Source organism: Triturus cristatus, chromosome 10 (genome assembly GCF_964204655.1).
Source record: "Triturus cristatus chromosome 10, aTriCri1.1, whole genome shotgun sequence".
Taxonomy (NCBI): Eukaryota; Metazoa; Chordata; class Amphibia; order Caudata; family Salamandridae; genus Triturus; species Triturus cristatus.
The window spans coordinates 1181258025-1181402203 of NC_140593.1; the positions used below are offsets into that span (position 1 = coordinate 1181258025).

Consider the following 144179-nt stretch of genomic DNA (forward strand, 5'->3'; position numbering starts at 1 on the left):
GTGCCAGGTGTATTGATGTAGTGTCACTTGTTCATCCTCACAGGTAGGCGCCTCTGCCAAGAAGCAGATCTGGATGAACGCCGTCAGTGCCGTGAGGAGGACGGAGGGTCGCAAGCGGCGCCTGGCCCAGGTGAGAAAACGCTGGCAGGATATCCGGTGCTGGACACGGAGGATCGCACGGGTCCTGCTGGGGGACTCACCTGAGACCCATAAGAACCGCGGGCGCCGCTGTCTGACCCACATCCACAAGCGTGTGCTGGCGGTGGTCTTTCCAGACTTGGACAGGCGCTTACAGGGGAAGCAGCAACAGGAAGGGGGTAGGTACATGTGTGTTTGTTGTGTGTCACCAGCATTTGTAAGTGCACAGTTGCATGGATACACTGCCAGGGTTTAAAGGTGCTGTGCAGATCCTGTTACCCACAGTATAGCGGTGCTCTCCTGCCTCCCTTCCCCTCCTTACAATATGTTCCCTGGTCTGTGTGTAGTCACTCCTTCACAAGGTTATCTAGGCTGGCAGTTTATCCACGTGAAAAATGCCTGTAGCATCATGTGTGGGGGTGGTGTGTAACAGGTTTTGGGACCTTGCCTGTGCCCTGTCCAGTTCAGTACTTGTGGGTTCCATGTCAGTTGGCACTGATGCAGAGTCCAGACATGGGAGTTAGTCTCTCAAGTGTCATGCCTTACAGCACGCATGTCCTATGTTGTGGCCTGTGACATGATGTGCATGAGTGTGCAATACGCATGGTGCAGGGATGGTGGCGTGTGTTGCAGTCATTCCCATTCAGGACCATGGAGTTGTGTGGCCACTACTGTCCCCTGGGGCATATTTTCCTAGGTGTCATGTGTGTTATCACAAAATGTGGACACTCTCAGTGTCCACAGCATAGATTGTGCTCTGTGCCATTGTCCCCTGGCACCATGTATATTGACGTAAAATGTAGTACAAGTGTCCACTGTACAGCCTGACCTGATTTTCCTTGTTCATACTCACGGTGGCCAGTGCCTGTGTGTCTTGTTACAATCATCTGATGATGACCATTTGTACATGATTATTTGGACAGGCGCACCTTGGGTATTTGTTGTCCAATCTTGCATTTATGCAGCCCATGTGTATTTCACCCAGACTAAGAGATGTAAGGGCTTCCTGTGTCTCAACTAATTGTCTCATGTAGGGGGTGGTTGGTGCGGGCAAAGCCTACATGTCAAAACCTGAAATCTCCTTGCTCGGTCTGGCCAGTGTGTGCTGTTTGTCTGGACATACACTCAAGGTGCAGTGAGCCAGTCATGGTGGGCATGTTTTCAGTATTACCTATGCAGCATGTGCCTCAAGTTCATGGATATGGTCCCTGCTCATCCCTGTTTTCGGCGACGCTGTGTGGTGCAGATGCAGTGCTGGATTGTCCCCAGGGCCTGGCTCCTCTGTCAAAATCCATTTCATGTCATTTGCTATTGTGTCATGCTCTCCACAGTTTTTCTGTGGCATGGTGGGTCAACCAACTGTGTGTTGTATGCCCTACATATGTACCTTGTTTTGTAGATGTTACTCATCTTTCTTTTCAGGCTATGCACTGTAACCTATGTAGATTGGACTCATGTGACACATGTATACAGGTGTATGATTAATTGCTGTCTCTTCACCTTGCCCACAGCATCGTCGGGGGACACAGAGGGAGACATCAGCACAGATGGAGCGGAGGGACCGAGCACCAGTGCCAGCGGTGACATCGTGCCTGGCACATCGAGTGGAACTGAGGCGGAGGAGAGTGAGGCCGAGGACCTGTCCACTGCCACCACAGAATATGAAGATGACGGGTCTGAGGATGATCTCTCCGAGTGGGCGGAGGCTGCACCAGCAGCTGACAGCGGCACAACATCTCTCCCCGCCCCCTCCATTGCCATCAGCTGCCTCCCACTTGCTCGTGTCCCTTCCCAGCGTGCCCAGTAACCGCATGTCTCCTTCCTGCCAGGCACCGCACCCCCTGCCCCTGTCTCCACTGCTGCTGCCAATGCCGAGTCTGTGGACATCCAGCGGCAGCTGCAGGTTGGTCAGGCTGCGATGCTTAATGTCCTCCATGGCCACAGCCAAGTGCTGAACAACATGGAGGCATACTTGGAGGGCATTTTCTCATCGCAGGCTGACCAACGCAACTTGCTGAGGTCCATTGACTCGACACTGACTGCAGCAGTGGGTCTCCTGCAGCGCTTCGTCCAACCCCCTACCCCTGACCCATCCACACTTCCCACTCCCATGCCTGTCCCACATACACCTAGACATCAGCATGCACCCACCACAACAGACACAGGCACCACACCAGCAGGGAAGGTCAAACGCACACCTCCTGGCACGCACACACAGGGTGAAGTAGGCACACCCACTGGGTCAGGGGGCAAACGTAAGCCACACAGCCAGAGTGGGAGTCCGCATTCCACCAAATCCACTCCCTCCAAATCCCCTCCCCTCAGCTCTCCTGGCCACATATCCGGCAAAGACTCCTTCATGGCCGCTCTGTCCCTGAGCCCCACAGTGACACCACCCCGCAAGCGGTCAAGGGAGTCCCCGGTCAGGGTGGTTGAGTCCCCCCCCCTGTCCACACCCTCCCCCAGTGGCGCTGCGACCAATCCCTCTGACCCCCCCCTCCTTGGGGCCTGTGGTTCCTTCGGGTGCAGGGGAGTCGCTGGAGGACCTTGCTAAGGTGTGCAGCGCCATCCTGGCCTCCGCCTTTGGCCCTGCCCCACCCCCTGTGGTGGAGTCCTCCATCCCTGCACCCACGACACCTACCCTTCGCCCTCATGTCCCTGCGGTGCCTGGTCCATCCCCCCCACATGATGCCCTCCCTCCTCTTGAAGACGACGGAGTCTGACTGTGCAGGCAAGCTAGGGGACACGCGTCCCACTGTGTCCCCCACCTGGATTTGAACTTTGGATTGCCCTATGGGCATTGTACATTTTGAACTTTCAAGGGACAAACACATTTTTGGATGCTGATTAAAGCAATTTATTTTTCCTTAGTACACTACTGTCTGTCTGGTATTGCTGTTGGTGGACCGGCCCCATTATTTTGGGTGGTGATAATGTGTTGGGTGTGTGGGAATTGTAGTCTTGTGCTGGTCATAGGGTGGATCCTGGTATCTGTGTGCCATCACAAGCTGTTGGCTACATAACTTTGTTCATGTAAGCAGTTACTGCATGGTGACATCGTCCCAAGGTGTGTTCCTTCCTCTGTGTAACCTGACATCTTCCCTGCAGGGTCTTTCCAATATGTGGTGCTGAGCTGTGTCTACATTGGCTGGGTGTGTGACGGACTCGTTTGACTTGGGCCATGCATGCTGAGCGATGTCTCCACCTGCATCATTCGTGGCGTCCTTGGTGGTCACTGTACTTGTGTATGTAGACTGTTGTCATGACTTCATGTGGACATGTTTTCTTTTCGGCGCTATGCATGTGTATACTCCCAGCCTCGCACACATGTGGTACATGTACTGCAGGATCATTGTGCACCTGACTGACATTTGTGGGCATTGGATCTGTGGGTACTCCACCCTTTTCTTTGCAGGGGCACTGCTGTGAGTGTTAGGCACCCACCCCTCCTGTGTCTGGGCACTGCTGGGAGGACTCTGCACCCATCCATCTTGTGTCTGGGCACTGCTGGGAGGACTCTGCACCCACCCCTCCTGGGTCTTGGCACTGCTGGGAGGACTCTGCACCCACCCCTCCTGTGTCTGGGCACTGCTGGGAGGACTCTGCACCCACCCCTCCTGCGTCTGGGCACTGCTGGGAGGACTCTGCACACACCCCTCCTGTGTCTGGGCACTGCTGGGAGGACTCTGCACCCACCCCTCCTGTGTCTGGGCATTGCTGGGAGGACTCTGCACACACCCCTCCTGTGTCTGGGCACTGCTGGGAGGACTATGCACCCACCCCTCCTGTGTCTGGGCACTGCTGGGAGTGTTAGGCACCCACCCCTCCTGTGTCTGGGCACTGCTGGGAGGACTCTGCACCCACCCCTCCTGTGTCTGGGCACTGTTGGGAGGACTCTGCACACACCCCTTCTGTGTCTGGGCACTGCTGGGAGTGTTAGGCACCCACCCCTCCTGTGTCTGGGCACTGCTGGGAGGACTCTGCACCCACCCCTCCTGTGTCTGGGCACTGCTGGGAGGACTCTGCACCCACCCCTCCTGTGTCTGGGCACTGCTGGGAGGACTCTGCACACACCCCTCCTGTGTCTGGGCACTGCTGGGAGGACTCTGCACACACCCCTCCTGTGTCTGGGCACTGCTGGGAGGACTCTGCACACCCCCCTCCTGTGTCTGGGCACTGCTGGGAGGACTCTGCACCCACCCCTCCTGTGTCTGGGCACTGCTGGGAGGACTCTGCACCCACCCCTCCTGTGTCTGGGCACTACTGGGAGGACTCTGCACCCACCCCTCCTGTGTCTGGGCACTGCTGGGAGGACTCTGCACCCACCCCTCCTGTGTCTGGGCACTGCTGGGAGGACTCTGCACCCACCCCTCCTGTGTCTGGGCACTGCTGTTAGGACTCTGCACCCACCCCTCCTGTGTCTTGGCACTGCTGGGAGGACTCTGCACCCACCCTCCTGTGTCTGGGCACTGCTGGGAGGACTCTGCACCCACCCCTCCTGTGTCTGGGCACTGCTGGGAGGACTCTGCACACACCCCTCCTGTGTCTGGGCACTGCTGGGAGGACTCTGCACCCACCCCTCCTGTGTCTGGGCACTGCTGGGAGGACTCTGCACCCACCCCTCCTGTGTCTGGGCACTGCTGGGAGGACTCTGCACCCACCCCTCCTGTGTCTGGGCACTGCTGGGAGGACTCTGCACACACCCCTCCTGTGTCTGGGCACTGCTGGGAGGACTCTGCACCCACCCCTCCTGTGTCTGGGCACTGCTGGGAGGACTCTGCACACACCCCTCCTGTGTCTGGGCACTACTGGGAGGACTCTGCACCCACCCCTCCTGTGTCTGGGCACTGCTGGGAGGACTCTGCACCCACCCCTCCTGTGTCTGGGCACTGCTGGGAGGACTCTGCACCCACCCCTCTTGTGTCTGGGCACTGCTGTTAGGACTCTGCACCCACCCCTCCTGTGTCTTGGCACTGCTGGGAGGACTCTGCACCCACCCTCCTGTGTCTGGGCACTGCTGGGAGGACTCTGCACACACCCCTCCTGTGTCTGGGCACTGCTGGGAGGACTCTGCACCCAGCCCTCCTATTTCAGGATATGTACGCTTAGGACATACACGGGTGTGGGTTCGCTCCATGCATACGCGGGTGAGGGTACGGGTCGTACATACACTGTTGGGGTGGGGGGTACGCTCCATGCATACGGGTGGGGGTACGGTCCGTACGTACACTGTTGTCATGGGGGGTACGCTCCATACGTACGCGGGTGAGGGTACGGGTCGTACATACACGGTTGGGGTGGGGGTACGCTCCATACATACGCGGGTGATGGTACGGGTCGTACTTACACTGTTGGGGTGGGGGGTACGCTCCATGCATACGGGGTGGGGGTACGGTCCATACGTACACTGTTGGCATGGGGGGTACGCTCCATACGTACGCGGCTGAGGGTACGGGTCGTACATACACGGTTGGGGTGGGGGTACGCTCCATACATACGCGGGTGAGGGTACGGGTCGTACTTACACTGTTGGGGTGGGGGGTACGCTCCATGCATATGGGGTGGGGGTACGGTCCGTACGTACACTGTTGTCATGGGGGGTACGCTCCATACGTACGCGGGTGAGGGTACGGTTCGTACATACACGGTTGGGGTGGGGGTACGCTCCAACATACGCGGGTGAGGGTACGGGTTGTACTTACACTGTTGGGGTGGGGGGTACGCTCCATGCATACGGGGTGGGGGTACGGTCCGTACGTTCACTGTTGGCATGGGGGGTACGCTCCATACATACGCGGGTGAGGGTACGGGTCGTACATACACGGTTGGGGTGGGGGTACGCTCCATACATACGCGGGTGAGGGTACGGGTCGTACTTACACTGTTGGGGTGGGGGGTACGCTCCATGCATACGGGGTGGGGGTACGGTTCGTACGTACACTGTTGGCATGGGGGTACGCTCCATACATACGCGGGTGAGGGTACGGGTCGTACATACACGGTTGGGGTGGGGGTACGCTCCATACATACGGGGTGGGGGTACGGTCCGTATATATCCGTACCCACTCTGTGGAATGCTTGTGCGGGCTGTACCCAGGCCTTTGCCACGTGGGTACAGCTGTCCCGCCATTGTTGGGGTGACGTAGGTGTGGGCGTGGTACGACTCGTACCCACGCTCTTAAGGCGTGGGTACGGGACGTACCTGTATTGTTGTGTTGCCGGTTCGCGTCGTCAACCACTTCCGTTGTGGCGGACGCTGGCTTTGCTGGACATGCCCCCACCCCCTCGTAGTGACCAGGGCCTGGAGGTCAGGTATGTCCAGGGCATGTGGGCTGTGTGACTTGGGTGGGGGTTTTGTGGCCTGCCCCTGCTCCTGCCCCCCCACCTCTTTCCCCCCTCCCTTTGTTGTTCTGACCTTCTGCGGCGTCTGCGTCGTAACCTGTAGAGGAGGTTCGACTGCTATGAGGGCCGGGATGACACGTAGGTTCGGGTCCATGTCTGTCCGTCGCGTGCAGGTACTGCTTGTTCGCGTCGTCCTGATTTCCCTTCAGTTTTTGGCTGCCGGAAAATATTCTCCGTGCTGGATGACGTCGGTGCGAATCGTACTTCCTGGTTCGTGAATGGCAGGCTGCGTGCATCCCGACGTCACGTCGGCGCTTTCCCGGATCACATTTGTATGTTTATTTTCGTCGGTCGGGGTTTTGTACGATTCGTACGGAAATAGTATTTCCGTGCAAATCGTACTTCCATGTTTGTATATTGTTGCGACCGGGTACGCGTCGGACGGAAAATATGCTCCGTCCGACGGTTCGTACCCGGTTTTTACAGGATCGTAATCGGCACCCAAGTCTGAGATTTTTTTTTTCCAAGATTCAATGAGCATCCTAAATTATGTGTGGAAAGATGTTTACAGGAAAATGAGTGCAGAGTAAGTGAGTTTAGATGTGCCAGTGTGGATCAGTTGTTTCATTACTTTTGCAAAACCACATACAGCGGTCTCATCTGCTACTATTGCTAGATAGGTCAAGGATACAATGTGTGAGTCTAGTGTTAATTTGGATAGGTTCCAAGTGCATTTGATTCGTGGTGCTATGGCTTCAAAGATATACACATCTGGAGGAAGTTTGAGTGAAATTTTGAAGGCTGTGGATTGGTCTAATGAGAAGGTTTTTAGGGATTTTTATTTTAGACCAGGAGAGCATGTATGTGGGAAAGTTCTAAAAGACTTTAAACATGCATAATGCTAGCCTTCTGTCTTGTCATTAAATATCGATTCTCAATGATTTAATGTATAGAGAATTGTGATTTAATTAAAGACAAGGAGGCTAGCATTAACCCTCTCTCCTTACCCATTGGTGGGTGACGAAAATTGTGATTTGGTTTAAAAAAGAAAATATTTTAAGGAAAATGCTGTGCTGTTTTATATTAGTCTTTTACTTTAAGGATTTTTTTTTAAGATTTATGATTTAAGTTATTTTTCTGTTCTAGATATTCAGTTGAAGAGTCATTAAAGGAATGGGGGAAAGATGGAGGATTGAACTTATGAGAAAGAAGAAGAGAAACAAAAGAGGAAGAGGTTAGATTGTTGAAGGGTTATGTTCAGGTTGAATGTTCTATTGTTTTATGACTTCATTCTGTGATGTTAGTAGCTTTTAAAGTGCTGCTCAGAAGTTTGTGAATAAAAGGTAATGCATAATGCTAGCCTCCTTGTCTTTAATTAAATCACAATTCTCTATACATTAAGGGGCATATTCTTAAGGATCTACCGCTGAGTTATTTGCACTTTAGCGCAGCCAAAGTCGCGATACATTTACTGCCCCATTCACAAGCTGGTGCTAATAGCCCATATCACCAGTTTTCCGGCGAGAGCATCCTCAAAAAACATCGCCACGGATGACCCCGGCAACTATTGTTAATGAGATGCAGAGTAGGCGTTCCCGAGCAAAAAGCCGTGACAACACCACATCTCAACATTCTCAACGACCAGCCAGATCCGCAATAAGATCACAAAACACGTGATAAGGCGCGTTAGCAGCAGAAAATTAACACCTGGTCTGACCTGGTGCAAAGCCGGACAAAAACCTTCAACATAAAGGGAGCCCAGCCTAGAGCCACACAGATGCCATGGAGCTACTCATCATGCAGCTCGGAGGCCCAACAGGGCCACAACACCCACTGCAACCACTCCCAGGACCTCCACCACCCACCGGACCTCCACCTCTCCCCCTGGACCACCACAGAGGCAGCGCAGACAAAGACAGCGGACCTTCAGAAAACGCACCAGCCTCACAGACTAAACACCAGAGTATGTCATTGCCCACTACAGGCTCAAAAGGACAACCATTCTACACATCCTGATCATCATTGCCCACAGGCTGATGATACCAACACAGCGGACAACCAACATCCCTCCGCAGACAAAGCTGCTGGTTGTGCTGCACCTGTTGGCCTCTGGGACCTTCCAACCAACAACCACCAGAGTCAGAGGAGTCTCACAGCCAGCCCTATCCAAGTTCCTCAAACCTGTCCTGGATGCCATCTTCAGCTTGGTACCCCAGTACCTATACTTCCCTCACACTGTGCAGGAACAGCTGGAGACCAAGCAAGGCTTCTATGCCATAGCTGGATTCCCACACGTGTTGGGGGCAATTGACTGCACACATGTCCTACTTGTGCCCCCTGCCGACACTGCACACAGTTACCACAACAGAAAGCACACACATTCCCTCAATGTGCAGGCAATAGTGGACCACCGGGGACTCTTCACCAATGTTGTCGCCAACATCCCAGGCAGTGTGCATGACTCATACAACTTCCGACAGTCCATCATAAACCGGTGCTTCCAGGATGGCACCTACGGAAATGCAGTGCTCGTTGGTAAGTACCAAATGGACACACCACACACCTCCAAGCCACAATCATGCAACTCAAAACTCTGGCAATACACAGTTTACAAACCCACAAACAACATGCCAAATAACATGCCCACCCACCAGACAAGACATCACAACTTACTGTGGCAACCTGGCCTAGCCATCTACATGAGCCACCAATGGCATGGCACATCAGCCACACACACGCGGAATTTGGAGGTAGGTGGCAACCAGGCATGTGCGAAGGAGGCAAGTGACCCTCAAATGAGAATGCACACATTGCCAAGTGTGGCATAGATGTGCTAGACAGACTGCAGTATGCAGACCACAGGCATATCCATGTCGACATATAATGCTGGTGTTGGCAGTGTTGTGGACAGTGGACGCAACCATGTCACCCCAGCCAGTGGGGAAGATCATGGAATTGTAGCTTGTTACGTCCCCCCTGTAAGCGTGTGCGGAGTGGGCTTACCTGGTGTACACCAGGCCAGCATAGGGGTGTGAATGAAAAGCACGTAGCCCTGGGCGTGATTCTCTTCCGGAATGGCCAACATGTCTGAAAGGGCAGAGTCTCTCACCCCACCACAAGGCTGACACCATGTGTGGCGGTGCCTGCAATCCTGTGCGCCTGCCACTGCCTGGGCCTCTGCTCCCTTAACCAGTCTCATCCGCGCCTGCACTTCCGGGCCTCACTGCTCACCTGCCGACACCGGTGTGTCTCCAAGAGTGCCCAACAGGTGCCTGTGCTAGCTCCACGCCTGAGGCCCGCAACCTTGCCAGCCTCCTCAGACCATCGCAGTTTCCGCAAGCAAGGGTCGCAGTTCTCCTTTCCCGTTGAGGCACTCCACCGGCATACACTGCGGACAAGTAGGTTACACATTTGGAACTGAGTCTTGATTACACGATGGCAGAGTACATGTTCATGGCATCATTTAAATCCCTATACTCCCTTCGATGTGGTGCCACCAACTCTGTGCATAGAATTCCGACCACACTTGTCTGTGGGCCCTTGCGGACTTCTGCATTAGGCCTACACACCGGTCCAGCAGGCTTCAGACAAATCCAATCCAGTCTGTCCCAGGCAGGGCATGGCATCGTCGCAGGGTGCACACCTGCTCTGCTCTGGTGCCTCCAACTCCGTCAACCAGGAATCTTCTCCACATGCCCTTCCAACACCGTGTGTTGGAGATCCAGGAAGAGTTGGCTGCACAGCGGTTGCCCCATGCTGACCACTGCCTCCGGCACACACTGCGGTTGAGTGGGACACACAATTGGAACTGAGTCTTGATTTGTTCATTGCAGAGTTCATATCATTCTACAGGTCTCATCGTAGACTGTATCCCCTCCAGCTCTGGTGCCACTGACTCTGTGCCGCGGAAGTCATGGGCACTCTCCCGTTGAACATTGTTGGCATCTGAGTCTATGGCCTGGGGGTTGTCTTCATCATTTAGCTGATACTGACTTGGTAGGAAAAGGAGACTGGAGCATTCATCTCCTCTATAATGCCTGTTTCTGCTTGCTTCTGCCCTCTGCATCATGCACTGAATGGACACCTTCCACTGTCCCCTGTAACACTCCGCAACATTCTCCTTGGACATCAACGAGGACCCGCTCAGCTCTCGTGGCCCTTTCTCAGTGCACCACAAGTCACCGTCCCTTGCGGGTTTGCCTGTGCCGGACGCAGGGCATCCGGGGCCACTAACTCTGTGCAGCTCAAGTCATGGACCCTTTCTGTTTGTACTTTGAACTTCTGATTGTTTGATCACTGTTGTAGCTGTTAACAGCGCCAACCAACCCCTGAGAGGTTGCTTACACTACCCAACACCCATCCAGCACAGGCGTCCCTGGACGTGTGACCCTGGCAATAAATGGTGTCGGGCGCATGTGCCCGTAGCCAGTTCCACAAATGGTCTCATTGTGTCCATGTGGTCATTATGTACGTATGAGAGCCCCGGGCCGTTCCACACACATTGTGCTTTGTACAAGCGTGCGCAAACTTGTCACCTCAGGCAGTGGTGTAGACCTGGGACATGTGACTGTGTCGGACCCCCCTGTGAGCGTAAGTGAGTGGATTGGCATATGGCAGTATGGCATAGGTGTGTGGTCATACAACACATGTCTCTGGGCGTGTTTGAGTTTAGGTCTTGACAAAGGAGTAACACATGCATGTGTCTCTGGTGTGGTGTCTGAGCCACCCGTCACGCATTGTGCAATGTTGCTATGTAGAAAGCCCATGGAGTGTGGCCTCGGCCGAGGGGTACATGAGGGTCAGCAAGCCCGTCCTGGGTCTGGGATCATACCTGCCAACTGTTGTGCGTGTTGCTATTTCCGCAGCATAAGCCAAAGGTCTACCCTCAACTGCAGGGCGAGTGCAGCCAGGCATGTACTCTACATCTGTGTCCTCCCTGTTCTTACCGTAGGTCTACACACACGTGGCCGCCCACCTTCAGCGCAAAACATCACAGTGTCATTGTCAGGCTTGTGGACATGAGCAGACGGGCATGACAATGGTGTGCCGTAGGGGTGCGAGTGATGACACTGCGCTGAGCACACTAGTGAATAGGCTCGGGGGAGGGAGGAGCAGCAGTGAGGCTATGTAATACATATTGATGCCACTCATTTGCTACAAGCAGTACATGTCAAACAAGAATCACTAAGTCACACATATCACACACCAATGAACCAGTGAGCCTGCCAACACATCATGCAGAACCAACTGTTGACTTCGGTCTGTCTGCACTTTCTCAGGTGACCAGGGATATGCACTTTGAGCTTGGATGATGAAACCCCTCCGAGCCCGAACACACAGCCCCAGAGGCAGTACAATGCAGCCCACAAACGTTCCAGGGGCATCGTGGAATGCACATTTGGCATGTTGAAGTCACGTTTCCGGTGCCTGGACGTCACAGGTGGAAGTCTCCTCTACAGCCCAGACATCGTGTGCAAGATGATCGTTGCATGTTGTGTGTTGCACAACATATGTGTACGCAGCAAGGCACCATGGATACCATTTCCAGAGGCACCAAATGATGATGATGAAGATGAGGCAGGTGGACCACACCTCACTGCAGCCGCAGCAGGAATAGCCCGCAGGTACACCATCATTACAAATTTCTTCAGATAAGCATGTCACATTGTGACTGTCCTTGGCAATCATGGGACAGTACAGAATAACCACAAGCACAGCATGTGCAAAAAAATGCATCCCAAAATTACATTCACTAAGTGAATGTCACTCATCTGTACAGGCACATCACTCAGACAAGTGTGAGTGCGACATGTGTTGATGACGATCTTATGATGTGTTCATGGATGATGGGTGTGTCACCTCTGTGCAGAGGGGCTGTTTGGGCTGTCACATATTTGAACTGCCAGTCCTGTGTGTCACAGTTTGTAGGGTATCCCACTCTTCGGCGTTTCACATGTGTCCAAGGTCATTCCATTTTGACTGCTATTTGTGACCTACAGGTGACAACAGGGCTCCTTGTGGGGCCAGTTATGTACCACCACGATGCAGGGATGCCTCCTGGGACTCAAGTCCCACAACATGGGCAACATGTACATAAGCAGGAGTCACTGCCCCTACATTCGTCTGCACTGTCATAATTGATTGATCATGGCAATGGCACGTCTGTGTGCAGGTGGGGTTGCTTGTCCCTCTGCAATGTGAAGGGGAGTTGCAGTTTCCCTGTGTGTACCATGCATGTGTCTGCATTGGCGCGGTTTAAATGCCGACTGCATGTCAATGTACATTGTGACTGTGATGAGATGCCTATGTGATGTGGGACAATGGTCATTTGTTCTACGTCATGGATGTGGGGTTGTGCTCGTGCGTTGTCATCTCACCATTTTTGTACTCTGCTTTTATGGCGCATTTTCCCGCATGACACGTGGGAATTACAGGCCTGTCGCATGTTTTCGCTGGTTTTTGTATCACTATTGACCTCATCGCAGCTTTTTTTGCGTTCATGTTTTGCATTTTTGCAGCGTCGTGTTGACTTTATCGTGGACATTTGCCGCATTATAATTAGCCTATCACATGGTGCCGCTGGCTTGGGAATACCATTTTAACACATTCATTTTCCCGTGATAGACTGTGTTGTGAAGAGTTGTGTTAAGCTAATTTTGCAGTACTTATCACATGTTCTTGAGACTATACCCCTAAATCTTTGAGAGTTGACATTCTTTAGATACCTTTTATCAATCCCCAAAAATACTTCAGTATATGTAGCCCACACCGACCTTGGCTCCCCCTTTCTTGCAGACTTAATTAAGTTTGAACCAATTTTGCTGTAGCATTATATTTGGACCTCAGAAGACACAGATCTTAATCGAGCAATAATTGGTGACTGTCTTAAATCAACTTTTTACTCACGCATCGCATGGTTGGCATACATTCAGGGGTTTTTCTGTGACATGGCTCATCCTGAGTATTTAGAGAAACAGGAATTGCTGGGTACTTTCAGCAGAGAAACATTGAAAAGGGAAGCTATGACTCATTTGGAAACCCTCAAATTGACTTCTGAACTTCCTAAACCTAGCATATTTTTAAAAATCAACTGATTTTATCTACTCTTAATATGCAGCCTTATCTTAAAACTGTTTTAAATGCACGCCACAGGTTTGTTCTTACACGTTTAAGACTGGATATATTTCACCGATTAATTACCTTTCCCACCATGAATGACTGGTCTACAAAACTGATAAACTGCCCTTGTGATGGTAGGATGCCCCAGAATACAATGCACGTGGTCCTCTTCTGTAAATGTTATACTCAAGATAGGAAGAGGTATGTCTTTCCGATGATTGGACAATTGTCCTTCACACAGAGCCGTCCTGCATATTGGTTTTTACAATCGCTGCCAACGTTAGAGATTTGCTGTACAATGACATCATTTTTATGGGCTGTTTTCTACTCAAGCAGAATATATATATACTTTTGATATAGGTAATTTGACCTGTGGGAGCAAGAGTAACTTGAAAATGAATATAAAAATAGCATGCTACTGTATTTCCAAAAACTTTGGGAATGTTTCTTAAAGAAACATTTAGCAACAGATTGGCAATTACATGTTTTTAACAATTTGAGTCTATGTTTACACAGTACATAATTGGATTTTTTTTAAAGAAGAAACAAAATGAAATGAATGCATGTTTACTCTTTGTACCCCTGCTTTTATGGATTTTATTTATGACATCGAATAAAGCTATATATGACTATGACTATGAAGTAGGCTCTCCCATGCAATGGTGAAAATAAATCACAATCTCCAGGAAAATATGCGTCCATTTGATTTAATTTATGTTTGTAAAGCGTGGCGTATGTCCTAAGGTGTCTTGGCATTAGGCCTCTACTGTCAAGTCCTCTACAACAACTGTGATGAAAAACAAGATTGGAAGAGAAAAAAGCCAAGTTTTCAACTGTTTTCTAAAATCTGCAAGCCGGATTGGCATCTGAAATGCTCCAGAATATGATTCCAGAACTTGGAGATGTGGCAAACAAAACCTCTACCCCCTCAAGGGACATTTTTGGAGACTGCACATCGTAAATAGCTGTTTGATAAGTATCACAAGAATCTTCTTTTGAGTTATTCAGGGCCAGACAGATTAAGAGCTTTGTGAGCTGTACAAAACGCTTTGAAGGTGACCCTCTTTTTAACCAGTATCCAATGTAATTCCTTGAAGCTTTCAAGACAGTCACATTTCTTTACATTAATAAGCAGACAAGCTGCTGCATTCTGTATCCTCCGCATTTTTGACACCCCTTGCTGCAAGCACAAATAGAGGATATTGCTATATTCCAGCCTAAAAAAAAACAGGGAAGTGATAACTGTTTTCTGAGATCATAAGGAATAAAAGGCAGGATTTCCTTTAGTGTTCTTAGCAGAAACAAAAATGATGTGCATGTTGCAAAAGCATACACACCTGAAAGGTGACGCTATAGCTAGGATCTCAGTTATTGTTTTCTACAAGCTTCTTTTTCAATTCCCATATCTTTTTCTACTTTATAGACATCTTCAACACAATTATGTCTTCAATGGCTTTCTGAGTACTGTTTTTTGTAGTGTAGTCTTTCACATATGTCCTTCCATTCCGTTCTATCGACTTATGATACAAGTTCACAACATTGGTGTGCAACTTTCTAAACTAGTGCCAACGTATGAAGTTGTGCCTTATCTCTAACATGGCATCCTCTGGTTTATTTAGTTGATGATTGTCTTTTAAAAGAAAACACCAAATGAAATAAAATAGGGTCTATTGGCCACACTTTTGCAATGCACTGTTTCAACAAATGCATGTTATAAGATCATCATATCCTGGCCAGCGGCTCTGCTTTCTATGGTCAAGCAACATGAGAAACTAAGGGGCATATTTATGAGCCACTGGCGCCGCCATAGAGTCACTTTTTGCGATGCTACGATGGCGCAAATCACAGAATCATATTTATGAGGACACACAAATCCACTTTGCATGCCTTTCAATGGCCTCATAGATATAGTGTAAGGCAAGGCAGTGCAAATCGCTGCATTGCCTAACTCTGCGTTAGCGAGGCGTTCCGGTGGGTGTTCCCACACAACACCCATTCATTTTGATGCTTCCCCGGATCTACAAAACCAAGGAAACCTGCATGCAGATGCGCCAAAACCTTATGCCTCCCCAGGGGGGGCACAGTGAGGAGAAATAACTTTATTTTTCCTAGTTGTTTCCTCTTTTCATGTGTACTACATTGTGCAGCACAAATCGAAGGATGAAAAATGCTCCCAGGATTGATTTTATGCAGGAAAGTGCCCCTTCCTGCACATAAACTATCCTGCTGACAACACAGGCACACTTGCACCATTGTACTAGGGTTGCTGCATTGCCGCTGAGCTGCTGAAACAGTGCCAGCGCTGGTGGAAAGGACAAGAATGCAGCGTATTAGATAAATACGGTGTATTACTGCCCTTTCCCTTTGACTTAGGGCGTGCAGCAAGGTTACTTGCTGTGCTACCCAACAAGAAATCCCCATAAATAAGGACCCAAACCCTGAACACCATTCCTGATCAACAAAATACATCTAACCTACAGAATGATATCAAAGACAGTCTGCTACAAACAGAGAATTGAATGACTGATTTCTTGCGTTCTGACTATGCTAATCATTGTGGTGAATTCTTACACTGACCCATATGGCACCTGAGTGGCAGACAGATAAACTGACTTCAACTATTCCAACAAATGCAAGCAATCATTCACTCCAATCAATCTAGCCTTCATTTCAACCTCAATACCACAAATTGCAGCAGCAGTATAAGATGATTTCACTTTTTCTGGCAATGGTTTTAAAACGTCCTGGATCTAAAAGCAGGCATTGATTAACCTATTTTACCAAAGCAAAGAAAGCAACATAACCTCCACATGGCCGACATGTAATTGTCAGAGTCACTGTTCAAAGTTATTCAGCAGCTGATACAGAGTATACTAGACACACAACCAAACTTAGCAAACACATGGCAGAATGCACACTTTTGTGGTCTTGAAATGTTGAGATATTCTGGATAAATGTCAAGCCTGCAAGACACCACAAATACATCAACCAGCAACACAGATAATGTCAATCCTTTCAGTAGTGGACTAGTCATTGAGACAGAATAATTGCCCAAACAAATAGAAACTGAAAAAACTGAAAAGGATCTTCCTATCCCTTATCCACCAACAAAAAACTATCCAGGCTAACACACTACTTAATTTAAAGCAGCTTTTTTCAACTTCCATCATTATTTCCTAGAGATTCTATTCAACTTAAGGGATGTGCATAAAACTCATACTGAGCTCAGGGATACCATTACAAGTATCCTCCTCTGCATTTGTGTATTCGTTCAGTCATTGCTCATATGGTGTGATTGTCTGTCTCCTACTGCTGGGAGATACTACTGTATATCTATTAGACTGAGAAGCAGGGGAATGTATTGGGTAACACGAAACCTACAAAGCCATCACTGATCAAACCAATTCCTACCTCAAAACAACCTATTTTTCAAAGTTGAGACTGGGCTTCACAATGCATCGGCTGTATCAATGAAATTCAGCATTATCTGTGACCCTCCAAGAAAGAATACACTACTTGTAAAATGGTACCTTCATCACATATCCAAAGAAACCATGAATTCCATGAACCACATTTCATAAATGGCTTCTACCTCCACTGGGATAAGAGCACATTCCTTTTAAAGCTTCCAGTACTATTTTTCTGAAGTCAAACATCTCTCTTAAGACTGTTCCTACCACATGCTCAAAACTGGCAAACCATGCACTTTGTCATTGCTAAGAATCAAGAACTACAATCCAGGACTTTATATATTTTGAAAGAAGCAATCATCTGATGTATTATTACTGCTAAAAATGTGTGAGCAACTATAAAGAAGAAATTCACACACAGGTGGGCTAGTGATTCTATGTAGGATCACATTGTAAATATGAATAAAATGCAGACCCGAATAACCAGAGAAAAAACACAGATCCTCACTTCCTACCTGCCAAATGCAATAAGACTGTCACTTGGATCAATAAGGTTCTATCTTAAAATCCAAGATGAAAATAAACATAATCGACTGTCTCCCATTATTTGTCTATCACCAAAACAATCAAATAATATGCAATAGGTAAATACCTTACTACCAAGGGCCCGATTCCGATCCTGGTCAGAAAATCCTCTGTATGGCTTGGATCCAGAGGGCTTTCCGTCTGGCTCGTGCTCCGGGGCTCCGAGTGCCTGAGTACAATGCGAGTATGTGCTGATGGACTCAGGTCGCTCGGAGCCCCATTGAAGTCAATAGAAGCTTGCTGTAAGTCGCGTACATAGGCTGCCATTGACAAAAAAGGTATGTTGCGGAAAAGGGCGCCCCCTGTTGTGGGGACGCGTTGGTGACACTTGCACCGTACATGCATGTGTAGGGGGGACTCTTGGGTCCCCCCGTGACCGACTCGTAAAGGTAAGGGTGAAGGGAGGCCCTCTACGGCCCCCCGAAGTGCGCCTCCCGGAGGTTTTACGTGTCGGGGGCTTCAACTTGATCCGGCGATCCGAATCGTGCATCGTACTTGCTAAGTTGGAAATCTGCTCAATTGCACGGCACGGTTTGGTTGCGGACGAGACGTACGGAGCGGTTCGGTCCCGGATATGATTCGGTCGGCGATTACGCAATTATCGCATCGTACTTGCTCGCTCATACAGCTGTACGTGTCATTCAGAAATCACGCATACGGCTCGGACATTTTCCGTCCGGATCACGTTCGGAGCCCTTCCAAGCGAGATCGGAATCGTGCCCCAAATGTTAAATGACAATCACTTACCTAATAAAGAGAAAATTACATAGAGCCAACCTCTTTTCAGCCAGATTCACTTATATCCAAATACCAAATGATTAAGAGCCTGAGTTGGATTTAGGCAGACAGGTTACTCCATCACAAATGTTGTGGTTATGCCGTCCACCTTACTGCAAAAGCATACAATAGAATGCACTTGTAATTAAGCTGACAGGATATCAGTCATGTTTATAATAGAGTAACCCATATGTTCATTTACACTCACACTTCGAACCACCCTATATATATAGTATTATTGCCCAATTAATCTCCCCCCCCAAAGACTGCACTTCAAACTTCATCTTAAACCATCTCCCGTTAAAGCTCTTCCAGATCCAGAGACATGCATCTCTGATCTAAAAAGACTTACACCATAACACTTCATAGGCATTACTAGAAACAAAGCTAAACGCTCCAACAGGTCAACAGGAACTTCCAAGATCATTCAGAAAACAAAACAGAAACATGAAACACCCCAAAAATAGTTGTAACATGATTGCTAAATATTACCATTAGAATTACAATTTCATTGTAAGAGAGTTTATTTCAATCTACAACAGAAGTTTCCACAAACTCCATACAAAAGTTGGTCCTCGTAGCTGTAGTTAAATTTACATCAGTGCAGCAAACAGAGATCGTTCTTATCTTGCAAGCACTAAAACTGGTTACTGACTCTTACTTCAATACTCACTACCTGTTTAAAGAGTTTGCCTACACAACGAACACCCACATCAAGACACATATGATTGTTTCTCATGAGCAATGTGCAGAACATTGTCATCCACAATACTGAAGTGTCCCAACATTGCTAAGAATTCACCATTGTTACCCTATAGTATGCTGGTACAGGACCTTTTTGAAAGTACCTACTCCTGTTTGATTTTTTCTGCTCATTTCTTTCCCTGTATGACTATGCCCTCAAACCTTGGAGGATGCACATATTTTTCATCCAGGTCTTCAGCAAAAGCCAACACACTAAGGACAGTTATTCAAATGTATTTGATGGTGACCAGCCATTAGATGAAAACAAGAAATGGCTTGATCTCTTAGTGATTGACCAGGCTCACCTTCCAGCTGAAAGAGTGGGATCTCTGAAATGCATAATCCTATCCTGTCGGGTCGATACTTGTCAGCTTTGTTTTAGCCTCTTACCTGGTGTTTACAACATGTTCAACAGATGCATGTACCTAGGCTGGCGTCTATATAGTAGTAGAGACTCTGCAACAATCCCCCTACTCCCACCCAAGGATATTAAATTGTAGCAACAGCCACATCTTTTCCCAAGAAAGTAATTTCTATTAGGAGGCAACCATTTTCTCAGGAGATGGAAGAATGAGTTGCTTCAGAAAATTGCTCCTCAGTGCTTAGTCCCTGAGGTTCTTCACACACTTCTCCCTGAAGTGAGGCTATTGGCTTCATGTGAATTTTCATTTACAATAGGAAGGCATATTGTGGTTGTTTTTATGCATCATTTCTGACATGTTTTCTGTTTTAGATTTTACACTGTTTTGACTGTTCTTGTATCATATTGCTACATGACAGAGATGCATTGGCTAAATTGTCTGTCCTATGCCTCATATGCACCACTTGTTTAAATTTAATTGAAGTATTTCCATCCATCATGTTTACTAAGTGAGTTCTCAAATGTGACATTTAGGCACCTGAACCCCTTTTTGTTGAAACAGCATCTTTTAAAACTCTAAAATTACTTAAGCAATCCTTCTCAGGAAGTGCCCTAAGATGTGGAATTCCATTCTTCTGAACATTACAAGAACTTCATTCAATGGGTTGTTCTAAAGGGGTTTTCCAGCATTACTTCCTCCCATGATGTGCCCAATGCTAGATCAAAGACTGTCTTCAACTGTTAGACCTGACAGTCTTGGGGTGGTCTTCCCCCAACCTTTTGCCTGCCTCCCTCTATTTTTCTGTTCTGGATTTAGGACTCTGCACACTTTATCACTGCTAATCGGTGCTAAAGTGCTTGCGCTCTCTCCCCTAAATATGGTAATATTGGTTCATCCATAATTGGGATGTATAATATATTTAACTACCTAGTAAAGTGAACTACATGTAACCAAGGCCTGTAAATTAAATGCTAATAGTGGGCCTGCAACATTGATTGTGACACCCACTTATGCAGCCCCTTAACCATGACTCAGACCTGCTATTGCAGGGCATGAGTGTACAGTTTACTTCCACTTTGACTTGCCATTTTTAAAACTACATGCCAAGCCTTCAAATTCCCTTTTATTCAGCAGAAGTCACCCCTAAGCTAGGCCCTAGGTAACCCATAGGGCAAGGTGCTGTGTAAGGTAAAGGTAGGACATATAGTTTTTTGTTTTCCATGTCCTGGTAGCGACAAAGAGCTAAAATATGATTTTCATTGCTTTGATACCTACTTCGCTCATAGGCCAACATTGGAAATTCCTTAAAATGCCCTCAAGATGTAATGTCTGACTAGAAAGAAGTAGCTCCATTATGTTTCATATCTTTGGAATGGTAATGATAAATACTCTTTACTGGAAAAGTCAGATTTAACATTGCTATTTTAGAAATGCTACTTTTAGAAAGTATATTATATTGTTTGGGCAACCTGATATAGCCGTGAGGGCTTGGTTAATAAAATATTCATCTTCAGGACAAAAAAATTATTCTGTGGACTGAAGACCCCTTTAAGACTAATTCAATGTAGGACCTTAAAGTAATTAGTCCAAGTAGTTCAGAATGCATCGAAAAAGATTTTGCCATGAGTAATTCGCATAGTTTCAAATCAAATCAAAGTCATAGAGAAACTCTGCCTTCAGAAATTTGGCAAATCTATTATTGTGTTTTCATGTCCAAATGGCGCTGTCTGAGTGTGACGTCCCGGCAAAGAGAGACGAAGCAGAAGCTATTTCTTTATGACTTTGCTTTGAATGTACGCCAGTTACTCATGCCATATCGATGGCAAAAAAAATGTTTGCTGCATCATTATCTACTTGGACTAATAACTTTAAGGTCTTACATTGAGCTAGTCTCCAAGGGGTCTACAGTCCACATAAGAATTATTTTGTCCTGAAGATGGTCTAATAGATGAAATACATGACAAGACCGAAACGTCTACCAGTCTAACCCATTTTCTGTGAACCAATTTTTATATTAGAACTTTTTAATGAATGTTGAATAAAACATTCTACTGGTAAATAGGCTTCTAAAATGGGATATTCACATAAGTGACCAGTAGACATTTTATTTGGAAGATTGTCAATCTCTGTCACTTATGTAAATGTGAATATTGTTCAATACCCTTTGAATTAAATTATTAGATTATACATTTCTACAAAAAGGTATATACACATTGCTGATTTATTTTTTTGATTCATTCACGTTTGATTATATACATTGATTTAGAAAATTCATATATTTGAGGCCGTTAGTCTGGGCACTGATAAATAATGTTAAAATGTTTCACTAATTTGAAATAAAATCCCTTGCAGGCACTTTTAACTGATAACACTTTTAGAAAGTGGACATTTCTCTGCTTCTCTGCTCTCACTGCTCTGTGTGCCTTTTAGCCTGTCTCCAATACACGTCTGGGCTGGGTGACAGTTACACTTTGAGCATACCTCTGGACAACCACAAACACAGGAAGGCTAGGTGTGTCTGAGTGCCCATCTACATATATCTGCATTCTGATGGCCCTCCCTGGGCAGGGAGGGAGGGAGGGGCTCACACTTATACTTCAAAGAGTAGTGGCTTGACCCCACATCAAGAACTAATTATCCCCCATAGATAGCCTGGCAGGCCAAACTGCATTGAAAAGGATACTTGTAACCTTCAAAATATTTCTTTAAAGTTTCCCCCACTTCAAAGGCACATTTGGGTTTAAGCACTAGGTCTCAGACCCATCAGATCAGGCACTTCTTGACCTACACCTGAACCTCTGTCAAAAGAACTGCTGTGCTGCTCAAAGAACTCGACTGGACTGCTGATCTGGAATACCTGCTTTTCTGTTTGTTGCCCTGTTGTCTGCTGCTCTCTGACTCTGCTGACGGACTGCTGGACTCTGCCTTCTTCCAAAGTGGTCTCCAAGGGCTTGGTCGCTTGCCTCCTGTTGCTTGTGACTCAGGGAAATCAGTCTCCACCACGGCTCCTCTGTCTGACTCACTGGAAGTGGCCTTTTTACTTGCAACATGGATTTTGATGCATCTCCTATCAGCTTGTAGCAGACACGGTGCATCCCCTAAGTTGCGGGAGTAGAATCAGCGCATTGCCTCGAAACAAGTGCGTTGCCTCCAAAGATCAACACATCGGACAGCATATCACTGCTGCTGCAGCTTGGTGAGATCGATGCATCCTCTTGACTGTGTGGTAGAAACCAGAGCATCGCTCGATGCCTCTCGACTCCGGCACTCGTCTTCCGAACTGACACATCACCTTCATTGCATTGCATTCACCGGGGGCATGAGTGGGTCCTGTAGCCGGTCGGTGCTCTATCGCGGTCAGCCTGAACATTGACTTTGCTCTGGTCCAGAGCTACCTAAAGTACATTTTTTAGCTCTACTTGTTTCTAAGCGCTTTAATGTATTTATATCTTCAAAATTCAATAGCTCAACTTCCGTGCATTTGATTTGTGTCCTTTGGTCTTGTTTTATTTATAAAGCCAGACTTTCTTTTTTTTAAACCATTGTGGAGTCTTTTGTGGTGTTTTCACTGTGTTGCTAAATACATTATTGCACAAATACTTTACACATTGGCTTCAAAGTTAAGCCTGCATTCTCTGTGCCAAGCTACCAGAGGGTGAGTATAGGTTGTGTTGTGACTTACCCTGACTAGAATTGTGGTTCCTACTTGGACAGGATGCATACCACTGCCAACCAGAGACCTAATTTCTACATCAACCCTTACTGTTTCCCTGCTACTATAAGCAATATTAAAATGAATTTATTCAGAAGTTAAAACAATTCAATAAATAAAACCTTTAATGAGCTTTATTTGTATGAACATGAAAATGTTGTTTCAAAAACAGCTGTATCCACGTACATTAGCAATATATTGTTGGCAACTTATAAAACTAAATTTGAATAATTATGGTACTATGACATTTGTAGCAATGAACATTAAGCATAACAGGGTCTAGTCACAGAGGTATTTTGGAGTTCGTAAAACAGCACTCTTGTAGTTCTCTTACATGGCTTAATGACCTACACCATTCTATCTAAAATGGGAATATTAAGAGAATTTTCAGGGAATATTCATGCACAACTAGTACACATAGAAGGTACAGTACACTCTTTGCATTTTACTAATAGGGAGGTGGATATTTTGGAGCTGTTTCACAAAGCCATGTAAGAGTATCCAGAAGAGTACTCTTGGAGTACTCTTTCCATACTGATAAATAGTTTTATACATCGGCCAAATATGTCTTGCCAATATTTCATGTAGCATTCACACTAGTAAAAAACCTCAAAATAAGCACTATTATATTGTCAAACTATCATCAATTTAAAATAATTGTAAATGTCATTAGTGTGTTTTGGCATTGCAATGAATCAACACAAGCAATGTGTTTTACACAGATTCATCTCATGGCATGGCCCGGATTTTAAACACATGCCTTTAGGACATCTACTAGTAAATGTAGTACAACACCACTTACGTGTCTTAGAGAAGATTTGGGATCTTAAATTTGTTCATGGCTTGCCAATGAAACAATAGCAATTTCTTCCGTATGGTCTAGAGCTGTCTATAAGTAACTAGAAATAAGGCACACATCCATGATGCACCACCTAGATTATTATGGGCACTCCAGATACTTGAGTATAGAGTCGTGGCTCAGTGGAACCAGAAACCCTCAGATTCATTGAGTAATTTATAAGAATACAAGAATATCTGGTGGCGCAATTCATAGACCAGACTAACACCAGAGTGAAGGAACATATGCCTGTAAATAATCTACAGGTCAGAGGATTTTCGATTATAATCCAATTCGTTAAATGAAAACTTAGGTCATTTCACAGTCCAGGCAAAGAATGATTAGTATTTTCAACAGCTGCATGAGAAAGGTAAACTATATGGAGAAGCGTCAGCACAACGCTGAAGTGATGTTTTTAAGTGTTTCATCAGTTGCTGATGCTGCTGCATCTACCCAGGAGGAGCCTGTGCTAGAGTTCCTTTAATTAGAGCAACAAATATAGTTTTACTGAGGAAGAGATATTCACTTCACAATCATGCCTCTTTGAAGAATCAGTGCAAACACTAGTGTGAATCATTATTGACATCATGCCTAAAAGATCATAGTTCAAAGCTCTCCAAAAACCAAGTGTTCACATACATGCACTCATTAGCGTCCTTCTTAGAACTCACTGCATTCTTGTAGAGGTTTAGAGATAACTGAGTGGGAGGAGTCATGCCGCACTTCACAGGTGATGGACGGGGAGTGTTTCCAAATGTGGTTGGGCAGTTCAAGAAGGCTGATTAGGCTGTAGGAACCATCTCCATCCAAGACTGGTTCCACGGTGGCTTCACTTGTGGTTAGGCTGCCATTGATCTTCCAATTCACTTCTAAGACACCTGGATAGAAGTGGCTGACGAAACACAGGATGTACAACATAGGTGCAGAAGGGTCCTTGTCGCTTGTGAGTAGTATCACAGAAGGTTTCAGCACTGTCTGGCCTGCAATAAACAAAAACAGAATACAAATGATTTATTCTAACCATTCGAGGTACTATAACAAACTGAAGCCTTCAGTATTTTAATATCTGTAGATCTCCTGTGTAGATATTTCAACTACCAGTGTCTGACTTTCATACCATTTCAGTGTCTGACATTCAATATGTATGTCCCTGTCCCATTAGTAACCCAGTTCTAAACCATGCAAATCCATACTATTCTGTGGTTTCCTGCAAATCTATCACTGTTCCTTTGAAGAATCTCTACAGTTCAAGGCTGCTTTTGGTTCTATGACTCCCTATGTACAAGTGGTATAGTAAATGCATGAATATGGAAGAAAGCTTATGTTGAGGAATGAAAATAAATGGTGACCCAGAGATAACATGGATCCTGGAGGTTGACTTTATCTAAAAGGACTCTTTACAAAGCTATTTGGGAGAATGTAAAGTAGTACTCTTGTGGCACTGCTATACACATTCTGTCATGCCTTTGTGAATTGGCCTCCAAAAGATTTAAAATGGGAATATTCTGAGAATATTCATATAGAGTTAACACAAACAGTAAAGATTGTGCTCTCTTTGCACTTTTTCTAATAGGGAGTTGATAAATGTGGGTTTTAATCATAAACACATATAAGAGCAGGTACAAAGGTATATCTGTAGCACTATTTCACATACTCATAAATGATTTTATGAACCAGCCCTTATGTTTTTACAGCAAGAGAGATTCTTATTTATGAATTGGGACATTTAAAATGCCCCTCTGTAAGAGCTCTAAGTCAAAGAGCTTGAAAGGTTTTTTTTAAACTTAAGAAATATGTGACATTCTGGCAATTTTTTTGAGGGGAAGGTGGACTCCATCCAGCAAAGTCTCCCACAAAGGAGGTGTTATAACTCTTTCCGTTTTCCTTCTGTTTCGAGACGAGCTGCCCTAGCTAAAACTATGGCTTCTCTTTCCTGCATTAGCAGGATTTCAATATAGGAATCCAGGCAGACTATTCTTCATCGTCCGACTGGTCTCCATCTGATCCATGTCAACTCAGCTTTTTGGCTCCGTTGTGGATATCATCAATCCTATCTTCAAATAATGTCTTCAAAGATTCTCTGGTTTCTGGAGAGGTCCCCAAGGTCAGGAAGCAGGTCACTGTGATCCCTCTATTAAATAAATGTCAGTTCCTATAAAGCTGGAGAATGTCAGGCCTATCTTAATGTTATTCACAGCTTATGCAATGCTGGAGAAGTTGGGGTATCTTCAAATAAACAATTTGTTGGAACTCCATGAGCTGTTGCATCTGTCTCAATCTAGTTTCCATCAACGACATAGCACAGCTTTGGTTGAGGTCTCAGAATGCGTCAAGAGCTATCTGGACCAGGGCCACAACATATCCTTAATCCTTTTGTACCTGTCAGCAGGGTTTGACACTATCTCACATGAAATTCTTTTGCCAAGACTAGTGGACATTGGCGTGGGGGGCACATACTTACAATGGATTTAGTCGTTTCTGTGAGACAGGTCTCATGCTGTCAGGTTACATCAGAGGTCTTCAATCTGTGGGACGTGACCCCTGGGGGGGGGGTGTGGAGTCCTGGGAAGGGGGACGGTTAATTCCGATCAGTAAAATCTTCAGCTGAAGTTTAATTAATTGAGTCTCATGTGCTGTGAAAGGAAGAAGCGGGGCATACAGCTAAACATTTCTTCGTGACAGGGTGCCTGCTTGCCTGAATGAAATGCAACTGGGCTGACCCCTGATAAGTGCTGTCAGAGTTTCAGAGACAGCCACAAACTCCCAAACCAGTTTTGGGTGGATTTCTTGGATTATTCCAGCAGGGCACCGAACTATTGGGTTAGGGGCAGCAAAGTTAATGATTATGTTGGGCGGCAGAATTTGATTCTGTGGGATCACATGCTCAATACAAGTCCCATTGCACCGTGGGGGAAAGGGTTACCATGCTACTTTGGAGAAGAAGGAGGGAGGTTATAGGTGGCACAGGGTGCCCCATTTAATACCCCACTGCTTTAATTGTTCCCAGCTTGGACTCAAGCAGGGGGACTCGGTTTGTCCTAGGAAATGACCCACTGGTGGGGCTGCTACAGGGGTGAGCATTCCCCAGGGGCAGGAGGTAGACCATGCCCTAAACACCCATAGTTTGGAGGTGACTCAGAGAGTAGACTTGTGATCCCTGAGGGTGGGAGTCACTTCCACCAGGTCAAGGTGAATAGGGTCCCTTTCAATGCTTGGAGGGACACCGAGGCCAGCCAGACCATGATAGTGGAAAGGCTGGCTTCCCCAGAGCACTACACCAGGCAGATGTGTAGGGTAACTCAGGACCAGGGGCAGGGCTTTTTCTGGCCCCTGGCCCTGGTACCCTTTGAGTAGCATGGGGATGTGACACAGAGAAGGGTCATACTTTGTTCCAAGATGCCTATTTTATTGACTTCATTCTGGGGAATGACTTGTGACCGGTGCCAGGATAGCTGGTAGGGAATGCTGCCCAGGGCACCCTGACAGCTCAGATTACTGGGGGTACCACTCTCAAACGGAGGGTACAGAGGCCCAGGGGGAGTAAGGGATCCCCCTTGACTCCTGCTCAGCCGTAGGATGAAGACCCTGTGAGGAGAGGCCAGTCTCAACCTACTACAACTGTAATGGTAAGGTGGAGAGTGGAAGAAGGGTGCCTAACACCCAGGCCTGTTGCCACTCACTCCGAGAAACCTCAGAGGTCAGAAACCCCTGGATGGCCTGAGGCCTGGTTCTGGACACTGACAGCTGTTGCTTGATGTCCTTATGGGCAGTATGTTCCATGGGTTGTGGGCAGATTGTTGATCTAAGGGGTGGAATTGGCCACAACATTTTATTGGCCATTGTAGTACAGCCTGCCTACTGGGATGCATCTGTGAGCAAGTTACAGTTGGATGCTTCACAGATGGGGTCCACAAGTGATGAGAAGGGTTCTCCATGGGTTAGTCCAGTGGCCCCGGACAGTGTAGACAGATGGATCCAACTCAGTTCAGAGATCCAACTCAGTTCAGAGAGGCGTAGAACTGACAAGTGCCCCTGTATAACAGGGCCTTTGTCAATGTTCTATCATCTTAGCAGGGAAGTCCATCAAGGTATTGATTAGTCTTCCCTGGCTTTTGGCTGGAGGGGGTTGTGTTGGACTTGGCCCACTCTGCAGAGTCATCCCGAAAGTTTTGCCTTCAACCTCCTGTTTTCATAAACATTTTTGTTGGCTTTTAGGATTTGTGCACCTTGCCACCGCTAACCAGTGTTAAAGTGCTTGTGCGGTCTCCTTTAAACATGGTAAAATTGACATAAACCCAATTGCCAAATTTATTTTACATGTAAGTCCCTAGTAAAGTGGTAATACATGTACCCAGGGCCTGTAAATAAAATACTACTAATGGGCATGCAACACGTATTGTACCACACACTTAGGTAGACCTTTTAAACATCTCTCAGGCCTGCCACTGCAGCCTGTGAGTACAGGTTTAACCTGCCATTTTGACCTAGCAAAAGAAAACCTTTGCCAGGTCCAAACCTTCCTTTTTAACACACTTACATAAGTCAACCCTAGGGTAGGCCTTGAACAGCCCACAGGGCATGGTGCAGTGCATTTAAAAAGTTGGAGACACACTTTTAAGTGTTATGTGTCCTGGTAGAGAACAATTATTAAATTAGTTTTTCTCCACTGCAATGCATACCTCTACCATACAATAACATTGGGTTTACTTATTACACTTAATAAGTGATAACTTTCAATTGGGATCAGGACGACAATCCGAGTTTGGTGTCTAAAGGCTTGTAATTAAAAGCCCTTTTTAATGGTAAAGTTTGATTTTAAGTATTAATTCTGAAAATGCCTCATTTAGAAAGTTGCCATTTTCTCACCTTAACCATTTGGTGCCTGCAGCCTGTCCCTGGGTAACATGACTAGATGTAGCTGGCAGTTCGTCCTTGTGTATTGCTCCCAGGCAGTGATACAAAGGGAAGATAGGCCATTCTGATTTAAAGAGGGGGAGGAGCTATCACTTACCAAACTTGCACATAGCAATGGCTCTGCCTAAACACACTCACAGGTTTTGACACAAGTCTTTTGTGTCCCCAGACAAGGTGAGACCAGGGAAGGGAGGAAGAGGATGACTGACAAGTCATGGGGGTGAAAACCTCCAGAACCTTCCTCTATTTCAAAGTGGACAGCAGGTGTAAATAATGGACCCTCAGACCCAACTCTTTAGTATACATCTGTTCCTGTGGAAGACTCAAAAGGAGGACTGCTGTGCTGCTTTGCTGCAAGACGTACTGCCACTCCGCTGTCCTGCTGTGCTGCCCTGCTACCATAGTGAAAAGGACTGGGCCTGCACCTTGAACCAGGACCACCAGAGAGATTCAAAGAGATAGTTGGCTGGCTTCCTGATTAGAAGCCTCAGGGACACAACAGGCTTCCTCCATATTGAAACCAGGCACCTGGACTATGTCAGCTGTTATCCCCACCCTCCCAAGACCCTGGTCGTTGGCCCTTGGCAGTGAGCCTAAAGTTGCTCTGCCATTCCCACTACGGTTCCATCAGAACTGACTCAGCATGATGCATCGTCGCCTAGAAAATCTGTATTGAAGCCACTGCATGACGTATAACCTTCAAAAACTCACCATTGCTCACTGCTGTGCGGTGAAACTTTGATGAAGGACTTTACATCGCAGCCCACAGCTTCATCAGAACCACCACTGTGCGAGGCATCCTCAATGCAGGTCTTCGCATTGCATTGCAAGCTCTTCATGGATGGTAGTCTCGATGGCGATGCGGAACTCCACATTACAATCCCCACAGCGCCTTTGAAACCAGCCGGTGTGTGACACATCTGCAGGATTTTGCATCGCAACCCCCTTGGCTATGGCATCCTCGATGATGATGCAGAACCTCGAATCACAGCCTTGCAGCTTCTTGGAACCATCACTGAGAGATACATCTCCACACCATGACATCCCATTGCCTTGACTGCATGACACATCCTCAACGTGGGACCTTGCAATGCTCCGCAACCAGGATTTATGGGTCTTTGTACAGAGGACCTGAACTTGTGACTTTGTCCTGGTCCGGCACAATAAAATAACCACAGTTGGCGCTTAGGGCTTTCTGGCACTATATTCACTTAAATCTTTAAAGCTTTTTTTCGATCCGGGCAGAGGCAAGATGGCGGCCACGCTGATGGCCGGCTGAGCGGGCTGCTCCTCCACTCCCTTGATTTCACCATGGATGCTGTGATTATTTACAGACCTGCCTAGATGAAAACGAAGAAAAACGAAATAAACAAACAAACTGCGAGCGAAAATTCCTGATGTGTTGGCCGATGTTGTTATTATCTAATCATCGGCCGTTTCATCTGGTCTCCCGCGGTAATAGCTTGAAGGTGTATGATTGCGGAGTACAAGCTATGGCTTCTAAAGTAGCACCTCGTACAACGAGACCACGAACGGCTGCACCAGTGACCGGCACGCCGGTAAAAAGCGGTTTGCTACTGCTTTAAATAACAAAACTCCACACGGAACAGAAGAGGTCCGGAGGCATAATTACTTACCCCCAGCTGTAGTAACGGAGGTTCCAGATCAAGGCTCAATGGATCACGCTCCAGGGGGGTATAAAGCACCGAGTCAGGCTATACCGGCGATGTTTAAGCAAAGACCGAATAAAAAAAAGAAACGACAGGACGAGACTGTTGCTCGGTCGACTCAAGGTGGTTTATTTAGACATCCGGGAACGTATTGGAAGCACTGCATCAGCGGTGAGTGGGGAAAATATAACACCTGGGGCAGCAGAAGCCGTTGCTGAGACTTTGGTTCCATCATATTCGGCAGCTTTGCAGAGTGCCGAGCCTGTATGTAATTCTCTCTCTGATGGTATTCTGGGAGTTGAAGTCCTAGCCGCAGATATAAATGAACGGGCTAGTATCAATGCTTCTTTAGTCTGCACGGATGGTAGTGGTGATGTTATACATGAGAATGGAAATGGAAAGGCTGGTGCTGCTATGGCATTAATTGTGGCTGACAATCAGAATCATCTAGTGCCGGACAAAATATCCAATACTGATGATTTTCTTTCCCTATCAGACCACTCCTCAGTTGAGAGTCTCACGGAGGACTGGCTTGAGGAAGCGTGTTCTGGTGAAGAAGGAAATAAAGCGGCAAGGCCCTCTATGATGCCAGCCGATTTGGCTCAAGAGAATGCACTATTTGGCACGAATGTGGTGGAAGGAGGAGAAAGATCGAGCCCACCTGGTTCAGATGCATCACTCTCCTGGGACTATGAGGGCTCACCAAACACAATAGCTCCCTCCTTAGAATCTCATTTATCTGTATCTGCTGGTGCTGTCAGGAGTGATAACGGAGAGATAACGCGGGCAACTATCCATGACTTGATCATGGCACATAGGGCAGAAACTCAGGATGAGAGCATACGCACGCAAAATGCATCTAAGAAATTGCAGAACTCAATACGGAGGGAAGTGAAGACATGTGCGGATGTGTCTAATAGAATTAACGAGGCTGAAACACAGATTTACGCACTGGAGGATGACCTTACTCTACAGAGGGACGTTGCAAACTCTTTGAAAGCATATCGGGATGATCTACAGTGGAAACTGACTGATTTAGAGAACCGTGCAAGACGCAACAATCTCAGAATTTTGGGAGTTCCCGAAGGTAAAGAAGGTTCGGATCCACGGAAGTTCGTAGTTATACTGCTGTGTGAGGCCTTTCCTGAGCTTTCTCAGTGGGACTGGCAGAGAGAGGTACAGCGGGCACATCGTTTTCCAGCCAATCAGAGAAAGAAGGTGGGCTAGAATACATCTTTTCCTCGTGCAATTCTTATCTCACTAAATAATTTTCTGGCCCGCGAGGCCCTTTATGATCTGGCACGCCCTACCAAGAAAGGTCATGCGAAGGATTGCGATTTTTTTGTGAGACCTGATTTCTGCCAGTCCACTGTTGATCTTCGTTGGAGGATGCGGCAGCTGATCCCACAGTTTCAGGCTAAAGGAGCTCAGGCCTTCCTCCAGAATCCGGCTAAAATGAAGATTACTGCTAAAGGGCGAACTCAGATGTTTTTTGATGAATTGTCTGCTAAGCAGTTCTTGCAGTCTTTATAACTCTTAATTTTTGATATTTTATTTTTCTTTTTTGAATAGGCTGGTCATGACGGATTATGAGTATTCAATTCTGTTAGCTAGGGATATACCCATCAATTACCCTCCCATTACCTGGGCACCGAAAACACAATCTAAGAAAAAATTGGTAAAGAGGAAAAAAAGAGTAATGTTTTTGATCAAGGACACTTTTAATTATCCTTTCATGTGTGTATATATTCACATTTTCTTTTCATCATTTTATCGCTGAGCATATAAAAACATATATTTACAACACAACACCTCTGAGACAATAACAAACCTAAGCTACTGTCCAACATAAATCATTTTCAATCGTGGAACCACCTTTCAATAGTGTGGACTACCCAGAGGGCACAAACATTGCATACGGGAAATTATATCTCCACAAGTTCCAAAACAATGTAGAACTGTTAAATTTACATCAATTACAGTTATTTTAAGGTCCCTCTGTGTAACAAAACCGTCGATGCGGTCGCGTTTCAGCCAATTGATTTCTTTTGGCCTCTTCAGGACAAGAAAAACAGCAGCAATCTACTTAAGAGGAAACAAACTCTAATGACATATACATTACATAAACACCTTTATTATACTCGCCAGTATATGCACAGGTTACAATCCCCAAACAAACTTGGAAACAAATAGTCCCACCACCGAGAGAAAAACCGAGTTCAGTGCAAGGAAAAATTCAAAAAACCGTGTCAAAGGCTATCCACAACTAAATGAATAACCATCTAAGCGCACTTATTTGTATATATCAACGGGGGTTAAATAAAATGCTTCTGGTGGTTCAGCCTACCAGTTATACATTGTTTTGGAACTTGTGGAGATATAATTTCCCGTATGCAATGTTTGTGCCCTCTGGGTAGTCCACACTATTGAAAGGTGGTTCCACGATTGAAAATGATTTATGTTGGACAGTAGCTTAGGTTTGTTATTGTCTCAGAGGTGTTGTGTTGTAAATATATGTTTTTATATGCTCAGCGATAAAATGATGAAAAGAAAATGTGAATATATACACACATGAAAGGATAATTAAAAGTGTCCTTGATCAAAAACGTTACTCTATTTTTTCCTCCTTACCAATTTTTTCTTAGATTGGATTATGAGTATTGACACTTGGCTTATTTACTTGCTTGATTTTGATACGATAAGCAGGCTTATGACTGCTGTTTTGGGAAAACGAGGGGAGGGGGGGGCTGGGAGCCTGACTCTGCATCGTAAGGGACTATGTTCCCAATGCCTCATGGGGTTGGTAGGGTGGTTTTGGGAGGGGGAGGGGGGAGTTTGGGGTAGGTGTTGCTTGTGTGGGGTGGCGTGGGGGGGTAAGGGTGGAGCTATGGGTGAAAATTTCAGCAGGGGATGATTTCTTTTTGTATTGGTATGGAGAGATTTCTCTATTCTGTTCTCACAGTGCTAATTTGAAATTAGCAACAGTATTTCAAGCCATTATTTTTTATGCGGACCTAAGCTTCGGAAGATTGATAATCGCAAGAGGGGAGAGTATTGGACGAGGAGCGGTGGTATACTTGCAATGATTAATATAATATATAATGGGTAAACTTGTAGTCTGCACTCTTAATATATGTGGGCTGAACAACTCTAATAAGAGGCGGGTTCTGGCTAGGGTAACTCAAGCGCTATCCTGGGATCTTCTTTGCTTGCAAGAGACACATATTTCATGGTCAAACAGGGGTTGGCTCAAGGCTTTGGGTATGGACTTGGTTGCTTGCTCACGTCAGTCAATCAATTCTAGGGGCGTTGCTATCTTATCCAAGAAGGGGGCGGTAACGGTTAGGAAATTTAAGGAGGATAAATTGGGGCGTTGGGTAATTTCTGAAGTTATTTTTAATAGCAAAATGTTTACAATCTGCACTGTGTATGGTCCAAACTTAGATGATTCAGAATTTTTTGATAAGATTAACTTAGAACTGTCTATCTGGACTCAACCGTTTATAATCTGTGGGGACCTAAACATACACTTGGAAGGGGGGTTTGATGTTATTGGTAATCAGGCTTTTTATGGCAGGAAGCCACGAGTTTATAAAAGTCTCCGCAGACTGTTTATGGATCAAGGACTATTTGATGTCTGGAGTAGGCTTAATCCTGATCAGCCAGGCTATACGTTCTTTTCAGCTCCCCATAAAAAATTGGTTCGATTGGACTATTTTTGCGTTTCTTATTCTTTGCTGGGTAAGGCGACCATACTTACTTTGCCAAGGTTTATCTCTGACCATAACCCTGTAGTTTTAGAGATTGAGCTTGATACGTTTATCCAGGTAATTCTGAGTCGACATTTGATAGAAAACTGTTGTTAGATTTGGGGTACTGCAATCGTATTAGGGATTGGATGTCCAGTTTTTTTTAGATAAATAGGAATTCTGCTTCAGGAGGGATGGTGTGGGACGCATTTAAGGTGGGACTTAGGGGTGAGACCCTTAGCTTCGCAGCTCAAAAACGTAAAAATATGAAGGCAGCTTTGGACAAGCGTATCCGGGATTTAAGTAATGTTGAGTGTGAGTTGGATTAAAAAATCAAAGAAGGAGCGGATTTAACTGTGATACTGAGAAAGCTCACTATTAATAGATCTGTAGTATTTCAACAGTTTTCTGATGAGGTTGCTGCTAAGTTTCAGCTCCATAAAAGAGAGTGCTATGAGTATGGGGAGCAGACTGGAAGAGTCCTCACTAAAGAGAGGTGCAAAACAAAATTATTAATATTAAAGATACTCAGGGAATACTCCAGGAAACTTCTCAAGGGGTGCGGAAAGCCTTCCAAACTTTTTATGAGGCTTTATATTCTAATGAGGAAATGGATAAGGCGAATAGCTATTTAGCAGGGATCATGTCCTCTACACTAACAGAAGCACAGAAAAGCATCTTATCAGAACCATTACAATGGAAGAGGTGGAGGCTACCCTCCTCTCACTTCCGCGCGGTAAGGCGATGGGCCCTGATAAAATACCACTGGAGTTCTATATTATGTTTAGGGCGGAGTTGGGGGCAGAGTTACTGTCTATAATTCAATATGCGTTTGAAGGTTCTCCGCCGGATTCATGGGCTAAAACGACAATCATGGTTTTTAAGAAGAAGGGGAAGGATGGGTTACAGCTTGGTTCATACCGACCCATCTCTTTAATAAACTCGGATAGTAAAATGTATTCAAAATTACTTGCTATGAGAGTAGCTAAAGTCATCACTTCAATTGTTTCGATACGTCAGCACAGCTTTATTGCCGGTCGGGGTACTACGGATCATATAAGTCGGGTCATATCCCTGTTGGACTGGGCACAGGCGACGGACTCCCAGATGGGGGTGGCCCTGTTGGATGCCGAGAAGGCATTCGACAGGGTCTCTTGGGACTATCTATGGTCGGTTCTCATTTGGAAGGGATTCCCTCCCAAGTTTCTGAAGGCTGCACAGGCCTTATATAGAAAGCCAGGTGCTACAGTTAGGGTTTCAGGGGTGGAATCGGAGGAGTTTAAAGTGTTAAGGGGTACACGACAGGTATGTCCTTGTTCGCCTTTCCTCTTCGCTCTTTATATAGAACCATTAATTTTTAAACTGGAACACGATTCATTAATTATTCCCGTTAAACCTCAGCTACATGATGTTAAAGTCTTAGCCTATGCTGATGACTTGGCAGTTTTGACTAGCGATGTGGTTAGTGCATTAAACAGAATTGAGATTTTGACTAACGAATTTGCAGGGATTTCAGGCTACAAGCTGAATCTAGCTAAGACTCAGATTTTACATTCAGAAAAGGGATGCCCAGCAGACCCTAAAATAGTTGACGAGGTTGTATACCTGGGTATTAGAATCTCGGCGAAAGTACAGGATATCCCAGCCTTAAATCCTGATCCTATTGTTGTAGATGCTAATAAAACTTTGGAGAAATTAGATCATTTGTATTTGTCACTTTATGGAAGAAGTAATGTTATTAAAATGTTAATATTTCCGAAATTTTTATATATATTTCGGCAATTCCGTTATGGTTTCCCAATTCTCTATTTTTGAGGATAGAAAGGATGTGCTCTCGGTTTTTATGGAGCTACAAAAGGGCGAGAAGAGCCATGAAGTGGCTCTATTTACCTAATATTCATGGGGGGTGGTCCATCCCTAATTTTCGTTTTTATTATTACGTATCGCTGCTCCAGCATTTTGGGATCCTGATTTTTGGAGAAAGAGCTATCCAGGATCCGGCTACCTCTCCTACCATCTACGAATTAGTTTTGGGCTCAGAAGCTCGCCATCTATTAGTTAGGGTTAGAGAGCCAAGTTATTATAAAAAAACTAGATTTAAAATTCTTTTAGCTGCGTTTTTTGTTTGGAAAAAGATATGTGCATTGTCTAAGATAAAGGAATGTAACCGTTACACACCGATTGGCTTGCCGGGGGCTCCCTCAACAGTTTTTATGGATTTTGTTGCGCGGAAGTGGCGTGCGGCCGGTATTGGGACAGTCGTGGATTTATGTGAACATAGTCAAATAATGTCATATGCCTCATTGAGTGAGAAATTTGTTCTTGATAAGGGCGACTTTTTAAAATACTTACAGCTGCGAAGCTTTCTAGACAAAGCTATTACGAAGGGCATTTGTTCATTAGAGGGAATTCCTATTCTTGAGGCTATAATCCGTAGGGGGAAGTTGGCACAAATGTATCAAGAACTTACTCGGGGGCAGCATGACGATCTCCTAATACAAGAACAAAAATGGGAGAGAAGGCTTGGGATCCCGAATATAGATTTACAGGAGTCTTTGGAAATGGCTAGTTCTATTTTGCTGACTGGAGTCTAAAGAGTCAGTGTTATATGTCGATTTTTGACCTGTATTATACTCCTGCTAAGATTGCAAAATGGAAGACTGGAAGGGGGAACAAATGTTCTCGGTGTGGTGAGATAACAGATGATGCTGCACATATGTTCTTTTTGTGTCCGTCTTTAGCCCCCTTTCTGTCTGATTTGCAGTACTTTTTGAATTCCTCCTTAGAAATACCGGTAACTCTTAATTCGGGTTTGGTTCTGTTTGGCAACGAATCTGATATAACAATTAGCAAAAGGTTAGCACCACAAAGGGGCTTTTTATTTTTATGGCTGTGATGCGCCTTTGCATAACCTTGCAGTGGTTGAGTTCGGATCCACCCCTCTTCTCTGAATGGAGGGCTAGGATTCTTGCTCTGTATCATATGGAAATGGCTTTTTATAACCTGAAAGGTCATAGAAGAAAGCTATTTGGTGAGCAATTATGGGCACCAATAACAGGTTGGCTGTGATTAAAGGTGATAGTTAAAAAGGTTGTATGTAAAGAACCTGTGTTTATTTTGTATTTGTATTGTATAACGATTGTTTTTTATGTAACCATAATGAAATCCGATACTGCTGAATAAAAAATTTAAATATTAAAAAAACAAAAAACATCTTTAAAAATACAAATCTCTGGTTCTACTGATTGGATTTTAGTTGTTTGGTATTGAATTATTCACTAAATGTTATTCTATGTTTTAGGTTTTGCCTAAAAAATTTTGCACTTCTGTTCAACTTGTGAAAAAACATTGACATAGCTAATAGTTTTCACATAGGGAAAACATTTGCTTTGCCAATGCTTTTACTAAATTGGTGTGGGACTTTTCTTGTGTTGTGTTTCACTTTATGGCTGCGTGAATGGCTGCATAAAGACTTTACACATTACCTCGATGTTAAGCTTGACTGCTCTATGCCAAGGTACCAGAGGGTTGAGCACAAGTTAATTTAGAGTTTGCTTGGGACTTCACCCTTACAGAGAATTGTGTTTGCTGTTTGAGCTGGGTTTCAATGTCCCGCCCAACCAGTAACCCAGTTTCTTACACCCCATCATTGCAAAATGCTTATAGAAGACCACATTTGACTCATAAAATGCCACAAAATATGAATTTTGAGAAAAAGTTACAGGTGGATTTAGCATCAGCTCATATGAAGTCCCTTTCTCCATAAGATACTATGCATATCTATTATTGCAGTGCAATATTAGGGTATGTAGTATCACAAGACATATAAACATATTTGCAGTTATGGTGTACCTGGCCTTTTATGCAGGGTTATCCACAAACTTTTTGTCTTCTTTCTCCTCTTTTGTCTGACTTCTTTTTGATTGCTTTAGGACTCTGGGCACTTTACCATTGCTGATCACTGCTAAAGTGCATATGCTCTCTGGTGTAAATTGTGATTATGATTGGTTATCCATGACTGGCATATTTAATTTACTGGTAAGTGCACCAGGTTTGCCCAGGGCCTCTAAATGCTACTAGTGGGCCTGCAGAACTAACTACTACTAACTAATACCTTCTCTTTACTTGTGTAACAAAAATTGGCAGTGGAAATAATGGGCGCAACGTCTGTCTCCCTAACATCCTAAAGGGAGAGGCAACCAAAGAAGACAGAACACCAAGCAACTGGAAAATGATAGCTACTACTTCTTGCGGATGTATTTAGCAGAATCTGTGCTTTTTTCTTGACTATGATTGTGACGTAGTGTGCATATACTGGGATGGGAAAGGTCTTCTTCGCTCTGGAGGCACAAGCTACACCAGTGATATCACAGTGGAGGGCATGTTAGATTACAATGGCAGGAACAGGGTTTCAATTGGGGCATTTATTTCTATGGCACAGGGCAGAGTTAAATGAGTAAGGGGTAGGGAGGCGTAAACAATGTATGAGTGAATGGCAACCATTGTGGGGCCTCATGAGGGAAGTGGCAGGCCGGAGACTGAAAATGTGGCACATGTATTTGTTTTCAGTTCTGCAGCTCAGTACTATATTTGGAAGGCTATGTTGTGGAGATGAAGCTGGGCCCACTCTTTTTGAGTGCACTCAAACCTTAGGCAGAAGGAAAGGCAAATCCACAATGGAAAGAAGGAACATGCTGGGGCAAGAAGTAAGACAGGTGTATAATCACCCGGTGACCTGGCTAGTCAACCCATCCAGAATAAATTGTCCATGACCGGAACAGTAACAGTAACCCCATGCGTACTATGTTAACATTTTCAGAAGCAGCAGAGGACCCTGTGAAAAGCACTGAAGCCCAAGATTGTGAAATAAAGGTGAAATGACAATGTCAGGCTGCAAGGTGATTAACTTCTCCTTCAAGAAAATGCAAGGTAAGACAGTCACACGAGCAAGAAGATTAGCGGAATTCATAAACATCAGGCACTACATTCTATTTTAGTTGGAGGTGGGTGACATGGACACAGGTGCGACCTCTGATCTTCAGCTTGCGACTCCTGGCATGATCCTTGTGTCCCTGTTATTGATGATAACCAGAACATATCTGTTTATTGTTCTTGCAGTACTGAAACAGCCCTATGTTTAATTGTTTCCAGTGATCTACTCATGCTGATGGGTAGGATCTGCCACTTACACATGGACTGCAATCGGATGACTATTGAGTGTGAACAATGTCCAACTCCTTCTGCATTTAACTCAAAGAAATACCGAAGACGAGTTCCAGAATCCAGCTTAGGGCATCCTCATTCCTCATCCCCATTTCCCATCCCTATTTGACATCCACCTTTCATACTTCTCATCCCTACTTCTCACCCATAATCGCTACTTCTCAACCGTAATCACAAATTCTTTTCCAGGCTTCTCATCCATAATACCTACTCCTCCATCACCCCTGCTTCTCATTCCTACTTCTCATCCATCATTCCTACTTCTCATCCATAATTCCTATTTCTCATTGATTGTCCCTGCTTCTCATCTAACATCCCTATGTCTCATCCCTACTTCTTATGCATCATCCATTATGCCTACATCTCATCCATTATTCATCATCCCTAGTTATCATCCATCATCCTTAATTTTCATCCATCATCCCTACTTCTCATCCATAATCTCTACTTCTCATACATCATCATTATTTCTCATTCCTCACCCCTCAGTCATACCATAACACGTTCAATGTTGTAAAAAATACCTTCACATTGATTGGTTGACAACAACCAATCAGAGTTAAGATAGAAGGCTGCATCTATTGGCGTAGCCACTGAAAAAATGGCCTTCTCATTGCACAAGCTTCTTGAGGGCAGAGGAGGGGTGATGCAACTGTGTGTTTGCTTCCAGTGAATACAAGGATGTACAGCATATCATTTTATTAATTTTGGTGCTTTTCTGTTTACACAGGCTTCTGTGGAAAGCTCTGATGGTATGGGAAAGACAAGGGACATAAGCTTGTGTCATAAATCAACACTTGTAGAGAGGATTATACAGTTCATTCAAACATTTTCTGGGTTTAGTTTTATATGTACCAACTCTGTCCACGCCTTGCTCCTCAGGTTTACTACACAACTGAAGCCCAGGCTTGAAATCAGTAAACTGTAAGAAGAAATAAAGAAAGCTATCTGAACTAAATGCAGACTCAGACTAAACAATTTTCTGTACTACAAATAAAAGTGAAATCAGAAAAGGTTTACAGTGAACTGTGTTGCCATGTCTCCAAGAGTTGATTTTAACATTTTCTTTGTTATATGTTAAACTGAAATCAGAAAGGTTTTCCAATGACCTGCAGAGCCCTGCCTCCAAGTGATGATTTATGGCCCAAGTAGAGGCCCATTGTCTTCCCCAAACCATCAGAGGTTTCTGGAGTTGCCTGTGTAAACAGAAAAGTACTTACTTAAATAAAATGAAATGCTGTACAGCCTTGAATTCACCAGAAGCAAACACCAATTGTATGTGCAATGAAAAGGCTGTTTTTTTCAGTGGCTTAACCAATTGAATTCAGCCATCCCTATTAACTGTGATTGGCTGTTGCCAACCAATCAGTGTGAAGGAGGGTTTCTCAACATATGTTGGCATAACTGAGGGGTGAAGAATGAGAAGCAGGGATGATGGATGAGGGATGAGTTATGAGAAGCTGGGGTGAAAAGTAGGGATGGTGGATGATGGATGAGAAACAGGAATGAATGATTGATTCATGACAAGTCTGAATGAGAAATAGGGATGATGAATGATGGATGAGAGGTAGAGATGATAGGTAAGAAGTAGGGATGATGGATGAGAAATAGGGATGAGGAATGATGGATAAGAAGTAAGGAGGATGTATGATGGATGAGAAGTAGGTATGAATGATAAGAAGTAAGGATGAGCAATAGGGTGATGTATGTTGGATGAGAAGTAGGGATTATGGTTGAGAAGTAGGGATGAGAAGCAAGATTGATGGATGAGAAGTAGGGAAGAGAAGTAGGCCCTTCTTGAAACAAGTCCCAATGGGCATCTTTCCCAGTAAATCTTCAAGCCTGAGTTGTCTTATTGTCAAACTCGAGAAATTCAGCGGATATCAATCATTTGACTGAACAACCAATATCATATTTAGTGGTATTAGGCATATACTTTCATGGTCTACATTTTAATTTTAATTTGGTCTGTAATATTTCTAACAAACTTTTTAAGCAAAGACAGTGGAGCCACTGCTCTTAATGGTTCACTGTGTCTATGCGATTTGACAAATTTAGGAATTATTTTCTTGGCCTAGGAAGAATAAAACGTTTGCACATTTATTCTTCACACAATCCCGCTCTGCATTGCTGTCAGAGGAGGCAATCAATATGTTTCTAGAAACTTGAAATGTATACAGTAACATTGATGATCATGACGCTGCATTGTTTTTTTGTTACTAAATGCTGTTAAAAAGTAAAAGAAAAAACATGATTCTTCGTTGAGGGGGACGCACAATTTAAGCTCCACCCCTATACGTCACAGAAGAGCAACACTTATGTGCATTAGCACCACATATCTCCTGTGTTTCTTAACCTTATTAATGTAAAGTGAAGTACCAAACACCTTTCTGGAGTGCATTTACTGCATAAAGGAGTCATTCATATAGTTGTGTGCTCTAATATTTCTCTTACAATGTTACAAACTCTAGTTCTAATTCACACTTACACTTGTGCATTTCGAGTTAATAAGCTTTTACTGAAATTGTATTTCTTATGTACTCATGTATTTATTTATTAACGTTTTGGATTTATTCTGTAATTGTTAGACTTGGCATCTTTTGGTGTGTTTCCCCTGAGTTTTTGCTTTTTGACTCTGTTTTTGCTGGTGTAATGATTCTGCACAGTTTTCTCACTGCTGATCAGTGGTAAAGTGCAAGTGCTCCTGTCGTAAAATGTGGTATGGATTGGTTTCCATGATTGGCCTATTTGATTTATGTGTCAGTCCCTAGTAAAGTGCACTGTGAGTGCCATGGCCCATAAATCAAATGCTGTTGGTGGGTTGCAACACTGGATTGTGCCACCCACGCAAACAGCCCGTAAAGTGTAACTCTGGCCTGCCTTTGCAGAGCCTGTGTGCAGCCTGGGGCTGCCAGGTCGACTTGGCAAGTGCACACACTTGCCACTCCCTAAACCTTCCCTTTTCTACATGTTAGTCACCCCTAAGTTGGGCCCAAGGTACCCCTGTGGGCAGGGTGCATTGTATGTGAAAGCTAGGACATGCCCTGGTGTGTGAGGCATGTCCTGATAGTGAATTACAGCCTACTTCGTTTTTCACAATTGCAAGGCTACCTGTTCCCCATAGGTCGGAATGGGTAGTTTGATTATAACATCCTATAATACTAACGGACCCAGGGAACATGGTAGGAATTCGAGTTTAGAATGCCTGAACTCAAAATGATAAAATACATATTTTAGTGAAGATGGTTTTAACATTCTGCGTTTGAAAATACCACTTTTAGAAAGTAGGTATTTTCTTAGCTAACCATCCAGCCTGCATCTGCCAGCTTGTGTATTGTCTGTCTGGGTTGTGAGTGAAAGGGGCTGGGAGAGACTCCAGGAGACAGGGTGAGTCAGCACAGGGCTGAATAGACCTATCTGCATGTACATGGGTGGGAGGAGTAGCACCTGGGTCTGAATAGGGCTATGGCTGCCTTCCACAATGCTGGCTCCACCTCCTGTGGTGCGTCTGATGACCCTGGCCTACACTGACAAAGGAAGAAGGTGCACACTGGCAGAATGCACCCAGAATTGGTTTGAACTAGGTACAGGACCCTCTGCCTTCAAAGGACAAAGGATCTGCTAGTATAAATATTGGGACCCATACCCCAAGATTTCAGAACTCTTTTGGATCAAGAAGACTGCCAAGAAGAAGAGCTGGAGAAGCTGTGAGGAGGAACTACCACTTTGCTGTGTGCTCTGCTGTGTTGGCCTGCAGTGGCTGCTTCTGTCTTGGGCAGTGAAAGGATTGGACTGAACTTTCTGCAATCTACTTTTGTGAGTTTCTCCAAGGGCTTGAGATAGAGCTTGCCCCCTGTTCAGGAAGTCTCAGGAACAGCAAAGAATTCAAGCACGACGCCATCTACGACACCGCTGCCGACTCCGTGTCCTGAAGGCACCGCAGAGGGCACCGCCGCACCACGACCCTGGTCTCACTGACGTGGCCGGCTGATGCCACCACCGAGCCGTGGCTCGCACCGCAAACTGTGGGCACCGCACTTTGCATTGCCTCGCTTCACGACAACACCTTAGTATGCCCGACAATGCCCTCCATGCCGGAATCAATGTTGCAGCTTGCACCGTGGTTCGAGGGCAGCGCTCGTAAAGTTACATGATGCACTGCCCTCATCCCGCACTGCAGCCTTGGCCTACCGACGCCGGTGCCATTGACTCCAGTTTGTCAGCCAACAACAGCGCTCCAGCCATGACGCCGCTGCTTGCACCGTGACCTGCCAGCACCGCGACGAGTACCGCCTTCATCTCACACTGCGACCCTGGTCCTACCGGCAACGCCATCTGATGGCCCCACCGAGCCGCTGCTCGCACCGCAACCGGAGGGCACTGCACACCGCACTGCTGCACTTCGCACCGCACCACCCGACGCCTGCCGATGCCAGCGCTCCTGACTTCAACAAAGCGGAGTTCGATCTGCAATGCGTGTGACTTTGAGAGCCCTGACGACTCCTGCACCGTCCTCCGGAACCGTTGCCTACCGACGCTGTGTTTGCGGAAGCTCAACGAGAGGTCATCGACGCTCTGCATTTCTGAAAGGTACTGTTTGCGGGTCTTCCTGACACGGTAGCTGGCCCGCGACACGGCGGTCAGCCAGAACTGTTTGGATGTGTTTGCTCACGACGCCGTGATAGCCCCGGACGGACCTATCGACATCAAGGAACTGTTTTACAGGGGTATTTTGATAACTGAAGATTTTTAAGTACTGTATTGTGGATTTATATCGTTTTGGTCTTGTTTTAAGTATATAAATATATTGGATATTTTTCTAAACTGGTGTGGTGTCCTTTTGTAGTGCTTACACAGTATTACTGTTGGTAATGTGCAAATGCTTTACACACTGCCTCTAAGATAAGCCTGACTGCTCGTGCCAAGCTACCAAGGGGGTGAGCAGGTTTTTTTTAGGAGTGTAACTCCCTTACCCTGACTAGGAAGAAGTGTCCCTATTTGGACAAAGGTGCAAGCCCTTGCCAACTAGAGATCCCCATTTATAACAGTAATTATATGTGCACATATAATCATGAATTCAAGGTGCACATTGACTGTCTTACTAAGTTAGCTATACCAAAGGCTGAAAACCTTTGTTCTTTAATGATTAACCTTCAATGTGAAAGTTTTGCTTGTGCTGCAATGTTCTTTTCTTGCAGGGGCGTTCACCTGATCTCATAGTTTGTGATAGGCACATTGTGTATTCGAGATAGTGAGCTTCAGGAGAAGAACATTTGGCAAGAATGAGAGGCGCTAACGAACTAAGAGAAGACTCCTTCGTATTTATGCTGTATCTGGAGCAGAGAGACATCCAAGGTCGTCCTGATGTTTTAACTGTAGGATGGGAAAATTGAGTGATGTTGCCAATTTATACCGTGAGAAGGCGGAAAAGTACTGGAGCCGATGATGTGAGATTCTCAAATCTTCTCTGGGTTTAATTGGTGTTCAGACTGTTAGGGGCAGATTTACAAGCCCCTTGCGCGTCTTTGCGCCGCCATTGCGTTGCTTTTTTTGACTCAACGGTGGCGCAAGCAATGCGCCCTATTTACAACGTGATGCATCTAGAGAGATGCGTCACGCTGTAAAGCCCTGCATCACATTATACCTGCATCAGGTATAATGTATGCAGGGGGGCGTTCCTACACAGGAAAGCCTCATAAAAGTAACGCAGTGAAATCTACAAGATTTCACTGCATCACTTTTAGGATGCCACTGCGTCAAAACCTTACGCCTGCTTGAAGCAGGCGTAAAGAGTGACGCAGTGTAGTGGGAATCAGCCACAAAATGCATTGATGGAGTTGCGTCGTGCTTGCGACACGACTCCAGCAATGCGTGACTTTTGCCCCAACAGATGCGTCAGAATTTCTGACGCATCTGTCAATCCTTCCGCCATGGTGCGCCGTATTATAAATACGGCGCATCCATGGTGGGGCAAGCATTTTTTAGTGTGGCGCAGGGAAAGTGACGCATCTCTATAGATGTGTCACTTTCTTGTAAAACTGCGCCTTAGTCTTTAGGGTACATTTTCTTGTACTTTGAGGGTTGCAGCCCTCTCTGCTTTTATTCTCTTTGTGTGGCTTTGAATAATGTAATCGATTTGGAAAACGTTTACTGATGTCTCCACTAAGCTTACACCTTCCTGCTATCTTTGATTTAACTAGGTTTCCCGTGTTTCTTAACTTTAGGTTAGGATTATTTTAGACAATTTAAATGTATTCATGCATAGACAGGAGGATCGAAACCTGTACATGGCTCATCAAATCCTATTTCTTATCTTCTATTGCCAGAACTGATTTTCTTGTATTCTTCATGCTACTAAGACTTAATTTTTTTCAACGCTTTGGCATACCCGTGATGATTTTGTATTTTTACAACATGTTTTTGAAATATATATACATCAGTTTGGCCCTTAATTTGTAATAACACATACTTAGCCTTACATATTGAGTATTGGTCCTTAAAGTGTGGCTAAATGGGCTACAATGTAAATTGAACTGTTCGATTGACATTAACTCCCCTTTGCCTCTCTTCATGCAGGATAAATGTTAAGGCCCTCCCAGCGCTCTAGCATTGACTTACCCCCAAACACACTGAGCCTGGTTCCTCCTCCAGAGGCTGCATTGCTGAAGTTGCCTGACTCCACCATGCACCAGTAGATGGCGCTGTCGTCGGTCTGAACCCCCTCGATCTGAAGCAGGTGGGAGTTGTTGCCTGGCCTGCGGGCAGCTTGGAAGCGCTCGGCGAAGCCCCGGAGTCGGTGGACGCTGCCGTCCATAGCGTGCGTTAGAACGTTTGCTGGAGGGAGGCCAGGCCTCGTCTGGAACCAAAGGATGTTGTTGTCCTGAATGTTCCCCTCCTGCACCTTGCATGTCAGAACTGCCAAGCTCCCTTCTTGGAAGGAGGCCCTCGGAGGCTGGGACACTCTGGGAGCCGTGCTGCAGTCTTTTGGAAGGCGTGAGAGAGGAGGGAACACGTGTTACAATGTGTGCAATGTACCCTAATGATGTCATCGAGGCGCTGCTGATCCCTATGACGTCACTACTTCACTTCTGAATTATTAAACGTAAGTCTGCCTCTAAACTTACCGTCATAGCGAGGGTTGGACAAGCCTACGGGGCAATCTGGCAGTGCCAGAGGGGCTTGTCTGACAGGCCAGTGTGTAGGTGAGAATTCTGACAGTAAGTGGGCCTGAATTAAGGCCTATGAGTTTGGTTTTTACCGCTGATTTAACTAATATTTACCACATGCATTACTTACAGCAAGCACTAATGAACGCAGCCTCCCACTCTTTGCAAATCACTCAAACATGCCTTTACAACTTCAAAACGAAGCAGATTCGCTAATGAAGGCCGCTTTCATTTTTGTGCCTGTGCCTTTTTTTGTGCCAGTCTGACCCTGGTCATAACCATCCTGCATGCTGGTATTTTCAACAGTAATTTTGGAGAATAATTGCATGGCATGTCCCCTAGTAAAAGGTCACGTGAGGTCACTTTCTATGATGTCACTAGAGTCAAATGGAACGTTATGTCATTTCCACTAACCCATATGATTTAGGTGCAATTGCACCACTGGTAGAAAGACACATCTGGAATGATGATTTATAAGGATCACTACTTTCTCTTTGAATGTGCGTTGGTTCCTCTGCTGCCACCAACTCATCTGATTTCAACACAGACCTCACTACCTCGACCTACTCCTCAACCTCATTATAAATCAGCCTAACCCAAGCTCATTCCAAACCTAACTATAACACCATCTCCAACCCTGACCATAACAGTATCACTCATCCTAATCCTCAACAACGTGAATGCGTCTAGTGGTATGCTTTTAGTGGTATCTTGATGAGCTGTTGAAGTACTTATGTCTAAGTACTAGTATGTCAATGTGGAGGAGTGTCGACTTAGGGGGCTATTGCGAAGTCGGTCGGAGTTTCCTCCGACCGACACCATGGTGGAAACGGGACCGACCGACCTCCGGCCGGCGGCCTGACTGCCTAATTATGATGCGACCACATTCACACATTTCCCTATGGGAGCATGTGTTACGGCTGTAAACTGGTGGTAGTACATGCTCCCATTGAGAAAGGCAAGATTGTGTTAATCCCTGCACCCCGTGGCAGGCACCTCAAGGTGCCTGCCACAAGGTGCAGGGATTAACATGGGTCTGCCACATGGGGCAGGGCTTAACAGGGGGGCATCATAGTGCCCCCTCTGCCCCCAACCGGCGGCTACAAGGGAAAGGGGGCACTGCTAGGGGGCCCCAAACACATTTTCCAAAAGGGTTTCCATGTTGGAAAGGCCTGCATGGGAACCCTTCCGGAAACCATGCATCGTAATCCGGACGGCGTAAAACGCCATCCATATGGATAACGGGCTGGTTCCGACTAGCCGATGGGCTCCTTGAGCCCGTCAGAAGACAGCCGGAATGACCAGCCAATTTCAGTTCTGACCGGCTGTATCGTAGTGAACCGGTCAGAAGTAAAACCTATGATGTCGGTCGTAAAGCCTCTGACCTAAGGTTGGAGGCTTTACGACCAACATCGTAATCAGCCTCTTAGCTGTGGACTGAAGTGTTGATGTTAGTGGTGTCTGTGTAGCGGAACTTTGATGCAGCAGAGTCAGTGTGGTAGAGGTGCACCCTTTGGCTTCATAGGTTGCTCAAGACACAGCAATATATTTAATTTACTGAGACTTCAGTGAAGTTTGAGATACTGACTCTCATAGAAGTTATGTAGAAAAGTTGAGAGGCAAGTTCGTAAACAAGTCATAAAAGTTGGCAAACAGGAGGTGACCAAGTGTGAGCACCATTCCTGGAGAGTTGCTGGGCCAAATGTCAAGGGTTCAGTTCACCAAGAAAGGTGAAAGTGATTTAACCTAAGGTGAGGTCTAACTTGGAACACATAAAGATTTAAAGAGTAGTCCTGGAAATCTGCGACTGGCACACCTTCCCATGTATTCTCTTATGCGTAAATAGTTATGTTTACAGACAAGTAGCAAGTCCGCATTTGCTAGTTTATAATTGTAAGTCATCGGTGCATTTGCACTCAATAATCTGCCCAGTGATATACTCTTTACCTAAACTTCAAAAATTTTAGGAATATTCTGAAAACAGATAGCCCTTAATCGGAGGAACTCTGCCTCTGTTCTTAGGCGTTGAATGTTTACCCCATATTTTTTTAGATGTCTCCAACCTTGATGGCCCACGCCGATCCATGTAAATAGATTCATTCACACTTAAAATTATGATATGTCATATTGGAGTAAATTTGCGATTTTTGAGTTGCCAGGGTGGATTTGCACTCATACGTTTGTGCTATTTCTGCTTTGACGCGCAAATACTTTTGAAAATCGCTCCAATAGACTTCATTCTCCATAAGAAGTAGGAAACATTTGTAAGAGTGGTCTAGGTATAGGCAACTCCAGGTCAGTGTAGGATAGTATAATGTCAGGCCACAGATAAAATATGTATTGATGAGCAGTGCAAAATGTGAAGTGAGGTCTTTAAGAACTTCAAAAAGGAAAGCAATCTTTGGATTCACATGACATTCCTGTCTTTATTTATGCCAAGATCCTGTAAGTCAAAATACCTAACCAGTGCTAAACATGGTCTGCTCTTTCTAACAAGGTGGACTGGATTTTGTTGATCTAATACAGATTATTTTATTAAAGTCTGTTGTACATGTAAGAAATGTAAATTAGAGACAGTCAGTCCACTCATCTGATTATCCACTAACAGTAGGTAAAGTTTGAGGGAAAAGTGGAAAGGGTGTTTTTAATAAAATCTTTAAAAAACAATTATTCAGCAAATGAAAACTATAAATCTATTGAGTTGCACTGGTACATCACAGAAAACTTAACCACTATATAATTATATAAAATGTTTTGTACATAGGCTCAGGTCCGGATTTTCATAATGTCCAATTTGAGATAATGTACATACAATGCATCTCAATGGAACTAGTTTAGCTAGTCAATGGTTATCTTGCAAATCTGACATAGACTTGGTCCTCTTTGGCCATCCTTGAGCAACCCTGCCTTCCTAATTCTGAAATAAAGGTAGTTAGAAATATATTTTTGGGGAAAGAACTAGGCTCAGATTTGCTAAGGGCTTGCACTGCCCTTGCATCATGCAAGGTGATGCAAAGCTACACAAGCCCTTCAGTCTGATTTACTAAACCATGCAAAGCCCCCTTGAGTGGCTTAGAGGATCTGGAGTAACAAAGAGCAGCGCAAGTCGCTGTCTTGCGTTACTCTGCGTTGGGAAGGCATTTCTTGGGTGGAGTGTGGGCGTTCCCATGCATCCATCCATGCGTTTTGACGCATTCCCAGACTTACTAAGATTAGTAAACCTGGGAATGCGTCAAAATGCTGCACCTCCCCAACAGAGGTGTAACAAGGAGAAATGTGTTTATTTTTCCTTGTTATTTCCTATTTTTTCTAAGTGCGCTGCATTCTGCACACACGTTAAAAGAAGAAAATGCATCTGGGGAATGTTTACCAATCCTGCCTGTAATGCAGGCACCCTTGCACCATGGCATTAAGAGTTCCTGCGTCGGCGCTAGGGAGCACGCAGTGTTCCAGAGTAGGGAGAGAGCAGGAAGGACAATATCTTAGTAGATATGACGCATTCCTGCTTTCTCCCGGTCATGCAGCGCAGTGCAGCAGGTTGTCTCGCTGCGTCGCGTTGCATGACATTTTATGAAATCTGTGCCCTAGCATTCTTTTTCAGCTAACATTTAGTGATTGACCAAGCCAATGAAAGCGGCTCATATTTTTGGGGGGCCATTCCATTTCAAATTTCAACTTTTGATTGTCTAGAGCATTCTTTTTGTGAGAGAATCCACTTGAGATGCTTGGGTGAACTTACCCTGGGAGGGAAATACCAGCAGGAGGTAAAGCACACTCTGCAGGGCTGATGCAGTGAGATCTGCAGCACTCATCTTCCTAAGTGAGGAAAGGGGAAAGTGAGAGATAAGTGATCCAATCTTAAGCCAGGCAGGAGGCATCTTTTTATTCCCAAGCAAACAATTATTCCTATTTACAAATCTATGTAGCGTGCAAAACACAGAAATAAAGAAAAACATTTCTATAACATGCTTTACTTGGACAAAACAGTCATATCATGCATAATTTGCATAAATACAAAAACCAGGGAAAATCAAACTGAAACAATTTTAACTTCCTGGATTTACTAAACAGATTTTACTTCTGTCTATATGAAAAACTTTGCTGTAAAGCAGAAGTTGGTACAACGGAGAATGAAATCGTATGTGGTAGATGTATCAATTTGAAATCAGTTCACTCAGATTTTAACAAAGAAAACCTAATTAATAAATATTCCTTTAAAATAAACTTATTGTTTCCTATATTTTCTAAGTTGCAATCTATATTTCAGAGTTGTAAACTGAACTAAATGTCTATTATTAACCTATTACTATGTATTCAGCAAAAAATAGACTTGAAAGGAGCAAATACTGGGTCATCACTGATTCAATTAAGTGATAGGGTATCTTGGCTTTTTTTGGAGAGAGAAAACTCTTACCGGAATTTTAATACGCGTGAAACCTTGCTTTAGCGTGGGGATTGCTAACGCCCAGCTTTGCATCTCTAATGAGATGCAAAGTGGGCGTTCCTGACCTAACATGACAGGAGAAATGTCGCTAAGCGACTTTTCTCCTATCATCAAGCCCCACGCTATGAAGCATAGCGTCAGGAAAAGTAGCGATAACCCCTGTTATCGCTACTTTCCTTACGCCTGCTTCAGGTCTGACTTAGCCATGATATCCTATAGAAGGAGGATATCATGGCTAAGTTTGTGAGGCCCTATTAACTAGCTAACGCCACATTGCTGGGAGATTATCGCTGGGCAGTTAGCGTGAGGATTTTTATCGCTGAGGAGATAAGCGTTGCTAGTAGCACGCTATCTCAGCGATAAAAATCCACGTTACCCGGCGATAATTATCCTCACGCTAAGAGCGCTGCGCGATAATTATTGCCGGGTGTTGCTGATATGCCCCAAAGAACCTGCTTCACAATAATCACCTGCAGTTCATGTGGATGGGGTGGCAAAAAGGAACTGTGAGCGCATGAGCATGCGTGCACATATGATGAGCATGCATTGACATATGATGAGCATGCGTGCACATATGATGAGCATGCATTGACATATGATGAGCATGCGTGCACATATGATGAGCATGCATTGACATATGATGAGCATGCGTGCACATATGATGAGCGTGCATTCACATATGGAACAATGTACATAAGACACGTGTGAGCATTCCCTGCCGTGCTCACTGCTGATGCGCATGTAGGTTTTATTCCCATTTCTCTGCACTTCAGTAAAACACATCTGTAGGCATGTAGCTTATTGACAAAACCGCATTTATTGTATTAGGGCTGCAGAGGAATGGCTGCAGCTGTCAATCAGCAAGCAATGGCGTGGTGCCTGAACATCAGAAGTCATTCTAAACATGCCATAGTTGTTGCATAATACTTGGAAAATATCTTTTGAAATATACCATTTGGTCACTTTTCTTAAAATGCTTGGAAATGAGTAGGGCTGCTTTTTGTGCTGCTCTACGCCAAATCCCATACAACTGAGGGCCTTGGTACGGGGGCATGACCCTCTGGCGTGGCCCCTGGTCGCACCTTACCTTTGTGTTCGCCAGTGCTCCCTTTTATCAATAGCAGAGCTATGAAGGTTAGCTTCCAAAATTGTACATTTCTTAAGTGTTTCTGAGATATTTTTACCCAAAACTTGTTGACCGTTTAGATGCACACACATGGCCACTTGGGGTGTTTTCCAAATAGCCTGCTTCCAGTGACGCTTCAGCGACAGTTTGGCACCCTTTCAGGGTCGGTTGGACTTTATGCAGCAAAAATACAAACATTTCGTATTTGGAGGGAAATCCTGGGCTGGCTCCGGCTGACCACTTCCTCAAAGTCTGTTTCCTCAGCAGGAGCGTTCGGTGTCTCTGAGGAGCACGAGCGGGGGGTGGGGGGTGAGGGGAGGCAAGTGTTGTTCACGCTCCCCGGGCCAGAGAAGGTCGTTACTGGCTGCTGTCACCTGCCCCTAGAAAGCATAAAAATAACAAAAGGGCCTGCTTGCGTAGCTCACACCACAAACTGAAGGGTATCAAGGCACTACTCTGATGGTCGGAGATATCTTCCGGGCCCAATTAAAATCCATACAGCGTCTGCAGAGCCAGGCTAAGTGGGATCTTGAAGTATTGTGGGTCAGTTTTGTGCAGCAAGTGACATCAAACGATCATCTATGAGTCCAACTCACCGAGGTGCATCCACGCGCAGAGACCTCTGTACATACAGATTTACTCTTGCGCCTGGACGCCACTCTCCCTCTAAACAAATTCAGGTGGAGGAGATTTTACGCCCAGTAGCAGAAATATTCTCACACCCCACTACTTGATGGGGCAGCAGCACAAGTCAAAATATTACCGCAAAATTACTTCTAGTAGCTTGGTGTATTTTACTAGTTCATCTCTAAAACGTAGTTCTGCGCCAACGCTACGTAGAGCTACTCATTGGAAAGAACAAGGAAACAGGCAACACCTGGGGAAAATACAAACACCTGGCAAGCATTATTACCGGAAGCACAAGAATAGAACTCACACCCTGACCTCTGGCGTCTTCCACTTGTGCTACAAAACACAGAGGAGCCAGATATCACCTACCTTTGGTGTGTGTGTGTGCATGTGTGCGTGTGCACTTCTGTGTGTGTGTTTTGTTTGACTGGGATTTGTTGTGCTTGATTCACAAAGGTAACTAACCATTTTGAGAAAGTTGACACTTCAAGCTTCGAGCAGAAGTCACTACTCAAACAATGCTGTAGTAAGTCTAGCGCTACAACTGGTCACCCACTGGTACTGCAACAGCCCATATCATTGAAAATAATGGATGCCTGCTCGCTCTGTAATACTAGTGGAGGAGACTTGGGTATAGTTTTAGCGAATTACAACAGACGTATACTTTTTGGGGGGTGTTTACATTTTTGCATGACCCTTCCTGCTTCGCTTCTTTACTCTCCCTATGGGGCATATCATCAAGGGCCATATCGCCGCTTTCCTGGCTTTTATAGCCAGAAAAGCGGCGATATTCACAGCGCACTATCAGCAAGCTCGCGCTAAACCTTGTTAGCGCTAGTTTCCATGAGTTTGCTCCCGGTTTCTTATCACCCTGCATGTCATCGCTAATGACATGCAAAGTAGGCGTTCCGGAGCTAAAAAACATGGAAATAGTCGCTAACAAGGCTTCGCTTGATTAACAAGCCTGCAGCAGACCCGCTTAGCGATCAGATTAATCGCGCTAAGCTCCCTTATCGCAGGATCTTAACACCTGCTTAAAAGTCGACTACGCTATCTACTTAGTGGGAGGTGGATTGTATGGTTAAGGTCACTGGGGCGTATCAGCAAGGATCTCCTTATCTCCTGCATTTTATCTCTTCTTTTCAGGCGATACTGGTGCTTTTCGCCGCTATTGCTGGGTTTCATATCGCCTCGGAGATAAGCCTTGATAATTATGCGCTATCTCGGCGTTGAAACCCAGCGATAGCCGGCGATGTGTGAAATAGCGCTAAGCGCGCTTTGCGATGTTCATCGCAACTTGTTGTTAATATGCCCCTCTGCTCTTACCGCTTTGCAGTACCGATTCCTCCTTTCAATTCAATAAAAACTTTATTCGATCTAGTTAAATGACATAGATCATAAAAGCATACAAATTAAAAAAGACTTTTGGGCATCCTTTGTAAAATTGATACAAACTCGTTACTAAGACAAACCATGACAATTTCATTCAAGTAGACGTCAAAATCTAATGGGTACATTACTAGGACATACCCAGCCCTCCACCACTAAATTACTAAAAACATGAATGGTCGATTAAAAGAAGTATCGTATCTAGAAATATACATTTAAAGATGACAATAATTTTGTCTGTGTTATTAAGGTCTCTGATCTGAATAGGATAAATAATTTTCCAATTAACAATGGAAGCTCTAAAATTAGGATAATTTAAAAACTAGCTCACTTCTTCCTTACAAGAGACGTCTTCTACGCATACAGGCCCGCAGAAAAGATGCTAAACAGAAACAGACATAGGGGTCACAGAGCTTCTTCATAAAAAATAATGCAATTCGACATTGGTTAAAATTAAGCTGCATTAAAAGGGGAAGGATATACCGATTCCCCATTTTCCAGCCACTCCATCCTTTCATTCTAAAATGCAAGTGTACTTGTTCAGAGTACTCGGCACTTGTAGTGGAGTATTCTGCACATAAGGTATAGGACAGGCATGGGTGGATATGTCTGCCAGTGCATTAGTGAATTGCATGTATGAGTTCTTGAGTACTTCTTCACCTACTCAAAATGCTTTCACAAGTTGGTCCCAATGAACCCTCCAAAGATAGTCGTGATCAGCATTCTGCACCTTCCCATTCACACAACCCACCTGGCATTATCAATATTCTGTCGGGTCTGTGGGTTATACGTCTGCCAGCAGGTACCTCCTGGTAAGGGTACTTCGCTGTACTTATCATGCTTCCATATTGAATGGGCGGAATATTTTCCAACTCCTTTTGGTGCTATATCTGTCATGCAATGCTGCTTCCTCAGGCCGTGCCATGTGTTGGGCGTAATGTATATGCTTGTGCCACTGCATACATTTAAACAGGTGCGCCAGGGGCACATGTAAACAGTGTGCCAGATTACAATGAATGTGCTGCCCTTAGAATAGCAGTGAACTCAGGCTGCCCTCGTGGCAGGGACACACAGGGTGGCTGCTTTCATCAGCTACTCAATGTTTCACTATGGAGGTGGAACGTGACTGCACTTTAGTGAGTGGTCAGAGATCCCCTCACAGGCGGGTGCAGTGAGTGACTGCATCCACCTGCAGGGGTTTGTGATCTGTTCATGGGAACCATGCTCCCCCCCCCCATCAGAGGGCTGCCCTCAGAGAGGACACGGACAATGCACCACCCTTTTGTTGTGTACTGCCAGTCCCCCCCCCGGCAGTTTTTTTGTGCCTATGTCCACAAACGGCGCGGCTGCAGAGACAAAGAGATTCTTTCATTAGCTAGGGCATAAGCGTCGTGGCAAATGAGGGAATGCCCTCTGGAGATAGTGCTGGTGCTAGGAGTGTTCCAGCACTCTCAGTATCACAGAGGAGGCAGCACAAGCATCTACGGCCCCTTCTGTAATAGCAAAGTGTCCTTGGAGTGCACATGTGCTTCCAAGGTACTTATTGTATTACAGCCCCAGATGCTATATCTGTTATGCAATGACGCTTCCTGTTTTATGGAATAGTTGTCTTGTGATTAAAACTTTCACTGTCAGTTGTGTACATGCTCTGTGTATAAGGGCTCTTTACACAACTGTTCATTTCATTACAAGACCGGAGGCTACATTACGCATTATCTTTTAATGCAGTTACAAGCAGCCGCACTACATCACAAAGTGAAACAGTTCTAGAATGGAATAGTCAGATGGTATAAGAGGCATGAGCACCAAGCAGACTGCCTCTTTTAAATGCGGCTCACAAGCAGATAAGTTCCTTTATTTTACCTTATCGTGATTCTTTTCTCTGTTGCCTTAACTTTGCCTTGCTACCCCTACTGCGACCTGAAAGAGCTTTACCCTCCTCCCCTCCTATCCTGCCACGTTCCCAATGTCTTGATTCCAATTTATGGTTTCTTTCGGCATCCCCCGCCCTCATTCCTCTCCTCCTCATCGGAGTTTCTGGTTCCCTGGCTTTTTTGGAGCGTGCGCGCACTTTATGCACTTCGATCTCTTCTGGTCCCAGATACCAATGTCGATCCTTGGAATTCATGACGCTGATTATTTTTTCATTCTGCCTCGCTTTTTTTGTGTGTTCGCGGAGCGTTGGGACAACGAGCTTCCTTGCCTCCACTTCTTAATTTGTCAATTCATCCTGTTTCGCCCTTGTTTGAACTGTGCTGCCTTTTTGTTTTGGCTTCGCGTCCCCTCGCTCGAGCGCTACCCTCCTTTCGAGGAGTGAACCTTGGCAATGGGAGCACTGCGTCTTCCTGTTGCCAAGGGTCTTTTCTCTGCACCTCATGGCAGCAGCTGAGCTCGAGCAGCTTCTGACAGTTGCTCACCTTCAATCAGCTTCTGCCAGTCACTCGTTGCTTATATTTTTTGTGTTTTTTCTCTGCCTTTTAGCCCACCCTTTGCCCCTCCATTTTAAGGACAAAAACAAAAAAAGTTATTAAGGGTAGATCTTTAATCACTATTTCGTTTGGCATAAATGATTTTAAAAAAAAAGGGGCACCTACCTTTTCCTACTAGATTAACTACCCACTTAGCTTAAATGTCGGATCTAGATTCTGATGATGCTGTAGCAAGCTCCCATAATTTTACTGATGACTCTTTTAAAAAATATATTCAAAGAGAAATTAGGTGCTGTGTGCTGGACACCCTTAAGGAGGTTATGTCCGCTAAAAGACCCCTTCCTTCTGAACAGGATGACTCTAATGAAGGCTCTACTACCATTCACAATGACATGCCCACTAATAAGGGGAAAAGAGTTAAAAAATCTAAAAATACTGAGCCTATTCAGAGCACTGTGGGAGGTCCTAGCACCTCAATTCATTTGGGAGGTCTCAGCACCTCAAACCTTATGGGAGGTCTTCGCACCTCGAATACTTCGGGTGTCCATAGCGGCACAAACTATTCAGGTGTCCCTTGCTGCACAGCTAATATGGGTGTCCTTAGCGGCACAAACTACTGATTAACTACCTACTGAGCTTAAATTTCGGATATAGATTCTGATGATGCTGTAGCAAGCTCCCACAATTTTACTGATGACTCTATTAAAAAATTATATATTCAAAGAGAAATGAGGTGCTGTGTGCTGGACACCCTTAAGGAGGTTATGTCCGCTAAAAGACCCCTTCCTTCTGAACAGGATGACTCTAATGAAGGCTCTACTACCATTCACAATGACATGCCCACTAATAAGGGGAAAAGAGTTAAAAAATTTAAAAATACTGAGCCTAACCAGAGCACTGTGGGAGGTCCTAGCACCTCAATTCATTTGGGAGGTCTCACCACCTCAAACCTTATGGGAGGTCTTCGCACCTCGAATACTTCGGGTGTCCATAGCGGCACAAACTATTCAGGTGTCCCTTGCTGCACAACTAATATGGGTGTCTTTAGCGGCACAAACTATTGAAGTGCTCATAATAATACCAACATTGATACTGAGGACGAGGATAGATCCCCTAATTCTTGTGATGAATTTGTCCTCGACTTAGACGATGAGGACTTTGAATTTAACAGTCAACCTACTGAGGAAGAAATCCCATCCTCGTCTACGAATGTCATCCTCAAACTTTTGGGCGAAGAAATGTTCTCACCCCTAACATCTCTCACCCCAGAAGCTCTAATTGGTTTCCCCAGGACCATGTTGCGAAATTCATTAAGATATGGCTCAGAAACGCCCTGGAAAGAGATACTCGTAGTATCCTCAGGGCCGAGTGTCCTAGGCCCACAATACAGGATAAGGTCTGTCAGACCCCCAACCTTGACCCCAACTTGATCAAGATCCTGTTCAAACTTGGAAGAGACCCCAAGAAGGCTATGGAAAGGTCTCTTAAGGGCTATCACGATCGCTTTCTTGACATCCTGGGGCCCCTGTCCAGAATTTTCAGATATGGCAGAAGAATGCCACATTGATGGCACTCGTCTCAACATCGATCTCGTCAGAGGTTGGGGCCAAAGGGCCATAGTTCTCCTTTGCAATGCAAATGCAAGCCTTAACATTGAGAGAAGGAGAGTCATTCTTACTAAGATCAACCTGAAATTAGGTAATATGGCCGAAAAAGAACCCTCCCAAAATCCCAAGGGCCTCCTCTTTGGTGAGGATATGATTAAGTCTATTGGCAAGTACGTGTTAAATGGTAGCGGCACCTTCAGTCGATAACCTTCAAGTATTGCCCGGCGGTAATCGCCTCTTATACCATTCGATGATTAACCAACATAAGAGGCAGGCGCCGGAGACAGGAAGGCAGGAAACAAAGTTTTATTCCGTCGGAGCAGAACACGTCAGATCGGACAGCAAGGTATCGTTTCGAGGTGCTCTAACCACATCTCTGAGGCCTGGCCTCTTATACACAGGTTTATTGCTTTATTACATGTGATACATTCTTGTTGAGACTTTGATGTACGGAAAGACATCCTTGGAATCCCCACTTCAAGCTTGTTCCCACACATATCTACAGTAGAAGTCCCCACCCCACCCACAGTAAGAGATGGCTATCACACAGGTGGACATTCCGCCAATTCACGGGGGTGTGTGCGACTGGTCGGGTCTCAGGGGGTGGGGGCCTTGATCTACTGTAATCCCTTTGATGTGAGGTGTTTCCCTTGCAGTGGGGGCAATAAACTGCATCCGCAGGGCTAGGTGATGGCCTGGGATCGGTTCGGACAATCGTGCGCAGAGGAAGGGGGTTATCAAAAGGACGTATGACCATGTATGGGATGAAAGGAGGTGTTGGTCAGGCGCGGGATGTGGTTCCATGGCAGGGTCGCGCAGAAGGAGAGGGTTTATGGCCCATGTATGAGAGAGCGGGGGTGGCCGGCGCGAGGGGGGGGTGTTTGCAGCGCCAAGGGAACGTGCTGGTGATCGGCGAGGGGCAGAGGGGCCATGGTGCTTTCAAAATGGCTACTGCTTAAGTGAGCGTACGGGCCTGAGAGGGGACAAGGTGGCGCCGATTATGTTGACATCGCAAACCAGATTTTAACATACGTATCTACCTTTACCGCCCTCGACAAAGCACAATCTAATATGAGGCGCGTTTTTAATTCTAACCTTTTTGGATGGGCTGGAAGAAGGGGCCTTCCTTTCGGCCGTGGCAGCCAAAGGCCCTTCTCAAGATTCAGAGGTTCCGGAAAAGGCTTTTCCCCATCCAACCCTCAATTCTACCCACAAAGAGGGAGAGGCTCTCGGAACAGAGGTTTCAGATCCTGTGGTATACTCAACAACTCCAGTCTTCAAAGTAAGTACATCTCTTCTTCCCCTTGTAGGGGGCAGGCTACAATTATTTTTCCACACTTGACAAACCTTAACTCAAGATCCCTTGGTATTGGAAACTGTCCGAGGTTTCAGAATAGATTTTGTCAATACCCCCACACAAACGTCTCTCCCGAGAGTGCTAACTCTTTCAGAGGATCAACAAAAAATTCTCGAAGAGGAGATTGCCTCCATGCTTCAAAAAGGCGCAATCATAGAGTTTCCTTGGAGTTTAAAGAGGTTTGTAAGCACACTTTTTCTTGTTAAAAAAAAAGAGAAAGTTTGGAGACCCGTCATAGATATTCGGGAATTAAACAAGTATCTGGTCTACAGACATTGCAAAATGGAGGGTATTCACCTCCTGAGAGACCTTCTTCTAGAAGCAGACTGGTTGGTCAATCTAGACTTAAAAGATGCTTACTTTACCATTCCATTGGCCAAAGAACACCAACCCTTACTTCAGTTCGTTTGGAACAATTGTCTTTTTCAATTTCAGGCCCTACCTTTTGGCCTTTCTTCTGCCCCCTGGTGTTTCACCAAAATTATGAGAACTATCGCCTCGCTTCTGAGGGAAAGAGGTATTCGCCTAATTATATATTTGGACGACATTCTCATCATGTCCCAACACCATTCTCAGATCTTGAAAGACCTGAAGATTGCAATGGATTATAAACCGGGAAAAATCAATCCTTACCCCCACCAGATCCCTGGAGTTTCTCGGTTTTACTGCAGACACCTCAAAGTGTCTTCTCTTACTTCCCCCAAAGAAAATATGCAAAATTCGCAAAGAGATCAGGTTTGTTCTAAAACAGCCTCCGTGTCTTTAATGAAATCCAGATTCTCTAGTCATGTTAATAGGAGAATCGCAATTGCCCTCACTGTCCTGTATTTAAAGGAAGCTTGTGCCATGCTGCCATGCTCTGTCTGTTCTGTATGTAAGAGAAGCTTCCACTAAAGCCTCCATGCTATCTGTTCTCCAAGGAAAGAAACCTTGCACTGCAGCAGCCATGCTCTATCTGTTCTGTGAGGAAAAGAAGTTTGCAGTGCAGCCGCCCTGCTCTGTATGTAAAGGTAGTTTCCACTGCACCCATCATGCTCTATCTGTTCTCCTAGGAAAGGTAAGCTTCCACTGTAGTCACCATGCTCTCTCTGTTCTGTATGTAAAGGAAGCTTCCACTGCAGTTTCCTCGCTCTATCTGTTCTATATGTAAAGCAATTTTCCACTGCAGCAGCTGTGCGCTGTCTGCTCTATATATAGGGGAAGCTTACACTCCAGCCGCCATGCTCTATCTGCTCTATATATAAGGGATGCATACACTGCAGCGGCCATGCACTATCTACTCTATATAAAAGGGAAGCTTACACTTCAACCACCATGCTCTATCTGCTCTACATATAAGGGAAGCTTGCACTGCAGCCGCCATGCTTTATCTGTACTCTAAGCAAAGAAAACTTGCACAGCTGTAGTCATGCTGTTTCTGCTCTTTATGTAAAGTGAGCATGAACTACTGCTTGTAGGGTGCTATAACTTTCCTGTGGGCCAAGGAGCAGCTTGTACTACTCCTTGTACTACTCCTGAGTTTACCGCACCAGTTCTCTTATGGGATGATCTTGCACAAATTACGTCATGCTCTCCTGTTCTGTATATAATAGAAGCTAGTGAGCTTTCCACAGAGCTCTACCAGGTCTGAATGGAAAGGAAGTTTGAAGCCCTCCTGACATGTTCTACGTGTGTTTATGTAAGGGAAGCTTGCCCTGCAGCTGCTGCCTGTAGGGCGCTGCATCTTTCCTGTATGTAGATTGCACTACTGCGGTCAGTACTACACCTGTTCTTTCTGGGGCACATTTGCACTGCCATTTCCTCTACTGTTCTCTGTGTAAGCAAAGCTTGCACTGATGCCACCACTGGTGTAATTGATGTGTGTGTAATGGATGCTTGGACTGCTGAGGCACACGGTGTAGGTGAGATGCAGGGGTGAGGGAATATTTCAGAGCTGGTGGCTGTGCTGCAACACTTTTTATTGGAGAAGCTTTACATGGTTATCCAATCTTAACCTGTTTCATGTGCGTAAGAGGGGTTTGCACACTTCCTGCCGGTGGTGCACATTTTAAGTGTATTTTAGATTGGACTCCTGCATTGCAGTGTGCTTTTCTGCCTTCAGTGCATATGTTCTGTGTGGGATTGCAGTTTGCACTGCTGCTGCCCATGCTGAAAGTGTAAAGGAAGCTTGCACTTCCTGTGTATGTGCAGTGTGTGAGGAAGCTTGCTGTCCCACTGTGGTTATAGCGTCTATTCAGTGTGAATGAAGCTCACGATGTAGTATCGGGCTAGATACATTCTAGTGTTCCGCCTGTGATGTTAAACACACTTCTCACCCACCCACCACAGGCGCCACCAGTCAGGTGACACTGTCAATAAAAGGGGCCAGGCGCACATGCCCTGGTCCAGTTATTGCACCAAACTATGTAATGCCAGTGCCTGTCATTTCTCAGCATGTGGGCCTGAGGCCCAACACTACAACTCTGATGTTACCTGCTGTGTGCCTGATTGTGTGCGCGTGTCTCTCTCCGCACACCTCCTGGCGGCGAGGATGGGATGTTAACCCTGCGGGCCTGCAGCTAGGCACTTCCTCGTCACTCATGGGGGAAGAAAATGAAACGTGCCTGAGAGGTGGCACCCCCCACAGCGATGTCCACGGCCACCAGCGACTGCAGTGGTGATCTGGTGCGACACTGCTCTCGGCAGTCCACGGAGGCACGATCGGAGTCCAGCCGTGCCTCAATCCCCAATGATGTATGAAGTGGGGAAGTGCAATCCCGGTGAGTGTGAGAGCCCCTGCTACACCAGCAATGTGCCCACTGCCGGGCTCAGGCAGTCACATTTACAGTCGAGGAGCCCAGTGACCCTCAAGTGAAGTTCCTGCCCTACATCCTTTTCACTTTCGCAGCCTGCGGCGTCGGCCAGCTGGCCAGCTGGCGAAGCATCGCAGGCCAACAACGCGTTGTCCGCCCACGCTCCCTGGCCTATCTCCGGCAGCACCCACGCAAACAACACCCCAGAAGAGCGCAGGAGTTAGAGTCCTGCCACCGGAGGGTGCCTGCGGATGCCGACGATCCAGAGTAGGTGTAGCACCAGAGGAATGACTGAGCCCACCCCGTGAGGGACCTTCGCGCCACACGGCCCCTGCCCTCTGAGCGCCTGAGGGTGAAGCAAAGCCGACGTGGCAGCAATGCTGGGAGCAAGTCAATGCCCCTGTACCTGCGGCTGGAAAGCTGATTTGCACGCCGCCAAATGCCCCAGTGAAGAGGGGCCAGGAACGAAAGCACCGACAGCGAGGGAAGCACAGCGCCGTCTTCCTCTCATTAACCTTCAAGGCCTGCAGGTGCAGGAGAAACTGGCACGCCGGCGGAGAGAAGACCCAGATGTGGCACCAACTACTGGTCGCAGGTGTACCTCAGCACCGCACCCTGAGAGGGAAAGGCAGCACCGAGGACCGTTGTGAAGCGGACACAGCACCCCCCTATATACTTTCACACCGCACCGCCAACACCCGATACTGAGGTAATCATGGCCGGTATAGACAGAGACACAGCCAGCACTATGAGGCAGAAAGCATGACCTCCAGTTTAACAGCAGTTGGACCACATACCGGGGAATATTCTGTGAGACAGCCCTGAGCATGTGGAGCTTCTGGTGCAGATTTGGGTCGTCCTAGACTTGTGGGCGCCCCGCTCCTGCATCTCCACTCCAGAACGATTCCCAGCTCCGGCCAAGACGGCTGCCACGACCGAGACAAACAATTGTACCGCAGTGCCACCTAGTGGCCATATCTAGTTACTGTGCCTGGAAAAAAGGGAATATTTTCCAACACAAAAAGCGAACAGCCTCAGGAGAGCTGTCCTGACCGGTATAGCAGGGTGACTACAGCGCCACCCCTTCCTACTAGCAACATTCGGCATGACAGACAAGCACAGCAAGGGGTAGAAGAAACTGCTTTTCAGAAGTCAGCCCTCGAGGAAAAGCCCACACAGCATGAGAGCCTCAACTGCACTGGGCAAAGTAAGGGGATACACAGGCTGCAATGTCCCTGTTGGAACTGCCCTACTGTACGACAAAGGGAAGAGACTGACTTGCCTCCACAAAGGGAGCCCCAGGCTGCCTGGCCCCTAGAAGTCCAGCCAGAGTAATGAAGCCACAGGCAGAAGAGACTTTGCTGCATGCTGCGACCACCCTCAGCAGCTCACAAGAGGGACAGGCAGTGGAAGCATGTTCACAGCTAGTGCCTGCAGCCACGACAAGCTAAAGAGACAGAATACTGATCTCAACACCACGGCGCAGAAGGGGCCCAAGGCGCTGCCGAATGTTTAAAATGGAGAGACCCCGAACCCCCACATAGCAAAGAGCTAGAGAAGTCCAAACCCACCACAGCTACAGAAGCGGCAAAGAGTCTGTTGGAAGCCAACAACGCAGCCTGAGGAAGACTGGTGCACAGCGCGCACCATACGTGGCTGCCCAATGCCACTTCCAGATAGGACATCGCATCACTCGCTCCTCCAGATACACAGACACAATCGCAAGCTACACAACACAGGCACACCAAGTACCAGAAGAGAGTGCCAAAGGAGAAGATGGAGCACACAAAGTCGGAGGCGCATAGAGAGCGCCAATGAACCTGCCAGCACGGGCAGATGCCCAAGAGATAGAGACATCTCCACCGAGAGAAGCACTGCTGAATACAGTACAGAGAGCGACCACATCTCTACTGCACCGAGGTTAAAGAGGAGAACACAGCACCAAGCAAGTGCACAGCAGCACAGGGACAGCTGCTACCATTCCAGGAGTGACAGACCGAAGAGAATGCGCAGCCAGCGTGTCCAGTGAAGCAAATGAAAGGTGCAGTCGGACGCCCACCAAAAGAGAAGTTGACCTGCCAGACGGTCGCAACGAAGAAGCACTGCTGGAGGGAGATCCCCTACATCTCCACTGCCTCAGCTAAGCCCCGCAGGGGGCCGAAGGAAACATAGAGTGTCCCCCCTCGCACTGCCTTAGTACAGAGTCGGCAGTGACCCGCGACAGGCAAGAGAGGAGTCGCACACTCCATGTGGCAGGCTGCCATAGGGACTGGCGCTCTGACAGCATGGCGACACGCGACCAGACGTCCCAGCGCACAGCGACAGAGGACCCCGTCATGCAAAGTGACCAGTACGGACAAGTGCACCGGAAGAAGCAGCCGCCACGACGGCGGAGCCTCGAGGCGCAAGCACTACACCCTCGAGCGAAGAGAAGAGGGACACCGTGAAATCCCTGAGGAGGGGATGGTGCCACTGGAAGTCCCCAAGAGGTACATGCAAGTCCTACTGACAGAACATGCCTGCAACAAGTCCGCAAAAGAAAAGGAAAGACCGTCACAAGAGTGACACGACCAATGAGATGTCCATGTGAAGCAAACATGAGACAGGTGGCAGGACGCCACATCCACGTGAAAGCCTGGTCGGAAGCAGGAGAAGAGCGTGACACCACGCCACTCCGCAAAGGCGGAAAGAACAGTGGCATGACGCCACCTGGCAGACAACCACCACAGGCGCGCGAGATGGAACGGAGAAGAGCGACAGGACAAAGGACTCGCACCAACACTGAGGAAGGTGATCATCAGCACGAGCCAGCCACCGGGGTGCAGAGACGTCACTGGAGACAGCTCCGCGGGAGGACCTACCGTAAGCTGCTAGCAAGCGCGCTCTGCATCCTGGCACCACGCTTCGTAGTTCGACCGTCCTCTCATCTGTCACTGGCTGCTTGGCATCGATAGCACCACACCTCGCAGTGCACCTGCCTGAAGACAATGGAGTGATGCCACAAAGTCCCTCAAGTCCTCCTCACTCCCTAAGATCTCCCCGACAGAAGATCACCGCCTGTTTGCCCACTGAAGAAAACCAACATTCTGTTATCACCATCCATGTGCATCATCACCAAGGAACATCGCACCACCTGAGTGAGTCCACACACGGCCCAAACAACCAGGGTTCGATGAGGCGAATCACCCAGGAACCTTCTGTGCACCCCCGTCAACCTACAGCCTGCCAAAGTCGAGCACACCCGGCCATTGGAAGATCCGCCCTTGGGGACTACACAAGACTTGGCCGTGGCCCTGTTGGGAGTTCTGCAGCGACCCCTAAGCTTGGCCTACGAGACGGCCCGTACAGGCCACGCGGTCACGTGGCAGTCCAGGGGACAAGGGCCTCGACGGAGTTCCCGTGCGAAGGGAGTCCGAGTAGGAGAGATGTGTCAGCCGCAGCTCCATGCCAGGCGCAGGAAACATGAAGGTCACGGCGGAAGACTGGTCACCCACAGGATCGCCAGAGGAAGGCACAGAACCCGAGTCCAGATGGCGATGACGCCCAGATGACGACATTACCCTCAGAGGCTACACGAGCGACTTGGCTGTGAATCCGTTGGCAGTTCCTCAGTGACGCCTTTGCGTGGCTCACGCGAAGCCCCACATGGTCCACACGATCCCATGACAGCCAGCAAGGAAAGCCATCCAAGGGGCTCCAGTGGCAAAGGAGTCCAGGTGAGAGAGGCAAGTCGAACATCGCTTAGCAATCAGGAATAAGGAAGATCACCGACCACGTCACCCCCACAGGAAGGCCTCCCTCACAGAGATCGTCTCCGAATCCAAAGTGGATTTCACCACAGCTCCAGATGCATCGAAACTAAACTTTTATACATAGACTTTCTACACCGCGAGACGAGGCCGGTCTAAAGAACATTGCCAGAGCGTCTAAAGCCACCCCGACCATGCGGTCCGAGGCTCCAGCACTGCCTGGCTGATGGCCTGTATAGACTCATTTGGTGCTACGTGTTATTTATGTGTTTTTATTACAGGTTGGATTCTCGTTTGTTTTTTTTCATTAAAGTTTGGGAGGGATGTAGTATTGGGCTGGATACATTCTAGTGTTCCCCCTATGATGTAAGACACACTTCACACCCACCCACCACAGGCCTCACCAGTCAGGTGACACTGTCAATAAAAGGGCCCGGGCGCACATGCCCTGGGCCAGTTATTGCACCAAACTATGTAATGCCAGTGCCCGTCATTTTTCAGCATGTGGGCCTGAGGCCCAACACTACAACTCTGATGTTACCTGCTGTGTGCCTGATTGTGTGCGCGTGTCTCTCTCCGCACACCTCCTTTGATGTAACTTTAACCAAATAATAGATTGCTGCTGTCTGTGTTGGTGTTGTTTCTGCATGTGTGAGTGAGAGTTGAAATTCTGTTCGTGCAGTGTGCTTTGTGTGTGTGTGTAAAAGGTGACTGATTGTCCACGTGCTAACATTTGTGTGCCTGTGTGAGGTGAGCAGGCCCTGCTGCTTTTGGTGCTACCAAAAGTATAGCTAACCTTAAATGAATATTTTAATTATTGAGGCTTATTTTTTTATTGATGACTGTTTCAGCAAAACGGAAAAAAAAATCACACTTGTCTACGTCTCGACAGGGCCAATCAGGGCTGGTTTTAGGGCAATGCGACAGGTGTAGCCACACGTGTCGCTGCTCTTGGGGGGGTGCTATGTTTAGAAATAACTTATGGGTTAACAAGCACCTACTGAAGTGTTTTCTGTGTGCACAGCAGATTTCAGGCAACAGAAATGTCAAGATAACTCTGGTGATTAATGTTCCTGCTAGAGAAAGAGATGACTTTTAATTCTAGTGGCAGATTGACTCATTATAAAGTAACAGAGAAAGAACATGTGCTATAAAGATCACAGAACTGTATTTTATGTGTATAGCTCAGATATTACTGCTTTCGTCTGTCATCCTTTTTCTTATTGACAGTTCATAAATTTAAATCCTAATATAGCACAGTGATTATTGAACTGTCATCAAAGAACTATATGGCAAGATAAGGCAAATCATGCAGACTTATGTGGCACATTTTGTGATAGTATTACTTCATTATTTTGTCATTTTTAAAGTTGTTAACACTGCCTGGGCATTAGTCGCACCTCATTAATACCAGTTTAACACCCAAATAAAGCAATAAGCTACAGAAAGGTGAAAAGTCAACCTTTGCAAAGAGCCTTCCACTGTGCAGCAACACTTCACTGAGTTCTTTGTAAACGTCACTGCGTTCTTTGTAAGTTTTGAACCATTGAAGCTAGAAACCTATGTATTTTTTGTCAAAATTTTCAGATTATGCAGCAGATAAAGGATTATGTGGCAAAAAAATAATGCAAAAAATCACAGAGGCTGCGCAATTGCATAATTCTAGTGGCACTGAATATAGTATAGGACATTATGTTTTTTTCCCAGTCTTCATTATCTGTTACTTATGTTGCTGTAAAGGCTTCCCTTGGGTGGAATTACATTCTTATTAGTAAAGCCAACCCCAAACATCGCTCTAAAACCAATTAAATGTATGTGAAACATCATTTACATCTCATACCATTACAACACGGTCGTTACAACAACCGCATTGTTGCATCGCAAACCATTACAACGTAAGTCGTTACAACGACTTGCTGTAGGGGGCAGAAGGTGATGGATTTAAAATCCAACACCTTCCCCACTGTTGCACAGACTGGAGGTGGAATAGTAAATTATACTATTCCAACATTCAGCGGCCCCTACAGCAAGTCGTTGTAATGACTTGCGTTGTAATGGTATGTGATGTAACAACGCGGTAGTTATAACAACTGTGTTGTAATGGCATGCAATGTATCGCATGCGTTGTAACATGGCCTATTCTGGGCTATGAAGAGATGAGGGGCACTGAGGAGGGTGGTAGTGAGGGAATCCGTGAAGAAGAAGATCATGGGAGGGAGACAAAGAAATTACCACGCTAGGCCCCATCAGCGCTAAAGGTGGCCCTGGGGCCAATTTACAAAGACGTTCATGAGTATGTAAAGTAGTGATACAGGGGTACTTCACAAAGGCATTCATGCTTGGGTGCAGTGGCCCCAGATGGCTTTCTAGGTGACATAACATACTGCCTTTTCCTTAAAGATGGGGAATAATGTGAGCTCTAAAGGTATCTCTGGGTCATATGAAGTGGCTGTATGCAAATTAATAAACAGTGACTGATATCCTGCCCTTGGGGAGATAACTGGGTCTTATTTGTATATCTACACGTACCACACCTGCGTGAATAGCATTTTAACCAATCCAAAGCTTGGAAAATCTGAAAGGGCCTGACCATTTGTGATGGCCAGACATTGAGTGTCAGTGGAATTGTAAAGGTGCTCAGTGAAGATCAGCTACTCTCCAGGAAAGTACAGGGAATTACCCAGTTTCCCATTTTTCTGCAGTTTTCATGCACTGTAAGCTTCACAGCATTGGATTTTATTATTCAAAGGTCACTGATTCAGTCTCTTAGTACACAATGATTGACACCAGTTTTCACCAGGAAATAGCAAACTCTACTTCAGCAAGCACTAAACAGCAAGAGAATATATTACTTAAGAAATATGCTTCTTTTGAAAGGCCTACCTACTTGTCACAAATTAGAGGCCAAGTCAGAGGAGTAAGCAGACATGATAAGTCATTCATTTAGATTTATGGAATATTTTCAAATTCTGAAAATCTAGTTCCAGCAGTGTCAGAGCTAAGAGGTTGGTGATGGTTGGTTGAATGAAAAGACAGGCAACCTGGGCCCAGCAGAGAGGATTCTGGCGGTAACAAAGACAGACCACTTCAAATTCAAGTGTATTTAATTCAATTTTACCTTTTATTTTTTATCACCGCTTGCCAAAGCCAACAACAAACGGTATATACAATACATTTTTATTTAATATCTAAAAAAGTTTAGTAAAAAATGTACAATTTGAAACACGCTTTGAAACAGGCTGTCAAAGCGTATGGTGCATTCATATACTTTCGTTTAGACTTTAGAGCCTCATCAATCGATCATATTTGATATTAATTGTGTATTTTCCCTAAAAACATCACTAGGCTTAAGTCATATAAAAATAATAAGTGATTATATCTACAAGAAGGTCACCTCCTTCACAAACATCATTAGTAATAGGACGCCCCTTGCACATAATATTGCACACGAGATTAACGGGCAGCATAGGCAGTGCTAAATCACGTAATTTTGTGTACATTTTCCTAACAGTACATTTAAAAGAAAACATTCAAAAGTTTGTGAAGTAAAAAAAAATCTGAATAGTAAGTTTAGGAGAATGAAAACGCAGCAAATTCGGATTTCATTGGGAAAGGTAATAACAAAATTCCCCCACAAGTGCCCTTTCTTCGAGACAGCATTCTCACAAGGTGAAGTTATATGACGTGCACAATCATCCCAAGTCATGAAATGCAAACGTGATGCAGGTCAGTCTATTGCACCAGCATGACTTGAAACTTTGCTACCCTTCAATAGACTTTTCAAACTGACCTTGGAGTCGGCAGCTTTGCTATGTCCATCAGTCTTCCTCTCCAGGCTCCTTGAAGTTCTCTCTCAGCGCTTCAGTGTTTCGAGGAGCATGCGGTGAGGCCGTCAGTCCCTGGCCCTCAGTCTGCTCTTGTGCTGCTGAGTGAATGCTGAGGCACAGCTGCTGCAGACCGTTGAATGGGCTGCTGTTGTGGTCAAACCAGCTAGTGCAACCACAACGCATGCTCACAACAGGCGATGTGGGGGTGAACACCAGCCATACTGTGGTATTATTGCCCCCCACAAACACAGCGAGTGCCGTTCAGAAATTGTAATATGAAAATGTGATGTGGTCTCATCCAGGGCCTGAAGACATATCATCACAACACCCCCATCCTGTTTCCCACACCAGTACATAGCTTCTGCAAAATGCCACTAGATGTCTCAAACGTTTGATGTGCATATTACTTTTTTCAACAAATAAAACTTAATAAATAAAAAAAGAAAACTTTGTCAGAGGAGTTGGCCTAACGGCTAGGTCGGTTCACCTTGAATCTGGAGAACTGGGTTTGAGTCTCGGCAATGACGCTGAACATCCTGTGATTCTGGGCAAATCACTTAATCTCCCCGTGCCTAACAAAAATGAATGTGTCCTCATGTAACGCAACTGGTGCTTTGTAAAGCGCTCTGATACCAGATTTGGGTCAAGTTTGCGCTATATAAAACTCCGTAAATAAACAAATAAAGTTAACACATGTGAAAGTGTTCATGTTGCTTTCATATAAAAAAAATATATATATTTTGTATACTTTTATTGGTCAAAATCTTGCTTATTGCAGTAATTTGATTAAACCTATTGTGAGAGTCGGACTGGCCTATCAGGAAGCGCCCAACGGGATAGTCAAACAGGTCAGTGTGTGAGAAACTTTTTGGCTGTTTTTGGACCTGTTTTACAGTCTGATGGGTCCATTTTGATTGTTGACTCTCCTGATATTAAAACAAACATTGCCCGTCGCAAACTTTTATCCATGCACTCTTCCATACATTGCAAAACACCTATACAGAGAGGGCCATATTTATGAGGTTTTTGGCGCAGGGTAGTCACCTTGCTGCATTGCCCTGTGTCACAGGGAAAGGGCAGGAATGTCCCTTATTACAGCCTTATTGCCCGGCGGGCTATACCGGGTATTAAAGGCTCCAGCGTTAAAGGCCCAAGGCGAGGGCCTTTACCAAAGGAGCAGGACTTTATTGGCCGGTATAGCCCAGCTACGGAGGGCTATAAGGCTATTAGAATATTCTGCCACTAGAGGGAAGAATGTTCTAGCAAATAAAACAAAGGCCTCTTGGAGCCCGAGGTGGTTTAAATCCCCTCGGGCTCCGAGAGGTCTTTGTAAAGCAACATTGGAATGTTTCTGTGTGGGTTTTTACTGGCGCGTAGAGCTCGGAGCACTTTATTGTATTCAATGGAGTGCTCCACATTCCAATGTTCTAATAATCCAATGTGGCACATTGCTGTCATTTTCCTGTCCGTTTTGTCAGCCTAGCACCAATGCAGACACCCTTGCACCATGGTGCATGGGTGCCTGTGTTGAAGGCAGGATTGTTTTTGTGCAAGAAGGGACACCTGCCTGCACCAAAACAATCCTGAAAGGCTGTTTTCTTTCTATATGTGCTTTAGAATGCAGCAGGCATAGAAAGAGGAAACAATTAGGAGAAATAAAGATATTTCTCCTCGTTACGACTCCCATGGGGACACATATCTTACTGGTGCTTTCCCAGGTTTACAAGCTCTTGAAACCCCACGCAAAGCTCATGTAACACCAACTAAGGGTAGAGTAACACAAAGCAGCAGTTTGCTCTGTGTTGCATTACTCCATATTTTTGGAGCCACTCAAAGCCACTTATGTGGTGCAAGAGGGCCGCAAACTGGGTCAGCAATATGGCACTGTGTCTTTACAAGATAAAAGCTGCAAATTTGCAAACATGGGCCTCATTCTTAGCTTTCTAGTTTACTAAAGGGGGACATTTTTAGGTATCGCCCAGCAGCGCGCATGCGCTGCATAGGCAAAAATACCTTTAGCCATCGCTTTGGCTTTTCAGCCAAAAAAGTGCACGCGTTCCATTGCTTTCAATGGCAACGCGTGCACATGTGGAGATTCACTTGTGGGAGCGTGCAGCGCCATATTGTAGCAATTATCGCTCCTGGTGCTGCTCGCTCTCGCAAGTGAAACGGCCGAACTTTTATTGCAGAGTTTCACACGCGCGGCCAATGCTTGTTGTTGCTTGTTTTGGCTTACCGCACGCCCCCTTTCCACTCTTTTCCCTTTACTTCATTTCTATTCCCTCCCTTCACTCCTTCTTCTTTCCCACATCTCCTTCCCCTTCTTTCAACTCCTTTCCCATCCTTCGCCTCCTGCATCTTCTCTCGTATTTCTTTCCTTCATCTAATCCTCTTTCCCTCGCCTCTGTTCCCTTGCCTTCCTTAGGCTCTGCCCGCCGCTTCGTTCACTCAGCTCGGAGCCTCGGACGGTCCGTGGCACGGGTCTCCCTCACAGGGTCCGAGCTCCCGGTGAAGGAATTTGTGAGCAGCGACGTGCTCAGAATACCAATGCGATGCTGCGTTCTCTGTGCAGAGGTCAGCCTCACCGGGAAGGTCCCGCTGCTCCTGGTGCAGGCTCCACCCCGGGAGGCACGAGACGCCGCTCGCCACAAGGGCTTGATTTTCACGAGCATATTACTATAATCTGCTTTATTGAGCCTCGGGTGACTCCCCCTTCCAGTCGTCTGCAGTCTAAATTACAAGGGAGATCCAGGACAACTGACAGTACGGGAAAACACAGCTTCAATTTTTGCAATTTTATATAGCCAGGACATGGCCTGAAGGCACCAGAGCGCATTACAGCAGAAGAATGATACGAGGGTACAGCAGCAAATAACAGTTACAATAATTACGTTCAGGCATATTAACTTGCAATATGTATGAATGAATGGTATGCGTGTAATCGTAGGTGTCTTTTCAGTAAATAAGTCACACACATGATCAAAACACACGACCGGCGAATACACCACAGGCCTCATGCCAGCCAATGGCAAACACTGTAAAAAGCATTTTCTGTGGTGTGCAAAAGCAGTTCATTTTAGATCGCATCTCGCAATAATATCACAGCAAGCATTATTGTGTAAACCGCTTCAGTTAGTCTGAAGTTAGTCTGAAGTTAATTGCAGGTTGTACTTTTATCCATTTATCTCCAAGAAGTTCAAATCCGCTTGCAGTGAAATGGCATATTGGTATAAAATGTACGAATTATTGCAAACGTCCTGCTCTTTCGCATTCCTTCCTACTTTTTGTTACAGAATTTCACCATATACTCATATTTTCTTTGAGTCCATTTCACATCATTTTCTGTTCTCTTTTAATTGTTTACTTGCTAGTAGAAATCTGATTAAAATCAAATAGTCACCATTGTCTCCCTCACTTATGATTCCTCCCCGGCGCCATCTTTGCTGCCTGTTTGTTTGTCTTCTCAGAATTAATTGATGCGCTTCCTGACCCTGCAACACCTGCTCGGTCATCACAGCGGGGAAAGGCTAACTGACTCGGACATGCGTGTGCATACAGAATCCGCGCCTTATTCTCCCCAGCACCGAATGTCGCAGAGATAAGATCACTTTGTGGCTAATGGCGCCAACTTTACCATCTATAGAAACTTCAGGGGGCATGTTCCCACCCAACAGATTTGAGTTTTAAGTCAATATCGTGGATGCCAATTTAGACTTGGTCAGGCAGAGTTTTAGAGCAGTGACTATTTCAATGCTTTTTCTGTTATATCCATGACCCGGTGGGTCGCATAAAAGACCCAAAGCATGAGTAAGTGGGAGACAGATCATTGTATGATGATAACAACTAAGCTTTTGTTTAATTTTACCCGTAATATGTATAACTAGATCCAACCTCAACACTGTAAATCAAGAGTGTAAAGAGGGCATGTATGGATCCTTTTTCCTGTGTATCCACCCGCGCCCGTAGCGTGAATCCCTTAAATAAATAAGTTGTGTCCGATGGGACTGTGCTTAAGAATGCTTGCTCCACAGCAGTTTGGATGCATAATGCTATGATTACTTACCGGTAATCCCCATTACTCTTAGTCCTACTCGTCCTCGACCCAGTCATAACTAATGAGGTATTCCATATGACAGGAAACGCTTTTAGGCTCCACCCACCCTCCCGTCAGGGGCTATAAGCACATAGCCAACCAAAAGCACATCCTGACATACCAAGCAACAAAGGCCTGAACAGGGAGGGCGGGAGGGAAGTATGACTGGGTCGAGGACGAGTAGGACTAAAAGTAATGGGGATTACCGGTAAGTAATCATAGCATTACCTCTACGTCCCTCTTCCTCGACCCCGTCATAACTAATGAGGCATACCAAAGAAACCCCACCAGCAGGCCTTTGGCAAACCACACAGAGAACAGAGACCGAACACAAAAATGGAGTGCAGCTAGTGAAAAATTTAATAAACAAACAGAATCAGGGAGGGGGAACAACCCCCACAGCACGCAACACACCACAGCCAAAATTGGTCCGCTCAGACAAAGCACAATTCAGACGATAGTGCCGTACAAAAGTAGAATCAGACGCCCAGGTCCCAGCCCTACAGATCTCATCAAGGGAAACCCAATGAAAGGCAGCCCAGGAAGCAGAAACACCCCTAGTGGAATGGGCCTGAACCCCAGAAGGGCAAGGCAAACCAGAGCCCTGATAAGCCAGAGAAATGACAGCCTTGATCCAGCGACCCAGAGTAAGACGAGAGGCAGCCTTACCCCGACCAGCCAAACCAAAGGTCACAAAGAGGGAGTCCGAAGAGGGAAACCCCGCAGAGCGGGCAACATAAACGGACAAAGCACGCCTCACATCCAGGGAGTGGAGCTACAGCTCAGCAGGCGAGGAAGGAGAAGGACAGAAAGAAGGAAGAATCAACTCCTGAGAGCAATGAAAACGAGAACAAATCTTCGGAACAAACCCAGGAGTCAAAGAAAGGACCACCGCGTCATCCAAGAAACGCAAAAAGGGAGGAGAACAACGCAAGGCAGTGAGCTCACCCAACCGCCGAGCAGAAGTCACAGCATCCAAAAAAGCCACCTTAAAAGAGAGAAATTTAAGGTCCAGAGACTCCAAGGGCTCAAAAGGAGAGGACTGCAGAGCACCCAGGACCAAAGAAAGATCCCAAGGAGGAACCTGAGAGCGAGTAGAAGGAGAGGACAGAGAGAAACTCCGGAACAACCGGGAAACCAACAACCCATCCGAAGACGGAAGCGAAGCCGGATCCCGGAAAGCCCTAACAGCAGCCCACTGCCCCCTCAGAGTAGACAAGGCACACTTCTTCTGAAACCCATCTAAGAAAAACTGAAGGATAGAAGCAATAGGACAAGAGACAGGAGAGAGACCAAGGCCCAAATACCAGGAGGAGAAATAAGCCCAATGCTTAGAGTAGGAGGACAAAGTGGAACTCCTATGTGACCCTTGCATCACAGTGATGAGGTGATCAGGCAAACCCCGGACTCCAAGAGACATCCGTTCAACCTCCAGACCGCCAGGGTGAGAGGGACCAGGAGGGAGGAAGAGGGAGACTTCAGGGGGGATGTATAGCGGGGAAGAATCCAAGGGGGACCCACCGCCAAGCTCAACAACAACGGGAACCAGGACCTCCGTGGCCAGTTAGGCAAGACCGCCACCACCCGGGCACCCACCCGCTGGACCTTCAGCAAGAAGGCAGGAATCAGGGGAAAGGGGGGGAAGGTGTATAGCAACCAAGGGGGCCACCGAAGAGACAACGCCTCCACCCCCAAGCACCCAACTCCGGAGTCTGAGAACAAAAGAGGGGGAGTTGGGCATTGTCCCGGGAGGCAAACAAGTCCAGCAGGGGAGTCCTGAATCTCCGACAGATCAACCGGAAAATCCTGGGGGAGAGACACAGGGTCAGAGAGGATGGAAACCTGCGACTCAAGTCCGCCACCACATTGTCCACACCCCGGATATGCTGAGCAGAGATGGCCAGAAGATGACACTCCGCCCAACCCGCAATCGCACAGGCCACCAAATTCAACGAAGGACTGCGAGTACTGTCCTGGTGGTTGATGTAAGCCACAGTCACGGAGTTGTCGGACCTCACCAGGACATTGCACCCCAGCAGATGAGCCTGGAAGAAGTGAAGAGCACGGGCCACAGCAGACAGCTCCCTCCAATTGGACGATTGGCGGGACGCCACCCGGAGCCAACGAGCCTGAACAGACCACTGACCCAGAGTAGCCCCCCAACCGGACGCACTGGCATCCGTCATCAACACCAAAGGAGGCGGCAGGCGAATCCATATCCCCTTGGAGAGATTCGAGGAATCCAGCCAACACCGGAGAGCAGACATCACCTCCAGTGTCACCGGCACAGAGAGAGCAAAGTCCTGAACCGGAAACGGCACCCAACGCCGAACATGCCACAGCAGAGGCCGAAGATGAACCCTGGCCCAGGGTACAGTGAAGACAGTAGCAGCCATATGACCTCAAGCCATTGAAGGAGGGGAGCCGCAGCCCGGGACAACAACCTCTGCAACAGTCACTGAAGACGCTGAATCCGTGAATCCGACAGGAACACCTTGCAAAGGACTGAATCGAAGACGGCCCCTATGAAAGTCCGCCGAGTAGCAGGAAGGAGCTAGCATTTCGGAAAGTTCACAAGAAACCCATGCTGTTCTAGCGTAAGGATGGTCAAGGACAGGTGCTGAGACAGGACCGCCGGGGAAGGAGCCTGGAGCAGCCAATCGTCCAGGTAAGGAAACACCGACACTCCCCGGAGGTGAAGATGGGCCACCAAGGGAGCAACCACCTTGGTGAACACCCGGGGAGCGGACCGGAGACCAAACGGAAGGACACAGAACTGCCAATGATGACCCTCCAGGCAGAAGCGCAGGAACACCTGATCCTCCAGGGCCACTGGAACATGAAGATAAGCGTCCTGGAGATCCAGAGTAGCAAACACCCAGCCGGCCTGAATCAATAGAACCACCCGCTGCAAAGTCTCCATCTTGAAAGGGATCTTCCGCACAAACAAGTTCAGACTTCGGAGATTGATGACAATCTGAAACCCTCCTGTGACCTTCGGAACCAGGAAAACAATCGAATAGGTCCCCAGACCCCACTCCAACTGGGGAACGGGCACAATCGCTTTCTTCAAGAACAGAGCGCGAACACCGTCCACCAAGGACTGACGACGGGACTGGCACAAGGGAGTCGGAGTCCGCACCACGCCAGAGGGAGGAGGAAGGGACTGAAACTCGATCCGATACCCACGGTCCAGGACATCCAGCACCCACTGATGGGAGGTCGTCAGATGCCAAGCGGGAAGGAACAACCGCAACCTTCCATCAACCTCGGGTGCCACACCAGCGGGACACACGACCTGAGTGGCATAGTCAGGAACGCTGTGGCCCTGGTCCAGCATCACGGGCAGGCTTCTTTAGGAACTTCCGAGGGAAACCTCTAAAAGCACCCCTCGGGCCTTTAAAGGAGGACTGCTGAAACCTGGAAGGCTGACGAAAATACTTGCCCTGAGAAAAGGAAAAATCCTTACGAGAAGGCTGCCGACGGAAGGAAAAAGAATGCTTACGCTCCTTAAACACCTTATGCAGCCTATCCTCAAGAGCGTCCCCAAAGAGACGAGGGCCAGTAAAGGGCAAACGCAAAGCCATGGACCTCTAGGCGGCATCCGTATTCTAACCTTTCAGCAACAGATTCCGACGAGCAGCGATAGAGGAACCACAGGAGAAGGCAGAAGCGCGCACAGAGTCGAAGGCAATGTCCGAGAGGAATTCAGCTTGACGCTCCATAGATTCCAGCAAGTTCAGGCAACAGCCACCCTCCTGAATCGTGGAAAACAAAGTCTTAAAGTCAGTCAACAGAGATTGAGCGACATAAGCCCCGTAGATACTAGAACGGATGGCAAGGTGAGAGCCAGCATAAGACTTCCGCAATGCAGAGTCAATCTTCTTATCCACCCCATCACGAAGAATGTTATCATCCGCCATAGAAGGTCGACCAACCAAACTTGCGACAATGGAATCCACATGCACAGACTCGGGAAAGGACTCCTCCATGTCCTGCAAAGGATAAAACTTTGACATGAAACGTGGCATCATAATGTGATCTGGATCCTTCCATTCTTTCAAGAGGACATCCATCACAAAGGGATGAACAGGAAGAGAAGTAGCCACAGGCTTCCGAAATTGCGGCAAAACAGCATCAGAGGAAGTACTGGCCACAACATCATCAGGAAACCCCATGTTCTCACGCACATGAGAAAGCAGGTCAGGTAACAATTCTTTGGAAACATATTTGCCCTTCAGATCCACTTCCCCCAAGGAAGCGTCCTTAGAAGAATTGGAAGAAGAAATGTCCGAATAGAGGGCAGCGCCCCCACCAGAACGGCTCCCAGCAGACTTCTTGGAGGACTTCAGTTCAGACAAAGTCTCCAAAATCAGGCGCTTCAACCTGCCGTCATCCAACTTGGCGCGCTTCCCTGCATGGGGGAATCTCCGCTGTCCGCAAGGGAAAAGGAAGAGGAAACAGGAGACATATGCTTCCGCTTCCTGTGATGCTTCCCCATCATGAAACAACAGCAAACAAAGAATCGAAGAGCACGTGTAACCACCAAAGGCAGGAACCAGTAAGTAACAGAAAGCGACAACCCCCTCACCCTTTTAAAATCAAAGGAAGCAGGAAACGCCCCCAACAAACACAGCTGAAAAGAAACAAAAGTGAGGTGGGAGGGGGCGTGGCCAGGACGGCAAACACAAAACGACACCGTGCGCCGCCGTCGAAGGCACCAACCGGCACGATAGAGGAAGAAACTCTCTGTCCAGCACACGAAAGCACCACCGGAGCCCACCCGGGCGCAATAACCCCAGAAAAAAGAGAACGGAGCACTCGGAGACCAACCCGAGTGCTCCCGAGACACTGACCCACATGGAGCGGCCGGATCCCACCCCGGGCGCTCCACAACAAAGGCCCTGCCCGGAGCGGCTCTCACCGCAGAGCACTCGGGGAAACCTGAGCGCTCCCAATGAAGTAAACACACGGAGCGCCCGGACCCCAACCCGGGCGCTCCGAAAGAACAAACCGGCAGAAAAACGAAAGCGGAGCACTCGGTGCAACCCGAGTGCTCCAAAAAAGAGACACAGCACGGGGTGCCCGGACCCCATCCCGGGCGCTCCCGAAGGCCAAAACAGCCCCAGCACAGTCAGCCCACACCCGGAGCGCCCGGACCCCACCCCGGGCGCTCCAGAAAGGCCCACAACCGGGCGGGGACAGGCGGAAGCAAAGAACTTACTCATCATCCCTCCTGTGACGAAGGAACCGGGCAAAAGGAGAATTATTCCCAGAGCAAGAGCCCAAGATCACAACCAGAAAGGCAGTGTGCAGCCCAAAGAAAAAGCAGCGGGGCCACAGAACTTTTTCTGCCAGTAGCTGCACAGATCCAGCCTGTAGCTTCACAGATCCAGCCTGTTGGAAATGGGAGGAGCTGGGAATCTCCCAGACAACCTTAACCTTTAAATCATGTTGGTGTTTACCACAGCAGTGTTAGAATATCCCAAATTATACAGCGTCTTTCAGTGAACTCAACCACTATATTTAATCACCAAGGACCACAACATCTGTACATCTTCAATTATTTGTGACTAGTGGTAGACCAATCGACCAGTCATACAGCAGTGGTCCTTGTTATCTTGGTTGTAGATGGTAGCAAAATAGAGAATGCAGAATCCTTGGAACAGATTGCATCAATAGATGAGCCCAAGATAGTTATTGAAGGAAACTACAAGACTTTTAGGGCCGATCAACTGGTGCCGGCATCAATAAGGCAAGGAGATTTACCCATAGTGTTACCTTTTTTTGTACCAGCCTTTTGATCAACAAGGATTAAGGTATTCAAGGCACATTCAGTACCTGCCTGGCTGTCCTAGTAGTCTGGATACTGATTTTGTGTAACGTGTGGTTGGGTTGGGACCGTCTCTTTTCTAATGTCCAGGCCCTCCTGAGGGAACTTGCTTACGTCTTCCCCCTTGTTTGTTTCAGCTTGCCAGTCCACCTGCCTGTCCACTCTGTTCTTCTCTTTGAATCGGGGATCTTCTCCCTCTCCTCTTTAAATTCCATTTGTAAAGCCATTACTTTAGTTCGATTCCTTTTCTGTACACCGACACAGTGATTAGCCACTGAGACCAATTCTGCCAAGTTCTCAGTTTACCAGGCAATGCAGTGGGATGTGCATCTGATTCTGCATGTTAAGTAATAACCCCTGCACAAAGGCAGCACTTATTGTTGCCCACGCTTGTTCTGTAGGACTGGCTATGCTCACATATTATTTGAACACATCCTATAGCCTCTCTAGATAATCTGTCATTGACTCCTTTGCTCTGTTTGCTTTTCCAAATCATTGTGTAGTCTACCTTGACTGGGCACATTTCCATCATAACATTCGGCAAGTCATCCTTTTCCACTGCCAAGCAATCATCGCCTGGAGGGGCATGTCACATCCAGTGGCTCTTCTCACTCGGTACTACCAATTTGAAGAACAGATTGACATCTGCCCAATTCTGCATGTACACCTCAACCCTTATCTGCAATTCTTCTTGGAACTTTGTGGAATTATCACTTTGGTTGGGCAACTGTTTAGCAGTTGACCAAGGGCATGGGTTATTACCTTGCCTCCAGAGCTGGTGTAGCCTCCAACAGGACCACGGACAACCGTGAAGTTCGGGTTAAGTTCCTCATCATTGATACCACTAGAAGGTGGGGTGTATTGTTTATCATGGTCTTCCTATCTAATTCTCTGGCTATACTCTATACAGTGCATTTCAAGCCATCTCAGATTATTGTCAAGCTGTAGGTTAATGTAACATGGGAATACAAAGTGGCTGTGGGTTATTAAACATGGCAGTTGGTATGAGGGATGGATTTGTTACAAAAAAGTAAATTGGTCCACATCCATTAAATGCCCTCACATAATAATAGGCTGTCGGAGGGCTTACCTAAAGCATGTGGATCGGGATACAACTGTTAGTGGCGACTTTTGGTCTGTAATTGTGATACATTTATGCTGAGGCCCATAATGGCAGCTGCATACTTGCTAACTATATGTGACCTAAAAGATATAATTTAACATACCTAGGGAGGTCGAAGAAAGATTTACACTCTCCTTCCCCAAATACAGCAAAAAACCTCAAGCCTTCAAGCATATGGATTCATTCATGGTAGCAAATCGGCCAGTTACCTTTGAGGTCTTTTTGCCTCATGGAGGGTGAATATTCCCCCAGACTCTAGTTGGAAAGAAACTGTTTATGCAAAAGGAATTTGCAGTGGGATAATTGATGAATTGGCTGGAAGATGACCAAAATACAAATGAAATTCAATTGGATTTAGGGCCTGTTCACAATTAAAGTTGGTGAGACTGGGCAGCCATGCCAAAATGATTTCTTTGTTGGAGGATCCCTTTCAGGTCAAAGGCAGTTGAAAGTATAACATGACCTTATCCTGCAGAAAGGTTGGTGTAGTGGCTTTGCTATTCAGTTTGAAAGTAAGATAACATGTATTTTGTAAACCGCACCTTGTCGAATGTAACTCAAAACAAAAAATCCACCTGACCTACTTTCCAGGTCCTATGATACACATGGGAACTCAAGCAATCCTTGTGACAAACATTGACATTGTTCTTTCAAACACAGGGACTGGGTACTATTGCAAGTTGACTAAATTACCAGGTGCCTCTTTTTTTCTAGGCCTTGACTCTCAGGGATTAGTGAGGTTGAACAGTCATGGCTTACTGCTGGAGCGTGCTGTGGTGTAGAACATCTAGATTAAGAAGCATATGTATTATTTACAATCACTGCTGTAACAAAACTTGAGGGGGCCTCCATGCAAGGTACGTGCAGGGGCCCCCTCCGGGCTTAATCAGGAGCTCTCTGGACAGAGTGCTCTGCTGAGGGGTCCCCCTGGAGCTAGGGACCCCCCGCACCGCGAGGGCTGCGGGGGCCTGTGTTACGCCCCTGTTTACAATAAGTATAATACCCAAGCTGTAAATCCTATGGCATTAAACGTTTTTTTAGCACCATGCAAATTTTGGTGACTCAAAATGCTGTTTCTAAGGGCCAGATGTACGACCGTTTTTGCAGTCACAAATGGGAGAACAGTCCGTTTGTGGCTGCAAAAAAGGGTCCTGGCATGTACAGACGCTATTTTGCGAGTCACTGAAATAGCGTTTGCGACTCTCACCATTAGGATGGGACGTCCCTTTCTAATAGCCAGTCTCATTTGAGATGTCATGAGTGATGTCACTGACCATGTCATGAGTGATGTAATATGTGACGTCATCAGCAGTGCATTGCGGGGGCGCGAGTTATAGTTAGCTGAACTAACTGTAACGGGGGAATTTCTAGGGTTTTGTACGAGGGAAATGTCCAGCTAACTATAACGCCCCTGAAACCTATGTTTTTTTTTCTGTGAATATATATATATATATCTCTCTCTATATATATATATTCACTGAAAAAAACATAGGTTTCACACATGTTATAGTTAGCTGGACATTTTACTGATAAAAAACCAATGAAATTCCCCCGTTATAGTTAGTGCAGGCAACTATAACTCACGCGACCGCAATCCTCTGCTGATGGTAATACTGTATTTAGACACTTATTTGCCCATGTCTTCTTCCATAAAATTTTAGCTATACATATATTACAAATATTTTTTTTTCGTAAAGACACATATGTCATCAGCAGAGGATTGCGGTCGCGTGAGTTATAGTTGCCTGCACTAACTATAACGGGGGAATTTCATTGGTTTTTTATCAGTAAAATGTCCAGCTAACTATAACATGTGTGAAACCTATGGTTTTTTCAGTGAATTTGCAAGGTTTTTTAAATGCTAATCCCTAACTATAACGTGTGTGAAACCTATGGTTTTTTCAGTGAATTTGTACGGTTTTTTAAATGCTAAGTTACTTTACGCCATTCGTGGCGTGCGCGCCCAGTTAACGCAGTTCGTTCCGTGCGAGCACGGTGCGCTTCGCGCACTGCGCGCCCACTTCACGCAGTTAGTGCCGTGCACGCACTGTGGGCACGCGGTGCGCTACGCGCACCGTGTGCCCACGTTACGCTGGATGGGCCATGTACGCACGATGCGCTTCGCGCACCGTGCGCACATGGAGGACATATTATGCGCTTCGTTGTGAAAGGGAATCTTTTAAATGTTCTGCAATTATATAAGCCATGCACGAATGTTGCCCTTCGGGCGCCATTTGCACACGGGGTGGGGATAGTGTGGATAACTTTTTTTTTTTTAAATCATTTTTACCGTACGCGTACGGTAAGCGTAATCGGCAATTTTTCAAATAAAAAATAAAATTGAATTTTTGGCCTTGGGGGTTCTTAGGGGACACCTTCATCAAGGCTAGGTGGTTAGGAGCTGACTACACAGCCGCTTTACATGTTTTTTGCCTTTGTTTTTGCTCCCCAACTCAGAGTGCGAGAGAGAAAATGGCGGGCGCCGCTTCCTGGTTTCGACCGATTCGAATGTTTACTTAGATCTAACAGCCAATCAGAATCGCGCTCGCGCACGGCACCGTACGCGTACGGTAAGCTTACCGTAAGCGCACGGTAACCGCACCGTAAGCTGCCACAGATATATATTGATTTAAATGCTATTTTCTCAGGATCTACTGAACAGATTTACACCAAACCTACGAAAGGCACTTCCTTGACCTGAGGACTACCTCTCTGCCAAATTTCAAGTAACTCTGTTCAGCCGTTTGGGCTGTAGCTGTGTCTAAAGGTCCTATGGAAAAATGCATGGGAAAAACGCGTTTGGGACCCCCCTTTTTTCTCAGCCCCCGCTTGACAAATCCCCCCGAGACTTTCAGGGTAGGAGCGGAGCGTAGCACCCCACCTATTTTGAAAATTTCGCGAGGATTCGTCGACCGGCGCCAAAGTTATTCCAAATAGAATGTTGCGGATTTCCTATGGAAACAGGGTCCTAACTATAACTATCTACTGGCGACCGCCAGAGATATATATACATCTATAGATATATATATACACATCTATAGATATGTGCCTAGATAGATTGATACTGGTGTTGGACAGCAGCTGTGTGACAGAGGAGGTCTCCTTTCGAGTTAATCAAGGGGCTGGTCACAGTCTGAGTCCGTCCTGCAAAAGGAAGAACAGCACCACCCTATATCCAAGTCCCTTTGTCCCAGTTCTGGGAGCAGTTGACACCTAACCACAGGGCAGCCATCATTTTCCCGGTAACAGTTGGAATACTTATAGAAATGCCTTCAGAAGCTCTAGCCTAGCTCTTTTATTTGTTTTTCTTCCAGCTACTGCCTTTTTGTTAAGTACGTGCTATACAGATACCACATACATAGACAGTTTAGATAGTGTGCTAAGCAGCAATGTGGCAACTTTTTAAAAGTGAATTTTGCCTGAGGTGGGTGGTACTTGTGGAGTTTCACTCCTCTGAATTCCGCAGTGTTACATAAAAACTGTGAGATTCCATGGAGTTATGCAAGCAGGTGGAATTCGGCACGTTGTGCTGCTTGCTCTGATTTTTAGGGCTGGGAGTTTGTTCCACGCTATAAAATCAGTGCGAACAGCACCAGGGGCCACTTTTTCCTGCCGCTCAAGTAGATTATCTACTTGGGTGGCAGCTTTCTCAACCTAAATGTCATGACCTGCCGCGAGCACCCGTGTTGAGAAATCTCACCAGGAGGTGATCTAATGCCCAAAAATTGCACTAGGGGAGGTAAATTAGTGCCAAGCCACCCGTCAGAAAATACTCTGTCATGCATCTGTGGGAAAAGTTTTGCTGGAACTCCGATGGGCTAAATTGTGCAAACTCTGCCGACAGAGCAGACTTTATACCCACCCCAACTTCTGCCTAATAGACAAAATCTGACTTTACCATTAAATGATATTTTGTTTAACTATCAAAAAGAGTCCTTGAACTATTTTTCTAGGTGCTACCAAAGCAAATCTTTGATTACAAAGTCTTATAATGAGGTTCAGTGGTTTCCTATGGAAGCAACCAGTCTTGCTATAGTGAAAATAGCATTTAGACATTTTCACTGTAAGGACATGTGAATCACTAAACTTTTAGATGTCCCACTTTTTAAATTCCATTCACCCTGCCTTATGAGCAGTAATGCCAACATTAGGGGTGACATATTAATATTTAAAAAGAAGGTTTAGGCATGCCGAAAAAGAGTGGCTGCTCGCCCGTGATGGTCTCAAGGCACTGTGGGGGGGAGGAGGAGGCAGGCAGGAGCAGATCATCCGAAGAGCCAGGTCTTGAGGTCCTTCCTGAATTGCGTCAGTGAGGGTGTCTGTTGGGTATGTGGAATGAGAGGCGGTGATTCAGGAATGTCGGTCCGGCGTTGTGAAGGGGCTTGTATGCGTTGATGAGGAGTTTGAAAGGTATTATTCTGTCGACTGGGAGCCAGTAGAGGTCGCGGAGGTGTTGAGTGATGTGGCTGCGACGGGGGATGTTGAAGATTAGTCTTGCTGCGGCGTTCTGGACATTCTGGCGTTTTCCAAGAAGTTTTTGGTTGACGCCGGCGTAGAATGTGTTGCCATAGTCGTCTGCTGCTAATGAGGGCAAGGGTGAGTGTCTTCCTGGATTTAGTGGGGATCCATCTGAAGGTCTTTCGGAGCTGGCAGAGTGTGTTGAAGCAGGCCGAGGAGACTGTGTGTATCTGGTGGTCCAATTATTGCAGTTCAAATATTAAACTGCACTGCCAGGCTACTATGGTAGGCCTGAAGTCTGGTTTGCTGTGTCACTGTGGGTGGCACAATAAGGGCTGCAGGCCATGGGTGACATTTAACTTACAGGACCTGGGTCTACTTTGAACCATATAATAAAGATTTATAGGTAAGCTAAAGGTTCCAATCAGGCAGATACCGATTTCATCAAGTTTAAAGAGAGAGCACAAGCACTTTGCCTCTGGTTAGCAGAGTTCTAGGGCCAACAAAAACAAAAAAGGCAAAATCTGGGGGAATGCCACACAAAAGATGGTAATCTCCAACAGTCACATGTTCCAATTACAACTGTGATTGTGTGCAAATGTGTGTGAAGGAGGTACACAGTTTACTGACAAGGCGAAAGTAAAATAACATTTCTTGCTTACAGGTAAGTGTATGTTTCGTGTGTTTGGTGGTGATGAAGTGAAGGAGATGCGAGGATGTGCATTCAGGAGAGAGTAAGAAGAGGTTGCTGAAAAGACAAGGGGCTTTTATCTCCAAAGCGACCCCTGAAGGACTGTGTATCGCCACCTACTCAGCCCCAGTGTGTACTCTTAAGTTAATTCTCCTGAGTAACTTGTAGGTCTGGCTTAGAGACTATTGTAGCTGTACCTTAAAAAGCCCACAGCTGACCCCACCGACCTCAAGAACTACTGGCCCATCTCGCTCCTCCCCTTCGCAGCCAATGTTGCAGAGAAAACAGTCAACATGGAACTGACACGATTCATCGAAGAGAACGCCATCCTCGACCTGTCCCAATCCGGATTCCGAAGTAACAACAGCACTGAGACCGCCTTACTCGCCCCCACACAGGACATCCGCACCCTCCTGGACCAAGGCCATTGCCCTCATCCTACTCGACCTATCAGCAGCCTTCGAGACCATCTCCCACCGCACACTGGTTGCCAGACTACACGATGCCGGCATACAAGGAACAGTCCTGGACTGGATCCAATTATTCCTTACCGGAAGAAGCCAAAGGATCAGACTGCCACCCTTCCTCTCCGACCCCACAAATATCACCTGCGGAGTCCCACAGGGGTCATCACTGAGCCGGACCCTCTTCAACATCTACAAGACCCCCCTCGCAGCCATCGTCCGACAACACGGCCTCAACATCATCTCCTACACCGATGACACCCAGCTCATACTTTCCCTCACCAAAGACTCCACAACCGCCAAACTCAACTTTCAGAAAGAAATGCAAGACGTCGCGGTCTGAATGACCACCAGCTGCCTGAAGCTCAACACCGAGAAGACAGAAGTCCTCGTCCTTGGTACCACAATCTCAGCATGGGACAACACCTGGTGGCCGACTGCCCTCGGAAGCCCACCTACCCCCCATCGTACTCATCTCCTCACTCACCATGAACCGACAGGTCAACGCCGTCACCACCAGCTGCTTCAACACCCTCTGCATCCTCCGCAAGACCTTCAAATGGAAACCCCCTGAGTCAAGGAAGAGAGTCATAATAACAACAAAAACCTCTTCTAAAGAGTCAATTATAGATTGGGAAATATCTCCACCATCACAAACAACAACAATGTCCCACAGAGATGAATTTATAATTCATAATTTTATTTATCAAAATTTATTTTTTTGTTATTTGTTTTATCTTTTTAAACATCAATTTTAGAATGCATTTCAATGTATTTATATTTTTACAAAATAGAATACATAGTCAGAGCCAAAATAGAAAGCGAGCCCAAGAAAGAAACAAACAAACAGAATGACATGGCAAAAGACTATCTCTATTGTACATATTGACAATCCAAGCATTGACTCCATTCATACTACACAACATAGGTTAACATGTAAAAACATATGATATTGCATTTCCTAAATATATACAAATAAAAGAGAAGGAAAAACTAAAGCGCCAACGCGCGTTTCGGAGTGGAATCAGAAATCCACGGTTCCTTCGTTAGGGCGCAACTATCCTTTAATGCTTCAAGGAGGGGTCAGTATAAGTCCAGACTCTTCCAGTAAGTTTATCTCACATAGAGTACATACAAGGGCTCTAGGTAACAGTAAATGGGGACTTGGAAAGACACTCTGTGGAGACAATGGAGACATACTTTAGTCTAATTTTATACAAGATAAAGGTGAATAATATTCATATCGAATAAGGAGCTTGGGACAAGACAAGAAAAATAATTAAAAAGAAATAGAAAACTATTTTTAAAGTGTGAATGAGTAAATGTGCACGAAACAGAGAAAATGTGATGAAGGAAAGATCCACTGGACCATCACCAAAAATAAAGTGCTGGAAGAGGAGTATTTGTCAACAGATGCTAACACCTACTTTAGCAATAAAGGAAGAGAGTCACCCACACACTTATCACCAGCAGACTTGACTACGGAAACACACTCTATGCTGGCATTAACAAGTCCCTACTCCTCAAACTCCAGACAATACAAAACACCACCGCCAGACTTGTCCTCGGCATCTCCAGGCGTGAACACATCAGCTAACACCTACGAAGACTCCACTGGCTCATCATGGAGAAAAGAATTACCTTCAAAATCCTCACTCATGCCTACAAATGCCTACACAACAATGGACCCAAATACCTCAAGGACAGAATGAACTTCCACGTACCCAAGAAACTTCTGATCCTCCAACCTCGCACTAGCCGAAACCCTGCGCATCCACAGAGCCAGAGCAGGTGGAAGAGCCTTCTCTCACAGACCTGGAAGGAGCTACCGGTAGACATCAGACGCATCCCCTCCCTGAACACCTTCAGAAAGAGCCTCAAGACCTGGCTCTTAGGCTAAAATAGTTCTGGGGACCACCCCCCTCAGCGCCTTTTGACCCTCGCAAGTGAGTAGTGCACCTCCAATCCCCCTGGTTGATTGATTGATTGATTAGTCAGACTCGTGTTTTAATGATAAGGTGTACATATTGATGATTACAGAAAGGGGCTTTCTATCAGCCTTCCTTTGCCATTTCTCAATTTCTCATCAAAAAGTAGGTCAGCATTCAGATAGCATACATTTTGAGTCTGAAACTGGTGTTCCCTGTTCCTTTCGGCTTTCTTGTATAGGCAGTTGTTTTTCGTTCTTCTAATACCACACTCTGATTTGGCGTTTGAAGAGCATGTTGACATTTTGCCATACGTTTTCTTTTTAATTGAGGCAAATTTCCTTCAAAGGCAGCTACATGTTTCCATGTTTGGATGTTTGTCTTATGTGAGATCCTTTTTTTCATTTACATTATTTTTAAGCCATGCTGTGCATCTTGTTTTGCAATGTGGCATTGTGTTTTTGCTCTGTCTGGTACTTGTCCATGAAAGTGCTTTGTGAATTTTAAATGTTTGAACGTCGCAGTAGAGTCCCTTGTCTTTTTAGTACTTCCTGCTATTTGTCGGTGCCACAATTTAAAGGAATGCTGCCTGACTTGTTTGCCTACTTTCCTACTGTACAGTGCCTATTGTCTAGGTACGAGCTACACAAATACCAAAAACAGAGATAGACTACTTAGCCAGTGATGTCTAAAATAATGCATTAACTGGGATAACTATGAGGCTAAATGAATTGACACTGCATACTCATGGGGGCTTATTTATGAGCCCTTGCGTCACATTTGTGCCACCGGTGCGTCACTTTTGTGACGTACCAGCAGCGTAAAAGATGCACCATGTTGCGTCATATTTACAAAGTGACGCATCTAGGTAGATGCGTCACTTTGCAAATCCCTGCACTACATTAGACCTGCGCCAGGTATATTGTATGCAGGGTGGGCATTCCGACGCAAGTAAGCCTCGTAGAAGTGACGCAGTGAAATCTACGAGATTTCACTGTGCCACTTCTAGGACACAAATACATCAATATCTTACGCCTGCCTCACAGCAGGCGTAAGACTGACGCAGGCCCTGTCACTTTTATGACGCTACCCAGCAATGCGTCACTTTTGTGCCAACAGATACGTCAGAAATACTGACGCATCTGTCACTCCTTGTGACATGATGCGTCATACTGTAAATATGAAGCATCATTGGTGTATCTCAAGGAGGGCGCAATGAAAAGTGGCGCATCACTGTTTTCATCCAGCGATGCGTCACTTTTCATAAATGAGGCCCAAGGTGCATAACCAGACATTCTGATCTGTGCTGAGGCACTGGAGCTCCTAGTGGCACGGTCCCTAGACTTGATGTAGGGAGTGTGGGCATGTGTTTGAAGAACTTTTCGCACATGCATAAATGAAATTTGTGTAGTCTAGTGGCCGCCACTCTACCACATCGCTTTTATAAACTACACAGTCTGAAATCATGCCGCTGTGTGTGCCGAATCTGTGTAACAAATTGCTTTAGTTTAGCCACGTGCTGGTGGGGGTATCTGTAAGATTCATTGTTTTCATTATTTTCTCTGGTAGAGTCAACAAATTATAAAACAAAGTAACTAAGGTCCATGTGACCAGTGAAGAATTTTGCAAACCAACCTCTGTACTATTAGGTCACTATTAAATTTCCAAATTAGACTGTGTCACAATCCAACCTACCTATGTAGAATTCTGCAGGTGGGTAACAAAGTGTGACTCAGTCCAATGGGGTCCATTCACGGGAGTGGTGGCCTTCAACTGTCAGTAGATCTCCATGTCTCTGATTGTTTTCAAACAAAAAAAACTTTTCTAAAGCTCCCCTTCTCCTTTTAAGGAAATGTGGCAGCTTTAACAATTTTTTTTTTTTAAGTTGTCATAATCCCCCAAAAATGTTTTTCACAATTCAAAGAGCGGAAGGAGTCCAAAGAGGAACTCTTTCCTTTTGCAGATGACTTAACACCCCAACTTGGGAGTTAGTAACATTTCAGTGGTTTGTGACGGGGATTTATTCCAGATGTGAAAAATTTCCATATATAATAGCAATTCGCAATTCCGAAGGGACATGTGTGTGCCTTCCCAATTGCAATTCCTTATCCATTCGCAATCCCTTTATAGGAGTTGGTAAATGTATATTTATACATAGGAACCACCTTTTGTGCAGTTGCATATGACCTGAATCCCTTTTTGGGGTTGGGTAGAAATGTATTTGTACAAAGGAAAACCCTATTTTGGCGTCACACTTGATTCTGTTTTCCAAATCAAAGCATTTGCGCCTGCAAAATTGGTTTGTGCATCTGGTCCATTATAAGGTTGCTATTTTGACAATATTTGAAATAGTCTATTTGGTATTTATACAATAAAAGGCCAAAATGTGGTTTTCCTACTTTGCAGTGGTATTGGGGCTTTTACAAGGCTGTAGCTATCATTTTATCTACATGTTTAAATGCAGATTAGCTAAATACCCCAAAAATCGGGCACACAAGATAAAATGGCTCAGCAAATGTGTGGACACTGAATGAAGCACTGGAGTGCTGAGTGGTGTTTGGTAGTACAGGGGCATATTATCAAGCCCATTACCGCCGCTTTTGGGGCCGTTTTTGGCGGAAAAGCGGCGATAATGGCATTGCAGTATTAGCAACGACACGCTAGCGCGTGTATCCATGTCCTAGCACTGCTTTTGCTAACGCCCTGCATCGCATCTCTAATGAGATGCAAAGTAGGCGTTCCTGTGGAATACAACATGGAAAAAGTGGCTAACCGCACATCGCGGTATTAACAAGCCTGTGCCCTGACATCTATGGTGATATTAAAACTCACGCTAACCGCCAGAAGCTTACGTCTGCTTGAATTGAGACTTAGCTATATTTGTAATTGGGGTGGATTGGCGGGGTAAAACCACCAGGGGCTATCATCAAGCTTTCCCCTATCGCTGCAGGAATATCCCTGAATTTCCAGCGATATTCCCGCATATCGCCACTTTTGCTGGATTTTTTATCTCCCTGGAGAAACGCGTTGTTAATAACGCGTTATGCGGGCTATAACAACCAGCGATAGCCGGCGATAACTGAAGTAGCGCTAAACGCACTTAGCAATATTTATCGCCGTTGCTTGTTGATATGCCCCACACATGGTATAAACAAAAGCATTTTTCAAACAGAGCAGAAATTAAAAAAGGGTTTTGTGGGAAGCCAATGTGGCGTAGGTAAAAAAGTGTTTTGTGGGAAAATGCACTTAAATGGCCTTTTATTGGGTGTTATCATATATCAGAGAATACTTAAAAAGGGTTTTACCAAGTATTGGCATTGCCAATAGGTCTCACTTTTGATTTGTTAATATGTTTTAGCTATGTTGTATATTAGTATAGCTATTCTTTAGTATGGCTTAAAGTTCGTAGGGTAAACGGGCATGGAGTGGGGTGCCGGAAAATGGAGTAGAGTGTAGTGTTATGGAGTGGCGTGGTGTTCAGTAGAGTTGAGTGATATGGAGTGTTATGGGGTGGTGTTTAGTGTTGTGGAGTCTAATGGTGGGAGTAGAGTGTCATATTGTGGAAGTGCATGGAGTAGAGTGTAGTACAGTGTCAGAGTAGAGTTTTATGGCGTGGCATAGAGTGTTTTGCAGTGTTGGAGAGCAGAGTGGAGTTGCATAGAGGGTGTTGTGCAGAGTGCAGTAGAGTGTTTTTGTGTAATGTGGGTCAGAGTGGAGTAGACTGTTAGAGTGCAGTGACATAGAGTGGAGTGGCATAGAGCATAGTAGCGTAGGAGAGTGGAATGTTATAGAGTGAAATAAATTTTGTGGAGTGGCAAAGAGTACTGGAGTAGAGTGGCATAGAGTGGAGTGTCATACAGTGGCGCCACCTTCTTCTCTCACTCTGTTATACACTTCCCTCCTTTTCACACTATGCCCTCTGCAGAGAAGCCAAGGATTGGATGTGCATGTACAGTGAACAGCTTTATGAACCCACTGACCTCCACTATGAGAGACTTGCACTGCCTTCAGCCTCTGCTTTAGCTCCATAAATTGCGCCCTGTCATACACAACCACACTCAATCTGTCTTCACCTGGACACCCACGTGTTGCATTAAACAGAACGCTCTATATGTTGATAAAAAAAAACTTAAAATATCTGGAAAAAGCAAACACACTTCGGTTATGCAGAATGAAGTACCCATGAAATGAAACAGGCCCTGCACCACTCACTACCTTAGGGGCTTTTACAGCCATTTGTTGAGACACTGATCAGGGTTTTATCTGTTAAACTTAAGAACATGAACACAGAGCCTGAAGGGGGCCAAACAGTGGTGTAACACCATTTGAGCCCCCCCCCTCCCCCCTCCCCCTGTGAAGTACAGGGATGGCCCTCTGAGGGCCCTCCCTCCGGACTCACTCAGGAGCGCTCAGGCAAGGGTACTCTGCTGAGGGGGGCAGGGCCACCCTGGAGTGCGCCTCCAACACCGCAATGCCTGTCTTAAAGCCCTGGATAGGGGTTTTTGGTCTGAATGGCAGCATTGTTGGTAAATTTAGCAATGTTGTCATTGAGGGATAGTCTGTGCTGCAGCTTGTGCTTGCATTAAAAAGGTATCGTTGCCAAGTGACGCGTAAGACATAAAGGGATTTTCCGCCCAAGATGATGCATGAGGAACTACACAATCAATAAAGCAATCTCTCTGATCACAGAAAAGATTTTTGAGGGAGTATGCACACCATTCATTAGCCATTGAAATAAACGATTTTTAAGGAAAACCAGTTCTTATATACGTAATTGTGTTGGCAGTCAGTAAGTAATCTAAATGGGAATGGAGAGCACACATTTTAAACAATAAATATTCAATTCAGCCACTGAGGTCTCTTAGCTAAGTGTTTTCATTTTGTTTTAGTTGGTTTCTGATGTTTTTTATTAAACAAAGCATGTTCCCTCAAGTCGGGTCGTGTGGTCACAGCCAACATGAAGCCAGCTGAATTTCTACACAAAGGCAGCCCAAGAAACAGGAAAACCAACATTGCCCCGCAATTGTTTTTCATACGTGTTGGGATTTTACAATCCGGCTGCTCTTGGACAACATGTACCAATCTTCAAGCACCCTGAAAATGTAACGATTCTAAAACACAGTTCCGAGTCACTTCTGCTTCTTCGAGGAGTTCAAACAAACATTTGCCCGGCGTGCAACGTAACTTCCGGCACCAATGGATGTGCGAAGTAGCTTGTGTGTTAGGAATTCATCGCAGAAAATATCGGGGGCAGATTTACAAGCCCCTGCGCAAAGTGCTGCACTGGTGGCGCAGGGGGCTCCTCCATATTTACAAGGACAGGAAAAGCCACCCTGCATGACGTTTCCTCTCCTTGTAAATACGGCCCCTTCACACGCAGCACTTTGCGTTGTAGGGGCGTTCTATGGGTGTTGCTGTGGGTGTTCTCTTCGCAACACCCATGGAACAAGACACATCTCTTGATTTACGAGAAATCGTAAATCTGGAGGTGCGTGTGAATGCTATGCCACCCTAGATGTGGCGTAGCGAGGCGCAACAAGGAGAAATGTTTTCATTTTTCCTCGTTTTTTCCTCTCTCAATGCGTACTGCATTCTACTGCACGCATTGTAAGAAGGAAAATGCTTGTAAAAACAATCTCCCCACGACGCAGGCATCCTTGCACTATGGTGCAAGGGAGCCTGCACCGGCGCATGGCTGCAGTTTGTGTGCCAGCGCAGGGGGAAGCACAGAGATGTGACATATTCTTGTAAATATGTTGCATTCCTGTGCTTCGGAAGTGCCGCAGAGTGGCACAGCCAAAGGACTTGCGGTGCCACGCTGCAGCACTTCCTTGTAGATCTGCCCCCGGATTCCTTTGAGGAAAGCAGATGCAAACACGTGCATACACGCAAGGACAATCAGCTGAAGCAGAGAGGAGCAATTATCTTCTTCAGAGTGTTTTTTTTCCAGGTCTGTCTATTGTTCCCAAGTATTAACATGTGAAGTATACCAGGTTAATCACAAATGTGAGAAATGTTGAAAAATGTATATTTTTGTGATCGGGGAGAAGGAGGCAGAACCAGCACTTTGTGAGGAGGCGCACATCAATGATTCAGGCTCATCTGTACTGCAATCGCTATGCAGTGAACTTGAATCGCACAGACCTCTCGAAGAAGGAAAAACCAGAGCTCTTTCTCACAGTGTGCGACTCTATCAGATTGTGTCGTTACTCTTCCGCTTATCAGCTCTAACAGCCGGCCCATTTGAGCAACTCTCACCACTAAGTGTAGAGCAGGGGTCTCCAACCGGTCGATCGCGAGCTACCGGTAGCTCGCCGAGACCCTGTGAGTAGCTCGTGACACTTGCTGCTGAATTTAGTAGCCCTTTGGTGTTGTTTTTGCTTTTTCGGCTTTTTTTCAGGCTGCGTTGCCCGCCCTCACCCAAACCAGCAGCTCTGATTGGCTTTGACTCGACTTTAACCACAATCCGTAAATCCCATAGAAGTCACGTTCGAGTTTGTGATCATAGAGCGTGGGCGGTTGGACACACTGTCTACCAAACAACAGAGGTTGCTGGGTAGGCACTAGGGAGGCCGAGATCTTCATGTGTTTCTAAACTGTAGACAGGTCAGGGTGACTGGGAGGCACATGCCTTATTCACCCTGACCTCGGGACACGGGACACGGAACACGGGGAAGAAAAATAAACCAACTGAAATGTGCGCGGCTTCGTACACCAAATCCATATTTAATGTAACTAACCACGTCAAAAAAACAACTGGTCATTTTACCAATGGAACCGCACGTTGAATTCTTGTGCAATTAACCCATCGACATCTTACTTAAGGACAGATATGCAAAAGAGTAGGTTATTCGAGGCAATTCACAAACATTTATAATTTTTTCGCGGACCCTCAGCTGCCCAGTGATTTTACACTTACAGTAAAAACAACACGTACTATTATTACTAGTTCTCATGTGAAATGATTAGTAATGCAGAGTTTACTAGTACAGCCTACATCACAAACTTAAGGATGTCCCGATGTTGAAATGACGGGTGGCGTGTACTTCTTTTTTAGGGTGGTAAACACGCATTGACCTTGGAAGGATGAACGTCTGAGTGGCCCGTCGGGGTTCAGAAGTGTCTCCTAGGGGCAGGCACGTGAAGCTAAGCACACTGGGCTCCCTTCTGGTGTATGCTCTTAGCAAAGGCAAATGTCTGGTTCCTGGACGCTCACTGGGAGGTGTTCCGATTTCTGGAATGCCACGTGATATTGACTACAGTACCAGTGCCGATGAAGGAGGGGTGTGTAGAGAGGGTGCTCTGCCCCTCACACCTCGGTTCTGGAACAGCCCCAGGCAGTCTGACTGGTTATTGGTCCCTGACTTTGGAAGGAGACCCCGGTGGCCCGTCTGTTCTGCAGGCTCTGAGGTACCCCCTGCCACGGAGGGCTCTGTGGGAGATTTGAGGGGGCTGCCTCTGATCGGTGCACCCCCTGAAGCATCGCTGCAGCCGGAGCCGCTGCTCCTCAGCGGGAAGGCCAAGGTCCCTACCACACTCGGTTATTAATATGTCAGGGCTGAGTCAGGATCCGTGCTCACGGAGGACTACGTGTAACACACATGACGCATCCTGTGGGTCGTTCACGGGCATCTGTTACCGCACATGGCGCCCACATACCGCCACCAGGTAGGGATTTACACTGTAGGTTTAATTGTACTTATATAAAATATTAACTTGTTTTTTTTATAGAGTGCTTTATATAGCTCACTAACTACCCTGCCGGCTATATAGTGACATTTATGTATGGGTATTGGAATAAGTGGTAAAACGTGATGGCTGCTATAAGGTTGTAGATCACAAACTACGCACTCTGCCTAGAAGTCCACGGGGCTAACTTGGGGCGCTTAACAAGTGGGTAAGACTAGAGTGGAGGGGAGAGCACAGTGAGCTGCCGGTCTTTGTTTAACCCCTTGTCTGTGCAGTCTTCGACTCACATAGGTCCGCACTGGAGGGGAGCTCCCCACCACGCCCCTCCCCCTGGGAGAGAGCACAGCTCAGCACCACCGCCTCCTGCCGCCCACCCCACGTGCCCCCAGTGTGTTATTCCTCCCCTAACACCTGTCTGCACCTGAATGTAGTGGGATGATTTAGTTTTTTCCTAACAACTTTTAAAACCTGGGCAGCATTTTTTTTTACTGTTACGAGTTTTATTTAAAACACTCGTTTTGCTTTTCGTGGTGAATGTGGGTGTGTTTCTGCTGCATTGAGTGACTGTTCACCAGTTGTTTCACCGTAACGGATGCGGCGCAGCTCCTCCGCTGAAGCCGTCTCCTGGGCAGTGCTCGCTGCCAGCTCTGTCCACAGGGCCGGCTCGCACAGCTGGTTAACGTGCCTGCTGCGGAGATGTCTGCCCCAGCGGTAGGACGTAGTCAATTCTAATGGTGGCGGGGGACAGCCTTTTATCTTTCCGGTGGAGGATGAAATGAGAGCCCTTGACTTCCGTCCACGATAATGGATTCTAGGCACGAGTAAACAGGGCCTGGGCAACTGTTTCTTGACTCTCTAGTCAAGCCTTTGAGTTAGCTGGAGCGGATTGGGCTGAAGAGGATGACGTTCCTCTTCTACGTGGAGATCAGCGTCTCGACTATGCGCCCCCTGCCTTTTCCTCACTAGCACCGCGCTGTTCATTGTTTGAATCACGAGCGCGAAAGGTGCTAGTGTTGAGCAGAAGCAGGCATGGCAGGGCAGACCAGCTGGTTTCCAGGTCACGCAAGCAGTATAAAACTGCCAGGACCCGCGCAATCTGCTGATTACAGAAGTACAGCCTGACACCTTATCTTTCATCAGAGCAGCAGGCAAGCCGTGAGAGCACACCCTGGGGCCTGGACCCACAACACTTATGCCGGTAAGAGTAAAGTTTAAACTTTACATACTACCCTAGATAAATGATTTTACTTAGACGTGGCATACTTCCGGCTTCTTTCCATGTGCTTGCCTAATAAACACCTCTGTCGTGCCCTGGTTTTGTAGTTAACCTCTGGCAGTGCTCCTGTACCGCACGCGGGAAAATGCCTCTCGAGCTCCCACGCCATCTTATTCCACTCCAGATGCTGCAATTATCAAGCGCAATACCAATTAAATGCTTCACATCATTAGTGCGATCTCCCAGCCAGGTGGAGGTCTCTTCTGTGCCTGCCAGGTCTAAGGAGGCAGGTCTACAGTCAGTGATCTGTGAAGGGAGATCTGTGAAGGGAGGCAGAGGCCCCGGGGTGCCCGGAAACAGACAGAACAGTTGTTCCTGCAGCTGAAAGAGGCCTGATGTACGTGCACTAGGTGTAGGGGCAAAATCAAAGGGCACAATCTGAAATGATGAACAAATTCCTGCTCAGAGACAACACAATAACATTCTAATAAGTTAAACTCGTCTAGTCCATTTTGAAAAGGGAGAAAAATTTAACACCGATAGATGTTGCTTCTGAGGTGATAGTAACCCATGCACACAGCCACTATGGGCCACCATCATTCATCTTGCAAGGTGCTGTCATGAGTGGCCAGAACACAGAGGAAAGAAACACCCCCGCAGGTAAAGGACGCCATCACAATGAAACTGCAGCCCAGTGCTGTCACCCAGCCAAGTGAAGGCAGGAACACTAGCAACAGCAGATCAGCGGACATGAGCAGAGGGCAGGCAAGGGATTTCGTACAGTTACACACAACTCTCATATAAACACACAAACGGAGCTGCCAATTGGTCAGTCTCCTTGTTTTGCATGCTGTGGTTTTTATGCTAGTACTTAAAATGGTAAAAGGTAAACCTCAGGTTCTGTTGGCTGAAATACGGAACGGAAATATCACACAGAATATGGCCTCTTGCCAAGCGTGCCTATGCATACATATTCTGCATTAACATTTGTTTTAGGTTTGTGATGTTGATAGTTTCACTTTTTTGTTATAGCTGCTTAAAAGTGATTTTTGTAGCAAAGTAGATGAAAAACCATGCCTACAATTTTTCCAATTCTTTCACTGTGCAGTGCTATCAAATGGTTTAACTTTAATGAGTGATTGTTTACATTGGTCAACGGGCAGTGTGTCCCATGCAATAAATCTCGGAAATGGGATATAAAGTAAATTAGTCAGGCATCGAGTGTGACGGGGTTAAAATACACACATGTCATCAAAGCAAGGTCTGCCTCAAAAACTGTCTACGAATAGGCAATTTATTTCTAAAGTAAAATTAATTTTGTGTTGTGTTTTATAGCATTTTACTTTCTCACTACGAGCTGTTTGTGGGCCGATCTTTTTGGCTGGTGGGCTGTGCCAATGCTTGAATGTGGTTTTTTGGCTATTTGTGGGATGATTTCATTGGCTGGTGGGCTGATTTTTATTGTTAATTTTTCTGGTATTGCCAAACATTGCGTGCTGCAAGCACAACTAGACTAATCTTCATACCTTGAAAAACACCTTCTACTATTCAAAATGTCTTTGCATTACAGTTTAAAACCTAATTTGCAAATGTTGCCCACTTTTTAGCTATTAGATTTGGCGTGGGGGTCTCTCTGACAAATGCGCGAGTTGCTTGGAGTTTAGTAGCTCACGACAATTTTCACGGACCAGAAGTAGCTCTCACTACACAAAAGGTTGGAGACCCCTGGTGTAGAGGTTGCGTTTGTTTGCATTATACTTTAAGGAACATGACGAGCAGAGCACAAACCTCATAATATTTGGAGACCACAGGGAGTCCAGAGCAACTACAGATGGAAAACTTCAAGATTTCAGCATTTGAGGCAATCGCGGAGCAGCAGTGTGAGCCTAGCATATCACACCTCACCAGAGCACCCTAATGCCTGCGGCAGGTAGTGTCATGCAGCTCCAGCATCACGTTTCTGCCCCTTCTATGTTCAAATTCCTGAACATTACTAAAACAAGCATTAGGGGGGGTAGGCAACTTACGCATAATGGGGGTGGGCGGTGTGTAAGGACTGAGGTGTGGTGAGGCGGGGACGGGTGCAGACACAGACAAACACAAGCAGGAAACGTAGAAAGAAATAGATCTCCAAAACAAACATAAACACCAAAGTGTAAAGATACCAGTAATTGGGCAGTGCTCCCTGGGAGGAAAAAAAACACGAAAAGGAGGAACACCTTCCTGCACAAAAACAATCACCAGAGGCTTTATCCTGTTTCTATGCCTGCTGCAGAATGCAGTAGAACGAAAAAATAACGAGGAGAAATAAACTTATTTCTCCATGTTATGCCTCACCTGGGAAGGTGTAGCATTTTGTTGCATTCTCAGGTTCAGCAGTCTTATCTGGGAATGCACCATAATCCATTGGTGGATGCATACAAACACCGACACTCTGTCCCTGGAACACCTTCCCAAGACAGAGTAATGTAATGCAGGGCAGCGACTTGGGCTTGCCTGCGTTACTCCAGATTTACTATGCCAGGCAAGGTGGCTCAGTGTGGCATAGTAAACCTAATGTAAGGGCTTACGTTGCCTTGTGTGACCGTGCGTGATGCAAGGGCAAGGCAAACCCTTGATAACTCCGAGCCAATGTGTCCACGCTCCACTGCAATAAGATCTGAAGGAACATTCCCCTAATCACCTTTCTGCGTGATTGATTTTGAGACAACATTTCTTCTCAGAACAAATATGCAAAGAATTACTATGGCAAAATACTAAAATGCATATAGTTATCACCAAGTATTTGGGATCTTTTTCCTCATTTTAAGTTCTTTTTAAAAGGATCATATAGAGAAACATGTTCAGGGACAAAATGTGGAGAATGGGCCAGATTTATCAATATTTCATGCAAAGCAACACAATGCCCCGTATTTATCAATATATGGTACTTTCTTGCTCTCTGCCTGTGCTGGTGCACTATCTATTGCAAAGCTTCAACATAGGCACCCTTGTTTCATGGTGCAAGGATGCCTGCGTTGCAGGCAGGTTTATTGCCTCCTTGCACAAAACCAATCCTTGGAAGTGTTGCAGCACAAACAACTGATATTTCTCCTCGTTGTGCATCCCCTGTTAAGGTTTGGCTTTTTGAAGCATTCCCAAGTTTATCAGTCTTGGTAACTTTGGGAATGAGCCAAAATGTATGGGTGGATGCGTGGGAACACCCATGCTTCACCCATGAAACGCCTTCCAGCTCAAAGTAACGCAAGGGAGCAACTTGAACTGTTTTGCGTTACCCCATATTTAGCAAGCCACACAGGGCCATGCAAGGTGGCCTTGCGTTGCTTGGTTAATCTGACTTAAGTATTTGCTGCCCTTGTGACACCAGGTGTGACACAAGGGCAATGCAATAGAGTCATTAATTAGGCCCAAATTCACCTCTGCCTCTACGGTGTAAATTCTCGGCAATGTGAATATTTGAAATAAAGCAAACCAAGTGCCCAGAAATCTTTGTCAGCAGCACCACCTACTGTTCTTTAAAAATAAGACATGCTACATTTTAATTTCAATATATCTGTGTATTGTCCCTGCATTTATATTTCGCTTATTACCTGACAAGGTATTGAATCACTGCATGGTTGGCAGTATGCTATTCCATCACCCAAAGTTAGTGGCTAATCCAGAGGCTATTAATTATTGTTGTAAATGTGTAGATTTTTGGTTTAATCTTGCACACTGAGGAAACAGAAGACAGGTATGCACTCATAAAAGTATAATGCAGGAAGCAGAGAGAACTGGAGCTGCACTAAACACTCCATCAAAAAAGAATAATGTTGAACAGGGGCAGGAAGCGCATACAATTCCGAAGATGGAATCGCTTTCTGAGTGTCACAGCTGTGCCTGGGTCAATGCCACATGGCTCATCCAGTTAAAATGTTGCCTATATCTGTTATTTGCAATCTTTCATTAATAACTATACAAGAAAAGCAGCACCAGACCAAAAAGACAATAAATATGACCTTGACATCTTGAGGTACAAGGGCTCCCCGGCCTAAAAAAGTGCTGGAAACCTGAAGTGGCACTATGCAGCCTGCAGATGCACCCACATGCGGGCACAAAATAGACGGAAAGCTTGTTGGTCTGTACTATAAACAGTTAGCCTCAGAAGAGAACAAGCGTTTTCAATGCAATAGGTCTCGCTTTTGCGAGCGTTTAAGCAATTGGCAATGTAAATGATAATGCCTTTTATGTATATGTCTTAAACGGAACACATATAAAAGGTATTGTTATTTTTAATGCCAATAGCTCAAACTCTCACAAATGCGAGAGCACTTTAATGTTGGCCGCGCTCATTCCTTTAGACGCTGCTCACCGTATTCAGGTTATAATGAGCAGCGTCTAAACAAAGGGGCATGGACAATATTAAAGTGAAAGCGCATATGGAGCGCTTTCACACAAAGCAAAAATAAAATAACTTAGAAACACTCTGCGCGGCCGCAGGTGTGAAAGCGGCCTGCGCTATTAATTAATAAAATTACTAAGCATGGCCTCTAATGTGAAAGCGGTCACCGGTAAAATATATAATTGAAAAAGCGTATCCGCTAAACTGAAAGCGGACGCTCCTTAAATAAAATATTTAATAAGTGCGGCCGCTATGGTTAAAGTGGACAGAGTAGTAATTTAAATGAATACAGTCATAAGTGTGTGGCATGCTGCGATATTGTGGGTGGAGTAGGGGAAGAGCATTAAGGAAAATAGGTGCATATTAGCGACAACAGGCGATAATTATCGCTAAGCGCACGTAGCGCTAGGATAATTATCGCCGGCGAGCATGGATTTTTATCGCTGAGATAGCGTGCTATTAGCAAAGCTTATCTCAAAAGCAATAAAAATCCTCACGCTAACTGCCTAACGTGAGATTATCGCTGGAAACCCAGCGATAATCTCACGCAATGTGGCGTTAGCTTGATGATAGGGACTCACAAACTTAGCCATGATATCCACCTTCCATAGGATATCATAGCTAAGTCAGTCCTGAAGCAGGCGTAAGGAAAGTAGCGATAACAGGTGTTATCACTACTTTTCCTGCCGCTATGCTTCATAGCGTGGGGCTTGATGATAGGAGAAATGTCGCTTAGCGACATTTCTCCTGTCATGTCAGGTCAGGAACGCCCACTTTGCATCTCATTAGAGATGCAAAGCTGGGTGTTAGGAATTCCTACGCTAACGCAAGTTTTCACGCGTCAGCGTGAGCTTGCTAATTAGGCGATAAAATTATCGCCAGCTTTTCGGCCGAAAACGGCCGCTAAAGCGGCGATAATTCTATTGCCACGCCTTGCCGATATGCCCCATAGTGCTTACCAACTTATAAAGCAGAGCATGTACCAACACCAGTAAAAGGTCCAGTTCTTATGGGCAGTAACAAATGGAGACAAGGCAGTACCAAGAAGGGACTAACAAGCCTCATAATAAATCGGAAGCCAGCGTTTACGAAGGACAATGACACAAGGCAATTAAAAATAGTGAGCGGGGATTCAAAGCCATACTCCACTACTGCATGCCTCGCGGCAGGGCATGCGCTGCCCAAGCTCGACCTAAAAAACTACATTTGCATTGGATGAGTGCAGTAAAAATATTTGCCGACTAGTCAGTTGGTGCATATGTAATTTCAAGACTGGTGTAAAATTGCATAGCAATTGTACAATTTAAATGACCGATATTGTCATTATTTAGAAGCTGTAGGTAAAAAGAGAATGAAAACTAACCGTCACTCTATAGTTAAAACCGGATAGAGCAAGAAAAGCCTTTGATTCTGCTAATACAATTGTCAAAATTGTGCCCTGGTTATCTTTCAGAGTGCCTGGAAGGTATGGCAAGTGCCTTTATATTCCATTACCGGTCTAGATTTGCCACATACCCTTCTGCTAGCTTTGAGGTGCCTTTGCCATCATAGACTTTCCATTGGGTATTCGGTCTTTGGCAAACCTGGCAGCCTTACAACACACCTCTCTGTTCAAAGCGAAAGCATGTGTATTGAAATGTACAAGCACTGGAAATGGACTGTAAAATGCATGACGTTGAGAGGAAGGTTTGAACTGCTTTTGGCCCCCAGTAAACTTCTGGTGGAAGTTGGTAGGATTAATCTGATTCTGATTTTGTAAGCAGACTTGAAAGACAGAACATCAAGTGTTCAAATAAAAGGTGACTGTTGAGCCTTAAAACGTGCCCCGACACTGTCTGCAGGATACACATATTTTCCCAGCTCCTTTCAGCTCTCTGGCTGCTTTCTTGCACCTGTCACGGGCAGGCCCTTAGCTGAAATAACATCATGCCAGTGCAGGCCCTAGTCTGCTTTGCATCCTGCTGGAACCTAATAATTAAATCTTCGGCGCCTCAGAGCCATTTTAGTCGGTTCTCATGTGTTCCTACCATGCCCGTGGGCAAGCTACGTTCACACAGACACATCAGATCCTGCATGCACACGCGCAGGCAGGCAGGACAGCCCTGGAAAGAGTGGACATGGATACAAATAAAATATAAATAAACATGAGCAGAGCATTGTGTGCCCAATTAAAGAAAAAAACATCGGCAATTGTGCAGGCTGCTTTAAAGTAGGCCTGGGCAAAAATTTCGTTCCGTTCGCGGAAATTGCGATAATTTGACATTTTTGCGTTCCGCGGAGAGCGCGAAAATGTCAAAAATTCCGGTTTCCGCAGCTTGGCGATAATTTGTTTCTTGCTCGCGCTGTAAAATGATACATTCTCGCGCGCGCGCGATCGCCTTACCTGAATCCCTGCGTTCGCCGACAAGTTTTCTTGATCCGGTCGCGTTCTCCATGAGATGTTGTATTGTTTTTAGCCATTTGCGCTGTCTCGCGACAGTTCGCGCCCGCAGTGACGTCATGCGTCGCGCGATCACGTCTTTCTTCTCGCGATCATGCACCGCGAGAACAACTCAAAACAAGATGGCCGCGCCCGCAAGCAGCCACATGGGTAAGTTGGCGACCCGCAACCATGCAGAAAATCGCGCGAACATGCCGGAAAAAAACTTCCGCATCTTCGCGATATTTCTGCTTGTTTGCGATAATTTTAAACATTCTCGCGATAATTTGCGAAGGTTAATTCCGCAAATTCCGCCCACCCCTACTTTAAATGTGAAAGCTCACATGGCACAGTGAATATAACCACAGCACGTTATTGTGCCTTATCTAGAAGAAACTAAATGATGAAAATAGTACATATACCGTGTAACAACAAAGTAAGGGGCCAGTAGCCTCGGGAGGATACAAATGATGGCATGGCTGTACTAAGGAGGGACTAACAAGCCTCATAATGAATCAGAAGACAGCATTCACAAAGGACAAACACACAAGCCAATAAAAAATAAGGGCAGGGGACTGGGCAACGCTTCTCTCCGTACTGAACTGCCACAGCTCTTCGCAGGGCAGCGCTTGTGTGCTGGCTCATGCTCGACCTAAAAAGAGTGATATAAAGCTGAAGTTGCATGATATTATGAACAGAGGTCCTCAAAGAAGAGTACAATGTAGCTATAAAACTAGTTGCCCCCTTTTTCCACCACTCTGCAAACACACCTCCTGGCACACTATTGTTTGGACGATGAAGTCCTCTTGGATGCTGAGGGACCTAGGGGGCCAAGAAGCCCTCCTGGTACCTCCAGTAACTTGAACACCACTGGATTCCTGTGAACTTGTCGGAAGCCCCACCCCCTTTCTCAACCACTCTGCAAACGCAACTACTACTTTAAAAAACCATAGAAATTCACACAAAAAACAAAGGTTTCAGGGTTTTATTTTTAGGAATTAGCATTTAAAAAACCTTAGAACGTATAAAAGGCTCTATGGGGTGTGAGTGGGTGCATCAGTGATTCTGTGGATGATGTCATCAGTTATGTACTCAGTGATGTCATCAGTGATGTCATTTGAGATGTCATCAGTGATGTAATCGGTGCTGCCACTGGCCATGTCATAAGTGAGGTAGTATGTAAGAAGTGCATTACGGAGGCGTGAGTTATAGTTATATCAGCTAACTATAACTGCTGAATTTCACAGGTTTGGGAGAGTGAAACCTGAGCCTAACTATAACATCCCTGTAACCTTTGTTTTTTTCGGTGAAAAAAATAAAATAATAATTATATATATATTATATTTATGCCAGAAATATTATATGGGCAGCTTACAACACATGAGGGCTGTCACCAACAATGACAAGGGCAATCCTGTAGCAAGGCACATTAATGAGACACACAATGGCAAAATCCAGGATCTATCCTATTTTTTAATTGACCAGGTACCGAGAAATAAGTGAGGTGGCAATCGAGAACTAAAGCTACACCAATTGGAATCCAGATATATGATCCTTTTTAACACCAAAATCCCATTCAGACTTAATTCCGACGAGGATCTTTCTGTGCATTTAGGAGTTTGATTTAGAACGGTTGGGCCCCTTAGTTTTTGGGATGATTTTAATGCATTGGAGAAAAAGGAGGTCATGTGGATCGAAAAAGAGTTGTGACAAGGAACAGATATAAAACAAATAAGTTAGAGGCATCAAACGTGTTTAATTAGGGCACTAGCCCATCAACAAGTTTTCATACAAGTAGATACAACAAGGCAACTATGTTGACATATGTTTGGTGGCAGCAAACTGGTTAGGGGTAATATGAGTGATTCTCAATGAATTGAGTTGTGGTACACATGGCATCTTGCCAATATGAGTGTAGGGGGCTTGATCTCCAGGGCACTAGCATAAAACCCTATAGATATCCCTTCCATTACAAAGGATGAATTTGTGGCTGTTATGTTCAGGAAATGTATCATACTCACATTGGTGCTTTTATGAACCAGTCCGCCTGAGTACTTGGAGAGTATTTAAAGTAATGAAAATTGTTCACAAAATGGTGCCTCTTATAAAGCCTTAATGATAATAGAATGGCATGAGAAATATTGGGATACGCACATTTACTCATCAGAAATTATGTCCAAATGATCATGCTAAAAATATGCCACCATGCTAGAAATGATTGAAATAGTTTTAATTAATGTAATGCAATTTTACATTTTATGACATTTAACAAAATGAATTATCAATGCATAATTAGGCCTAGACGGTAAATTTCGTTCCGCTCGCGGAATTTGCGATATTTTGACATTTTCGCGTTCCGCGGAGAGCGTGAAAATGTCAAAACTTTCGCAACCTGCCGCGAAACTGAAGTATTTTTCTTGTTCGTGCTTTTAAAATACCGGGTCCCTGCGTTCGCTGACGAGTTTTCCTATCCGTTCGCGCGCGCCACAAGATGTTGGATTGTTGGTAGCCGGTCGCGCTATCCCGCGAGAGTTTGCGATCGCGAACACGTCATTGCGATCGCGAACAGGAAATAAGCATCGCGAGCAAGATGGCCGCGCCCATTAGCGACCGCATGGGCAAGTTGGAGATATATTTCCCCGCGAGCAAGCAAAAACACATCGCGAACGGGCGGGAAAAGCAGTCTCCGCATCTACGCGAAAGTTTTGCATGCTCGCGGAGATTTTGCGCAATTTCGCGATAATTTGCGAATGTCAATTTCGCAAATTCTGCCCACCCTTATGCATAATACAGGCAATTGACTGAGCATGAAGTATATGTTATATGAATTGCATTTCAAACGGAACTACTGACATGGTGAATAGTCTTTCTTGAAGGACATTGCCTGTTAGAGACCTCTTGACCGGAAGTATTTGAGAGATTTTTTATAAAATAATGGCAAATGTTATTGACGCTTAATGTGTGATCAAGGAGCACATCGTCGAAATGCATTACAGCAGTTAATAAACTCTGCGCAAATACCTACAGCAGTGGTTTGGTGTCTTCGGCGGCGTGGATTCCCCATTTGGAGAGGAATTGGGACAGGTAGTTAATATATATATATATATATATATACAGGTAGTTAATATATATATATGTGATCAAGGCCATCTTGGTGTGTCCGAAACGTGTCATGGACAATTAATTGCAAATTAAATAAATTCACTATTCGTTGCACCGCATCATACTGTCACGTTTCCGTCCCCAGTCTAGTACTCCTCAGGATTCGAGTGATGCTATAGGGTATCCACCTCTTGATATCTCCAGCTCCAGCAATTACTGCACGGAGGGTTAGAGCGATCAAGTGAGGGAATGGTAGGAAGGGAACAGCGGGGAGTAGACCCTGCAAGAGAAATTACACCACATTGAAATACAACGGCATGCAACGCTACTCTCATGAATTCTCGCTAGGAAGGTCGCTACCTTATTCTTGCCGCCAGGCTTCTAATCTTCTTGTCTTTCCTGTCAGCAACAGTATTCCATCATACCTGTATGCATACAAAGAAACATAACCCAGAAGCCAACACTCCAGCCAATCTGTCTAGATGACTCTAGAGCACTTAGGGAAGACACCCACCTAAAAGAGCGAGAGAAAATAAAGAACCCTTGTAGAGGTAGTTGGAGCCTTAGTCTCTGAAGGATCCCCAAAGGCCGCAATCAAGCAAGATACAAGGTCTGTAGGTTGTGTACCAAAGTCTTTGTTGTCCCTCCTCAAATGAAGAAAAATCTAAATCAAACAAAACAAATATCCCTACTGTGAACCACAGCTTGTGGAGTGTCTCAAGCAGGAGCCCTGGTCAGGTAAGACAATACCTAATTGCAAATCATGTGATCCGTTTCCTGCGGTTTCGTCACCACCCTGGGAGAACTAAAAAGACACAAGGAAAGAAGGAACTTAGCAGCTCCCGGCTCTGGCTTCAGAGCGACCAGGAAATGTCTACCAGTACCCCTTTTGCTGACTTGTACTCGTGGGAGGAACTTAAATGAATTAGTCACACAAGAAGGCAGCACACAGCTCCTGCCTCGGAGCCCGCTGCCTAGTTACAATGTTGAAAGGTCTAAATGGCCTGTAACCTAAAGGCGCGTCTCTAAATAAACACCAGTGCTGATCGCCCCTCCTGACTGGGAACGTCGGTACTTATCTGTCTTCTGGCGATACCTTGCTGGTGCGGATGCCGGTGGCGTCTCAGTAGCGGGGAATACCGGCTGCGTCTCCGGTGCGGGAAAGCCGGCAGCGTCTCTGAAGTAGGGAAGCCGGCTGCGCCTCCGGAGCGGGGAAGCCGGCAGCGTCTCGGGTAAACGGGAAAGCCTCTGAGGTCTTGCGGGGAGAGTGCCAGGTGAAGGGTCATCTCGTAGCTTCCGAGACACCAAGGAATCGCAGGGTTCTTCTCAGACGGGAAGGAATGGGAATAAAAAAGACGGACTCGATATCCGGAATTACGCACAGCTTCCTGTGCACGTTGTTTCTTTTTATGGACGCGACTCCGCCCCTTTCCCCATTGCCTTTGCCTTATGGGGGTTGTAGGCTAGGCAGGCATGTGGCCCACGATTCCTGACAGTAGGTCCCCCCGCCAAGTGCTTCCTAGAACCAAGCTTGTTGGGGTGCCTGCGGTAGAAGGCACGAACCAGGGCTGGGGCGTGTACGTTGCTACATGGTTCTCAAGAATCTTCTTCCGAGGTGTAGCCTTTCTATGATACCAAGTACCAGAGGTTTCCTCCCCGGTACTTGGAATCCAATATGCGTCTCACCTCATACTCCTGCCCCTCCTCCGTGGCTATTGCTGGGGGTGTTTTCTTCAGCACCCCCTTTGCGGGTTTCAGAAGACTGCAGTGTAAGAACGGGTGGATCCGAAGAGAGCCAGGCAGCTTCAGCTTATAAGCCACGGGATTGATCCTCTTTACCACCTGGTAGGGACCTATGTATCTCGGGTGGAACACGCTACGCAACTTGATTTTGATGTTCTTTAGTGGACAACCACACCTTATCCCCCTCCTCGTACTGTGGGCCTTCTACCCTGTGGCGATCTTCTCATCTCTTGTACGTTAGTTTGGCCTTCATCAGTTGTTTCCTCACCTTCTCATGCCCCTTGCGTAGCAACTGCATGTGGGCTTGTACCGATGGCTGATTAACTGAACCTCTCGGCAGGGTGATGGGTAAGATTCTGGCACAGAAGCAATAATTGGCTGAGAAAGGAGAGACACCTGTAGAGCTATGCGTAGCGTTGTTGTATGCCAATTCGGCCATCCATAGTAGGGAAACCCAGGATTCCTGGGCCTCCTCAGCATAACATCTCAGGTATTTTTTCAAGGTCTGGTTTAGCCTCTTGGTTTGCCCATCCGTCTGGGGATGGAAACTAGTGGACACTGCTGACTCGATTTTCAAGGAACGACACCACATCCTCCAGAAACTTGCTACAAATTGAGGGCCCCTGTCTGAAACGATGACCTTAGGGATGCCATGTATCCGAATGATGTTTTGTAGTATCAGTTGAGCCGTTTGGCCAGCCGTGGGCAGGTTCTTGCACGGAACGAAGTGTCCCGTTTTGGTTAGGCTGTCCACCACCACAAGAATGGCGGAACAACCCTGATCCACCGGAAGCCCTGTGATAAAGTCTAGGCTGATGTTTTGCCACGGCAACTGAGGTGTGGGCAGTGGAATGAGCTTTCCTTTCTTCTTCGACGTGTCGGATTTGCCCCTTGCGCAGTCATCGCATCTGGTGACCCATTCCTTTAAGTCCTGGACCAATGAAGCCCACCAGAAGTGTCTTTGCACCAGGAGAGTTGTCTTTTTTGTGCCAGGGTGTCCTGCTAACGGAGAGTCGTGACACCAGGCAAAAGCCTTTTTTCTTAGGGCCTGTGTAGGAACAAACAGACTGTGGTGCTGGAACAACAGTCCCTGCCTGAGGTGCCTTTCTGGTTTGGAGTCTGCCCACCTGTCCCACGCTTCGGGGCTCCTGTTTTTTCTTAAGTTATCCAGGTAGTTCTCTGCTTTGAGTGCACATATCACCTTGGAGGAGGGTATAATGGCCTCTTTTGAGATCTCTGTTTTCTGTTCCTTGGTCTGTAACCTGGACAGCGATTCTGCTTTACGATTGTCCGCTCCTGGTCGGAAGGTGATGACATAGTCGTATTCTTCAAAAAAGAGCATCCACCTCATTTGCTTGGGAGAGAGGTGTCTAGGTTTTTTCAGGTACTGCAGGTTCCGATGATCGGAGTATACCGTGACTGGAAACCTTGCTCCCCATAAGTAAGGACGCCACTCCTGGAAAGCCTTCTTGATGGACAGCAGCTTCTTTTCAGCGATGTTGTAGTTCCGTTCGGCCGGGAGAAGTTTTTTGGAGAGATAAGCCACCGGATGTAGCTGTCCTGTGTGTTTGTCCCGTTGCGACAGGATAGCTCCAATGGCCTCGTTAGAGGCGTCTGCCTCCACTATGAAAGGGGTGTCGAGTTGGGGGTGTCGCAACACCGGTGCCGAGGTAAAAGCGTTTTTTAGATATGCAAAGGCTGTTTCCGCTTCTTGGTTCCATCCAAAAGGTACACCCTTACTGAGGGGCCTGGTGATTGGGAGGGCCTTTTGTGAGAATCCTTGTATGAAGCGCCTGTAATAATTGGCAAAGCCCAGGAAGCACTGCACTTCCCGGACGTTGTGTGGAACAGGCTAATGCTGGTCTGCTTGGATCTTTCGCTCGGCCATACTCAGACCCTCAGGACGGAAGATCACCCCCAAGAACTCAACTTCAGACTCTCCAAACTCACATTTGCTCAGTTTACAGAACAAGCGGTGTTTCCTCAAGGCACGCAATACCTGTCTGACGTGTTCCGTGTGGCTGCTCACAGATGCTGAATAGATCAATATATTGTCTATGTAGACTACCACTGTTCTGTCAACAGATAGTCCTTCAATACGTCGTTTAGGAAATACTGGAATGACACCGGGGCGTTACACAACCCGAACGGCATTACAGTATATTCAAAAAGACCATAGCGGGTCTTGAAGGCTGTCTTCCACTCATCCCCCTCGCGTATGCACACTAAGTGGTACGCGCCTCTAAGGTCTAATCTGGTGTATACCTTCGCCTCGCGCACTTGGTCCAACAAAACGGGAATGAGCGGCAGAGGATACCGACTGCGAACAGTGTTTTTGTTCAGCATGCGATAATCACAACAGGCCCTCAACTTCCCATTGGCTTTAGCAATAAAAAATATAGGGGATGCAGCAGGAGAACGGGAAGGTCTGATGAAACCAATATCCAGGAAATGGTCCAGGTACTCTCTCAGGTGTTTAGTCTTGGTTCTGATAGTCGCGTAGACCCTACAAGTAGGGTTGGTAGCTCCCTCCACCAGGTCTATTTGGCAGTCATAGGACCTGTGTGGCGGTAGCTTCTCGGCCTGGGATTTGCTGAACACGCCCGTAAAGTGGAAGCATTCTGTAGCCAGCTGCACTTCCTTTTCTACCGCTGTAGCCGCTACAAACGGGCTGGCTAGCAGCGCCACGCAGGAGTCCCACCCGGGAACCAGATGCTCTTGGCATTCGTCTGACAGGAACTGTACCGTCTTGTCTCTCCAGTCTATGGTCGGGTTGTGAAGGCTAAAGCAAGGTATCACCAGAATCACCTCGTACTATGGTGCTTCGATTATATTCAAAGCCAAAGTTTCTATGTGACGTCTCCCTCCTATTCTGATCGTCAACCGGAGGTTCTCTGTTTGTTCTATGAGCAGCCCTAAGGTAAGCGGTTTGCCGTCAACCGCCAACACCTCCTCTGGGATGTCTCAAGGTACCTTCCTTATGGCTAGCTGTTCCACCAAACCACTGTCTATAAAGTTTCCCGTGGCCCCTGAATCTAACATGGCCTTAACCTGATACGGATGTTGACCGTTTTCTAAACACATTACCAACTCGATGTGTGATTCAGTATCTCCCTGTCGGGGAGTGGCCAGAGAAGGGATTCTCCAATCCTTGCTCTCTACTGTTTCTGGAGTAACCAGTGACACACTGCGAAGATCAGGGCTCATGACGGAAGCTATGGACTTTCTATTCCTATAGCTCCCCCCTGGTCTTTTGGGTCGAGGGGCATTCCCGGACGTAATGTCCTTTTTTCCCGCAATACATACAAAGCCCCTGACAACTTCTACTCTCTCGTTCCAAGCGTGACAGAGGAGCACCGATGGCACCCACCTCCATGGGCTTGGGGGCTGCTTCGCTTCCAGTCACCTCCTTCCTAAGGCCTTTATCTGGTCTATAACCTGCTCTCTTTCCTCTGTACATCTCTCCGCCTCTGTCAGCTATGCGCCCATCCAGCCTTAATGCTAGACTGACTAGGTCCATACACGTACGGGGTTGGGGGTCTATTCTAGCTATGACATCCTTTAGCTCATCGCATAGGCCTTGGTAGAACAGGCCGCCTCAGCCACCAACCGGTTGAAAGAGGTTAAATAGGTCACTAGATCATTCCTCCCTTGTTTCAACTCTAAGAGTTTCCTGTCTGTGCTGAAGATGGTTGTGCGTCTATCAAAGACCCCTTCCAGGGCTGCCCTAAACTCGTCACAATCGGACAAGATGGGGTCATTATTTCGCACCAAAGGCACAGCCCAATTGGCTGCGTTGCCTGCCAAATAGGAGATCGCAAAAGCCACCCTGGAGTGGTTGTTCGGGAACAAAGACGGCCTGCAAGAAAAATGCATTAAGATTTGGGTCAAAAACACCTGAATCTTCTGGGGATCTCCTGTGTATCTCTCTGGGTTGGCTAACGGAATGAGAAGAGGCACGGTAACATGTTTGGGAGGGTCCCTGAACCTACATCAAAAGGGTTTCTAGCTAGCCTCTCTACCTTTTCCCGTAAAGACGCTGTTTCTGCCATAGAGGCCACCAGTTCCTGCTGAACTGCGGCTAGTGCCTGCAAGACCTCGTCCATAATGCACCCCCTACAGCACCCCCCGAACCAGGAGGAGTCTCAATACATGGGTGCGTAATTCTGTCACGTTTCCGTCCCCAGTCCAGTACTCCTCAGGATTTGAGTGATGCTATAGGGTATCCACCTCTTGATATCTCCAACTCCAGCAATTACTGCATGGAGGGTTAGAGCTATCAAGTGAGGGAAGGGTAGGAAGGGAACAGCGGGGAGTAGAACCTGCAAGAGAAATTACACCACAATGAAATACAACGGCATGCAACGCTACTCTCATGAATTCTCGCTAGGAAGGTCGCTACCTTATTCTTGCCGCCAGGCTTCTAATCTCCTTGTCACTCCTGTCAGCAACAGTATTCCATCATACCTGTATGCATACAAAGAAACATAACCAAGAAGTCAACACTCCAGCCAATCTGTCTAGATGACTCTAGGGCACTTAGGGAAGACACCCACCTAACTGAGCGAGAGAAAATAAAGAACCCTTGTAGAGGTAGTTGGAGCCTTAGTCTCTGAAGGATCCCCAAAGGCCGCAATCGAGCAAGATACAAGGTCTGTAGGTTGTGTACCAAAATCTTTGTTGTCCCTCCTCAAATGAAGAAAAATCTATATCAAACAAAACGAATATCCCTACTGTGAACCACAGCTTGTGGAGCGTCTCAAGCATGAGCCCTGGTCAGGTAGGACAATACCTAATTGCAAATCATGTGTTCCATTTCCTGTGGTTTCTTCACCACCCTGGGAGAACTAAAAAGACACAAGGAAAGAAGGAACTTAGCGGCTCCCGGCTCCGGAGCAACCAGGAAATGTCTATCAGCACCCCCTTTTGCTGGCTTGTACTTGTGGGGGAACTTAAATGAATTAGTCACACAAGAAGGCAGCACACAGCTCCTGCCTCGGAGCCCGCTGCCTAGTTACTATGTTGGAAGGTATCGGAGCGCCGCCCCGGTCTAAATGGCCTGTAACCTAAAGGCACGTCTCTAAATAAACACCAGCGCTGATCGCCCCTCCTGACTGGGAGCGTCGGCACTTATCTGTCTTCTTGCGATACCTCGCTGGACAAGGTGCAGATGCCGGTGGCGTCTCCGTAGCGGGGGAAACCGTCCGCGTCTCCGGTGAGGGAAAGCCGGCAGTGTCTCTAAAGTAGGGAAGCCGGCGTGCCTCCGGAGCGGGGAAGCCGGTAGCGTCTCGGGTAACCGGGAAAGCCTCTGAGGACTTGCAGGGAGTCTGCTGGGTGAAGGGCCGTCTCATAGCTTCCGAGACACCAAGGAATTGCAGGGTTCTTCTCAGACGGGAAAGAACGGGAATAAAAACTATGGACTCGATATCCGGAATTACGCACAGCTTCCTGTGCGCGTTGCTTCTTTTTATGGACGCGACTCCGCCCCTTGCCCCATTGCCTTATGGAGGTTGTAGGCTAGGCAGGCGCGTGGACCATGATTCCTGACACATACGGAGTCCGTGCCCGCTTCTTCTGAAGTTTGTTATTATCGGGATTCATTTTGTATATATATATATATATATATTTTAATGTATCTGATTTTAATGACTGTAGTAATCTATGCATTAAAGCAAAAATAGCAGCTATTATTTTTCAATTTTGTTTTATAAATTATTTATTGTAAATAGGAATATATATAAATATTTATATGTTTATTTATATATTTATTTAAACAAGATATCTACATGACAAACATCGCAATTTTGAAATTATCGGTTGTTGGAAAACAGACTATCAACATGGTGCATGATCACGATTTGTTCTATGTCTATGCAACCACATGACACTGGGGAGGCGGTATTGGAAGAATATAAAAAGTAAAATTGGACTGTGTTTTCCGTATGTGATCAAGAGCACGGAGGTGCTCGAAACGCATCATAATGGCTTTCAAATAAAAAACCTACTTTGCCACGCATTCTGGAGTCCAGGTATCTCTCTCTCATCGCCGGAGTGGAAGTTGGGAGATTGAGCATTGTTTTATATATATATATGTGTAGCAACACGATCCTGACTCACCGCATCCGATGGCAAGGTTACAACAGGTACGGACCACCAAATGTAGTTTCAAAATGTAGTGCTTTATTTCAGCATTCAAAATTTGTAGCAACCAGTCGATACATAGCTACTGCCCAGCATTACACATTTCGACCATTTCCTCACTGTCTTGATCACATGACGCGCAGTTGAATTGAATACGTTTAAGCAGTGACAATATACCACACCCATGATTAATTAAGCAATATAACCACCCATGGCAATGAACATAGGCAACTGACTACCATGATGATAAATGGTTTCAATGCATGCAATAAATACAATGATTCTTATAAAACTAACAATAAGAAATAGAGGTTTTTAAAAGGTTATATATATATATATATATAACCCATGGAACGCTCCTGCTGGATTGCTCGACCCGAGGGAGGTGGCGCAAACGCCGGCGGAGCACGCCGGCTCGTAAATGTTTCCACAAAGTTCAATACTGCGCTCTCAGTTACCAGTAAATGCCAGAATCCTGGCATTTACTGGTAACTGAGAGCGCAGTATTGAACTTTGTGGAAACATATATATATATATATATATTTATATATATATATTATCTACTGGCGGTCGCCAGTAGATAGTTATAGTTACAACCTAGTTTCCATAGGAAATCTCAAAATTCTATTTTGAATAACTTTGGCGCCGGTTGACGAATCCTCGCAAAATTCTCAAAACTAATGGGGCGCTCCGCTCAGCTCCTACCCCGAAAAGTCTCTGGGTGATTCATCAAGCGGGGGCCGAGAAAAAGGGGGGGTCCCAAAACGCGTTTTCCCCATGCATTTTTCCATAGGACCTTTAGTCGCAGCTACAGCCCGAACAGCTGAAAAGAATTACGTGAAATTTGGCAGAGAGGTAGCCATAAGGTCAAGGAAGTGCCTTTTGCAGGTCTGGTGTAAATCTGTTCAGTATTTCCTGAGAAAATAGCATTTAAAAGCATATCAATATCTATACGCGCGCACCGTGCGCACACAGTGCGCGCACCCTGCCGTGCGCGAGCGCAATTCTGATTGGTTGTTAGATGTCGGTAAACATTCGAATCGGTCGAAACCAGGAAGTGTCGGCCGCCATTTTGTCTCTTGCAGTCTGAGGGGGTGAAAAAAAAGGTGGAGAACGTGAAAAGGGGGCGGAGTGGACAGTTCCTGACCCCCTAGCCTTGGTCAGGGGGTCACAGAAGGACCCATTTTTTTAAAAATCGCGAGGTGCGCACTGCGAAAGTGGTAGCTCGGTGCGTGCACGGTGCGTACACCTTGCGATTTAAAAAAATAAATAAAAATTCACGGTGCGCACACGGTGAGAAACCTGAAAAAAAAAATTAATAAATACATAACTTAGCATGTAAAAAACCGTACAAATTCACTGAAAAAACCATAGGTTTCACACACGTTATAGTTACGAATTAGCATTTAAAAAACCTTGCAAATTCACTTAAAAAACCATAGGTTTCACACATGTTATAGTTAGCTGCACATTTCACTCGTAAAAAAACAATGAAATTCCCCCGTTATAGTTAGTGCAGGCAACTATAACTCACGCGACCGCAATCCTCTGCTGATGACGTCAGATATTACATCACTGATGACATATGTGTCTTTATAAAAAATAAATATTTGTAATATATGTATAGCTAAAGATTAATGGAAGAAGACATGGGTAAATAAGTGTCTAAATACAGTGATGTAATAACTGACGTCATCAGCAGAGGATTGCGGTCGCGTGAGTTATAGTTGCCTGCACTAACTATAACGGGGGAACTTCATTGGTTTTTTACGAGTGAAATGTGCAGCTAACTATAACATGTGTGAAACCTATGGTTTTTTAAGTGAATATATATATATATATATATATATATATATATATATATTACCTACTGGCGGTCGCCAGTAGGTAGTTATAGTTAGGACCACGTTTCCATAGGAAATCCGCAACATTCTATTTTGAATAACTTTGGCGCCGGTCGACGAATCCTCGCGAATTTTTCAAAATAGGTGGGGCGCTACGCTCCGCTCCTACCCTGAAAGTCTCGGGGGGATTCGTCAAGCGGGGGCTGAGATAAAAGGGGGGTCCCAAAACACGTTTTTCCCATGCATTTTTCCATAGGACCTTTAGACAGGGCTACAGCCCGAACGGCTGAACAGAATTACTAGAAATTTGGCAGAGAGGTAGTCCTCAGGTCAAGGAAGTGCCTTTTGTAGGTTTGGTGTAAATCTGTTCAGTAGATTCTGAGAAAATAGCCTTTAAATCAATATATATATCTGAGCCAGCTTACGGTGCGCTTACGGTACGCTTACCGTACGCGTACGGTGGCGTGCGCGAGTGCGATTCTGATTGGCTCTTAGATCTTAGTAAACATTCGAATCGGCCGAAACCAGGAAGCGGCGGCCGCCATTTTCTCTCTCGCACTGAGAGTGATGTTTAAAATATAAAGCACAAAAACATGTAAAGGGGCTGTTTAGACAGCTCCCACACACATAGCAATGTTGAGGGAGTCCCCAAAGATCCCCCAAGGCCAAAAACGGAATTTTTCATGTTTTCGCTAATTTCGCCGATTACGCTTACCGTACGGTAAAAAAAAAAAAAAAAAAAAAAAAAAATTATCCACACTCTCCCCACCCCGTGTGCAATTGGAGCCCGAAGGGCACCAATTGTGCATGGCTTATTAAAGATGAGTTAAACTAAAATATATAAAAAAAAAAAAAAAAAAAAAATTATCCACACTCTCTCCACCCCGTGTGCAAGTGGTGCCCGACGGGCACCATTTGTGCATGGCTTATAACATATACGAAAAATTAAAATATTACCTTTCAAAACGAAGTGCATCATATGTCCTCCATGTGCGCACGGTGCGCGAAGCGCATCGTGCGTACATGGCCCATCTAGCGTAACGTGGGCACGCGGTGCGCGTAGCGCACCGCGTGCCCACCGTGCGTGCACGGCACTAACTGCGTAAAGTGGGCGCGCGGTGCACGAAGCGCACCGCGTGCTCACTGTGTGCGCACGGTGCGCGAAGCGCACCGTGCGAGCACGGAACGAACTGCGTTAAGTGGGCGCGCACGCCACGAATGGCGTAAAGTAACTTAGCATTTAAAAAACCGTACAAATTCACTGAAAAAACCATAGGTTTCACACACGTTATAGTTAGGAATTAGCATTTAAAAAACCTTGCAAATTCACTGAAAAAACCATAGGTTTCACACATGTTATAGTTAGCGGAAATTTTACTGATAAAAAACCAATGAAATTCCCCCGTTATAGTTAGTGCAGGCAACTATAACTCACGCGACCGCAATCTTCTGCTGATGACATATGTGTCTTTATGAAAAAAAAATATTTGTAATATATGTATAGCTAAAAATGTATGGAAGAAGACATGGGCAAATAAGTGTCTAAATACAGTATTAGCATCAGCAGAGGATTGCGGTCGCGTGAGTTATAGTTGCCTGCACTAACTATAGCGGGGGAATTTCATTGGTTTTTTATCAGTAAAATTTCCGCTAACTATAACATGTGTGAAACCTATGGTTTTTTCAGTGAATTTGCAAGGTTTTTTAAATGCTAATTCCTAACTATAACGTGTGTGAAACCTATGGTTTTTTCAGTGAATATATATATATATATATATATATAAATTCACAGAAAAAACCATAGGTTTCAGGCACGTTATAGTTAGGAATTAGCATTTAAAAAACCTCACAAATTCACTGAAAAAACCATAGGTTTCAGGGGTGTTATAGTTAGCTGGACTTTTCACTTGTACAAAACCATTGAAATTCCCCCGTTATAGTTAGTTCAGCTAACTATAACTCGCGCGCCCGCAATGCACTGCTGATGACGTCACATATTACATCACTCATGACATGGTCAGTGACATCACTAATGACATCACTGATGACATCTCAAATGACACCACTGATGACATCACTGATGACATCATCCAGTGAATGTGTGTTTTTCTGAAAATTAAATATGTTTTATATATGTATATCTCAAGGTCGATGGAAGAATAAATGGGTATATAAGTGTCTAAATGGATGATTTGATTTTGAAAAATTGATTGTGTAACTGACTGATTAAGTGTATCATAGTGAATACATGGCTTAGTGAGTAATGTTTAAATATGTAAATATCTGTATCAGTCTCTCACTTTGTGTATAAGTGGCTGCATGGGTTGGTGAGTAGCTACATGGGTGTCTATATGGGTTATTAGTTGGTTTTTTGAGTATCAGTCTGAGTGTCTGCATGGTTCGGTGGGGGGTATTACGTAGTGCATAGTTGCATGAATGAGTGACTCACTGTTTGTATGTGTCGAAGACAGCATGTGTGCAGGACTGTATGGGTGGATGAGTGTGTGTATGGGTGTGTTAGTGAGTGAATGACTGTCTCAATAGTGTCTTTATGAGTAACTACATATGTTTTAAACAAGTATATGTGACTATTGGTGTATATAAGTGAGTATATGTGAGAGTGAGAGATTGAAAGAGTTCCTGTATGAATAAGTATGTGTTTCTATAAGTGATTGTTTAAAAGACTTAGTATGTGTAAGTTTCCATAGAAGTAAGTGTGGTGGTGTGTGTATAACTGTATATGCAAGTAAATGTATGTTTGATTCTTTATTAGCATGAGTGACTATGTGTGTGAGTAACTCTATGGATGAGTGGCATTGTGTAACAGGATGTATAGGTGTATGAGTACATATGATGAGTGAGTACATGTATGAGTGACTGTATAGGACTGTTGGTGAATGAGTGGATGTGTATGTGGATCTTAGAATTACTGAAGAGGTTGTTGTAACTGGTATTGGTATGTCCATTTTTTTGAAAATTGTAGTCTCTATTTTTGAATGTGTGTATCAAAGGTTATATTAGGGTGAGAGGAGGTCTGGCACTCTATCACAAGGATGATGTCATCAGTGATGTCATTTGAGATGTCATCAGTGATGTCATCAGTGATGTCACTGACCATGTCATGAGTGATGTAATATGTGACGTCATCAGCAGTGCATTGCGGGCGCGCGAGTTATAGTTAGCTGAACTAACTATAACGGGGGAATTTCAATGGTTTTGTACAAGCGAAAAGTTCAGCTAACTATAACACCCCTGAAACCTATGGTTTTTTCAGTGAATTTCAGAGGTTTTTTAAATGCTAATTCCTAACTATAACGTGCCTGAAACCTATGGTTTTTTCTGTGAATTTCAGAGGTTTTTTAAATGCTAATTTCTAACTATGCCTACAGAGATAGGACATGTGAAGAACGAAGAAAAGATGCACAGAAAGAAAAAAAAGAAGTGCAGAAAGAAGCAACAGAAGTCCTCAAAGACGAAGAAAAGTGCAGGAAGAAGGATAACGTGCAGAAAGAACAAAAAGAAGAGCAGAAAGAAGCGTTGTTGCAAAATCATCCTGTACCCTCAACTTTTTCAGACGGATACTGGTGGTAACTGAGTCTGACTAACCAGTCCTAGAGCCAGTACTATGTTAAAAGACACTTAGAATACAGTGAAAACACCTACATACACTAGGGAACATTATGCGTTGGGGTCCCCCTGTGATTAGCATGACCTCCTCTGTAAGCCCCTAGTATATAATAGGGCAGGGGGATTAAAACTGCACACGTTAACTCAGGCCCCGTCCCCTCCCTTCACCACTGTGTAAACACGCCCTGTGTCCGTTTTTAGTTGGGAGATTAAGTTCATTTGAATCCTGAGGGTCCCTAGGGTCCAACTAGCCCACTAGGTACCTCCAGTAAGTGCCACAGAGCTGCGATGCAGAGAGGTGTAAAAAGTGGCACGGCCTGGACCACCTCTCTGCAATGCACCTCAGTGGCGCTTACTGGAAGCACTTGGTGGGCTAGTTAGCCCCCAGGGGCCCTCAGTATTGAAGGGAAATTATATCCCCAATTTAATACGTGCCATAGTGCGTGTTTGCACACGTCACCTCAGGCCCCGTCCCCTCCCTTCACCACTGTGTAAACGCGCCCTGTGGCTGTTCTAAGTTGAGAGATTAAGTCCCCTTGAATCCTAAGGCTCCCTAGGGTCACTAGACCACTAGGTACCTCCAGTAAGCGCCACAGAGCTGCGTTGCAGAGAGGTGTAAAAAGGGGCTTGGCCTCAGAACACCTCTCTGCAGCGCAGCTCCCTGGCGCATACTGGAGATGCCTGTTGGGCTAGTTGGCCCTCAGGGACCCTCAGTATTGAAGAGGAATTAATTCCTCAACTTACAACTCACCAGGGGGCGCGTTTGCAGAGTGCTGCAAGGAGGGGGCGTCGCCTCTGGCACGATGCCAGTCTTTTATTTATTTTAATTTTTTAAGAAGGGGGGCTGTGTGGTTCCCCTTCCTATTCTAATTTATTGGCCCTGATGACCCCATCCCCCAGGGCCTGTCTCCTAATTATATTTTTTTGACCCCAATCCCCAGATCCGTCCACTGTTTTTGATTATTTTTAAAAAATATATATTTATAGACACACCTAGGACATGCTGGACAAACCGTACGTACCTATCACCATGACGATTTGCGTGATATTCATTAAAACGCGACTATGCATACAATGAATCCACGTGGAATGTATTTACACCACTAGTGGAGCTCTGACATGTTTAATGGCCTACCGTGCCTAATCCCAGTAGACATCCTTGTCGTTTATTTATACAAACATGGGTAGCTAGCGACGTGCACATTTAATACACATGCACACCAAGCCATTCAAAGGGGATTCGACAAAAATTCGACCAAAACTATGCAAGAAACCCCCCTCACGATTAATAAAACACACATCCACTGCCGGATGTGTAATACTTTTGATTTTACTCTCTGGAAAGGGGACGAACATCACTTGAGAGTCACAGCGCGCTCCTGGCAGAGCCCAATGCTGTGTTACACCCACCATTGCCTGCTGAGTGCCACACACCTCTGTGTTGTATTCCACCAGCTAGTGCATATGTTATGGCACTCTCTAGCCCATGTGCACTGTAACACCACCCCGTGAATATGTCATGCCACACTTGTCTTCGCACGGGTTATAGTGCCCCATCTAACGTGCCTTCCTCGATGCCTATGTTATAACGCACAGTGCTATGCCATACATATTACAATCTGGGATCCATATCTTTGTCACAGTGCATATGCAACGTTACACTCCCCAGCACATATTTTATATTACAACTTTAGAGACTAGTTAGGTTACACAACACTGCCCTGTGCATATTACACTCCAAGGCGCATATCGCATAGCACGCGCTAGTGCCTGTGCTATCTCGCGCTCTCCAATGAATCTGTCATTGCGCACAATGTATTGCATATTATATTTCATGCCCGGTTCATCTTATATCACACTTTTTGGTGCATAGTTTATACCATACACTATATCTAGTTTTCATTTTCAATCGTGCTCTCAGGACTATGTTCTATATAACACTGTGTTCACCTACCCTTTTCACGGGCATTACTTTTTGCGATAGGGGGTGGAGGGTCAGGGGGTGTTTCTGCCAAGTGAGCCCGGAGTCACAGTCACAAACGTCCTCTTCTTCCTGAATAAAAGTGAGATTATGCTGCATACTTGTTCATATTTTAAGTAGTTCGCACAGACACGTGTTTTAAAAACAATAAAGTTCCTAATACCCGCCTTCTCTGAACAGTTAGCTTGCTGCCCCATCCTCCTCCTCCCTATCCTCTGTTGTGTGAATCCATGGACTAGCCTCCTCCCTCCAGCCATGCATGGTCTGATGTGCTGCCACTGCCCTCAATTTAGTATGATGTACCAGTCCACTCCTCCTGCCCTCCATTGCCCAATTCTATGTCCCATCATTGACCTCCTGCTTAAACTCTGTGCTTAGCTTGCTGCCCCTATTCTCCTTCCTCCTGCCCTCCGATGTCTTTGTGCATGCCCCTGCTCCATCCTTTTTGCCCACCATGTTCCATGGACCTGCCACTCCTATCTACTCTGAGTGTTCTGTTGAGCTGCCACTCCCCTCCCACCTGCCTAGCATTGTCAGATGACTGTAACCTGTCCCTGCCACCTCCACCCTGCCTGTCCACATGCCATGCCCCTATCCTCTTCCTCCTGTCCACATGGTCCATTGTACTGCCACACCCGTCTGCCCTCCCTGGTCTGTTGTGCTGCAACTGCTCCTCCTGCCTGCCCCGTGCGGTCTGTTGTGAGGCCCCTTCCCCTGAACTTTCTTGTCTGTGCACAGGTCCTGACCCTCCCTTCTATCCTCCATCGTCCTTTGTGCATGCCCCTGCACCCTCCTTCTTGCCCATCATAGCCATTGTGCTGCCACTAACCCTCCCACTTGCCATGCATGGTCTTCTGTGCTGCCATGGCCCCTCCCACCTTCCCTGTGTGGTCAGTTAGCTGCCCCTGACCCCCTCCCACCTTCCCTCCATGGTCTGTGTGTATGCCATCACTGTCTCACTGTTGCTCTTCATGGTGTGTCTTGCTTCTAGTGCCCATCCTGCCTGACCTCCATGGCTATCTTGCTGCTCCTGCCCTGCCCCCTTGCCCCCAGCCCTCAGTTTACATGTGCAGACCCCTACTCCCTCCCTCCTGGCTTGTCTGTTCCATTGTAATGCCCCTGATCCGTCCCTCCTGCCCTTTATGGTCTGTTATGCTGCAGCTTTCTTTCCTGTCTGTCCATTATGGTCAGCTAGCTACCATTGCCTCTTGCCCCTCTGTTCTCTGTTGTCCATGTGCATGGTCCTGTCCCCTCCCTCTTGCTTTCTATGGATTGTTGTGCTGCACTCCCGTCCCGCATGCCCTGTGTGGTGTATTGTGCTGCTGCAAACCCTGATGCCTGCCCTGCAGGGTCAGTTTGGTGCACCTCTCCATGTTCCTCCTGTCCTCTGTTATCCAAGTCCATGTCCCTACCCCATTTCCTTCCATGATCCAATGTACCATACTTGCGAACATTTTGAACTTGGTAAGAGGGAGATTTTGAAAAAAAACTGGGGTATTGATTTTCCCCTTTGAGTTACATTGAAAAAGAGGAGATTGTAGACAGGAGACAGATCAAATAAAGCCCATTTGAGCTTAAAAACATTGGACGTTTGCTGGCTGAATCGGGTCTGTTGGCATGTATGGTTGTACTACCATTGCCTCTTCCTTCTGCCCACAATGGTCTATTACATTGCCACAGCCTCTCTTGCAAGTCCTGTATTGTTGGTTTGTTGCCCCTGCCCCCCTTTCCACTGCCCTCCATAGTCTGTTGTGCTGCCACGGCCCTTCCTGCCTGCTCAGTGTGGTTAAATTGTTGCCTTTGCACCCTCCTACCTGCCTTCAATTTTCAGAGTCCGTGCCCCTGGCCTCTGCCTCTCAACAGTATCCTAATGAACAACTTGATTGCTAACATTCTATATTTATTACAAAAGTGTGGAACGCCTGACGTCATCTTGATGTAATCAAAACTGTAATACCTAGAGCATTTCCTTTAGAAATTACATATATGAGAGGGTCTTATTGGCATCAAAATTATGGTTAGTGCTCTAAAAGACTAAAATAAGGACATATTTTCTGAGTTTTCAAATAGCGACAAAGCACTTTTAAATTATTTGTTATCTTTATTTTTTTTTATCCAGTTGACCACTTGATTAAATGTTGCACTTTGGGGAGAGGATGTGGTGTTACTTCCAGAACTGCAGACTTTGCAACTGGGGACCAGGTTGGAGTTTCTGCTTCAGCTCGACATTCTGTGATTCTGGTCAAATCACTTAGTCTCTCCATGTCTACAACCAAAATGAATTTGTTCTTGTGTGATGTAACCAATGCTCATGTAAAGCACTCCAATACCTGACAAGTCTGCACTATATAACACTGCAAAAACACAAAATAATAAGTGTTTTGCACACTTCTGTCATTGGGCTATATTTGGGCTACATCTGGGTGATTTTGGGCTACATTTGGGCTCTTTTGTCTCTGGTGGCCATTTTGGGAGATTTATTTGTTATGAAGTTTCCTAATTTCCTCATGTACTGCAGTCTCCTCAGTAGGAAATGCTTTCAGTTTTTTACTTTGATTCCATCATGAAGGTATTCAGATATGACACACATTTGCCATAAATTCTGAATGTTAGCACTCTAGTTGCTCATTAGATCACTGTAGTAAAACTACTGTTCACCATGGAAGTCTGCTCCTGGTATTAAAAGTGCATGTTTCAGTCTGCATGTCAGAATTTTTTAATGAAATAGAAGAGGATTTGAGAAGTCACTCAAAATGTGCCCTCATTTTCTTTCTTCAGCATTAATCATAATTTCTATGGCAAAATAAACCCCCTCATTGTGTTCCTTTTTAAATTAAATGTTTTAAGTGTTACCAGTTTATTCCAATCAAGATGGCTTCAGGTGTGCCATACCTTTGTCATAATGAAGACAGTAAGCACTCTAGTTGTTTTTAAGAACACTCTGGGACATTCTGTCATTGGGCTATACTTGGGCTACATCTGGGTGATATTTGGGCAACATTTGGGCTCTTTTGTCTCTGCTGGCCATCTTGGGAGACTTATTTGTTATGAAGTTTCCTAATTTCCTCATTTACTGCAGTCTCCTCAGTAGGAAATACTTTCAGTTTTTTAGTTAGATTCCATCAAGAAGGGATTCAGATGTGTCACACATTTGCCATAAATTCAGAATGTTAGCACTCTTTTTGCTCATTAGATCACTGTAGTAAAGCTACTGCTCACCAGGGAAAACTGCTGCTGGTATTGAAAGTGCATGTTTCAGTCTGCATGTCCGAATTTTTTAATGAAATAGAAGAGGATTTGAGAAGTCACTCAAAATGTGCCCTAATTTTTCTTTCTGCAGCACTAATCATAATTTTTATGGAAAAATGAACCCCCTCATTTTGTTCCTTTTTAAATTAAATGTTTTAAGAGTTACCACTTTAATCCAAGCAAGATGGCTTCAGGAGTGCCATACGTTTATCATAAGTAGGACTGTTAGCGCTCTAGTTGTTCTTTGGAACACTCTGGGAAGCTGCAGTAGAACACAAGGAATCAACTGACAGTCTCTGCCCTTGTTGGATGTACATGTTTTACTGAGAATGTCAGACTTCATTCTCACATGACTGAGAAAGATAATGTGAATTTACAGAAAATATGCTCTCAGTTTAGCTTATAGATCACCTTCCAAACCTCTGTGGGAAAAGCATGAGAAAATATTTTTCTCTCAATCATGATATCCCAGCAGAAGGCTTTTTCACATGGTGAAATCTCCTTAGAACATACCACAATTCCTAAAATGAGTATGGTACCATCAACAAATGATTTTTAATGTAACTAAAGTCTTAAAACCTTCTATTAACTGCAATGCTTTTTAATGAGGTGCTATCATGTATATTGGTCCCAAGATGGCTGCCAACACTTCTTGGATGAAATGCTGACAGCCAATCAGATCTCAGGATGAGATGTGTGGTTAGGCTCTGCCCACATATATATATGATTTTACTTTTGATTTTCTCAGGAACTACTGAACAGATTGACACCAGACCTGCAAAAGGCACTTCCCTGACCTGAGGACTACCTCTCTGCCAAATTTCAAGTAATTCTGTTCAGCCGTTCGGGCTGTACCTTGGACTAAAGGTCCCTATGGAAAAATGCATGGGGAAAACGCGTTTTGGGACCCCCCTTTTTTCTCGGCCCCCGCTTGACGAATCACCCCGAGACTTTCAGGGGAGAAGCGGAGCGGAGCGCCCCACCTATTTTGAAAGTTTTGCGAGGATTCTTCAACCGGCGCCAAAGTTATTCCAAATAGAATGTTGCGGATTTCCTATGGAAACACGGTCCTAACTATAACTATCTACTGGCGACCGCCAGTAGATAATATATATATATATATATATATATATATATATATATATATATATATATATATATATGCCACAAGGAATCGCCTCACAACTTGCACACCATCTTCGTACAAGAGACGAACACGGACCCGATAGTGAGTGCTAGTTTTCTTTATTCAGTCCAATAATCACGCACCACCGCCATGACATGTTTCGGCCTACCAGAGGCCTTGATCACATGGCGCCATAGTAAGAAGCCTGAACTTTTAAAGTGCTAGTGCAAGGTCACGTGCAAAATCCAATTCATGAACATAGAAAGCAGATTTCACCATTGATGTATCGTAACTTGTATAATATACATACATATATCTGTAAAATACTTTGATATCTCAAAGAAAAAAAGGGGGCAAAGAATGTATAGTGACTATGCAGTAACCACATGTTTGCGGAATGTAAATTCATTGAAAATTAAAGTGCCAGTTGACAATTGAAACAAAACGGTGATGATTAGGCCTGGGCGGTAAAATCCGTTCCGCTCGCGGAATTTGCGGAATTTGGGTAATTTCGCGTTCCGCGGAGAACGCGAAATTGCCCAAAATTCTGCATTCCGCGACTTCGCGAAATTTTTGGCTTGTTCGCGTTCTCAATATGCGTGTTCGCGAGATATTTCAACCCGAGCACGCAAACAGCGATCGCGAACAGGAAAAAAGTATCGCAAACAAGCAATTCCGCGTGTTCGCGGAATTTCTGCGTGTTCGCGGAGATTTTTTACCGTTTCGCGGAGATTTGCGTAACGCGATTACGCAAATTCCGCCCACCCCTAGTGATGATGTTGATTACACAAGCTAACACATTTCCCATATATTGTCCATCAAGAAACGTAGTCGTGATGACTGAATGTATGTGTGTCAATACAATTCATTCTTGTTTCCTTCCGGGGGCACAGACAAATACAAGGAAGAGCAAAAAGATAATGTGATTACTAGGTGAGCAACCAATTGCTGCCTACCATGGAAAGGATTGTTCAATGATTAACATTATTTGATTAAAAATGTTAAGTAATAAAATCTCAAGTGAGTGTCATTCTCTATGACGGGTATCCTGAACCCTGTTATGGTGGAAGATAACAAAATCCTTTCCAAGTGTGGTATGGAGTAAAGAGTATCACTACGCTTTATCCCTGTGTTTGTCCTCCTTATATCCTGTACGTGGATGGGTTAATCCCTGTTAATGGAAAACCTGAGCTTGGAATCAGTGTACTGCTGATGTCACTATTGCCTCCTGCGTCTGACTATGTCATAAAGTGCTTGTGCTGGAAAGTTTAACAATGAGAGTTTTCGTGACTAAAAAAAAGGGGAGGAAGAGGGGAAGCGAAAGTAGCTGTGCATTTTTTTGCACACATTTTAGGGAGAATGGGCATCGAGTTAAACTAACCCTTGATAAATACTACCAGACTGTTAGTGGCCGTTTGACTCATAGCCACGTATAGAAATTTTCGCTGGAGTTTAGTCCATTCGGCGTTTTCGAGTCAAGCTCCAAAATGCATCGTGTTTCTAATCTCCTTAGTAGGGCTTCTCGGTCACCCCCACGTCTGAGTGGTGGGACTGAATCAATGACGAAGTAGCTGAGATGTTCTAGACTACTTTTATGTTTCTCCTTAAAGTGTCTAGCTACTGGGTAGGAAACGTCATAGTTGGTAATAGCCCTCATGTGCTGGAGTATACGTTTGTGTGCCTGCAATTTGGTGCTACCAATATATTGCAGGCCACATGTACACTCCAGCACATAAACTGCGAAGTCAGTCTTACAGGTTAGTTTTTTGGTGATTTTACATGGTGTCTCAAAAAATGGGGAAGCTTTTGCCCAACGTGCAAGCCTTGCAGGTGGAGCACTTGATGAACCCTTTGCTGGCTTGAAGCCAATTGCCTGCATTTGTGCCTATTTCGGGGCTGCTCTTCACTAACATATCGCTCATTGAGCGAGCCTTCCGAAATGTGATGGCAGGGGCGTTTGGTACAGTCCCGCCTATCACCGGGTCATTGTGTATCAGAGCCCAATTTTTCTTAAAAATTCTACGCAATGTGTTTTGTTGGCGGCTGTATGTTAAGATCAGTCTAGGTGCATCTGCTTGAATTGAACCTTGGCTGATGGCTAGTGTGGAATCAGTCTTTAAACTCAGAACTTGACTTCTTGGTAGAGATCTAGTTTTGGACATGGCCTTGTCTATTACTGATGAAGTGTATCCCCTAGCTAAGAACCTTGATTTACTCTCCTCTTGGGCTGACCATCAATCCTCATCAATGCTACAAATACGCCTGATGAGCAGCATCTCTCAATAGGGGATGCTGCGGATGAGGTGCTCTGGGTGATGACTATTTGCATGGAGCACGGTGTTACCTGCAGTTTTTTTGCGATGGAGTTTGGTTTCGAGTCTGCCATTAAGTGTGAAAATTTCTACATCTAAAAAGTTAACATTGGTTTGACTCATCTGTGCTGTGAATTGCAGGTTCAGCTGATTGACATTGATATCCTGAATAAAGCTGGAGGCAGCTGACTCTGAACCTTTCCAAACCAAAAATAGATCGTCTATATAGCGGTACCAGACAATGATGTTGTTAGCCATAATATCGCTAAAATCTTTGTGGAGGACTTGCTCCTCCCACATGCCCATGTGCAAACACGCGTAGCTTGGGGAGAAGCAAGCCCCCATTGCCACGCCTCTTAGCTGTTGAAATACTATATTTTGAAATAAAAAGTAGTTGTTGTTGAGACAGATAGAAATCATTGCCAAGATCATTTTGCCATGGTCCATCATATACATTGGTTGGGTTCTGAGAAAATTTCCACCGCCTTCATCCCATCTTGGTGATGTATGCTGGTGTACAACGCAGTTACATCAAGGGTGATCATCCAGTAGTCTTCCTGCCACTCGATATTCTCAATTTTCCTCAGGAAATCATTAGTGTCCTCCGGATAAGAGGGCAGTCGCTTTACATATTCCTGCAGGCAGAAATCAATATCCAAAGAGGTCTTTTCCATGATGCTGCCCCTGGCCGAAATGATTGGCCTTCCAGGAGGTTTCGTTGTGTTCTTATGAATTTTGGGGATTAGATAGAAGACCGGGATAACAGGATGGATCACTTTCAGAAATTTAAATTCGTCTGAGCTAAGTAGACCAGCACTCTTCCAGGCCAACAATTTATTGAAAAAATCGCCCCAAGCTGCCTTGACCACTTTCCACTCGCTCCTTTTGTAGCAAGATCTGTCGTTCAAATGGAATAGAGCTTCTTCCACATACAACTGACGAGGCCAGAGAACAATATTCCCTCCTTTGTCCGATTGACGGACAATCACATTGTCATTGTTCTGTATCTTCTTGATCAATTGGCCATACCCATGATTCCAATGTTGTTGTTTCTGCCGAGAGCACTTGATGGACCTGTGCAAAGTTTTTAACTGGCTTGTCACCATTTCATTATAGATTTCAATATTATCATGGACCATTATTGGTTTGTACGTGGATTTTGGTTTGAAAGGCGTCTTACCCGGTTTATTGGTTTATATATATATATATATATATATATATTGTCTACTGGCGGTCGCCAGTAGATAGTTATAGTTAGGACCGAGTTTCCATAGGAAATCTGAAAATTCTATTTTGAATAACTTTGGCGTCGGTTGACGAATCCTCGCGAAATTTTCAAAACTAATGAGGCGCTCCGCTCAGCTCCTACCCTGAAAGTCTCGGGGTGATTCGTCAAGCGAGGGCTGAGAAAAAAGGGGGGTCCCAAAACGCATTTGCCCCATGCAAGTCGAAGGTACAGCCCGAACGGCTGAACAGAACTACTTGAAATTTGGCAAAGAGGTAGTCCTCAGGTCAGGGATGTGCCTTTTGCATATATGGAGTCAATCTGTTCAGTAGTTCCTGAGAAAATTGCAGTTAAAAGTACATAAATATCTATAGGCGCGCACCGTGTGCGCACCGTGCGCCCACCGTGCATGCACCTTAACATGCGCGTGCGTAATTCTGATTGGTGGCTACATGTCAGTCAACGTTCGAATCAGTCGAAATCAGGAAGTGTCGGCCGCCATTTTGTGTGTTTTGTGTCTGACAGTGAAAAAGAAAGGTGGAGAACGTGAAAAGGGGGCAGGGTAGAGAGTTCCTGACCCCCTAGTCTTTGTCAGGGGGTCCCTGAAGGACCCCGAAGGGGGAAAAAAACATTTTATTTTTCTTTCAAAAAATCGCGGGGTGAGCGCACCATGCACGCACCGTGAAAAACCTTAAAATAAATAAATAAATATATAAAAAATATAATAAAACATACATATATTAGCATTTAAAAAACCTTGCAAATTCACTTAAAAAACCATAGGTTTCACACGTTATAGTTAGCTGGACATTTCACTCGTAAAAAAACATTGAAATTCCTAGATTATAGTTAGTTCAGATAACTATAACTTGCGCGACCGCCACTCTATCACAAGGATGATGTCATGAGTGATGCCACTGACCATGTCATGAGTGATGTAATATGTGACGTCATGAGCAGTGGATTGCGGGCGCGCGAGTTATAGTTATCTGAACTAACTATAACGGGGGAATTTCAATGGTTTTTTACGAGTGAAATGTCCAGCTAATTATAACATGTGTGAAACCTATGGTTTTTTAAGTGAATATATATATATATATAGTGTTAGAGTTAGAGTTAGGACCTAATTTCCATGGAAAAGTCATTTTTGACTTGTATTTAACTTCGGCCTAGTTTGACCAATCTTCATGACATTTTCACCCAAAAAGTGTCAAAGTAGGTTCTGTGTGTCATGGGAAGTTTTTGGGGGCTGAGAAATTGTGGCACAAAAATGTGTGCATTTGTAGTGTTAATTCCTACAGGAAAGCCTTGTCGAAACCGCTAGATGGAATTACTCAAAAGTTGGCAGAAATGTAGACGTTATTACGCAGATTATGCTTTTTGTTGTTTGGTGCAAATGGGTCCTGTAGTTTTTAAGCAATTTAAGCCAAAATGTATAGTTATATCTCTGGTCTGGTATATTTCACAGTGGTTTCGCAATGAATTGCGAATGCACCTGCCAACGGAAATGCTTTGATTGGCTGGACGTTACCTGACCAGAAAGTTGTGGCCACCAATTTATCATCCGGGAATGGTTCCCGGGGCTGGAAATTTGTGTGAAAGCTAACTTAAGGGGTCAGAGTGGAGATACTCTGACCCTATGTTTGAGAAATGGGTGTGTTAGTCACACAAGTCCATAATAGATTTTTTTTCTTTGTGCGCCATATTCGCGATTATGCGGCAACTGCCAGCTCGGCCCCCATGTACCATCGCGGGGGCGTTGTGACTACCAATGTCGTCATGAATATTGGGAAAAAAATATATATATACATTTCTACACAGTACGCACTCACGAACTCACTCAGACACAGATCCTGTCAAATACGTATACAGTTAATGAAACACATAGTTATACAGTGATGCATGCAGTCATAGATTACACTGAAAAAGCTATGCACTGTATCATAGAGATATTAAGGAAGTTGTACATGCTATTATACAGTAGCTTAGATAGTTATGTGTTTAGTGTACTGGTTATAATCCATTTTGAAGTTGTAAGTTTTGAATGTGGTGGTGGCTATTGAATGCCTGCATTTGTTTTGTCATTTCGCAAAGTATTCGTGATGATTGTGGGTACTGACATTATTGCAACGCCCAGCGTCACAGCGAAAATGGAAAATCCATTTAAATGGTTGTTTTTATGCAAGCTCCCTGCAAAAATATGACTTTCAACAGTGCAGTAATACATCCCTACTGTCTAAAATACTGTAAAATGTTTGCATATGTGTTTTTTGCACCCCCTAAAAAAGGCGTGATCGTCGCAGTTACTGGAGTCATCGTGACTCTCGATGTAATCGCAAAAACGGGATATAGGGTTGAAACAGTTTCTTGAAAAACGTACAAGAAAAATATGTGTACAAATATGTTTTTAATGCAGTGCTGTGGTTGGTAATGTGTGTAGCAATAGTCAGAATAAATATTTTAAGTTAACATTTTTGAGTCTGGTGGTGGTTATTGAACGTCTGCTACCAATGCACTCATCCAATCACCCAGGCACTAACCATGCACTCATCCAATCACCCAGGCACTACCTATGCACTCATCCAATTACCCTGACACTACCCATGCACTCGTCTATTAACCCAGCCACTATCCATGCACCCAATGAATCACCCAGGCACTACCCATACACTCATCAAGTCACCCAGGCACTACCCATGCACTCATCCAATCACCCAGCCACTACCCCTGCATTCATCCAGGCATTTATCCTTGCACTCATTCATTCACCCAGCCACTATCTATACACTCCTGGAATCACCCAGGCACTACCCATGCACTCATCCAATCACCCAGGCTCTACCCATACACTCATCCAATCAATCAAACACTACCCATGCACTAATCCATTCACCAAGCCACTGTTCACACAATCATTTAATCACCCAGCCACTACCCCTGCCTCATCCAGGCATTATCCATGCACTCATTCATTCACCCAGCAACCATCTATACACTCATGCAATCAACCAGGCACTATCCCTACACACATCCAATCACCCAGGCACTACCCTTACACTCATCCGCTCACTCAGGCACTACCCTTACACTCATGCAATCACCCAGTGACTTCCCCTTGGACTTATCCAATCACCAGGCACTACCCATGCACTCATCCAATTACCCAGGCACTACCCATGCACTCATCCAATCACCCAGGCACTACCCAGGCACTCATCTATTCACTCAGGCACTACCCATGCACTCATCCAATCACCCAGGCACTACACATGCACTCATCCAATCCAATGCAGTCATTACATCACGTGCCTTCACAACGCGGTCGTTACAGCGACCGAGTTGTTACCACACAATGCCATTACTACGCAAGTCATTACATTGACTTGCAGTAGATGGCGCGCTAACAATAGGAATGTATAATTCACAATTCCAACTCCAGCCTACGCAACAGTAGGGAAGGTTTTGGAAAAGTAAACTAAACTATTCCTTATGTTAGCACGCCATCTACTGCAAGTCGATTTAATGACTTGCCTAGTAATGGCATTGCGTGGTAACAACGCGGTCATTGTAACAACCGCGTTGTAATGGCATCGCGGTGTAATCACCGTGATGTAAAGGTTGTTTCTCCTCATAAAATCACCCCGGCACAACCCATGCACTCATACAATCAACCAGGCACTACACATAGACACATCCTATTACCCAGTCACTACCATTGCACTCATCAATTTACTGAGGCACTACTCATGCACTCATTCAATCAGCTAGGCACCACCCGTACACTCATAGATTCACTCAGGCACCACTCCTGCACTCATTGTAACATCCATGCACCAGTCATGCAGTCATTCAATCATTCATACACCAGTAATACACTCATTCCAACATACATCCATACTTTATCTTTTTTGAACTGTAAATTATTTCTTTTTTACAGTACATAAATGGCAACTGGGACAGGAGGAATTAAAAAAAACGTGCACTGAACAATGTGCAAAAAATATAAAAGGGGGAAGAAATTAGCATGTATGATTTCCCGCAGCATTGTGAGTAGCTGTAACAGCCTGCTCTCCAGCACTTATAACAACACTACAGTCTATGCCGTAGGAGGCCATTCTTGAAAACTCTGGAGCCATATCTGTTGTAGTAGTCTTCCGCCTGAAGAAACTTTCTGGCTGAGAATTGTTGCTGCTGCCACTGATTTAGATGGACCTCCAGATTCCCTCTGCTGAATTCCCAGTTCTATAATGGGTTTTAAGATGATATAACATGGACGTCATCCCACATGAATATTTTGTCTTCATCCCTCTAGAGAGGGTCTTGTCCAAGATTGTGCATTGCACTAGTTTTACAGCAGATTTCGATTCCCCAGATGGGATTTTGAAAAAAACACATGCCATACTGGCTCTCGTTTGTGGAGGCCCCTCTTCTTCCAAATCTTCAGTCTACACATCCTAGTCCTGCTGTTGTTCCTGCTGACCCCCATTTCCTTCCTGTGTGGCCATTTCTGGAAGTAAAAAGAGCTAAGAACTCTGCACAGCAGGATAGAACAACCTGCTCAGTATAAAGTTCTATGAAAGAAGATTAAAGGAGTGAGAGTGTACTCCTTATTCATTTTACTGAGCAGTATATGATCCAATGATATTCCCTGCTTTCCCAGTCATGTGATATTTGCAGTGACCGACATACTTGCAGTTACCGCGCGGAAGCGGAAATTCATAATTCAATTTAAATTAGTTTTCTTAAAAAATTGAAAGAAAAGCATAACTTTCAGTACTATAATAGTGAACAGCTATTCTAAAACGTGTCCATAATATCTCTATATATATATGTTTCAGAGTTGTTGAAAACACACTGTATCTACGATTACTGATGTCATCGCAACTTCTGCTATTGCCGCAAAAATGGAAAAATTATAAATAAAAATGATTTTCTGAAATAATTACTATAGTCAGACTCTTTTCAACAAGAGACAAGAGAGCAGTAAACAACTAGTGTCAAATATCAATTATAATAGGTGCATATATGTGTTTTAGAGTTTCTGTAAAACAAGCGCTATCCACAATGAACGACGTCATCATGACTTCTGCTGTAGCCGCGAACACGGGAAACGCAAAATAAAAGTTAATTTGTTACAAAATTATTATAGAAACAAAACTTTAAACAGGAGATCAGTAAACAAGGAGTGTCAAACATCAATTAAAATATCTGTATATATGTGTTAAAATACGCGATGTTGTCGCGATGCCCAGCGACACCCCGAAAACTGAAAAATTGTCTCTGTAGATTATTTTTCCGGAAACTCACTACAAAAATATAAGGTTGAAAAGTACACTAATAAAGCTCTACTGTTAAATATAATCTAGTATGTGTCTAAATCCATGTTTTACACTTTGTACAAACCACACGATCTTCGCTACTAGAGATGTCACCGCTACAACGCCAGTAGTCGCAAATAGTAACTTTTTTTTGTAAAGGTGTTTTTTTCCTAAATTGATCACAGAAAGGAAAGTTAAAACAATACCTTACTAAATATTTAGACTTAAACTTTATTTTAAAAAATGTCTTTTACCTGTATTTTTCAGTATGTGAAATACATTTACTGATCACAGATTCTCCACAGTAAATGTGACAATGTTGTGCTGTTTAAAAATATTATTCAATATAAAACCAGTTTGTTTGACCTGGCATCCTTGGTGTGGTTTTCCCCTGTATTTTTGCCTCTGCCTCCTGTGTTTTTTCAGTGTGATTAACTTAGTTTTTGCTGGTCTAGATGTTTTGGCACTTTGCCACTGCTGATCAGTGCCAAAGTGCAAGTGCTCCCTCTGTAAATTGCGAATATGGATTGGTGTTTCCATGATTGGCTTGTTTGACTTACTACTAAGTCCCTAGTACAGTGCACTGTATGTGCCCAGGGTCTGTAAGTCAAATACTGTGAGTGGGCCTGCAGCACTGATTGTGCCACCCACACAAGCTGCCTGTCAAAGGGGCCTCAGGCCTACCACTGCAGTGTCTGCGCACATTCTAAACTGCCATGTCGCCCTGGCAAGTACACCCACTTGCCAGGCCCTAACCTTCCCTTTTATTTAAGCCTGGGCAAATCACTACGCTACGCTCATGTAGTTTGCGAAGTTTGCGCTACTTTGCACTATGCGAATTGCACATAGCACAGTGCAAACAGGCGTAGCGTAGTGCAGCGGTCATTAGGTCTCGCTGAGTCAGCGCGCATGCGCTGCTCGGAGAGACATTTTATATGTGAGTTTTCAAAGTGCTGCTGGCCGGCCTAGCGCTTGAGTGCACGTGAGCGTGCACGCGCCCAGCCGCCATGCACTAGGCCAGCCAGCAGTACTCAGGAACGCCTTTAGCGCTTCATCGCGATCACTTTCGCTTTCACAGCGATCATGACCGCGATGACTTTCGTGGCCAATGCTTGTTTTCATTATTGCTTGTTTTGCACTCAAATACAAACGCGCACCGCTTTTAATCATTTTGCACTCAAATACAAAAGCGCACCGCTTTTAATCATTAGGCTTGTCATTCGTGCACGGCTGTCCTCGTTTAACGGGTTACGGATCCTAGCACCCAGTCCCATCACATACGCCGAGCGCATCACTTCTGAAGTTGATATTTATTTTACGGGGGCATGTCTGCGGAATGATAGGAGATAGTTTTGTCTGGTTTATATGCAATGCGAGAGTTAAAAAAATGACACGTCGCAACAGCATCGTTGACTTCACTACATTTCTCACTGATTAAGTATTTGAAAGTACATTTTTTAAGCTTCTCCTCGATTTTCTGTTCCTGTTCTGAAATTTTTAAAGCGCCATTATACCTTGAAGTGTCATTCTCACAGGCTGCATAAAACAACTTTTTTTGTTCTATGGTATGATAGAAAACTTTACATTGAATATATGGCCTACAAATTCCAGATGAGTGAAGGCTTATACTCGACATTTCGGCATTAGCATGCAGGCCACATAAAGATTGAAATATTTGTCCAAATGCTCTCTGAGAGGCAGAGGGGCTGGACGCTGGAGGCCTGACAAGTGACCCCCTCTGTCCCGGGCACCGAGGCCTGTCGCAGACGCACAATATTCCTAAACCATCTCTCCTCGGATACGTAGCCACACCTTCTGGATGTTTTGTGGCCAGTGGGCGGCCTCATACAAATGAGGGAACAGCAGTAGCGGTCTATAAATATGCTAATGGCCTTCTAGTGATAGGCGTCAAACACAGTCCTGTTGTTGCGTCAGAACAAAGTCGGACCTTCTGCCCCTCCCCCACCCCAACACAGTCTTCTTAATACGTTTATGGCACAGTCTGCCTCCATGCTCAGTGGCGCTCTGATAAGAGGGGATGCTGCAATCGTATGCGCCAGCAGCTGGCTGCTGCTGTGATAAGAAGCGAGAAAGAGAGCCGTTTACGTTCCCATAACATGAGGCCATTTGTCTGGAATGGGTGCAAGGGAGTTGTCAGAAAATTAAAGTACCCCCACTTTGAAATGAAAGCTTTTATGACACAAAGCAAGTGAGCCGATTCTTCCTTAGAAGAGCTCCCCTATATTTTCCATTCAGGCATCTATACATTAATCCTTTTACCCTTCTATCCACTAGCTGATATACACCAATTCACCTTTACATTCTTACATCTATTCATTTTTGCATTTCATTAAGTCCAGACCGCAGGCCCATCTGCGCCATCAGGCCTCGGTGTGTGATTCCATGACTGTCCGCGAGGACGGGGGAGGGATGCATTAGCACTCGGTGTGTGATTCCATGAGGGGACCTTCCAGGTCACTTGTTTGCATTACAGTAATGGCTGCTGAGCCTGGCTGGGTGTGTTGGTAGCTGAGACCCCCCCCACAAACACAACTTACAGTATAATATTAGGACAAAAGAAAACTGAGGACATTTTTTCTCGTGAATAATTTTTTTTAATATGGTCGTTCAGTTGTACATAAAGACTTCTTGGTCATATATAAGGTAACAAAATGCTTCTGACACTTTTTTATTATGACTTTTCAGCATGCTGCACAGCAGCCACACTTCTTTACAGTGTAGCTTAAAGACATTGGCAAAGTCAATAGCTCTGACTAAACACTTATAAGGTCCCAAAGGCGAGACCTATTGGCTATGCCAATGCTTGTTTTTTGCTTGCTCGCGGTCCTCAACGTCAAGTTGGCGACCGCGAGCAAGCAAAATGACATCCCGGCGAGACTTTTTCCTTGTTCGCGATCAGCAACATCAAGTTGCTGATCACGAGCGTGGAAAATAAACCTCCCTGCGAGATTCTCAACGCGGGGAGGTCAGGTTTCTCATTGCGAGTGGTCGCGTATGCTCGCGACCGCTCGCGATGAGAAACTACCAGTCCGCGTTGAGAAAGCTGCCGCTCGAGTAAAAGTCTACTCGAGCGGCAGAAAACTACAGCTCGCACTGTGCAAGATGCCGTTTTCAATGATTGCACAGTGCCAGATGCTTGTCCGCACTGTGCAATCATTGAAAAACGGCATCTTGCACAGTGCGAACAGGGTACTACGCAGTTCGCGAAGTGCTACGCGTAGTGCGAAGTGCACTTTGCGTAGCTACGCGTAGCGCTACTTCGCGAACTACGCCCAGGGTTACTTTTATTACATGTGACTCACCCCTGAGGTAGGCCCAAGGTACCCCTCTGGGCAGGGTACAGAGTATGTGAAAGGTAAGACATGTCCTGATGTGTGACGTGTCCTGATAGTGAACACAGTTTATTTAGAACATCTCATAAATATAACTTCTCATTGTGACAAAACGGGAAGGTGAAGTTTAGTATGCCTGAGCTCAGACTGTAAAGATGCATCTTTTAATAAGGATGATTTTTAAATTCTGTGTCTGAAAATACCACTTTTAGAAAGTGGATATTTTCTTGCTTAGCCATCCTGTGTGCCTCTGCTGGTTTGTGAGTTGGCTGTCTGGCTTTGGAGTGACAGGGGCTGAGGATGTGCATTCACTGGAGACAGCCACTGGGGGGGGGGGGTTGAGGCGTATTCTGCCTTTCCTGTATGAGTCAGGGCTGGGCTGAATAGACCTGGGCTACATTTAGAATAGGGGGAGGAGATTTCCTTTCACCTGAATTGGCCTGTTCTGCCTTACACAGTGCTGTCGCCATCTCCTGCCAGGAAGCTGGACCAGAGAGGGCAGAACTGATTTTGACTTAGCACAGACCCTCTCTGACACCAGAGAACAAAGATAAATGGAATATAAATGTTGGGGCCCAGAACTTTAGAATACTTATGGACTCAAGAGGAATCTCTGCCAAGGAGCATAGCTGGGAAAACTGAAGGAGTAGTACTGCCCCTTTGCTGTGTGCTGCCTGGGGTTGGCCTACAGTGGCTGTTTCTGCCAGGAAGAGGATACAGACTTTGCTGTGTTATGGCTACCCTACCTGAAGAAGATCTCCAAGGGCTTGAAGTAGAGCTTGCCTCCTGTTCTGAAGTCTCAGGGACACAAAGACTTCACCAACCCCTGAACTTCCTTGCTGGGAGTTCTGACCTGCAAGGAGGTGCCTGCTGCTGTGTTGGGCCTCTAGAGGTTGTTCTTGCTGTTGGGAGCTGGAAAAGAGACGCAACTAAGAGAAGATCGACGCATCAGCACCCGGTTCTGATGCATCGCCGCTGTGGCACTGAAGACACTGACGCAGCACCTGCCTGCGGCTGGAAAAATTGCTGCACGCTGAATCCCATGCTCTGAATTCTGAGATCACCGTCCTGATTCCAACGCAGGCCCTGCTGTGCGGCTGCAAGAACCAACGCATCATCAGACCTTGGCTAGAGAGACCAACGCAGCAGCATTGCTGCAGAATCAACAACCGACGTATCCCTGATCCCCACACATCGCACCAGGTGCCACGTCTGCAAGAACGCTGGGGCCGAAGTAAGAAACCAATGCATCATTTCCCCACATAGTAAGAAACCGATGCATAACCTCCCCTTCAGTAAGGAATAGACGCTTCATCTCCACAGCATGGCAGTAAGGAACCAACGCATCACCTCTTCTGGACTAAGGAACTGACGCATCACCTTCCCTGGGCGTGAGGAACTGATGCATCATCTTCCCTGCGGCTGTTTTTGTTTATGATTGTGGCGCATCCAAAGTACTTTCTGCAGAAAGTGTCGCATCTATAGTTTGCTATGGAGAAAACAGTTTTTACCTTCTAAGAATTACATTTTGATTACTGTATTGTGGATTGTTGTTGTTTTGTTCTTGCTAAGTTTAGATAAAGATTACTTATTTTTCTAAACTGGTGTGGTGTTCATTTGTAGTGTTTTCACTGTATTACTGTATGTGTACACAAATGCTTTACACACTGCCCCTGAGATAATTCTGTCTGCTCGTGCCAAGCTACCAAGGAGTTGCGCACAGGTGATTTTAGAAGTGTATCCCCTTTACCCTGACTAGGAAGAAGGGTCCCTACTTCGACAAAGGTGCAAACCATTGCCAACTAGAGACCCCATTTCTAAACAGTTGTTAATGTACTTTCTGATAAACACATACCAAATCAAAAAAAGAGTGGTATATAATATAAATATGATATACAATATACATTTATAGAAAAAAATACAAAAATCTTAGAGGTTCACTTAAAAGAAAATGGGCATTACCATTAAGAAATAGCATTAAAAAAAAACTTAGAAATTCACTGAAAAAAACAAAGGTACAAGGATATCATAGTTAGGAATTAGCTTTTAAAAAACCTTAGAAATTCACTGAAAAAAGCAAAGATTATAGATGCGTTATAGTTAGGAAATAGAATTAAAAAACCTTAGAAATTCACTGAAAAAACAAAGGTTACAGGGATGTTATAGTTAGGTTGAAATTTCAGTAGTACAAACCAGAGAAAGTCAGGGGTTGTTAACTATAACTCGTGTCCCCACAATGAACTGCTTATGACCTCACATATTATATAACTCATGACATGGTCAGTGATATCACTGATGGCATTGCAAATGACATCACTGATGACATCATCCAGTGACTGTGAGTGTTTTTAAAATGCTTATGAGTGTTAAACATATATATATATATAAAGGTTTCAGGGGCGTTATAGTTAGCTGGACATTTCCCTCGTACAAAACCCTAGAAATTCCCCCGTTATAGTTAGTTCAGCTAACTATAACTCACGCCCACGCAATGCACTGCTGATGACATCACATATTACATCACTCATGACATGGTCAGTGACATCACTGATGACATCACTCATGACATCTCAAATGACATCACTGATGACATCACTGATGACGTCATCCATGTGATAAATTAGTGCTTCTTCTCACACCCTAATATAACCTTTGATACACCGACTCAAAATTTCAGACGGCCATTTTCAAAACAATAGATACTCCAATACCAATAACTACATAACCACTCATTGACTCTTACGTCTAACATACATCTCCACTCACTCACCTGTGCAGTCACTCATACTTACAGTCACTCTGTACAGGACTATCATATGCATTTATACACCTATATAGACACTCACACACCACCAATTATCCATTGAGGTATTGACACACCTAATCAGTCATGCAAATATTTAATCACAATCCAATTTACTCACCTATACAGTTAAACACACTCAAGTTCACTTACTCATAAAAATACTAACAAATTCTGACACTCGTATACAATTACTAATGCAAGCACACACTCATCCATACATGCACTCCCTCAATGACACACTCTCACATATAGATAGTTATATACTCTTACACACATATACACTGTGTTTCACATATGTAGTTACTGACACATGTACAACTGAGATATACATTCAATCACTAACACACTCATACAAACACTCACCCAACCATACAGTCCATCACAGTTGCACTCTTAAAACCATGCACCATAGAATCACCCACTCACATATCTATGCAGAGAGTCACACACACCCTACCCACACAAACACTCAGGCACCCATACAGATACTGAGACAACCAATCAATAACCCATTTAGACACTCATATAGGTATTCACAAAACCATGCAGCCACTTATACACCAACACACAGACACATATAGACATTTACACAGTTTAGTCACTAGTCTGCAGTAAGATACATTTAATGACTCACTTATAGAGTCAGTTACGCACCTAGAAAATCATCCATTCACACACTTGTACACCCACTCATTCTTCAACGGGTCTTTCAATATATATATTAAACATATTAAAACTTTACAGAAACACAGACTCACTGGATGACGTCATGAGTGATGTCATCAGTGATATCATTTGAGATGTCATCAGTGATGTCATCAGTGATGTCACTGACCATGTCATGAGTGATATAATATGTGACGTCATCAGCAGTGCATTGCGGGGGCACAAGTTATAGTTAGCTAAACTAACTATAACGGGTGAATTTCTAGGGTTTTGTACGAGGGAAATGTCCAGCTAACTATAACGCCCCTGAAACCTATGTGTTTTTTTTGTGAATATATATATATATATATTCAGTGAAAAAACCATAGGTTTCACACACGTTATAGTTAGCTGGACATTTTACTCGTAAAAAACCATTGAAATTCCCCCGTTATAGTTAGTGCAGGCAACTATAACTCACGCAACCGCAATCCTCTGCTGATGCTAATACTGTATTTAGACACTTATTTGCCCATGTTTTCTTCCATTAAATTTTAGCTATACATATATTACAAATATTTTTTTTTGCATAAAGACACATATGTCATCAGCAGAGGATTGCGGTCGCGTGAGTTATAGTTGCCTGCACTAACTATAACGGGGGAATTTCAATGGTTTTTTACGAGTAAAATGTCCAGCTAACTATAACGTGTGTGAAACCTATGGTTTTTTCACTGAATTTGCAAGGTTTTTTAAATGCTAATTCCTAACTATAACGTGTGTGAAACCTATGGTTTTTTCAGTGAATTTGTACGTTTTTTTAAATGCTAAGTTACTTTACGCCGTTCGTGGCGTGCGCGCCCACTTAACGCAGTTCGTTCATATAAATGCTAGTTTTTAATGTCTTTTAAAATTGCACTTTTCTCATTAACTTCTCCTGATAGAAAGAAATATTGCGTAAATTTGCACAAAAATATCCATTTTTTTTTATCTCCTCTCAAGAGCGACTATGAATTTATGTAATTTTGTTTCTTACTGCCTTGCAAGAATGGTACTTTACCGATAGAAACATGAGTAAAAATGGCAGCCGCAAATTGCCACAGCTCTGCATAAGATGAGGGTCATCAGTCTAGTATGTTGCAAATAACTGCAACAGACAAGGGATCTAAATGCACATGTTCACTTTAAATAGACGTTCTAGATAGCAGGACTCTATGTTCCTGTTGAAGGCAGGAGCCGAAACGCGTTGACCGTCCATGCTTCCCACAATGGTGTACTAATAAAGCACATTTTTGGTCAATTACCTGTGGATT

At 45.4% G+C, this 144179-nt stretch overlaps 1 protein-coding gene across 1 annotated transcript; it reads right to left on the minus strand.

The window, feature by feature from the left end:
* Positions 1–23334: 23334 nt before the first annotated feature.
* LOC146796958 (immunoglobulin lambda-1 light chain-like) lies at positions 23335–70181 on the minus strand. Its single transcript, XM_085630281.1, has 4 exons — positions 70063–70181; positions 50489–50565; positions 46202–46564; positions 23335–25007 (listed from the first exon to the last, which is right to left on the minus strand). Exons 1-4 carry the CDS (start codon positions 70089–70091, stop codon positions 24688–24690), a joined length of 789 nt encoding a protein of 262 aa, XP_085486407.1. The 5' UTR covers positions 70092–70181; the 3' UTR covers positions 23335–24687.
* Positions 70182–144179: the final 73998 nt, after the last annotated feature.

Bases quoted from the DNA above. Each gene is read 5' to 3' on its own strand.
- LOC146796958 (XM_085630281.1), bottom strand. From the start codon at position 70,091: ATGGACATAGCAAAGCTGCCGACTCCAAG. The intron at 50,566-70,062 runs GTCAGTTTGAAA...TTCCTCACTTAG, and splicing joins GCAAAGCTGCCGACTCCAAG to GAAGATGAGTGCTGCAGATC. The intron at 25,008-46,201 runs GTAAGTCAATGC...TGTTTATTGCAG, and splicing joins CAGGCTCAGTGTGTTTGGGG to GCCAGACAGTGCTGAAACCT.